This window comes from Polyodon spathula, chromosome 3 (genome assembly GCF_017654505.1).
Source record: "Polyodon spathula isolate WHYD16114869_AA chromosome 3, ASM1765450v1, whole genome shotgun sequence".
Lineage (NCBI taxonomy): Eukaryota > Metazoa > Chordata > Actinopteri > Acipenseriformes > Polyodontidae > Polyodon > Polyodon spathula.
This window is the reverse complement of record NC_054536.1, coordinates 93540798-93666358: the sequence shown is the minus strand read 5'-3', so window position 1 is coordinate 93666358 and position 125561 is coordinate 93540798. Positions and strand designations below refer to the sequence as shown.

Here is a 125561-nt window from a genome sequence, read left to right as displayed (position 1 = left end):
GACACTACATATAGTAACTCTGCACAGAGCACCCCTGCGTGCACAGGTATGAGAGACACTGCACACTACACACAGTAACTGCACAGAGCACCCCTGCGTGCGCAGGTACGAGAGACACTGACACTACATACAGTAACTCTGCATGGAGCACCCCTGCGTGCGCAGGTACGAGAGACACTGCACACTACATACAGTAACTCTGCACAGAGCACCCCTGCGTGCACAAGTCCGAGAGACACTACACACAGTAACTCTGCATAGAGCACCCCTGCGTGCACAAGTACGAGAGACACTGCACAGTACACACAGTAACTCTGCACAGAGCACCCCTGCAAGGGCAGGTACGAGAGACACTGACACTACATACAGTAACTCTGCATGGAGCATCCCTGCGTGCGCAGGTACGAGAGACACTGCACACTACATACAGTAACTGCACAGAGCACCCCTGCATGCACAGGTATGAGAGACACTGACACTACACACAGTAACTCTGCATGGAGCACCCCTGCGTGCACAGGTACGAGAGACACTGCACACACACACAGTAACTCTGCATGGAGCACCCCTACACAAGTACGAGAGACACTGCACACTACACACAGTAACTCTGCATGGAGCACCCCTACTTGCGCAGATATGAGAGACACTGACACTACACACAGTAACTCTGCATGGAGCACCCCTACGTGCGCAGGTACAAGAGATACTGACACTACATACTGTAACTCTGCACAGAGCACCCCTGCGTGCACAGGTACGAGAGACACTGACACTACATACTGTAACTCTGCACAGAGCACCCCTGCGTGCACAGATATGAGAGACACTGCACACTATACACAGTAACTCTGCATGGAGCACCCCTATGTGCGCAGGTACAAGAGACACTGACACTACATACAGTAACTCTGCACAGAGCACCCCTGCGTGCACAAGTACGAGAGACACTGTACACTTCACACAGTAACTCTGCATGGAGCACCCCTGCATGCATAGGTACAAGAAACACTGACACTACATATAGTAACTCTGCACAGAGCACCCCTGCGTGCACAGGTACGAGAGACACTGCACACTACACACAGTAACTGCACAGAGCACCCCTGCGTGCGCAGGTACGAGAGACACTGACACTACATACAGTAACTCTGCATGGAGCACCCCTGCGTGCGCAGGTACGAGAGACACTGCACACTACATACAGTAACTCTGCACAGAGCACCCCTGCGTGCACAAGTCCGAGAGACACTACACACAGTAACTCTGCATAGAGCACCCCTGCGTGCACAAGTACGAGAGACACTGCACAGTACACACAGTAACTCTGCACAGAGCACCCCTGCAAGGGCAGGTACGAGAGACACTGACACTACATACAGTAACTCTGCATGGAGCATCCCTGCGTGCGCAGGTACGAGAGACACTGCACACTACACACAGTAACTCTGCACAGAGCACCCCTGCGTGCACAGGTACAAGAGACACTGACACTACATACAGTAACTGCACAGAGCACCCCTGCATGCGCAGGTACGAGAGACACTGCACACTACACACAGTAACTCTGCACAGAGCACCCCTACGTGCGCAGGTGCGAGAGACACTGACACTACATACAGTAACTCTGCATGGAGCACCCCTGCGTGCACAGGTACGAGATACTGCACACAAACCTAGCAGGGAAACTAACACCAGCTAGAGGCTGCATGTCTTACAATGTACTGTGTATATACAGTAACTCTGCATGACAGCAGTACATTTGTAAAACACAGATGTAGCAAAACCTCACCAACAAAACTTTGTCTCCCATCAACTACATTCATTCAAGTTGCAAGGTTGCTGCGTTAACTCTCTCCCTCCAATCTTACCTCATGAATTAAGCAAAGACGAGCTGTCCAATGTTCCTTCTGAATGTCTTGATTATTTTAAAATATTTTCTCCCAAGGAACATGTTCTATTGTAAAATAGGCTCTTGTTTCTAGAATGAGACCACTCTCAAACAGTATGTATAGAGTTTTTAAATCCTCAGTGTGCCATGGTTTCTCAATGCAGGTTTCACAACCCTGTGAATGAGCCCAGCCTGGACTATGATGTGATTCTCCCCGTGGACGACGACACCCAGCTGTCTGTGGCAGAGTATCGCAACAAGTTGTATGAGGTGAGCACAATCCTGTTCTTCATAAAGAAACAGTAATGTATTGCCACAATAAACCACATACATACATGGACGTACTATTTGGTATCCAGAAAGTTTAAGATCTGTGTTCAAGAGCAGGTAAAATTGAATTTGTACTGATGTATGACAATACATCTACATTCTGTGGTTCATACAGAGACAAGGGTCATTCATTTTGTCCAGAGGTAAATATGCCCTAACCCCATAAATGTCTGTTTTCCCAGATGATCTTGGACAGGAAGTCAAGCCTGCGGCTCCAGCTCAAAGCTCAGCTGAAGGCAGCTGCAGAGGGCAAACGCGAGGAAGTACCCCAAGGGAACAATGCCTCCCAGCCTCCCACTCCTAAACCGGCCCCAGCACCAGCAGCTACATTGCCCCCTCCTGGGGCTCAGCCACAGAGGGAGAAACCTGGGACCAGCCCTGCCAACAGTCCCAAAGAAAACAAGGCTGCATACAACCCTATCACACACAGCCCCACCTCCTACCCTGTCACACACAGCCCCACCTCCTGCGGTGCCTTACACAGTGAGTCTTATTAAAATAGCACTTGAATTAAATGCACTGCTGCAGTATGGCTCATTTCAGATGTCTCATTCCAGAGTAGGGCCAATTTGAATGATTTACATTTCACTAGCTGTCAGATCTATAAACTAGGGTCTGACATGTATCAGTGAGATTATTATATAAAGAAATGAAAGCTGGGCACTAGGGAATCGAGTGGTCAAACTGGCTAGTAATAAAATAGTAGACTGCAATATAAAGAAAACTAATAAAGTGAAAATGTTTTATAATCCAGTTTCATGCTTTTTAAAAAAAGAAACCCTGTTTGTTTGTATCCCTTTGTTTAGATGGTACCAAACCTACCCAGAATCCCCCAGGGCCCCCTCACCAGCGCAGTGCATCAGTGAGCAGGAAGCCTGTCCGTCAAGCGAGCCATGAGAACATGGGTGTACAACTGCCAGCAGCAGAGAGCTCGAAGGGGGCCTTTGTGAGTACAGGGAGCTTCTAGCACAACTAATATAAGGGTCATAGGCAGTGTTCAGATTCATAGTGAGACTGTCAACGGTGGATTATGAAAGGTTAAGGACTTGTAAGGAAACTCATTTGATTTGATGTCTTCAGATGAGTGCACACAATACCAAATGCAATGTTAGTAAGTTTCTATTTATTGATTCCAGTATTCAAAAGTTACACATTGGCAGCTTAAACATTGATCATTAGACACAAGTGTGGCACCTAGTTTTAAACAGAAATCAGATAATGATCGGTTGCCTAATTCTCTGGGAGATAGCTCAGGTACGGAGATGGTCTGTCATCAGGAGAGGATTCAGGTAGCTTGTGTCACTCGCTCTAATGACTGCCTGTCTTCTATCCTACCAAACTGCATGTGTGTGAAGCTTTGTGTGGATTGCCTCATCCTGTGTGATGCACCTGCCTGCATTAACCTATTTTGCTGCAGTATTAATAGTAGGCACCAATTGGATTTTTGGATTAATGTTATCAAGTACAAAACAAAAGTTATTATGAAAACGTTTCTATAAAAACAAAACACATGTCTGCATCTCATCTCATCACAGTACAAATGCTTTCGTTACAACTCATAAGTGAAATCATCATTCTACGAACACACTTAACAAATGATTATTCCAAAAGCATGTTATTTATTTTTTTTTTTTTAAATACTGCATTTTTAGAATCCATTAGTTAAGACTCGGACACGTTCAGCTTGTTCGATGAGGAAATTGAACATGTTTTAGCCTTTTCGCGAAGCCATTTACCGGTAGTTCCATTTCTGTTCTGGCATCATGGCTGACAGTGAGTTTGTGCACTGTGGTGATTTTTTTTTTTTTTGCAGACATAAAGTTCCAAGCAGTAATATCAGTGCTCGAAGCAGCGACCACTTTTTTTCTTTTGGCGATTGTAAATATTATTTTAGCCGACTACAGGCAACCACTTTGTGCTGTATTTTTGAAAATTATTATTATATGCACTTTTCTCAATATTTATAACAGTTTGTATTTTTTTTATTATTATTGTTAAAATACCTTTGGACCCATGTTAAACGTAATATGGCTTTTTAGTGCCTGTGTCACAGATTGTTGTGTTACTGTATGCGGAATCTCTAGACAAATAAAAACAAACAGGAAAATGCATCTAAATATTTTTATTACGATTTTCGCTACATCAGTGTAAATGAAAGTGGAAAACTGATCACTTAAAGTGCAAGTACACCCACCCCTCGTTGTATCGCCCCTCGCTATTCTGCGAATTCAGATATATCGCAGTCCTGCAGTTGGCTCCCAATTTTTACTGTCTAACTGTGTATGCCTTAGCTGCAATATATAGAGGCACTTAGAATTACTGCTCATACTGCACATCAGTATACAAACAACAGTATACAAAACAATTAAAAACAAAGCACCAATCCTGTTATCATATACACACGTATTGCACAATAACACAAAGCAAATTAAATATCTATTTGATGAAGCGGTTTTTATTTTAGCCAACGAGGTGTTCACGTGTGGCAGCAATGCACTAGCAAAAGCCACAAGGCAGTGACATCAGCTTCCTAGCAACAAGCCTCCTATGTTGTTGTTGGAAATGGCTTATGTCAATGGAGCGGGTTTGTGAATTTCAGAAATGAGAGGAAAACTCATGAAATTAATTGGAGACTGAAGTTGATGAGAAGCAATTACCCTCTGCTATATGAATTAAAGCGGCGTGCTGCTTTTTATACGAATAATGAGAAAACAGGTTGCGTAGAGGATTTATACTGGACCCTGGGTTGCGTAGAGGATTTATACTGGACCCTGGGTTGCGTAGAGGATTTATACTGGACCCTGGGTTGCGTAGAGGATTTATACTGGACCCTGACGCCCCTGATATATCAAGTGGGGGATGTAGTTAATTATGTAAATAGTTGAGCTTCACAGCCTACATTACTGTACAATCAGAATTTCGTTTTACTTTCGGCATGTTTTTGTCCCAGATTTTTGAAGATACAGATTTTTGCATACTGTATCGTTGTGCACAGGCAGGGAAGAAGGGAGACAACATCAGTTCCAAATCTTTTTTTTTTGGGACGCTAATCTCTAGCACCCACTCAGAGACCACTGCTCTGACTGCTTCACTGCTTTCTGGAACATAAGAACATAAGAAAGTTTACAAACGAGAGGAGGCCATTCGGCCCATCTTGCTCGTTTGGTTGTTAGTAGCTTATTGATCCCAAAATCTCATCAAGCAGCTTCTTGAAGGATCCCAGGGTGTCAGCTTCAACAACATTACTGGGGAGTTGATTCCAGACCCTCACAATTCTCTGTGTAAAAAAGTGCCTCCTATTTTCTGTTCTGAATGCCCCTTTGTCTAATCTCCATTTGTGACCCCTGGTCCTTGTTTCTTTTTTCAGGCTGAAAAAGTCCCTTGGGTCGACACTGTCAATACCTTTTAGAATTTTGAATGCTTGAATTAGGTCGCCACGTAGTCTTCTTTGTTCAAGACTGAACAGATTCAATTCTTTTAGCCTGTCTGCATATGACATGCATTTTAAGCCCGGAATAATTCTGGTCGCTCTTCTTTGCACTCTTTCTAGAGCAGCAATATCTTTTTTATAGCGAGGTGACCAGAACTGCACACAATATTCAAGATGAGGTCTTACTAGTGCATTGTACAGTTTTAACATTACTTCCCTTGATTTAAATTCAACACTTTTCACAATGTATCCAAGCATCTTGTTAGCCTTTTTTATAGCTTCCCCACATTGTCTAGATGAAGACATTTCTGAGTCAACAAAAACTCCTAGGTCTTTTTCATAGATTCCTTCTCCAATTTCAGTATCTCCTATATGATATTTATAATGTACATTTTTATTTCCTGCGTGCAGTACCTTACACTTTTCTCTATTAAATGTCATTTGCCATGTGTCTGCCCAGTTTTGAATCTTGTCTAGATCATTTTGAATGACCTTTGCTGCTGCAACAGTGTTTGCCACTCCTCCTACTTTTGTGTCGTCTGCAAATTTAACAAGTTTGCTTACTATACCAGAATCTAAATCATTAATGTAGATTAGAAATAGCAGAGGACCTAATACTGATCCCTGTGGTACACCACTGGTTACCACACTCCATTCTGAGGTTTTTCCTCTAATCAGTACTTTCTGTTTTCTACATGTTAACCACTCCCTAATCCATGTACATGTGTTTCCTTGAATCCCAACTGCGTTCAGTTTGAGAATTAATCTTTTGTGCGGGACTTTGTCAAAAGCTTTCTGGAAATCTAAATAAACCATGTCATATGCTTTGCAATTATCCATTATCGATGTTGCATCCTCAAAAAAATCAAGCAAGTTAGTTAGACACGATCTCCCTTTCCTAAAACCATGTTGACTGTCTCCCAGGACCCTGTTACCATATAGGTAATTTTCCATTTGGATCTTATTATAGTTTCCATAAGTTTGCATATAATAGAAGTCAGGCTTACTGGTCTGTAGTTACCTGGTTCAGTTTTGTTTCCCTTTTTGTGGATCGGTATTACGTTTGCAATTTTCCAGTCTGTCGGTACCACCCCTGTGTCAAGAGACTGCTGCATGATCTTGGTTAGCGGTTTGTAAATTACTTCTTTCATTTCTTTGAGTACTACTGGGAGGATCTCATCCGGCCCAGGGGATTTGTTTATTTTAAGAGCTCCTAGTCCCTTTAACACTTCTGCCTCAGTTATACTAAAGTTATTTAAAACTGGATAGGAACTGGATGACATGTGGGGCATGTTGTCAGTATCTTCCTTTGTAAAAACTTGTGACAAGTAATCATTTAATATAGTTGCTATTTTTTTTTCTTCATCTATGATTTTGCCATTTGTATCTCTTAAACATTTAATCTCCTCTTTGAATGTTCGCTTGCTGTTGTAATATTGGAAAAACATTTTGAAATTGGTTTTAGCTCCCTTAGCAATGCTCATTTCTATTTCTCTCTTGGCCTTTCTAACTTACTTTTTGACTTGCGTTTGCAGTTCTGTGTATTCTTTCTGCGTACTTTCTTTTTGGTCCTTTTTTAATGCTCTATAAAGTGCCTTTTTTCGCTGAATATTTTTTTTAAATTGATCTATTAAACCATTTTGGCAATTTAGTTTTACATTTAGATTTGTCTACTTTAGGGATGTAATTGTTTTGCGCCTCTAGTACTACATTTTTGAAGAACAACCATCCTTCTTCTGTGGGTGTTTTCTCTATTTTACTCCAATCTACTTCTGTTAGTCTCTGTTTCATACCTTCATAGTTTGCTTTTCTAAAATTGTAAACCTTAGCTTAAGTCATTACTTTTGGAGTTTTAAAAAACACTTCAAATGAGACCATGTTGTGGTCTGAGTTTGGCAGTGGTTCTCTGTCCTCTGTTTTAGTTATTCTATCTTCATTATTTGAAAAGTCTAAATCAAGGCATGCCTCCCCTCTAGTCGGTGCCTTGACAAATTGTGTTAGGAAGCAGTCATTTGTCATTTCCACCATTTCTATTTCGTCCTTCGTGCTACCCACCGGGTTTTCCCATTTTATTTGGGGGAAGTTGAAATCCCCCATTAGTATGGCTTCAAACACAACCAAATCAGGATAGCAACAAAACACATAATTGCCAGAGTAGCACCATTTTATAACATAGCTCTGCCCTTTAATAACATAGCTCCGCCCCTTTATGTTAATTAGGTGCCAGAGCTTTAAACACATCCCATTGGTCCTCAGCCGCACACCAGGACCAATGGGCACAGACAAACAACAGCCAATTACAGGGGAGACACAGACAGCACCATACGCACAGGTTACATTTACACATAGACACAGAAGCTGTGTTGCATTCCTATGCCCTACACGTCAACAGAAATCACATATATTGCAAGTCACAGGCATTAAAAACAAAACAAACAAAAAAAAACAGTATCCATGACAAAATCCCAGCCATAATAATAGTAATAATAATAATAATAATAGAGTAAATTCATGTATCTGCTTATTGATAAAACCCGCGTCTGCACTTCTAAACTATTACAGTATTGTGGTTATTATATTTTATATTTGTCTCTCTATAAATTATAATTGTAATTCTAATTGGGTATTACTGTAACTTATACTGTAAGTGCAACTATGTTTACCATGAACACGTTCACTGCAGATGTTTCTTGAGATCCATCTTGACAGCTGCCAAATTACATTCTCGTCTATCTAGGGTTAAAATTTAAACGCCGCTTTGGCAATTCAAAAAATGACAGCTGCTTGTCTTTCATGCAGTCGTGGTAGTGGCATCCCACAATCACACAACTCCATGTCATTTTGGGAAAATGACTGATATACTGTACGGTAGTTACAATTAAAATCATGTCAATTACAAATGGAAACACTGTCTGACAGCTGTTTGTTTTCAGCGGCTCCAAGGCTATGTGTGTGCACACCAACTTACCCGGATGTCCATACAAACCTATAGAAGATTAATAAAATGTCATCAAACAGACAGCAAAAAATACTGTCTTTTATTTCAAAGACAAAGAAAATTACACCAATATCTCTAAGAAGCAGCAATACAAACGAAGTGAACGAGTCAGAAATTACAGAAGAACACAGTTCAAATTTTAACCCCACGACTTTGAAGTTTTCATGTTCTGAATGTGTTCAATGAAAAGTTCACATGAGATTTCAGCCATCGTGGTTCCAACAGTTCAGCTCATTGGTTAACGAATCTGGGGCAGTGTACTGCAGTTATTGTAAGTAAGCATGGTAATGAAATTACTGATCACTGTTACCTGCTCTAAAGTGTGTTCTGGACTGCCTTTTTTAAAAAGAAGTTGTTTTTTTTTCTGTGCAGAAAAACAAATCTGCAAACGTATTGCATATATATGGAAATGAAACATACTTAGAGATACACATTATTGTTTAAGTTAAAAATGTATACATTCATATTATGTTATTTTGAACAATAGTTTTTTTTATTTATTTAATACATTTCAATGCAGTTATGGGCAACCATTTTCTTTTTCTGATGAACATAAAGAAATAAATAGCCTGTTGGCGCCTAAAATAAAAAGCTTACTACGACCTCTGAATATGTAATAAATTATAACATTAATATTATTGGCCAAATATATACAACATCTAGCTATACAGACCATCGTACCATCGTAAATCGAGGCTGTGTTTATTGCATTTTCCCAGTATTGCATGTACAGTTGTAATTTACCTATAGCGCACAGTGAATTAGCAGTACAGCTGGTATGGCCAAAAGTTTTACATTTCCCTATATAAATTAAGTGTTTTTGCTTCATAGTCAAATAAAGCCTGCTGAACAATGTTATATTAACATAATGAAATACATACTGCTTTGTAGTTTTCCATATACTTGATGAAAAATTGAGAAGAATTAAAAAATGTGGCATTTCGATTTCCAATATGAAATACTGAACTACTATTATGCTGGCTTCCAGTAGACTCTTGCGATATCATTCTGTAGTTTCTTTGATTGCATGATGTTAAGTATTTATTTATTATTATTTTTTTAATTGTCTCAATCCCCAAAACACTGTTCCACTTGGGGCCATGTCTGTACCTGCGGGGCTCCTCCATGTTTGACTGTGTGGGACTGCTCCTCGAGCAGACCGTGAAGTTGGAGCAGTTTTGCCAAATCAGGTTGTCCTGTTCTGTTCGGTCTCCTTTAGTATCATGATCTCTCCAAGCAGAGCAATGACATGACCTATTGCCAGAGCTCTCGCTCTGGGTCCCGCCTCCAGATAGACAATCTGTCAGCTGTGATTTGCAAATGTGAGCTTTGATTGACAGTCCACCAGTACTACTTTGCTGCGTTCTCTTTTTGTAATCGCAGTAGATTAGACAGAACCTCTGTTGACGGTTTCTTCCCTCTGTTCCCCAGAGTCATCCAGCGGGGAGAGGGGCAGAGCAGCAGCGAGGCCGCAGTGCGCCTATTGCTCGAGCGCGCTCTTTTAACACCCCCCAGAATCGCTTGAACAATCCCGTCATCAGGAAGGACGAGCTGGACATCACTGCAGGGATCACTGTGGCCACGGCACGCCTGGTCAGTGAAAACACAATTTGTTGTTTTGCATCTCTATAATAATAGCAGCTCATTCACTTATAATATAATGTATAGTCTGAATTTGTGTACTATATTTTTAGGGCAAACATTCCAAGGCAGTGAATATTGTAGCAAACCTGGCGTGAAGACCATGTTATATACAGTCAGCCAGTACTTGTATAATATATACAGTTTCTGTTATACATACTGGCTCCCTATGCAGTTTAGAATTGATTTTAAGATTTTGCTTTTAATTTGGCCCTGAACGGATTAGCACCAAGTTACTTACAGGAATAATTGATCCTGTATACTGCTAACCAAACTCTGAGAACACAGGATGTGGGGCTGCTGGTTATTCCTTGGGTGAATCCAAATTATATTGGAAGAAGGGCCTTTTCTTGTAGGAATGCTGTGTGTTCTTCTGTCAGGGAAGCTGAGACTCTTACTGGTTTTAAGGCAAGATTGAAAACATTTTATAAAATAGCTTTCCTGTCTTATTTTTTCTATTTTACAATCAAAGCTGCATTTTCTTTTAAAAATTATTATTTAATGCAATTTTTGTTTTGGACTTTAATTGTTCTATTTCTACAAACAAACTTTATTTTTACAATGAAACTCACTTTTTATATCTTTTTTTTATTTCTGATTTATCAAATTCAGTATTAGACTGTTTTTAATGTAATGGTTTAATTGTTGATTTTGCGTGTGTGTGTGTGTGTGTGTGTGTGTGTGTGTGTGTGTGTGTGTGTGTGTGTGTGTGTGTGTGTGTGTGTGTGTGTGTGTGTGTGTGTGTGTGTGAAATGCTTTGGGATCCTTATAATGAAAAGCGCTATAGAAAAGTGAATTGTTATTGTTATATATTTGTTTTTCAATAAGGTCAATAAAGATACACAATTTGAAAAAAGGGAAGTTTAAAAACAGAAACTATACCATTTGCTTATTGTCATCTATTTTAACTGTTCTGCTTCATCTTTTGTTGAAGAACCAGAGGTCCCATTCACAAATGAGAGAGGCCCGCCCTGCCTGTAAGTTCAGTAAGAAGATGTTTCAGACCACTTCAAACGTAGGGGCCGCCGGAGATCCCAGAGCCAAGCTGGGCAGCTACTCACAGGCCTACGGGACCATTAGCAAAACTGGACTGCAAAACCTGCTCCGTACCCCAAGCAACCAGTAGTGTCTGTAAAGGGACTGAGATGAGAAATAACAGCTAGGGGAATGACGACCAGTGGAATCCTAGATCATCCTAGATCAACAATACATTTACCAGTAATAAAAGTAATTTTACCCTGTAAAGAGCAAGAACACTATTGTCTTTAACAGGGGTTGGAAGTGGGGAGTAAATCTAGTTTTACTGCAGGCATTGCTGAAGAAACTCATGGGGTTTACAGAGCACATTGCTGAAACGCTTGGCACTGGAGTGAGCACAAAGGTGCAACACCAACTGTGGCAGTGGGCTTCTTAATTATTTATTTTGGGTAAAAAAAGGCCCTGAATATTCCTGTGTTTAATTCAGTTATAATTTGATACAGACAGGAGCAGGGGTTACCACAAAATTAATAAACTGGGGAGCAAAATATACATTTATGCAATAAATAGTCGAACAGTATGCATTTGGATTAATTGAGTATCTAATGGTCATCAAATCAAAATAAGTATTTTGTCCGCCCCCCCCTCTCTTTTTGTAACTTTGTATGTACATTAACGGATTTTCCATGTCACCAAAATTACAAGCTAAAGTATAATGTGCCTTTTTTTATATCTTATGGAATGCGAGTTCATATATTAATTCTGTTGTTTATATATGGCCTATATCTGCTCTTTTGTTTGTATTGATACGATCAAGGTACTTAAATGACAGGGCTTTCCCATTGTCTTTTGAATCTGTGAATAGTTTTATCGGAATCATTTTAACAAGGAATTTTTTGATATTGTTAAAAGTTCCAAAATATTTAAATTTGACCTGCACTTTTGTGGAACAGTGGTGCTATCTGCAGACAGGGGTGCATATAATGGTATTTGAAAATGTGGATCTGTATGTCCTGAAAGTGTTTATTCCAAGAAATATTTCAGTGTCTCTTACCTGTAGCCTGATCAATCGAGTAAGAAAGCTTTCGGAGACCAGATTTGTTTCTTCTTCATAGGTAGTCTTAACAACATTACCTAAATTGCATATAACCTTTGCTTTTCGTTCTCGTGTCACTGCAAATCACTAGCTGTCTGGGCAGGGGAACCTCCATGCTTTAACAAACATTCTGTAACAGACTGAGTAAATATAAAATTGGTTGCAACCTATTTGTGTTTGCAACTAAGGTTTTACCCACCTTAATCTTATAAACCTGTTTTTGTTCAGTGATTGGACTACTGTATTTAGATACAAACTAACAAACATTTTATAAATGAATGGCTCTTCAGGAACTAGGCTATTTCGTCCTAAAATATCATATCTGTAAATAAAATAATTTTATAATCCCAGCATGCCAATTGTTAATTAAATTAACACCTTAATGACATGCCCTACTTAGTGCTCCTTGAGAAATAAAATTAACGCACCTAAGTTTTTTTCCTAAGGGAAAATGTACTTTAAGTGTTAGACTGAAATGTAATACTTGAGATGTTGTGTATGCAATCCTGACTCAAACAACAACATTGTCCTAGGACATGCATTATGTTTTCCAGTCCAGATTTTTAATTTTGTGTTTGGTACAGGGAACCGGACCCACTCAATATATATATAGCTTTTCTCCATACTAATTGCTGTGTTGATTTCCTTTTGTACCATTGTAATTCTTGTAATTGTATTCTTATGATTTTTCTTTTACAACATGCAAATTCAAAAAAATATTTTTGTAAATATGTACTGTATGTTAATTATTGCTCTCACAATAAATGTCTTCTCGTTGGGTTTTAATTCATTATAATTTGGAACCAAGTCTTGAAAAATCCTTTAACACACCTTTTAGATTTAACTTGTATTTTCAGCCTTTTCCTTTTGTTCTTTGCTGTTCTTTCATACATCAACAGTTAATGTAACGCTTTCTACAATCAACATTATTATATCATTTCTTCATACCAAATTAACTTTTCTTAAAAATAAAACAACACAAGCTGTATTTATGTAATTTGCTACATTCTAAATCAACATTTTCTTCAGATAAAAATTGAAATCCTTTGCTTTGGCTACAAGCTGCTGCGTTCTTTTTGAGGGCAGTCATGTTAGACGTGCCTGTAATCAGAGCAGTGAAATCTCACGCCGGCTAGCTGAAGCTCAGCACAGAGGAAAAGGTGCTTTATCATCACGGTGGGGAGGAAAACACCAAAACATTTATTTTAGGCTTCAGTTTCTTACTTTATATCCAAGCGTCATAAAAGCACCTGAAGGGCTGTATTTGCAGAATTAAGTTACAGTAAGACATTTGCAGTTAACAAAATGAGAGTATAACAATATAATTAGAGACAATTTAAATAACAGGTAGATGAGGTGAATGGCACTTATTGAATTGTGTTTGGTCTCTGTCATTATCTGTTCTTATTCTTAGATCATTATTCATCATTTACTGAATGTTTCAGAAAACAAAAATGTGTGCATTTTGATGTAGATTTGTAGAAAAACTTATCCAGTGGTGATGGAATGCTAAGATTTGTACAAATTACTGGGCAGGCTGCTAATAATCTGGTCATATGGGGGAGATGTGCTAATAATCTGGTTTATGGGGGAGGGGTGCTAATAATCTGGGTGTATGGGTGAGGGGTGTTAATAATCTGGGTGTATGGGTGAGGGGGTGTTAAGAATCTGGGTGTATGGGGGGTGCTAATAATCTGGGTGTATGTGAGGAATATGTGCTAATAATATGGGTGTATGGGAGTGTATGTCCATATTTAGCATATTTATAACTTTGTGTCAAATCAGATACTGTAGTGTAATTTTCAAGTAACCAAGAATGAACATACTTTGCAGAAGGGTCCCATTTCCCACTATAAAATAATCTCTTAAATCCAATTTCCTACTGAATAAATGGAAATGTGTGCTCTGCGTAGGTGTTTGTACTACAGTCTATACATATATGTGGTGGAGTTTAAATTTGACAGGACTGTACTGTGTTACTGCAGCATCTGTACAATTATATTAGCCAATCAAAGCGATCATTTTGTTACACGTTTAATAATAAAAATAATAGTAATAATAATGCTATACGTTCATCGTATTGTTCATGCTTTGAATTAAACCCATGGCGTCAGTTTACGTGGTTACCAGTTTATAATAAGTTAATTTTTAAAAGATGACGCCACATCATCAGTGCTACGTGTTTTGTTTTGTTTTTTTTTGCATTTTTTTGTTTGTTTTGTTTTGGTATTTGCATCTCAATAGACATTGGATTTGTTTAATATTACGATTAGTTGCATATAACTTAATAACACGGGCTAAAACTGAAAAACAATTATGAAAAGGCATCAACGCCAGAGCCTGCAGACAGCCTGGGAGTATCACGTGATCTCGGCGACAGACTAGATGTTTCTGTGTGTGAGCTGGAGAAGGGAAGACTGCGCAGAACCGCAAGAGTTAGCGAGGGAGTACGACTCGTCTTCCAAAACAAAGAGACGCTTCACACAGGGATAGAGCAACGACAACAGCAAGGTAAGGCATTTTAGCAGCATTATTGGGTTATTTTTGTAACGTACAGCGCTGAATAGTCTGGCCGTACTTTGCAACAACATCATAGCGACGATGTACAGTAAATTGCCTTTATAAATAAATAATATAATTTGTGGCCGCAGGGGAATTTATATACAAGTCGTTACGATTACGATATATACGGTCACACTTCAAGTTAAGAAACCGTTTTGAGAACAGTATCATTTAATACAAAATACGTTTTAAACATATTATTTTGAAAGACATTATAAATATATAGTTGTTGGTTGGAAAACAAAGATGGCAGATAAATAGACACCGTGTTAAAACACGAAGGGTTGGAATTAAATTCATTTTGATAATGTGAATGAAAATATTGAATAATACAAATAATGTCAGTGGTACTTCGAAATGTACAACAATACGACAGTATAAATACGTGCTATTAAAAGACTCGGCTAGTCTTCAGTCTTCAAAAAAATAGTACGTTCATTCTGACTGGTTCATTATTATGTTTGTTTTTAAACAGTGTGAAATTGAGTTTAAAAAAAAAAAAAAAAAAACTAATCAGAGACTAGAGCAGCCATTTGAGTTTTTTTTTTTTTTTTTTTTAATTTTTTATGTACAGCCTCTACTGCCAAGACCGGGTGCTTAAGTATGCGTTGCATAATAATGTAATGATGATGTTACGAAAGCGCACCAGCAGGCCAGTGTGTAATCGTAAGTCTCAATACTACTAAACCAGAGAGATCAGTATGCAAAACACTAATAATACTGGTGTGTATTTATCTATAGATGCAGTAAGGTGGTACTCCGTGGAAACTTTATACTGTATGTATTAACATTTCAAACTTTAACAACCCTAGAGAATATATCCATCAGTTAAATAAAAAAAAATTGCAATTAAAGAGAGAAAATGAAAGTTAACCTTACGTTATGAGTCACTGTGTAATGAATTGGTTTTTAAACACTGCAGCGGCATGTACTGTAAAGAGTAAAAATGCACCTCCGTTGTTTTCACTATGACTTGGCAAAAAGTGAAGCGTTGGAGCTGTGTTGTGGTGTTATTTTTTTCTAAACATCTTCACAAGTCTGCACTATTACTCCAAACTCCTGCGTTAGTATATTTCTTGTAACTGGGATGTGATTACTCAAGTTTCTCCTTTTGCTTTTGGTTTGAGTTGGTAACTGCTTGCAGTAGATTTTCCAGGTCGCCACATTCAATGCTAAAAAGCAATAACAGGACCCTAACTTCTGCTCAATTGGGGATAAAAAAAGACAGGGTTTGTCGGATAGAAGGAGAATAACTGTAAATCCAGCTATGGTATGCAGGTGCATAAGATCTTGCTTTACTTTCTGTTGTCACTTCGAGCTAATCCCCATTTAACTGATTTAGTGAGTGCAGAAATAGCAACAGACAGTTTTCATCTGTGCTCAGTGACACTGGAACAATTTTTACAGTGAGGGTGCTGAAAGCCATTCAACAAAACTGTAACCCCTGTGTATGATGGAACCCATGCAAAGCCAGGGGTTGCTGCCCCACCCCCAGCACCCCTACTTCCAGCGTCCATGTCTGTACTGACAAGAAATAACCAATTTACTTTTACAGGATATACTGTATGGCAATACTAAAAAGAAACTGATGCAATTGCTTATTGTTTAACATACCTTATCGATGTATCCTGATAAAATGTGCATTGTGAGGGTTTTTGTTCAGAGCTTGATATTGGCTCCTCCCCAGGCAATTGCAGTAGGTGTTAGTCAATCTGCCCTATTGCAGAGAAGTGAAGCACTTTGTAACTTTCTTACAGTACTGCATGACTGAGATGCACATTCTTTCTTCTGTCAAACAAATTAATTGTGCATCATTGAATTGACAAAATAGCCTTTCACAAGAATAATGGCTGATTTTTAAAATGTTGTTGTTTTTCTTTTTATGTGATATTTTATTAGCTGCTTAGATTTTTTGTTGGATTCTATGGTAAAAGGTTGATCCTGTAAGATTCATACAGTAAGATTCATGGACAAAACTAAACTAAAGGGAAAAAGAGTTGTCAGACCTGGGTTTTGTTCAACAATACCACCAGGATTTTCATTCATCATAATTCTATAAAGCTAGACAAAATAACATTCATCCACAGAGCACAGCTATATACCATATCATTTAACCTTTATTTTCACAGTCTATTCACAAAACTTATCCAGGTTTGTCCCTCTCTGAATATTGCGATTTGTTTAGATTACAATATTGTTGAAATGTTTTTATTCCATTCTCCACTGTCACAGAATTAAAGAATGGCATTATAAATATTGCAACAACAAAATAAACCAATAAAGTGGAAACATCATCTTTTTACATACCTATCAGATGATTGTAATCAATGACCTTCCCTTGCAATACCAGAAGCCTAAAAAAAGGGAATGAATGTAAGCAGGACCCCAAGTGTCAGGAATCTAAAGATTATCTCTCAACTTTCTATGTTGATAAATCACATACTTTTTGATTAAATGTGCTTAGGAATGATGCATACTGGCCCAGTTGTTGTGTAGAGAACCAGCTGCTAAACCATGGTAGCTAGCTTGTTGCAGTAGTGGGAGACTGGTACTGTATGTAGGGACGACTGTACGTGTTTTCTTTTAATTATTAGAAAAGTCTGAAACAGTCCTGACAGTGAAGGGGTTACACACTAAAGTACAGCTTGTTTTGATGTTCTTAACAATAATCTTGTTTTGTTGTGACCAATGTTTATCTTTAAACTTTGTAACCCACTTTTAGATATTTAGGGCAGAAGGGTTAGTAAGATAATTGTAATCTGCAGCTGTGACGTATGAATTTGCTTCCCCAAGTCTGGTCTACAGTACGGTTGCTTTAATGAATGTCATAATAGTTGCAAGGTAAGGAGGTAGATTTACTGGAAACCATGTGACGTTCACAGCAGCACTCCTACTGTAGCAGCTCTGCTCCATCTGTCATTGTGATCAGACAGAGCGCACAGCAGATACAGTCCTGATTTAAGGGTTATTAAAGAGTGTGGGATGAGTCTCAGCGACTAAAGATGTTTTTTCTTAGACAGATAAGCTTGCTGTTTGTAGCTGTAGCAAGGAAATGGTCTAATTTATTTCACTTAACTTTTTTGCAGTTTTGCTTTTACGTCTGTTATCAGATGTCTGTCAGGGTAGAGTCTCAGGCAATAATATATTCCAGCCTTGTAATACTCCACTTTTGCACTTTTAATAAAACATAGCCATACAAGTGTATATAATTGAACTGAGACATACAAGTGTATTCAAGCTACGGATTATGTTTTGTTTTAAGTGTCGTCTACAATATGTTATTATTATTTAGCTTTTTTTTAAATGGCTTATTGTTTTAATGTTATGTATGTATAATTATAATGTTAGATTACGAGTCATAAAAGGTCTATATAAATTAAAAGTTTTTTTTTTTTCTTTGTGACTGCTGTTGAAGATTTGGGTTTTTTCCAAACAGGATTATACTACATGCTGTCCACTGGGGGGCTGATGTAATACTTTGAATAGCCAGCATATTTCATTTCTTTGCATCACCACAATCTTTGCAGCCTAGAGAACCCTTTCTAACAATCAGCCATTCATGTTTTCTCTTTGTATTCCAGATATTGTTGCTTACTCCAACAATCGGGGTAATCAACAAAAATAATACTTGCTGTGGAGTTTTTATGCTCTTGTCCAGAAATTGAAGATCCTGACTGTTGATAAGTTTGTTGATTTGGTCCAGGCTTGGTGCTGACTTATTTTTGTAGGGCTTATGCAGGGATGGAAATAAGACTCCCATTGCATAGCAGTTTGATCCATTCCTGGTTTTACTATGAGTTTAATAAGACACACCTGAGCTTGTTACCTATTCACTGAGCAGAGGTTGCATAAAAGCAAAATTTTGTCCTGGATGCAAAATAGATTAATTGGACAGAAAAATATTTTAATCTTGCGTTCACAGAATGCACAGAATGAAAAGGAACGCGGACATGCACATTCGTGGTAATCTATTACACTGCAGCAATGATTGTAAAATACTTGCTTGTTTAAAAAAAAAAAAAAAAAAAAAAAAAAAAAAACTGTTCTGCAATATTACAGCATTGATTAAGGTACACTCCAGTCCTGTAAGTGGCAGCAATAAGCCTCATATTTGGCTTTGCCAGCGATATTAAGGATATTTGTCCACACTACATAAGTGATCTTGAGAACCATACGCAAAAATGTTTTAATTAATCTAGCTCAAACTTTAGCGTCCACCCTGAAGTACCGTTGCAAGTTTAGTCATGCGTAATGCGTACACACACTGATGCTATGCTATTAAAATAGTTTGGTTACTGTTCCTAGCAGCGCAGTGAACAGTGGAAATGAATACGATACCCACCATGCACTGTATTTTATTTTAAAATAATGTGTTATGCCCCATATTAACAGAGGGTTTTTTAATCAGGTGACAAATTTAGCGGATTCTGTTTCTTAAATAAACTCAGAAAAAGCTGTTAATTGCAAAACAATATTTGCTTTTACCGTCATGTCTTGCCTGAGCCTAATTCTGGTCCCTTTAATTTTATTTCAGACAGAGCTGACAAATTCTGTGAACTGTTCATCCCCGATCCTACTTTTAACTTGCATTTTATTTTTGCAGTCGCCTAATTTAACGTTGTGCTTTTGTTCTTTTCTGCACTAGTTTAACAGGGATGCCCTTACAGATTTTTTTAAGCATAAAAATGAATACCTAGTGCAAAGTGTACACTGACAGCGTCAGTTGTCAATCTGAAGTTTTTTTTGCCAAGCAGTCAGCATCTTCAGGGAATTCTCATGAAGAAGATTGCTCATCTGCATCTCAGCCATCTGTTTCTGAATATGAGTACTACAGTGACCAAAGCAGTTACAAGCAGTTGCACAAAAATGCAAACGAAAAATACATTCTTATAATTTTGAAAGGGAGATGAAGTACGTCCCTGGAGTTTCTAGCCTTTGTATTAAAATGTATATTTGATGGATGGGACGCAAAATTTTGGGCATGTGCGTCTCAGGATTCTATGAACAGAAATGCTAGCGCGACCTGTGACTGAGGCTATTCAAGCTTGTAGTAAAACGTGGATTGAGTGAAACTGCTAAGCAATAGGAGTCTTATTGACATCCCTGATCTTATGTTTTTGTGTTGTTCAAACTGTAGGATTCGTATGTAGGTGATTCCTTTTGCTGTCTTAGATTGCTCTGGCGAATGAAAAATGTAGTTTGTGATGCACTTTTCATTTTGATGACATAAAACCAGTACACAAAAACAAAACAGATGAAATTCAGCACTAAACTTAATAGTAGGATTTTACTGATATGATTTCCAAAAAATGGAAATCATATCGGTAAACTCACACTGCTGTACGTCGCCTACAGGGGAAGTGCTGCCGGAGAATAAGGCCAGTGAACTGAGCGGGAACATACTCATGCTGTATAATTGTATTTCCTTATCTGTGCGAAGCTAGAGAGGTGCGGGTAGCGTCAGTTTTTCTCTAACTGGTATGCATACCGCCCATGTTAACCATTGCCTTCAAAGTACAGTACCTACTAGTAACAGGTGTTCTTTCTTCATCTTAGCCTCTTATCTCAGAAGTCATTTGAGGATTGAGGTACAGACTTAATATTTCCAGGGTTATAAAAACCCTGCTTACTTAATATGTTGGTGACCATTATATTGATCTCTGACCTTCTGGCGGCCACATTAAAGTCATGTGATTTTTTTTTTTTGATTTTTTTTTAAGTTTTATAGTTGCGTAGAGACAGTGCACATAATCAAAGAGTAGTCCATTCAAAATTAAGTGAACCCTTTCACTTTAACCTCTGGCCTTATCAATCAGTACGTTTACATGCAGGCTAGTATTCCATTATTATTAACTACTAGTATGCAGTCATGTAAACGGCATATTCAGAATAAGACATGTGGAATATGAATCTATCTTGTGGAAAATTAGTTCAAGTAAAACCTGTAATCCAAATACTTGGCTTTCTCTGCCCTTGCGAATGTGCAAGCCGATCATCTCTGTAGTCGGTATTTAGCATTGGCATTTGTTAACCTGGCTCTGTGCTAATATGGTCCATCTGGTCCATTTGCGTGTCAGCAATCAACACTGGCAGGAAGAATGTATTATAAGTAGTGCAGGGACAGAAATCTTAATATTCAAACAAATATTTTTGGACATGTATTGAGATACAAAAATCAGATGTTCATATTCACTAGAAATGACAAAAATACCTTGCTCTTATTTACCGCCTCACCAGAAGCTGCACAACAGTTTCCAAAATGGCAAATGAAAAAGATCTCTGTGTTATTTAATTTATAAAATATATTTTTTAAAAAAGAAAGAAAACAACACAGCAGCTCAAGCCTCTATTTAAAAGTTTTAGACAGCAAAAATAAACAAACCAGATTAGTGTAGTGATCTCTGTGGAAAGCCGTCTGGGTCAAAAAAGCGAGTCAGAATCTCAAGGGATAGAAAAAAGGCAAGCACCTCATTCTGAAATGCCTCGCTTAAACAGTGCCTAACTTGTTTTGTAGTTAATCCAGTGGGGTGAAGTAAGCCCTACCAACCTATTCTTTACTCCTGGGATATTTTTCTATTTTAACGTGTTACATATTGTAAGGTCTTGCTGTAAAATAAAGGGACATACACAGGGGCCACGCCCACGCCCCCTGCCTTCTGCTGCTGACCTGCGTTCAGAGCAATGTAGTGGCTTTTATTACTTTTTGAAAATGAACGAATATCCAAACATTTAAATTGAGCGAATAGCCAAACATGAAAATCCTTTGTTCGTCCCAGCACTAATTACAAGTACATAAATACAAATCCAGACGTGAAGTTTAAAACTTTATAATAGAGATTGTAATTGAAGCTTGTTTATATCAGATATTGGGTATGTGTGTGTGTGTTTGTTAATATACATGATTAGTATGATGTGCGCCACAAATATTCTTATGCCTCGTGTTCTTCCTAACAAGGAACCCTGAAGGTTTGCGACATCTAGAAGAATGTCATCTCAAGAAAAAGGCTACAATATTCCAGGCGAGAACAACCCCCTCCAGAACTCAGTTTTTGGCTTCCAGCAACCAGGTGGTTTTGGGGCACCCCCACCCGGCTATGGTCCGCCCCCACCCTCTTACGGGGGGCCAACACCCACATATGGGGGCCCTGGCTTTACCCCCGAAGCCTTTGGCCAGCCAGCTTTCCCGCAGGGGGCACCAGGCTTCGGACAGCCCCCCTACCCTGGCCAGCAGCCGCCATTTCCACAGATGCCCTTTCCACAGATGCCCTTTCCCCAAGGACCCTCTCCCTACCAACAAGGACCACAGCCGGGATTCCCACCCAAGGGGCCTTGCCATACTGATGATCCATCTGGTGAGTGGCAGGACATATTTTATTGGATTCTTTCTTTACTCTGTTGTAACTTATTGTAATCAGAATAATTTGGGTGTTGAAAAGTGGGCTAACATGGTACTTGGTAATACCATGCCATAAGAAAGCACCAGTTATGATTATCCCAAACCAAAACCGAACTGAAACTACATTTGCATTAAATTATAAACTGAATGATACTGACAAGCTGACCAAACCGAAACAGAATTTTTTTATACAATGAAAAAGCGTCTGCATTCTCCTCACTGTCCTGGCATTATCGGGAGCTCATCGCAGACTTTAATCCTTGATATTGATTTATATTGACATATCTAGATCATTTTAGTATGGTAACAAAAATCAAAAGTTAGGACAAGACATACGTGATTGCCCTCGCTCAGTAGGGGTAACTGCGGCTTCCTACTTAGTATGGGTGTTCAGATGTCTAGGGCTGTTCTCTTTTTATGTTTGTTGATGAAAAGTGCTGGTTCTAGTATTAACAGGCATGTGCAAAGACTCAGCCTGTACATCCTAAATAAAACCTTTTGTTAAAAAAATGCATCCTAAGTGAAAAGTTGACGCTTGAAGTTTTTGCCTTTTGTAGTTTAAGTGTCATACAACTTAATTTTTAAAATGCAGTACGTTTTTTAATACAGAACGTGCATGATACACCTTCAGCAAGAGAGTATAGTAGAAATCATCTTGTTAATGAACAACGGTACATCCCATTAAATTCCTGAAAGCTCTATGGTGAACTCTGCTGGAAAATGAAAGTATTGGTTTTACATTTCAAGCTGCATGGCAGGATAACACCTGATTTAAAAAAAAAAAAAGAAACAGCGATCACAACTATGGGTCTACCTAATTCGCGATTTTCATGAAAATAGGGAAATTGAGGGGTCGCCGCAAAATTCACTCTTTTAGTGACCAATGCATACCGGACTAGTACGGAAACCTAATTTAAATGAACCACTGCACACCGCAAGTGACACAAACTATGTATCTTAATTCTGGAGATAGACTTTTTTTTTTTATTATTCCTTCGCCATCCTGTGTGCATTGCACTTAGACAAAAAAAAAAAAATTACATTTAAAAAAAAAAATACTCCAAAGAGGTTAACTTTCTTGTTTACTGTTCACATGACAATGTTTTAATCAGCCTATCAGTGCGTCTGTACTGGCTTTTCTGTGATCAGTACTGTACAGCAGGAGGTGGGACAAAGTCAGTGTTGCATTATTTTGATTTAAGTTGCTAAAATCTAGTTTTCAGTAATGGAGGTAAAATACCAAAAATGGACGACAAAGCCAAAACAGCCAAGTATATTTCAGCTGAGGATCGTATCAAGAAATTTCCTAAAAAAAACTTTACTTGCAGATGGAGGTAAATTGTTATGCACATCTTGTAATGTGACTTTGGAGAAAATACAATTGATCGCTATGTAGCTTCACAGTCACACATTAAACAGAAGATTACAAGAGGCAGCTAAACAGAATGTAAAATAAATAACAGCTTTTAGAAAACAAACAAGTCAGCACAGACAAAGTATTCCTGTTGGTTGTAGCCAAGTTAAATCAGCACTACAGGTACAATCTAGTTAAATCAGTACTACAGGTAGGATCTAGTTAAATCAGTACTACAGGTAGGATCTAGTTAAATCAGTACTACAGGTAGGATCTAGTTAAATCAGTACTACAGGTACGATCTAGTTAAATCAGTACTACAGGTAGAATCTAGTTAAATCAGTACTACAGGTAGGATCTAGTTAAATCAGTACTACAGGTACGATCTAGCACATCCTCCTCACTTTAAACAACCTACTGCATACTTTTTAAACGCAGTTGGAATTGTAGACCTGAATATGTATGTTTTCTTTCTTTTGACTAGATACTAATAAAATGAATACCTGAATGAGACAAACAACATGACCACGAATGTGCTACATATATGGCGTTTATTAAGCAATGCTAGATGCCATTCAGTAACCCAGTTTTGGGACTGTTGCTAATCGACTTCCACATCTGTATAACTTGGCAAAGCATTGCCTTACACTTCCAGCATATTCAGTGGATGCAGAACGTGCAGTCTCAATATATGGGCAAGTCCACTATAGACAGAGAATGTCGGCAGCAACTACAGGGGGATGCTGCATGGTTGCCTTTAACAAATGATAGCACTCTGTTTTAGTAAGGAAGCAAGTACCGCTATTTTTAGGCTTTTATAGTGCTCTGAAATATTATCTAGTTAGGTTTATTTAATGTTGAAACAGGTCAGCGAAATCCAAGTTTTCTTCCATAACATGCCCGGGTAAAATATGTAAATTCTCCTTGATTTAAGTAGACCCCTACCGTGCCATTGACATTAACCCTTTCGCTGCTAGGACTTTTGGAACCCTCGGTGCTAGAGGTTTTTCCTGTTTGGGACTTAATCATTTCAGAGTCAAAGTTCTATCGCTAATCTCCTAAAGGAAACATAGCATAACTGTATATTTGTTTTTTCCCGCACAATCTGAACTTTTCAGTAATGTTACGTTATAGCTGGATGTTATTCAAACCGCTTATGGTATAAGTGATGGGGAGATTAACTGGGGGACAGGCCAGATAGATATGATGTGGTGTCTCGTTATCCTGGAACACTGCAAAGAATGATATCCAGGAATGGCATAACCTGGTATTTTGTGGATGCCGGCACACCACATAGCATTATATAATGCCATCTGAACCACGTGCAGCCCTAGTTTCTTGAACCAAGACATGTTTTTTCGGGTAGCATTGTAAGGCTAACATCTGGTCGCCCTTGTCAGCGCCTCCCTTATAGCGAATGTAATCAATCACACACTGAGGCTTCCTGATTGATCGGTCCTGCCCCCACACACACACTGCTGCTGTAGACTCATCATAGGAGTGGTGAGGAGGTACACCTCTCTCTTGTCTGTGTATTTTACAGCCAGCAGTTCCTCACACTTCCGTCCTGTTGTCTCCTGACAGGTCTGTTTTGTGGCCACCAGTTGTTTGAGGAACCCCTTCCGGTTAGACCTTATAGTCCCGCAAGTTGGAGTGTCCAAAGCAAAGAGGGTTTTCAGAAGGGGGATTCCTGTATAGTAATTGTCACCCATATTAAAGAAGAGGTCCCATACAATCTGTTCACTGATACTCAAGCTGGAGATGTCAGTCCCGGAGTACACTCTGAATCTAAGTGTGTACCCTGTGGTGGCCTGTCACAAAGACGGCCAAGTGGGCGGCGTCAGAACCAGGAAGGAATGAAATATACAAAGACGATGATGTGAAATGAAATGATGAAGACGCCTGTTGGCGCTGGTTTATTACAAAATAAAAGGTTTAAACAAACACGAAAACACAGGACACGGCACTCTACGCCAAAATAAATAGACAAACAAAAACAGACTAAACTTAACAAAACGATGCACGGACAGACACACTGACAAACACGGCGAGTTTTAAATAAACAAGTATCGTGCTGGTCCCACCAGCACGCAATAGCAATTGATATATTAAGTTACTCCTTCTCTCGCTCCCGTTCTCCACTCCCGAACACCCAACCACCAGTATGTGACAACGTGCATCTATATATACTATTGTGCTGGGATTCAATTACCAATTAATTATTCACTTGAATCCCAGCACATGAATTAATAAAGTGCAATTCCCCGTGCTCACATATTACTACATTTTACTTGCACGTGAAGTGCTGTGCAATCCTCGTGCATAAATACACATATACATTTTTAAACACTCGTGTTACACAGACCCGTTTATATTCCGTGTACCAATGTCTATACACCAACATTTAAACACACCACACGCAACACATAACAGATAATATACACAGGGGTGGGCACTTTGTTACATGGCCTCACAGCACTTGTACACTTATATTCCATACCGTGCCCGCTTTGATGGAATGTACTGCTTAAAGATTAAGCAGCCATTGTAAAGCACAAGAGACTCATTCACCAGGGGTTGCTGAATAGGGGAGTAGCCTTCGGCAAATTGAGGGACCTATAAAGCATGCTATGTCCGGTTGTAAATTATTGGGGGGTCCAATTTTACAGTGGCACAACTCCCTTGGCTCCTGGGGCGTGCAGGCTGTTCCTCAGACTCACTTTCTGGATCTCTAACAGGCTCTTCCGTCATGAAATCACTGGGGGTGTCGTGGGGTAAAAGTCACTGTCAGTCAAATGGAATCAGACCAGGGTCTGACTCAGAGTCACTGTCAGTTTCCATCATCATCCATGCCACCTCCTCTGTGCGGTACCTTTTGCCTGCCATTTTGCTGAAATTTAATTTACAGTAGTTACAATCAATGAAATAAACTTAACACAATAGCAAATAAAACTATACTAATAAAAAATGAGGTCAGTTTGTTAGAATTAAATGTAGTTATAAATGTATCTACCAGCTACAAAAATTCTGAAATGAACTGTGAAGTAACTTACAAAACAAATGATGGTGATTAAGTAGATTCAAGAAAATGCACAGAGTCCTTTTCTTCAATCAGTTGCCAGGTTTATTGAAATATGCAGGGAGTCTGGTCCGAGGTACAGGACAAACAGAATACTCTTCATTACAATGTTTGCATGACATTAAATACCCTTCTGTATAGATGGTCCACCTCCCCTTTCTCTGACACTTAACCAATGGTCAAGGTACAACACATTATTCTGTTAATTTAGTGTGTGTGTAGTCTAGCGTGACAACCTCTGAACTCGGTGCATTCTTCACACTCCTGGAGAAAAAAGGTCCATAAATCTGCCCCTTTGATCCTAGTGGCATTATCTCTTTCTATCTCTGGGTCCAATGCCAGTCCCTGGGAGCCTTTTAGCCCCTTTATGCTTTGCATTCCAAAGTCTTACAGCCTGGCCCCTTCTGGTCCACAGCATTGTTATCTTTTTAGCTTGCAGTCAATGCTGGGCAAGAAGCTTGTAGACGCAACATCTCTATCAATTGTAAGCAGTACATGCAATTTGAACCAAACAGTCTGCTATCTGCAATATTAGTCTCTTTTCAGAAAAAAACACCAGTATACCTCTGCCAGTCCACATGCGTAGCAAACTGCTAATCAATTCTCAATCCATGTTTTCCAACAAACTGTGACAATGTTGGCAAATTATATAAGAAATAATATTATGGCACAAGTATTTCACACCAAAAAAAAAAAAGATAATGTATTCGAATTCTGAAAAGAACTCTGACCTCTGAACACTCAAAGAGCTGTAAAAATACGAAATGTATTAAGATTTATTTGTTGAATAATCAATTCATTTTTCAAAAGTAATTTGTTTCCTTCAGTGTTATAGCAATGTCAATCCGCGCAACTCACACCACAACACAGAAAGTGATGAAAAATTAGCTAGTAATTGAATTCCAGACAAAACAAAAAGGACACATCTTATAGGCCAGTTTTTATTGATGGAATGTTTGGTACACCATTCACATATTTCGGAAAGACACTAAACCCTCCAACACATGTCCAAAAATGTAAGCGATTGGTCACTCACAGCCTGCAGGGCGATGCCATTGATATAGGTTGTGTTCGGTACAATATAGGGCACCCTGCAGCAAGTTCTGAAATTAACTGTTGAAAATAAGATAAAGTGCTAAAAATAGCTCTTCGGGTCTATTAAATGATGTAGTCATCAGGATTTGCTCAGGCCAAAGCACGATCCTATGTAAATACAGACTTTAGTTGCTGACTTGACTTCCTGGATTTCAGACTGAACAACACTAAGAAATCCTGTAGGCCAGTTTAGGCATCAATCATGATTTAATAGATGTGACTGGTGCACCATTCACACATTTTGAGAGACTAAACCCACCCACACATCCTAGTGATTGGTCACTTACAGCTTTCAGTGCACTTCCATGTACTAGATTATGAACAGTACAATATAGGGCAGCTTGCAGCAATCAATAGCGACCGATTTAGTTCTGAAAATAACTGTTGAAAATAACATTTTCTTTCCAAAATAGCTCCATGGATCCCCTAAATGTGGTAGCCATTACGATCTGATCAGATCAAAGCACGATCCTAAATATAATACAGATTTTAGTTTACTGACTGGACATCCTGGATTTCAGACTGAAAAACACAGAGAAATTCTATAGGCTATTCATGCACTGTTTAAATGAAGTGACCGATACACCATTCACATATTTCGAGACATTAAACCCTCCCATACACTCAGTAATGTATTTTGAAGAGATCTGCGGGACAGAGTGATATATGGGAGGACGTACACTGTATGTCCCCTAGCACTTTAGGAGCATAAAGGATGTATGCCATACATCCTCTAGCATTGAAGGGGTGAAGTATCATATAATTATGCAAATACAATGATGAAACTTTGTAAGGAGTCTAGTATGTTGTGTCATACATACAGAAGAAGAAAAAAAAAATAAGCATTAAGAAAAATTGGACATTTGTTTAGCTTTTAGTAATTAGAAATTAGGCTTAAGATTTGTAAACTAAACAGTTGATGTGGCTAGGTAATTAATGGGTGAAGAAGTTTGTAATTTTTTAATACTTTCTGATATTCTTTGGTTGCAGGGCTTAGGTGTATCGATGTATTTATTTTATTTCAAATAACCTCAAACAGACAAAAACTGGTATAATAACAAAAGTGAACCTGCTCTGATTTTGTACTGCTTTGTGTTTCATTTAGTTCCTCTAAACAGTCCTGGATACCACCATGGAGACATTCCCCCCTCTTACTACGACAATGAAGACTTCACCCCCTCAAACTGGGAAGACAAGATCATTCGCCAGGCCTTTATCCGCAAGGTGAGCAAGCATTTGAACTGATCAGTGATTCTGGTTATCTTGTGTTTATCAGTATTCAGTAATTTAAAAGTTGTAATTAAATGATCTGGCCATATTTAGTACTACTACTACTACTTATTATTATTATTATATTATTATTATTATTATTATTATTATTATATAAAGATGACTCTGGACAGATTGTAGCAGTAACCAAGAGTCCTGTGTTTTTTAAAGCTGTTTTTTATATTTAATTTTTTTTTCCAATGGGTGGGACTGAAGTAAAATTAATTTATAATTTTTTTTTTTTTCTTGTTCCAGGTGTTCATGGTGTTGACTTTGCAGCTGATGGTAACCTTTTCATTTGTGGCCGTGTTCACGTTTGTGGATGAAGCAAAGGTGTTTGTGCGCCGTCATCCCTGGACCTACTATGTGTCCTACGCTGTCTTCTTTGTATCTCTCATCGCGCTGAGCTGCTGCGGGGAATTTAGGCGCAAGCACCCATGGAACCTTATTGCCCTGGTATGCTTTTACTTCATTTTTTTGTATTTATTCCTGTTAGGTAAAGGTGGTTCCTGGTAATCTGGTAAAGCGATTTGAAGCTAGGTAAATAAAGCAGTAAAACAACCCCTTTTATATGGTATCGTGTCAAATTCAAGTTAAAAAGAAGGAGGAAATAATATGACAATCCTGTAAGGTTTGATTCCTTCTTGGATAATATAAGTTAGTCTTCAGGTAATTTCATTACAGAGTTTTATTCAAGCAAATCGAACCTTACAATCCTATTTCAATTTTAACTTCAAACATGCATTTTGCACTGTGTTAATCTGGAATAAAAAAAAAAAAAAAAAAAAAAGCTTGCTAGAAAACTTTTAAATTTTCACTTACATTTTCATATATACCGTACCAAAACAGCCAAGGTTATATATGAAAAGGTCAGCCGTATAAAGATTTAATATACAAGTGGCTAAGTTTATCAAGTCAATCGGTACGAACTTGTACTGCAGTATGAACTAGTAGCAATAAGAATAAAAAAAAGTGGGGTTCAAGTTTGCTGTAAAGAAGAACAATTTTAATGGCACTGAAACAAGTGTGATACAGTAGCTGTGGCAGTTTCCCAATAAGTTTGGTACCACATAGGTATTCACTGTGCTTTTGCTCTATAGGTACTGTAGTTTTCCTCCATCCTTTATTCTGACTTGGCTGGAGTAACTACAGCAACTCCCAAGCAGGGGAAAAAAAGCAAGGGCTGTGGCAAGTTGTTCTTACCAGCAGAACACAGCTAGCACAGCTTGCTCCCTGATACTGCAAAATGTTTTTTTAATCACACACGCACATGCGCACACACACACACACACACACACACGTATTAGTGCCTTGAAAAAGTATTTGCCCCCTGCCTGATTTTCTGCATTTTTGCACATTTTTCACATTGGATTTGGTTAGATCTTTTTGTGGGATATAGTAGTATATAGATGGAGTCTGAGAGAAAAAATGACACCAAAGTTTGGTGCTTCTTTCATTTGTTTGGTGTGCAAGATAATCAAACATCAGGTGTGAAAAAGTTATTGCCCCCCCTCCTAGTTAACTCAACCCAGTTAAAGGTATAATTAGGGTCAGCTGTTTGAATACTTTGGTTAACAGTCAGAACTGATTTGGGCCAGCCCTGCCCAATATAAATCTGACTAACTGTGGCCCTTACAATCAGAGTGAAGTTATCAGCACACAAGTTCTAGAAGCACATCATGCCACGATTAAAATGAATTCCTAAAGACCTCTGGAAAAAAAGTTGTTGATTCCTATCAGTCTAGAAAGGGTTACAAAGCCGTTTCTAAGGCTCTGGGGCTCCACCAAACCACAGTCAGAGCCATATTGTCCAAATGGAGAAAGTTTGGGACAGTAGTGAATCTTCCCAGGAGTGGCCGTCCTGCCACAATCTCTCCACGAGCAAGGCGTAAAATCGTCCAGGAAGTCATAAAGAACCCTAGAACAACATCCAGGGATCTGCAGGCCTCTCTCGCCATGGCTAAGGTCAGTGTTCATGACTCCACCATCAGAAAGATACTGGGCAAAAATGGGATTCATGCAGAGTAGCAAAGCGGAAACCAGTGCTCACTAAGAAGAACATGAATGCTTGTCTCAAGTTTGCCAAAAAGCACCTGGATGGTCCTCAAGAGTTCTGGAACAATGTTCTATGGACAGATGAGTCAAAAGTGGAACTTTTTGGCCAACATGGGCCCCGTTATGTCTGGCGAAACCCAAACACTGCATTCCACAGTACGAACCTCTTACCAACGGTCAAGCATGGTGGTGGTACTGTCATGATTTGGGGATGCTTTGCTGCATCAGGTCCTGGACGACTTGCCATCACTGAAGGAACCGTGAATTCTGCTCTGTATCAGAGAATTCTACAGGAGAATGTTGGGCCATCTGTCCGTGAGCTGAAGCTGAACCGCAGCTGGGTCATGCAGCAAGACAATGATCCGAAACACACAAGCAAGTCTACATCAGAATGGTTGAAGAACAAGAAATGTAAAGTTTTCGAATGGCCTAGTCAATGTCCAGACCTAAACCCCATTGAGATGTTGTGGCAGGACCTGAAACAAGCAGTTTGTGCTCGAAAATGTCACGGAGTTGAAACAGTTTTGCATGAAGGAGTGGGCCAAAATTCTTCCACGGCTCTGTGAGAGACTGATCAATAACTACAGGAAGCGTCTGGTTGCAGTTATTGCTGCTAAAGTTGGCGTAACCAGTTAAGGAGTCTAATGTGGTGATTAATTTCACACAGGGGCATTGGGTGTCGTATAACTTTCTTTAATAAATAAATGAAATAAGTATCAAAATTTGTGTTATTTGTTCACTCAGGGTCCCTTTTATCTAATACTAGATTTTGGTTGAAGATCTGATAACATTCAGTGTCAGAAAAAAATGCAGAAAGTTAGACGGGGCAGATACTTTTTCATGGCACTGAAAAATTCTGGGAAGCTGATAGATGAGAGAGAGAGAGAGAGAGAGAGAGAGAGAGAGAGAGAGAGAGAGACTAGCTGTGGCTTAGTATAGGTTGATCAAATTAGCTCTTAAGTAACTTCTCAGAAAAACTACCCAAGAAAAAAAATTGTAGTGTGGATAACTGTTTTGGAACAAATAATAAACCAGCAATACAATTGAGATGTTAAAGGTAGCCAACACACAAGAAGACATCTGTTGTGTTTATGTTGTTTCTAAAATAAAAACAGAGAACATGGTTATTGAGATTTTGTAGAAGTTTTAGATTTCAAGATAGATTCCAGGGGAAGTTGCTTTGCTTAAGTTTAGGCTTGTTTTACATCCTTACTAATCGTTCTTGTTTTGTGCCATGCATGGTGGGCAGATGTCTTGTGTTCATTCAATATTTCAAAGCCTTGTTCTTCCTGCATAACCCTTTTTTGTTTCTCTTCCAGTCTATTCTGACCCTAAGCATGTCCTACATGGTGGGGATGATTGCAAGCTTCTACGACACAGACTCTGTGATAATGGCAGTGGGGATCACTGCAGTGGTCTGCTTTACTGTGGTCCTGTTCTCTCTGCAGGTGTGCATTTTGTTGAATTTGTCTCAAATAGACACCATTAAGATTAAGACACACTCTTGTAGCCATCTGCATGCTTATAGCTAATTGTCTATTTTTCCTTTTAACGTGAACATTTATTTTTTTCTGCTGTTATCAAAAAGGCATTCTGGATTTTTTACAAGCCTAGAATCTATACTTTCCAATGCATCCAATTGCAGCAGGAGTTAGTGTCATCATTCAAGAACCCTTTACCAAAAGAAGACTTGACAACTAGTTTGTTTTGATGCACTACAAAGTTTTTAATTGTACTCTAAAATAAGCTGTAAAATGTGTCATGCATACGACTTTAGCAATGTAAAATGTTCTCAGGGTTTCTCTTTTGAGTTTTTTTTTATTGCATCACTGAAAGTCATCTATAGTTTTGTTGTTTTTCTTGCAGTCAAAATACGACTTCACCTCCTGTCGAGGTGTGCTGTTCGTGTGCCTCATTGTGCTGATCCTCTTCTCCATTCTATGCATCTTCATCCGGAACCGTATCCTGCACATTGTCTATGCCTCTATCGGAGCCCTTCTCTTTACTTGTGTAAGTGAATGATGGGAAATGTAGTTCTGAGAGGTCCATGCAGGTACATGGGAAGCAATCTTGAGGCAGGGAATGCAATTTAAAAGGTCAAAATGTGAAAAAAAAAAAAAAAAAAAAAAAATAGAGTTGGAGGCAGTTTTTTCTCTGTTGTGGGGCAAGGGTAGATCTGCAGTGCGAAAAAAGACAGCTTGGCGGGACATGTTTCGGAGGACGCGTGTGTCTGCCGCCGTTTCCGAGTTTGGCACGGGAGTTGCAGCGGTGAGCCAGGATAAAAATAATAATTTGGCATTCCAAACTGGGGACAAAACTGTGCTAAAAATCTTTGGTGTTTGACTAGATTTATTAAACAAAACAAAAAAAACAAAAAAAAAATTAATATCCAGTGCTTGTAATCCGTGTAAAAACCTCACTTGTTCTTCTTTCAGTTCCTGGCCGTGGACACCCAGATGCTCCTTGGAAACAAGCAGCTAGCTTTGAGCCCTGAGGAATACATCTTTGCTGCCCTCAATCTCTACACAGATATCATCAACATTTTCCTTTACATTCTGGCCATCATTGGCAGGGCCCGGGAGTGAGATGGAGCAAAGATTGGATGCTTTGTCAGAAGTAACAGAAGCAGCTGCAATACCCTACCTACTTTTCTCTGAACACTCAATATGTTTATTCTGTATGCACAGAGCGATCCTGTTTTTTCACATTGGTTATTTATTTTACAGCAGTTTACTTCTTAGTGCTGTCTATTAAATATATAATGATACCTGATAGAAACCATGTGTGAAATAATTTAAAAAAAAACTAACAAAAGTAATGTTTTTTACAAAACGCCTGTTTCCTTTCCACCAGTTGCAATCTTCTGGTGACTTTTTTCATTAGTGAAAAGGTATATGAGCAGCTTTGTCCTGTCACCTGACTTGCAAAACTCCATGTACCATACTAACATTGCTTTTAGTTCATTAAGCTGTGTTCAAATGTCAACTACGATCCATGTGATGGCTAGTGTCTGACACATTATTTAGGTGACTATTCTAATCGAAGTCAAGTTGCAGAAAAAAAAGATTGTCACAGGTTGAAACTATGTAAAATGTTAGTAACCAATGCTGAAATGTTGTTTTTTTGCACAAATGACTGGAAGATATCCTTTGGCTAGCTGAAACCTCCCTGTTAACTTATTTTTGTGATGTTAAAAATGCATGACAAAATAAGAGAAGTTTTTTATTGTTTGAAAAAAGAAAACTAAAAGCAGTAAGAAAGTCCTGTTGTAAATATACTAAATGCATTGCTATATGTTCATTAATATATCGATATACTGGAAAAGAATTAATGTGCTACCAATAATAAAAATAGCATTTTATCCCCTGCTGATGCTAGATGTTGTAGAGAGGATTTTCCCTTTGGCTGACTGCCCTATATGCTGTTCTTGCTTTTCTACTATGAAGATATTCATTTTCAAGTGCATTCCATGCACAAGCTCACCTGTGGAAGACTGCAACAGGAAGCGTATGTTGTGCTTTACAGAACATAAGATTAACCTACTAACATAAGAGCCATTTAATTCCTAGGATTATGTGACCTTGCAGTCTATGACTGAAACCCAGCAGTTTAAATTGATAAAGTTGTGCTGAAATTATCACTCTTTATTCAGAAGGACGCAGTTAATAATTGGTGTTAATACCAAACTGTCCATGAAATAAAAATAAATAAGGTTAACTACAAAATTAGAATATATTATTTTCTGTTGTATTCTTTTTCACTTGTTTTGTTTGTGTGTGTGTGTGGTTTGTTTTTTAAAATAGTGTAACCATAATGTGAATTCAGTTTCTCTAGAAGTTATAGTGGATGTAAGTTGTTCTCATCTGAATTCAAAGGGCAGGTTCTTAAGACAAATATTATATTTAAAGAAATGTGCTTTACCTAACTGGTTTTCATATATGCATTTTGTTGAAGGCTGTATGTGATGTTCCCCTAACCTTTGGTGGCAGACTGCAAAACCATAGTGATGTGTGTAGTCTAAAATACCCCAATCAGCACTAATCTCAGACAACATTTACGTAGGCAGTCCAATATTAGTGTATTTATTTTGGCCTTGAATGTTTGCGGGGTGTCCATCTGACACTGCTAGGTAACTGAACTTTGTATTGAACCAAAAGCCTCAAAGTAAACAAACTAGCAGTGCCCAATGCAAAATGGAAGGGTCTTCACAATTTCAATTTAAAAACATTTTTTGTTCTTTTGAGTTTGTAATTTTGTTTTAATTGCATGTACTTTTGCATGTGTGCATTCTGCATTTTTGCAGCTGATTCACACCGATTTGGTTTAAATTGAAATTATTTTATTGTACAGTAGATGCACACTGTAACAGTATACCTTTCAGTTAATGTTCTGTTTGTATATATAGTTAATCCAGGGTTGCCTCTAAAACAGTAGACTCTGATAATGGATGAAGACTTGTATAGTTCCTGCCTTTTGTAGTTCTGTTTGCACTGTAAAACTTAAATAATATAATTTTGACATGAGATGTTCCACTGCAATGCTGTTTGCTGTTCATTAAACAAACAATTAAACTGAGACCGGCATGATGTTGGATTATTTCTTTATTTTGGGTGTCACTGCTCATTCATCTCTTGGCAAAATCTCTGAAAAAGACCAACATGGTTATTTGAGGTATTACTAGTACTGTAAAGGCAACTAAGAAATGTTTACAAGGTTAATGCATCCATCCAATATATTTATGTTTTGATTGTCATTTTGCAGAAATCCTAGCAATAGTGGGACCCTATCTAAGTGCTGGAATACAATGCTGGCAAGCACTCATGTATAACTCAAATCAATTTCAACAGTGCCAGAAAACAAAGAAAATTAATTACAACTCCTATTTTTATGCAAAGTAAATAGACCAAAAGTACCACAATAATGCATTCAATGAAGTAAAGTAAAATACAAGTTTGGTGTAGATTGGTGTTTAGTCAATACATTTATCGTGTTCATAATGTGGATTGTGACAGACAGACAGACATGTGGGTCAGTGAACTAGTTAAATTTATACTGTACTTTACAGAACACACATTCTATCTGTGTTACAGTTTAAATGCAGATACATTATATTGATAGGAGTGGACTACATAGGTATTTTAATATAAATGAAGTGCAGAAGAATCTATTCAGCTAAAAACTTTGGCTAATAGTGAAAATAAATGTGTTTAAATATGTATGCACACTAACAGTATGCAGAATAAATAAGTAACCTACATTATCACTGGGCAGTGTTGCATACTCTTATGAGCGTCTTTACTAACTATGTGACAAACATTGTACAAAAATGTAATTCAATATAAACACAATATTATACACATTTGCTTTTATTTTCATACAAATTTACTTAAAGACACTGAAGTTTGTATACCATGGTAAATGCATAACAAAACATTGAAAAATAATGGTAACACAGACAAGCAAGGTAAATCACACTGAAACATGGCAAAGCACAGTGAAATTCAAAGCATGCAGAAAGCACAATAAACTGCAGAATTGCGGTGCAAAGTTATGGCAAACTATTTGGTAAAGTATTTTTCACAGAGGTACTGCTATTCTTACTTTCTTTCCAGTGAAAGCAGTTTTTGTACAACAGACCTGCAGTGATAATGTACATGTACAGAAGGAAATACACTTACTCATTATCTCATGTTGTTTAACTGAAGTAGAGATCATGTGAAAGAAATCTACAGGTGTCAGTATACATTAGGGCTATATAGAAGGCTTACATTCTGTTTTTACCAAAATTCTATTTCTGGCACAAAATTGACATATTTCTGAAGTATAAAATCCACAAAAATGTAATGTTCTAATATATATAGAGATTTGTTTTGGTCAGGAAAATCAACTACGAATGCAATTTCCTCTGTGCCTTTGGCTATGATTACGGCTATGGCTGTAGCAAGTTTGCTCCTGAAGCCTGATTATGTCTTCATTTCTTCTATCTCTGCAGCACACATGCTGATGGGCTTTGGGCTTCTCCTTATACCTTTGTTGCTCCTCTCTAACCCTGTGCTGGGTCAGATTGCATGTATGATGCTCGCCCCGTCTATCCTTTTGGCTCTTATTCAGTTCTAACACCTTGAAGAGCTCAGTTAGGCGCTCTCTTTCTAACAGCTCTGCATCCTTCCGCGCCCTCCTCTCAAACACACCTGTGATCGACTTCACCTGGTCCGTTTCTCTCATCTTCTGGGTGAGCCACTGCAGGGAGGTCACAGGCTCCGGGACGCCCAGCTGGCCCCGGGGTCGCCCCCGGCTCATTGGAGTAGTGGTGTTCGGGTGGTATTGGTAATGGTTGGGCCTGGGCTTGGGCTGGGGCTTAGGCTTGTTTTGGACATGGGTTGCCTGCTGGCCTTTTTTGCAATTGCTGCAAAAGTAAACACCTTCTGAAATATCCAGTAGATCACAATCACTGCTGCTTGAAACCTTTGGCATGTTCTGCGTTCCCCAACAATAAAAAAAGACAGAATAAAAGAAGGTAAGGTCTATGTATGACTACAGTTTCTCTACAAGTATTCAGCCACCCTTGCTAAATTGGTGGTGCTTGTCGGTAGGACTGTTGGCAATGCTACCAGTAAAAGGGGATTATGAAGAATCTGAGAATCTGCACAGCCCCACTGTGTATTATTTAAAAAATACTGATATTAGCAAGTTTCAAGATTTAAGGAAACTGAACTACATTTTGACTGAGATAAGATGTCTTGTGAATTGCAACATGAAAAGAACCTTTAACACCCAGGCAAAGCCATTGAATTACAACATGATAAGAACCGTTAACTACGAGACAAAGCCTTCGAATTATAACATGATAAGAACCTTTAAAACCCAGGCAAAGCCTTTCGAATTACAGCATGATAAGAACCTTTAACAGCCAGACAAAGCCTTGCAAATTACAGCATGATAAGAACCTTTAACAGCCAGACAAAGCCTTGCGAATTACAGCATGATAAGAACCTTTAACACCCAGGCAAAGCCTTTGAATTACAACACGATTAGAACCTTTAACACCCAGACAAAGCCTTTGAATTACAGCATGATCAGAACCGTTAACATCCAGGCAAAGCCTTTGAATTACAACATGATCAGAATTTTTAACACCCAGGCAAAGCCTTTGAATTACAGCATGATCAGAACTGTTAACATCCAGGCAAAGCCTTTGAATTACAACACGATTAGAACCTTTAACACCCAGACAAAGCCTTTGAATTACAACATGATCAGAACTTTTAACACCCAGGCAAAGCCTTCGAATTACAACACGATTAGAACCTTTAACACCCAGACAAAGCCTTTGAATTACAACATGATCAGAACTTTTAACACCCAGGCAAAGCCTTCGAATTACAACACGATTAGAACCTTTAACACCCAGACAAAGCCTCTGAATTACAACATGATAAGAACTTTTAACACCCAGGCAAAGCCTTCGAATTACAACATGAAGAACCTTTAACACCCAGGCAAAGCCTTTGAATTACAGCATGATAAGAACCTTTAACACCCAGACAAAGCCTTTGAATTACAACACGATTAGAACCTTTAACACCCAGACAAAGCCTTTGAATTACAGCATGATCAGAACCTTTAACACCCAGGCAAAGCCTTTGAATTACAACACGATTAGAACCTTTAACACCCAGACAAAGCCTTTGAATTACAACATGATCAGAACTTTTAACACCCAGGCAAAGCCTTTGAATTACAGCATGATCAGAACTGTTAACATCCAGGCAAAGCCTTTGAATTACAACACGATTAGAACCTTTAACACCCAGACAAAGCCTTTGAATTACAACATGATCAGAACTTTTAACACCCAGGCAAAGCCTTCGAATTACAACACGATTAGAACCTTTAACACCCAGACAAAGCCTTTGAATTACAACATGATCAGAACTTTTAACACCCAGGCAAAGCCTTCGAATTACAACACGATTAGAACCTTTAACACCCAGACAAAGCCTTTGAATTACAACATGATAAGAACTTTTAACACCCAGGCAAAGCCTTCGAATTACAACATGATTTAACAGAACCTTTAACACCCAGGCAAAGCCTTTGAATTACAACATGATAAGAACCTTTAACACCCAGACAAAGCCTTTGAATTACAACACGATTACAACACGAACCTTTAACACCCAGACAAAGCCTTTGAATTACAGCATGATCAGAACCTTTAACACCCAGGCAAAGCCTTTGAATTACAACACGATTAGAACCTTTAACACCCAGACAAAGCCTTTGAATTACAACATGATAAGAACCTTTAACACCCAGGCAAAGCCTTCGAATTACAACACGATTAGAACCTTTAACACCCAGACAAAGCCTTTGAATTACAGCATGATCAGAACCGTTAACATCCAGGCAAAGCCTTTGAATTACAACACGATTAGAACCTTTAACACCCAGACAAAGCCTTTGAATTACAGCATGATCAGAACCGTTAACATCCAGGCAAAGCCTTTGAATTACAACACGATTAGAACCTTTAACACCCAGACAAAGCCTTTGAATTACAACATGATAAGAACCTTTAACACCCAGGCAAAGCCTTCGAATTACAACATGATCAGAACCTTTAACACCCAGACAAAGCATTTGAATTACAACACGATTAGAACCTTTAACACCCAGGCAAAGCCTTCGAATTACAACATGATCAGAACCTTTAACACCCAGGCAAAGCCTTTGAATTACAACATGATAAGAACCTTTAACACCCAGGCAAAGCCTTCGAATTACAACACGATTAGAACCTTTAACACCCAGGCAAAGCCTTTGAATTACAACATGATAAGAACCTTTAACACCCAGGCAAAGCCTTTGAATTACAACACGATTAGAACCTTTAACACCCAGACAAAGCCTTTGAATTACAGCATGATCAGAACCGTTAACATCCAGGCAAAGCCTTTGAATTACAACACGATTAGAACCTTTAACACCCAGACAAAGCCTTTGAATTACAACATGATCAGAACCTTTAACACCCAGGCAAAGCCTTTGAATTACAACACGATTAGAACCTTTAACACCCAGACAAAGCCTTTGAATTACAACATGATCAGAACCTTTAACACCCAGGCAAAGCCTTTGAATTACAACACGATTAGAACCTTTAACACCCAGACAAAGCCTTTGAATTACAGCATGATCAGAACCGTTAACATCCAGGCAAAGCCTTTGAATTACAACACGATTAGAACCTTTAACACCCAGACAAAGCCTTTGAATTACAACATGATAAGAACCTTTAACACCCAGGCAAAGCCTTCGAATTACAACATGATCAGAACCTTTAACACCCAGACAAAGCATTTGAATTACAACACGATTAGAACCTTTAACACCCAGACAAAGCCTTTGAATTACAGCATGATCAGAACCGTTAACATCCAGGCAAAGCCTTTGAATTACAACACGATTAGAACCTTTAACACCCAGGCAAAGCCTTTGAATTACAACACGATTAGAACCTTTAACACCCAGGCAAAGCATTTGAATTACAGCATGATCAGAACCTTTAACACCCAGACAAAGCCTTTGAATTACAACATGATAAGAACCTTTAACACCCAGACAAAGCCTTCAATTACAGCATGAAGAGAAGTATCACGGAGCTAAAGAACTGGATATACTCGGGTGTGTGATTTACAGATACTGATTTAAATATATGTTGAAATGTCATCTATAAAGAGAAGCATCTGCTGTAGATGAAGATGCCTGGTATAGTACAGTATATGTTTATTAATATTTGCGAAGGGCGGTTGTGGTAAATGTTTGTAACAATGATGATTCTTGTTTATATGAATATGAAATATTTTCTGTACAAAGTTTTTAGAGCATGGAAGACTATAAAAATATGGTAGGTATTTGAACGGTGTGAGGGAAGCCTGTACTCTCCCTGCTCTCAATTACATTGTGCAGGTATCCTTTGTTAGGTAGCAATCAGCAAAGACTTAGCAAAGCACTGGGACATGTTTATTTATATCTATCAATACAGAAAATGTGATTAGTAAATACTTTCTCTGTGTTTGTAATTATTTGATAAAAATGCTTTTCCGGTTAAAATATTTCTCTAGAATGGATTAGCAGCAAAATACAAAATCTGAGGTCACGGCTATACATCAAAAATATCATAGACAACGCATGGTTAAGGATACATGAGACATCTCAAATACAGCTGTTTGCTCTTGTCTGAATTTAGCACTGAAGTAAAGCCTTACCTCTCTATATTGGGAGTCTCTCTCGGCCTGAGGAATCACATTGATCCAACTCCTGCTTGCCTTTGGGCGTTCGTAGTGTTGGTGTTCATACTCCTGGCTTTCCCTTAAGTTCTGATAACTCTTCCTCGGTGCCTCTCGTGATCGCCCCCTCTTCTTGTCTAGCATGTGGCAGTTGTCACATGCACATGCCTGCTTCAAGCCCTTGTGGCAATCTGGGTACTTGTTAGAGGACCTGCTCCTTCTTGAATCCTCGCTGGCACATTTCTCGATCCACCTCTGCACCTCCAGGTCCTTCTCCTTAGACCTCTTCTTCATGATCCTCATGCCTTTCTCTGCCCTTTGCTGGGGTCGATCACTGATACACCACTTGCTAGAATAGCTGTCTAAATGCTCTGCCAAGTTACAGGCCTGGCAGAGCTCCATGTGCTTCTGCATCAACCCTGACATCTCCAATCCAGGGGACCTCATTCCTTGGCTATGCAGCAGGGCTGTCTTTTGCGAGGTTTGGGGTCCAGTCCTGGCGTTCCTCCTTTCAGGCTGGTCATCGACAGGTAACTCCAGCCGTTCACTCTTTCGGACCTTCCTCCTTCCTTGAACCTCTGTTGTCCATGCCGTTGGGATGACCTGCTCTTGACAAGATATCCTCTCATCAGACCGCTTACCCTTTCCCTTTGCCTTCCTCTTGTCCTTTACTCTAGTCCCCTTCGGTATAGAACTGAGGGTCATCTGCTTCACTTTCTCCCTGGACCAAATCTGCTTCTCCCTTTCCTGCTGCCGTTTGCTGGTCTGTATCTGCTTCTCGAACTGCGCCTGCAGATGCTGCACATGGTGGGTTTTGTCCATCATCATCCGGATTCTTTCAAGAGAAGGGGAGTGAGCCAGGTTGTTAGCGGATACCGAAAAGCAACAACTGGTTTTCTGTTCATCAGAACGAGAGGAATGACCAGCAGGAGGAAAAGTTGCAGACTCATTTTCAAACACCTGGTCCACATTCTCATACAGACCTGTCTCATTATCGCAACTGTTGGCTGGGTCTGGAGAGTGGCTTGCTGCCTTGAGTTTTCCGTTGAAAAACTTTTCCAGCTTCACTGTTGCGTTAGAATTGAAGTTGGACGAGCGATCGAGGCCAGTGATATTATGATCGCTCTCTTTGTGCTCTGTCCTGTAGCGCTCCAGAATGTGCTGGACTTCAGGGTGAGTAGTATTCTCAGTGGTCTGCGATGCTGTATCGTTATAGTCTGTTCCAAAAGCCAGGGGAGGGGCCTGCAGCATAGCCTTCAGGTCTTCCACAGACTGGTAACAGCTGGACGTGGGGGCTCTTGACCTGCAAGTGTGGATGCTACAGCTGTCTGAGGAGTGTGACTGGAAAGCGACTGATTGAGCTGCTGGGCCAGGTGCCTGTTGCATCTCATTATAGTGTATGTAGCAGACAACCTCCCCCTCCCCCTCCTCATCCTCCTCCCCTTCTGCATCATTCTCTTCATGCATTTCCTCGTATGCTGTTCGTCGATGGGATGTGGCTGACAACCTCTGTACACTCCCATCCCTTCCTGTGCCTCCATTACATACAATGACTGGGACAGGCAGAGGCTCACGGCTGTATACGTCAAAGCTCTGAATGGACATATCTGGAAAACACAACAAATCTACCAGTGATGTCAATACGCAATAAATACAATGAGAGAGAAAACACTGATATTTCATACAGTAGTCTGTTTCTAATCCAAACCAGTGTGAAAAAGATCTGTTCAGATTTGTGATTTTTTTTTTTCTGAAATTCTCACCATTTAAATACTATTAAAAAAAAAAACACCTGGGGGAAAATACAAAGACAGCTGTAAAAGATAAACTCTTCACAATTTCATTTTCAAAGTTACTTTCAAAGAATGACCTGAACTGTATGATGGAATGTTTCAGCTGATCATGTGCTGGGCATCCCAAAGCCTGTGACCTCTTTACAGTGGCTCACCCAGAGCCTGTGACCTCTTTACAGTGGCTCACCCAGAGTCTGTGACCTCTTTCCAGTGGCTCACCCAGAGCCTGTGACCTCTTTGCAGTGGCTCACCCAGAGCCTGTGACCTCTTTGCAGTGGCTCACTCAGATCATGTGACCTCTTTGCAGTGGCTCACTCAGATCATGTGACCTCTTTGCAGCGGCTCACCCAGCTCATGTGACCTCTTTGCAGCGGCTCACCCAGATCATGTGACCTCTTTGCAGCGGCTCACCCAGATCATGTGACCTCTTTGCAGCGGCTCACCCAGATCAGATAGCATGGTTGAAATTCCTCAGTAGACAGATGTTGTTTTAAGTTTGAAAGTTACTTTGTGACTTAAACTGTATATAAAACACACACATATATTTACAAAAACACTTTCCCTTGACAAAGGTATGTTAAACATATCGAAACATTGGAAGGAAAAAATCACATAAGAACTATAACTTTAATATATATATATATATATATATATATATATATATATATGATATATATATATACATGTACATATACCATGTGTTCACCAAACGTTTTCATCCTTCGTCTGGGACTGGTTAAGAGAGTATAATGACTTAATATTTACGAATAACTTAAAGCAAGACAGTTTAAGTTATCAAAATTAATTTTGTGAATTTGAGTTTTTAGTTTAATACATACACCATAACTAAACAAAAATCAACCCTTTAATAAGAAAAATAAAAAAAAAAACTGAAATATCTTGCTTGCATAAGTATTCAACCCCCACACATTAATATTTGGTAGAGCCACCTTTCGCTGCAATAACAGCTTTAAGTCTTTTGCGGTAAGTATGTACCAGCTTTGCATACAGTGTCGGAGTGATTTTGGCCCATTCTTCTTGGCAGATTTGCTCCAGGTTGTTCAGGTTGGTTGGACGACGCTTGTGGACCGCAATTTTCAAATAGTGCCACAGATTCTCAATGGGATTGAGATCAGGACTTTGACTGGGCCACTGCAGGACAGTCACCTTTTTGTTCTTGAGCCACTCCAACGTTGCTTTGGCCTTGTGCTTGGGATCATTGTCCTGCTGAAAGGTGAATTTCCTCCCGAGCTTCAGTTTTTTAGCATCTGAAGCAGATTCTCTTGCAGTATTTTCCTGTATTTTGCTCCATCCATTCTTCCTTCAATTGTAACAAGATGCCCAGTCCCTGCTGATGAGAAGCATCCCCACAACATGATGCTGCCCCCACCATACTTCACTGTAGGGATGGTGTGTCTTGAGGCATGGGCAGTGTTAGGTTTGCGCCACACATAGCGCTTTGAGTTTTGGCCAAAAAGCTCTATCTTGGTCTCAACTGACCACAAAACCTTTTCCCACATCACAGCTGGGTCACTCTCATGCTTTCTGGCAAACTCCAGACGTGCTTTCAGATGGTACTTTTTGAGTAACGGCTTGTTTCTTGCCACCCTCCCATACAGGCCAGTGTTATGCAGAGCTCTTGATATGGTTGACTGGTGCACCATTACTCCACTCCCAGCCACTGAACTTTGTAGCTTCTTCAAAGTGATTGTTGGCCTCTCTGTGGCTTCTCTCACAAGTCTCCTTCTTGGTTGAGCACTGAGTTTTGAGGGACAGACTTTTCTTGGCAGTGACTGATTACTGATCCAACTGTGCTCACTGGGCTATCCAAACACTCGGATATTAATGTGTACCCTTTCCCTTATCTATGCATTTGTATTACTTTATCTCTAACGTCTGTAGAATGCTCTTTGGTCTTCATTTTCCTTCACATTCACAGCCTTACCAATGATCCTTCAACAGTGGGGTTTTTATCCACAAAATGTGACAGCAGCTTTAATGGTTCACAGGTGGAGGCCAATGGTAAGGTAACTGTGTCGTCGTTAGGGCAATTTCTTTCATCGGTGCAAACTGGGAGCTTCCATAGCACAGGGGTTGAATACTTATGCAAGCAAGATATTTCAGTTTTTTATTTTTATTAAAAATATTTCCCAACATAAAACCAATGTCACCTTACAATAACTGATTCTGAGTTTCAGTATTTAAAAATAAAATATCAAACAGAACGAAATTTCAATATACCATTTGTAATTCAGTAATATGAGAGAATTGGTCAGGGGTCTGAATACTTTTGCAAGCCACTGTATATATATACATATATATTTTATATATATATATAGTGAAATTCTGCCGGTACTCACCCTGTACCGGGACTTATTTTGATGCGGGTACTGGGTCCAGGGACTTATTTAATCTGCTTTTCTTTGTGCAATGCCCCTTTTCTAAAACATTTTGAAGAGTTTACTTAAGTTAAACATGAGTTTTCACTTGCGTGCACATCTAATAAAAAGCAGAAGCAAACCACTGTAATGACATTACTTTATGAAAACGGGTCTTTTGCCACTTTGTTTATTGTGCAGAAACCACAATACCATGGATACATTTTTTATTAATTATTAATAACTATGCAGAAACTCAACAGAGAAACACACAAAATACATTAGTGTAGGATAAGTGTGGCAGAGCAAAGCTCTGCCCTTTAAATTGGGATGGGGTTAATTTCCCCTACCTGCCTGGGTTTATTATGTTCAGGTGGCTGGGGTTGATTAGTTGATTAGGTTGATTAACGATCAATCAGTGCCCAGCCACCTGACATAAAAGGAGGCCTCTGCTTCTCATTTGGAAAGGGGGAGCTGAGGAAGCAGGTTGGTGTTTGTGGGTTTTTGTATTTGTGAATCCAGTGAAGGCATTGCCCGACCTGGAAACCTTAATTTTGCAAGTTGTTTTTGTATTGCTTTATTTGTGTTTAAATCCCTTTATTTTGCCCTTGTGCACGTTTATTTTTTGTTTATTTATAATAAAAGTATATTTGTTTGAACTGCAGTCTGTCTCTGGGCCTCTATCCACGCACCAGCCTGGCACAATAAGAAATAAGTACAAAAAAATACATAAAAGAAACAGGGATATATGTTGTAATCCAAGGCTGTTATTGCAGCATGGCCAGGTCCTGGTGTAGGTGAGTACCCAGGGTCTGGAACACAGGGATGATTGCTGAGAATACTACGGGGATTAAAATGGCCAAGTCAAGTGCATCATTAGTTGTAGTAGTGCCTGTTACATAAAACATTTGAGGGGTATTTTTTCCCCTACTGTGCATTGTTTGACTGAGACCTTTTTGTATCACCATTTTCATAGCAGTTGTTTTGTTCTGTGAGATCCTCCTTTTTTTAGGATATTATGAAACTAAACTCCTTCTCTACTGCAGTTACTACATAGAGTAATACTTCTTAATATCTATTTAAAATTTAACTTGTGTTACATTACCGTACATGACTGAGTGATACATGCAGAGGATAGGACGCCTTCAGTATTTTCACCTTTTACCTACACTTCACCCTTATTTATATATAGATAAGTAGATAGATAGACACACACACACACACACGTGGTGGACGTTGGTAAGGCAGCGAACAATCCATGGGTAATATAGTGCAGTAAACGATGCTCCACTGTATAGGTCGCTGATGAAGTAATAATATTAAAAGGTAACTAAGATTATATGTTGGAGTAGGTACAAATATCGGTAGTTAAATCGCTTTTTTTATCTTTGTGTTATAAAAGGATTCTACATTCACACTTGCCTGAGGATGCAATTGACTGATCGCAAAATGCATTTCTGTCAGCCCACCGTCTAAGGTCCAGTTCGGTCCCACGAGTCATAAAATCAGGGTCCGTATCCGACTCGTCCTGCTCTTCCGCGACAAGCTTGCGTGTTTTCGTCTTGTATGTGCTGGAGGGCCATCTGTCGCAGCCATGAGACATTGCCGTTTATATGATCCCCACCCACCTAGAAAAACACTGATTTGGCAAACAGTTAGGGTGAAACTGGTAGCAGGAGTTCCCATGACTACCCCGTCAATCGAGCGCCATCGTTGTTGTCAAGGGAGGTAGAAATAAATATATCAACCGATGACGATATAGAAGAGTGCGGAGCGGCAGCGTGCTTAACGTTCTGCAATTTCATGCAAATCTCCAATTAATTATAACTGAAAACAGAACCTGGGACTCCTTTTGGATGCAGCGGTATTCACTGATATCAGATATGCGAAACTGAAATTTTGAAACTTTTTTTTTTGTAAATGAAACAAGATAAAAAAAAATTTTTTTGTGCAAATTCGTTTAAGCTAGATATAATATATATTATATTATTATATATATATATATATATATATATATATATATATATATATATATATATATATATAAAGAAAAAAAACAAAAAAACTACAGGTTAACAGTATAACAAAAACTGCATGACAAGCAAATGCATGTAGTAAAGAAGAGAAAAACCGGACTTTTCAGCTTTAATAATACTTCTGTTTTAACTGGTGTCTGTTTAGAGCCACACTTGCAATGTTAAACATGTTCTTTTCGTTTATTTATTTTTTAATAAAAAATAGTTTCATTGTTGGGACGTTATCATTGTGTATGCCTATTAACCGACAGATAGTATAGTATTATTGTGGCATGTATTAATATATCGGAGATTACAATTTCGATTCAATTACTTTGTTACTATCGTTAAACGGCAACTGAAAATACATTTTATTGCATACCAATGTATTAAATAATTTCTTAATATTACAATGTTAAACTAAATCTAATATTCATAGTGCACATATGTAAATGCGTTGAAATACATATCCATAACAAACCTTACCTCTAATAATAAACCCGCGTTGGATGAAAATTTATTGCAACTTTTTTTGGTGGTGACATGACGTCATAATGGTGGTTTAATCTGTATTTGGCCCTGTCGTCGGTGATTTGAGTAGCGACACCTACCGCCAAAAGATAATAGCGAGCTGTTTTTCACTGCGGTCATTCTGCAAGCGGTGAAGCTGCGTAACGAGGCTCTGCTCGCTTAGGTGTTTCAAGTCAGTTCTAGTGAACAAGTGCAGCGCTTTATGGCCTGTCTATGGACGTCTTGGGGAGCTATGGAGTGCTGAAAAGAGAGAGTGAGAGGCTGCACGGTGAGAACGAAGACCTGAAAGTCATGGTGGCCTTGATGAAGGAGAACATGGATCTGCGTTCCAGAAGCAGTGCACTGGAGGAGAGCACACCCAGGGGCTCTATCACTGGAAGCAGCTCACTGAGAACAAGTGAAGGAGGATCAGGTAGTTATACCTGCGAGTCAGTGTTCAGAGTTAACAGCAATGGGAAAACAAGAAGTTCATTTGCTTGTCAGTGGGTTAAATATCTCTCTCTCTCTCTCTCTCTCTCTCTCTCTCTCTCTCTCTCTCTCTCTCTCTCTCTCTCTATATATATATATATATATATATATATATATTTGCATATATATATAAGGCGGGCCGTTTGTGTCCGCCCTGATATTCGCTCAAAAGTATTCCGGAAGGTTTATCATTATATGATCGTGTGATAATATGGTATTATAACCTGGAATGCATTGCAGTATACACCCATACTGTACAGTCAGCATGTTCACAGGGAATATCAGTGTAGTGTCTCTGATTACCCATGTCTAAAATACTACAGCACCAAATTGCAGGACACATAATATATTAACGTATTATATTGTATGGTTATTGTAGAACCATACAATATGATATATTATGTGGTTTTATTACAAATGTTATGGGAAGTTGTAAAACGGAAGTTTTAACGGTGAGGTTGCACACACAGAAAGAGCCCAGTTAAACAAACAAAATTCAGTAGCAAAACATTAAATACAAATGTAGTGCTTGGCCCTGAATGACAAAGCTTTTCTGACCGTCGAGGAGGGCTTTTGTGGTGCTGGGCCCTATTCGTCAAAGTGTCCATTCCAAAACGTGTTGTCATGAATGGATTTAGGCTGATTTAAGAACTGGTTCTGATTCGTCAAAGCCGTGTTTCATTTTTCAGACATCTGTGTGATGTCATTTCATACCAAAAAGCGACTGTTTTCCACAATCTGAAAGTTTGGTAAAGCCACTTGTTTTTCTTGGTTGCATATCATTGACTATAAAAGTGGGAAAATGGAAGTGATTCATGAAATGTTTTGGAGTGAAGAAGGACACTGCTTCGCATCTCTTCTAACAACAATCAGGCTCAACAAAGACTAGCGAGATGGAGGCAACCCCACCCAAAGATTGTTAAGCAAAGATTTTCTTAACTAAACAAGCCCGATGACAAGGGAAAAAGAAGATTCAGACTTAATACAGCCGCAGTGTTTAACCTGTGCGAGGAATTAACGGGGGGGTTGGAAAGCCAGGCTGCTAGAAGCCATGCTGTACCAATACACATTACAATCCAAAGCCCCGTGGTTAACCAAGCGACAGGATCTTTGTTGAGAAGGGCAGTCAACTACATCTCCTTAATTTCGTTGTCTCCTCAAAAATCAACATCCAGCTCCTTGTCACCTGAAATAATAAGTACAAGTATAGTTTTAAATGATTTCTTATATTTTTTCTCATTTGTCCTTTACATGGAGACACTTTGTTTTTACCTTGATGTAGTTACCTTTTTTTTTTTTTTTTAGGTAAGGTAATTCTGTTAATATGTTTCCATCAAATAAACATAATAATTGGTCAAGTGGTTTCTTTTGTTTTATCACTTGTTTTACAGATCAGTCTTGGCTTTACATTTCTAACTCCTTTACTGGAGTTGCACATTAAAAACAAAACCAGTCACTGCCTAATTGTCGTTTGTAAGGAGATATTAATGACACCTATCATTTCCACGTTTCCATTTTAGTTTGACTTAAAATGATATAACATTCCCCTTAAATTGTGCAACTGGACCTCCTGGGTTTTTGTTCCTTTCATTTAAATTTCTATTTTTACCATGAACACGTCCCATTAATGCAGTGGATAATAAGGAGTAGGGTTCAGGGATTGTGGCTGTAAATATAGCAGAGTCATTGGCCACCAAGTTTCTTCAGGATCTGTTTGCTGCAGTCAGTGTTGGTTCTGTATGTGAAGAAAAAAAATTATATTTTGTCAGTTCATTAAGCACTGAAATATGTCCCAGTTCTTTATTATCAGCCAGACCCCTTTTCAAAGAAAACCAATACACCTTTATATGAAGGGTCACAACTCACTACAGTGTTGTCATTTCTTTATTGTATTTTTTATTCTGACTCCCACCTACCCTCCACTCCAATGTCTATCCCAAGGAGAGCGTGCACATTCCAGGTGGACAGGATCCATTCTGCAGTGGTGGTCACTAGAGAGCAGGACTGGGTTCCACCCCCTGTAGCCTGGTACCCTTGCCTCAGTTTTTAATATTTTCTTTGTACCCTCTCTCGTAGGTCAGGTACAGCTGTGATGGGCTAGGCTCTCTCTCTCTCTCTCTCTCTCTCTCTCTCTCTCTCTCTCTCTCTCTCTCTCTCTCTCTCTCTCTCTCTCTCTCTCTCTCTCTCTCTCTCTCTCTCTATATATATATATATATATATATATATATATATATATATATATATATATATATATATGCATTCGCTTATTGCTTTATTGAGCTATTCACATATAAAACAAAAACAAAGACATTTGCTGTGGCTGGATACAAAATACTAATAATAATACAAATCTTAACATAAAACTTGGGACACATGCACACTTAAAAGAAATAAAAGCAGTGAAACGACAGTGAATCCTTAATATTTAAAATGGTATGGTGATCATCAGCATTATAATAAACTGAATCTTGTTTACAGCAACAAACTTGACCTGTCTTTTATGATATTTGTTGTTATTGATTCATTGCTTGTTTAACTTGTATCAATGACAGTAAGTGATCCACATGCCTTTTTTTTTTTGTTATATTATTTTGTGTTGGGGCTCTACTGTAAATACGGCTGTCCCGAGAGTATACAGTAATGATAATAAGGGATTTGACCCTTCTGAAAGAAATAATAAAAAACATACAGGATGATATCTAAGCAGGTAAACTTGCTAATGCTGATAAAATGCAGGTAAAAATTAACTTTGCCTAAAGCCATTGGAAATAGCCAGAGTTAGACTGCTTACGTTATATAAATAATAATAATAATAATAATAATAATAATAATAATAATAATAATAATAATAATAATAATAATAATATTTTTGTTTTAGGAAAACAATCCATTCTGTGGGATGATACTTTGGAGGAAGGTCAGTTGTCCAGAGAGCTTCTGTCAAAGTCACACAGAACATCTTCTCCCTTGGTTCTCAGTGCCCTGTCTAAAGATACATATTCATATTACAGTCCTGACAAAAGCAGCTTTCAACCTTTACGGGTAACAGAAGAAAGGACCCGCTATGCAAGGCATGGAACTACAGGTAAAAAGTAAACACAGGTTCCTTTATGTGTGATGAAATAACTGCTTGTTTCAGACTCAGGGATTTAGGGATTCTGGGTTCAGGGATTCGCTTGGAATGCTATTGAGAGAGAGACGGAGATCGGGCGGTAGCCCAGATTTATTTACAATATTTACAGATTTCAGCACAGCCGTTGCTGGGGTGGCAACAATGTTATCTTCTACTATAGGAGTCCTGCCGCAGAAATACTAAGCTAGCTCACAAAGCTGTATTGTCGGGTTTAGAGGTGGCTGGTGAGCATAAAAAAATGGGGAGGGGGGAAAAAGGCGGGGTCTGCAGCAGTAGAATCTTCTTGTTGTATTGTGACTAACAACACTTTCAATAGCTTAACATTTACCCAACAACTTGGCTCCTAAACACATAGCCCATCATAGCTTATTCTAATAACTGTTACACACTGCCAGCGTATGTTTTAAAATGCACCGTATACAACATTAATATAGCATTTAGACTTCACGACCACGTCACAGGGTGCGATTTGTCAAATTTCCACAAACATATTAATATAGCATGAAAAGAAGTGCTGCCACGTCCACAGGGTGCGATTTGTCAATTTCCCCCGGGGCCCTTTGTCATTCACCTTGGGGGGGGAATTCACACTACAAAACAGTAGGAGAGCCTCAAGCAAAGATGCATCACACTGATACACCACTAATGTGCTAGCATTTCCACTGTCGTTTAACACCTTATTATTATTATTATTATATTATTATTATTATTATTATTATTATTATTATTATTATTATCGATAACTTAAAGGCAATAACAACATATTATTATATGCCACAAACCACATTTGCCAAACAAAGTGACGGTGTACTGTACATACGTACACAGAATTGCCATACTATATGCACAATGTCTGAATATCATTGGTAGAAATGACATTTTCCAACAGGAGGGCAAAACCTATTTTCCCTGCTGGAGATAAACATCAAAAAGCAGAGCTAACCTTGCTAACATACTTTGAAAGAAATATTTTCTAGGCAAGAGAAAGGCAGACCAAAATCAAGGACATCCTATCGACTTAATTTATTAAACGCAAATGACCAACAAAATAATGATATACCGTTCTGTTCTGGTGACTTCTAAATCACAAGAGGCACCTTTACAAACCCGCTGTTTCATCAGAAAAATGTGCCATGCAACAAAAGAAGCTTCATTCATTTATTAATTGATTTATTCTAGCACAGTAAAGGGAATAGATGAAATCTGGTCATTCTGTCTGGTTTTTGACATCCTAGTAAATACAGTTCCTTATTTCCATGTGAGCAGCAAGCAACTCCTTTCTGTAAGTTGCCGGTGTCCTGCCGAATTTTGCATTCCTGAGATATGCGCACGCGTCAGTGTTTCATACTAATATATTCATCAACGGGGGAATCAGCACGTTGCACTTTTTAGACATCAAAACACCATCAAAACACCAAAACACAAAACGGATCAAGTGAAAATTAAATTAACTTTTCGTTGATAGATTTGCTTTGAAATGTGAGTAATATGTAGCCTCATAATCAAAACGTGGAAATCCTTTGCCGTTTTCACAACATGTATGCGTAATACAAGCACAGTATTAGTAATAATACTAGCGCAGATTCGTAGGGTATTATTTCAATGTAATCATTTTCAATTATGCACTGTATAGCTAAACCTCAACTGCATACACAGTTGCTCAAGTAGGGTCCCCAAGTGGCTCACTCAGTTAAAGCGCGGTCGCTGGGAGCCCAGGTTGAGTCACACAGCTTGGACGGCGCCAGTTCTTATCTGGGCTGGGCAAAGAGGCCGAACTTTGCTGGGAAGTGGGGATTTTGCTGGGCGTCACATCCGCAGTGATTGTTGCTAGGTGCTTCCAAATAGGCGAGTCTACAATAACAGTAAAGATTAAGTTTTAAACATCTGTAAAATGTTATAGCAAGAGGTCGTTTTTTAATCTCAAAGTATAGCTGGTAGACGGAACGGTGCAGTGTTTTGTGGCAGACTGCAACACCATTCAAAAAGAAAAAACTGAAAAATGTAGTCTGAACACCCTTATCATCTGTAAGCCATATCTGTGAAACCTTTAACAATTCAAGGACTGAAATGAGACGACCATTTCATAGCAATGTCAGCCATTCCAGATTGTATGGTGACCTTAATCATTTAAACACAGTTAGGCTTGTTACTAATGCATACATCTATTATTCAGACCTCTTCTTCGCAATAGACTCACTATTGTAAATCTGCTTCGTGTTAACAAGAATATCAATTTAAAAAAGGCTTTCCACAAAACACGTTAATATCACTTTCACTCGGGAAACTAAAATACCTGCCCTAGCCCAGTTTCCCAGGACTATTTTCAATATGAGCTTAAACAGTAACCACTTTATGGGGCACTACACCTTTAAAATAAACACATTTCAACTTTTGCATAAAAAAGGCGTTTGCTTTTTATTTAAACAAAGTACAGAACATGTATTTACAATATTCTGAGGCAATGTGTCCGTACGGAGAACAACGAAGTGAAACTATATAGCAGAATAACACATCGGTGTCAGCTATTGCACTTCGTCATCATTAGTCTACTACTATTCTTCTTCTTCTTTAGGAATAGGTTTTTAAATCATTTTGTATCAAACGATAAAGTCTGAGAGGCCATTTTTGTGGGAAACTTACCTCAACATCGGAAGTTTTCGTTTTTCCTATAGGAATGTTGAATCAAGGTTTTGAACTGCTGTTCATATAGGAATGTTGAATCTAGGGTTTACGTTAAAATGTCATTTTTTCTGGCATTGTAGACAATATTTGTGTTTTTATTTTATTGAACATTTTATATATAAAATTGTATTTTATTTTTTTACTTTGAAATTTTGAAGAGGCACTGCCTCCCGTGCCTCCTCCTCTAAGGAGACTCCACTGGTTGGATGGTCTTACAACCCCTAGTACTATTTAAGCAGTGCGACTGTAACTGTAAGTTCAGAAGAATTGCTGACCTGAATTAGCTGTGCTCTGGTTATGATCAGTGCTGACACACTGTCCTACAATGAGTACAAGTCTTTAATCTTGTTTCCCATAGATGTCTCGCACCAGGAAATGGAGCGCGCTGTTGGGGAGATTGCCTTCCAGTTAGACCGCAGGATCCTGTCCTATGTGTTTTTAGGGCGGGCCAGGCTCTATGGATTCACTGTGTCCAACATTCCTGATAAGATCGCCCAGGTCAGTGTCTGCAAACAAAGTGCATGTGTGAAAGGGAGGGAGCACTTTGTTAAACTGCAGCTTTTCCCTCCCTGTCTGTTGATACCTGGGTTTCCTGTCCTGGTTTGTCTGCAGGTTTCCACCAACAAGCTGAGTGGGAAGGTGGACGAAGCCCTCCGGTCCCACATGACGCGGCGCTACGCTGAGCTGATGGAGAAGCTCAAGGGACTCGGCTATAACCCACACCTGCACCCCCGATTCAGCGAGCACATTGTCAACACCTACGGCATCCTGAAGCAGCGGCCCGAGGCCTGCACCGCGCAGCTCAAAGGTTACAACGACCCTGACAGCCTGAGGAAGATGGTGATCGAGGTGGTCCCAGTTGCAATGCTCAAGGACACCCTGCTCCTCCTCAGCTGTCTGTGCTACTTGGCAAGGCAGGATGAGAAGGCTCTGTTTATCTGGTAGTGCAGCTGCTTCACAACAGATAATAAAGCTAAGTTACAGTAGACAAACTGTGAGCTGTTAGTGGCCTCTTGAACAAAATAGAGGGCTTTTATCTTGCATCTAGACTTAACCAATAGAATAACCTAGAGGTACTCCCAAGTATCAAGCCACACCCAAGCATAATGTTGTGGGGCTGTAGTGCTGTGAGAGAAGCCATGGTTACGATGAAACTTCCTTCTTTGAGGTCAAAAGTATATGCAGTCATATCCTAAACAAACCTTTTATTTATGTATTTATTTATTTATTTATTTATCACATTATTCTTTTATTTTTAATCACAAGGAAATTGCATACAAACAGGTTTCCATGGTAATAAATATTGAGAACAAACTCCAACGTTGTACTGACCTGCCGTTAGTTTAAAATTTCTTGAATCCCAAATGCTTTTTAAAGGGGTGTGGTGGTGTACACTACAGGCAGAAGCACTCCTATAGTAACCAGGCACCATGGAGTTATACTGTAGTGTAAAGCTTAGTCTGATTGATGGACACTTAGCTCTGAACCGCAGCGCAGTGCTATGTTATTTTTCATTTTCATATTTCTGTCTCATAATTTTAATTATTATTACCAAAACAGCTTTAAAAGGACCTGTACAGTAGTCTGTACAGTATTTAATGAAAATCTGTACAATGGGGAGTAACATATGTTCCTTTTTTTATAAATATTTTAATTTCCTTTTTAAATAACATACATGCAATCTTATAATGCAAACATCTTCTCAAATATAACTTTAACATTCATGAATGTACAAATCTAAACCCCTGACCCATACCCATGCCGTCAGTGATAAGCAGCAGTAGTGTCAATATGCTCATTTTGCTGCTGATTAAAGCCTCCTTGCTGGTGTGAGCGACAGACGAGACAAAGACAGGACAGAAAAGGACTGACTCTTTTTGGAGCTCTTTGGGATCTTTTAGTGCCTGAGCAGTATCTTTCACTTTTTGAATGTTATGTAATTGTTATGTAATGAATGTAATTGATCTCTTTCAACGCCTCAGGGAAGGGAGAGAAGTAGATTATGCTCATCTCGAGTTCTTATTCCCGTGTTGAAGTCTCATGCTGCTAGCAACACCACTGCACAATCTAGTGGGTTTAAAACAGCTCTTTTAAATACTCGTCCCCTAAATAACAATGCTGTCTTTCTCAACCAATATATCTTGGATAATGGGTTTGACTGTTGCTTTCACTGAAACTTGGCACTGTCCTGGAGATCTGTCTTCCTTGCATCCGGCTACATCGCCTAACTTTATCGTTTCTTGACAAAATGGAAATAACTGAACTGACCACTGTGTCCTTAGTACTTTCACACAAGGACTTGTGATAACCCCCTGCAGTCTTTGTTCAATAAATTGTTAACACACACACACACACACACACCTGTAATGGAAAGTAAACTAATCTGAAGAGTTGACAAGGTGTGCTGCTCAGGGGGACTATATTGTAGACCCAGGTTAAAATAATCACACAGAAAGTTGATTTTATATATAAAATAGCATCTCTTTTAATACACATATAAACTTGTATCGTAATGTATTGTAGTAAGGATTCTGTGAACTTTGGTTCGTCTGATTTTTTAGAGAAAGGAGGGGTTGAAAATGAGAGCCATGAGATCATGTTACAATATTATGGAAAGGAGTTATATCCAGTTAATTTTGAATTTTTTTTTTTTTAATGAACTCCAATTAGCTTTTAAAAAAGAGTTGACTTATAATGTATCACTAACTCAAAGATAAGAACTGTCAAGGCAGATTGATGATCAGATTTAATTGAGACTCCTGATGTATTCAATGGAGGGAAAATCCTTTTTAAGCCCAAAGCAAGACCCCATTCAATACCATTGAACTTGATCTTGCAAGCTAACGTGGTCCACGTTCTGAGGGTCTCTGAAAAACTGATTACTGTTTGGTCGAAGTCAAGTCTCTGCCTTTTGAAGACAGTTCTTATTTTTCAATATGTCCTACACTACACTTCCATATACTGGAAGGTAAGCATATGAATTTATAACTTGTTTGAATTTATATCTTGTTTATATTGGATGCATTGCTATAAGGTATAGGATTTATATTTTAGCTATGGAGAGTGATATATTGTATGTTGTAGGGCATATCTGTATTACTATATTGAAGTACTAATGCTGTTAAACCTGTAAAGTCACTGTATTGCCCAGACTGCTTTTTACTTGGGATTTACGGTGGTCTGCGCAACCAAACAATCCACTTTTTAAAGTATTTAATAAACTGAAAGAGTACTAACACTGCTCTGATTCCTAAAACTTCAAATTAAATGAGTCTGTGTGATTTTCTTGATTATTAAAAAAAAAAGTTGTCTGGACATATAGCCCGCCCAGTGCATGAACAAAACCACTACAGGGGTTTAAAACATCTCCTTGAACATCTCCCCTGAGTTTAAGAGTTTGCTCAAAGCATGAATATAAATAAAAAGAGTACATGTGATTCTGACAGGGTGGTGGATCTGCTGTCATTTTTAAATCCTCCTACACTGCTACTTTCACAAGTATTCTTCTTTTCGATAAGTTGCAGTGCACTTTGGATTTCCATGATGTTTTATTCTTGTGGTACTTTACCGTCCACCTAAAGCTAATTCTGCTTTTTATCATGAATTCTGAAGGTGAGAGTACAGAAGTGCGCTTGGATAGCTAGTGCCCCGCCCCCACAGATAGAAAGAAACAAGAGGGCGGACACGGGCTCGAGAGTGCAGCAACTCACTCAGAGACAGGCTAATCAGAAGTGATGTGCGAGCAGTGCCGGCGTCGTAACCAATAGTGCCTCCCCGTGTGATGGTGTCTGTTTGCTAACTGTGCATGCGCAGAACTTTGAAGACATGCCCAGAGCGGAAAATCAAGGGAGACAGTGTTGTACAGGGTTTCTCGAGAAAAATTAATAGACTGATCTTCAGAGCTGTGATGCTTTTGCATTTTTTTTAAATGTACATTCAGTTGGAAAGGTATTTTTTCTTTAAGAAATAAATAAAAACAGACTACCTCTAATTTTGTCCCAGAGATCTTTTCCTGTCCTCCGTGTCGAGTTACACACACCTTACATTAGGGCTTTTGGTTCTCTTTCAATTCGAAGACAACCACCAATGACATTACATATGGGATATGCCTGCCTATTGGGTAGGTATCGCTGAGCGCTCTATACCAGAGCTGCTGACAGGCCCCTTCCTGGGATAATGCACTCGGTCCCACCCCCGAGGGAATAAAATCATACAGACAGACTGGCAGGGATGGGGTTAATTTCCCCTACCTGCCTGAGTTTATTATGTTCAGGTGGCTGGGGTTGATTAGTTGATTAGGTTAATTAACGATCAATCAGCGACCAGCCACCTGACATAAAAGGAGGCCTCTGCTTCTCATTTGGGAGGAGGGAGCTGAGGAAGCAGGTTGGTGTTTTGTTGGCTGTGATTTTTCAATTTTCTAAATCCAGTGAAGGCATTGCCCAGCCTGGAAACCTTTATTTTGTACATTTTGGTTTTTTTGTCTTTCTTTTTGTGTTTCAATCCCTTTGTTTTGGCCCTTGTGCCTTTTTATTTTTGTATCTATTTATAATAAAAGTATATTTTTTTGAACTGCAGTCTGTCTCTGGGCCTCTATCCACTCGCTAGTCTGACACACAGACATTTGTCTTTTTCCTTCTGAAGACAGTACAGTAAGACCTCTGTGTTGAGCTGAGCATGTTGATAGAAAAGAGCTTCTTGAGTTGAATTATCAATTTTATTACCTTTGCATTCATGCTGAAAGCTGGCTCGTCGCTTTCCAGGAATCAAATACTTTCTGTCTTTCAGCTGCTTCCTCACTTGTAAGCTCCTGCATATTTATTTGGGAGTATGGCAGCAGGGTGTCTCTGCGCACCAACCTTGCTTTCCTCCTCAAGGTGATCACAGCCTTCCACATTAATGAATCTGTGGAACTGGAGTCCTTCCATCCACCTCCATTTGCTTCAATGGAAGATCAGAGATTGAATTTCCTCTTCCCAGTGTGGGCATTGAGATGCTACGTGTATAGGACAAGAGCTCTGTGCCAATCTGACAAGCTCTTCATCTGTCACAGGACACGGACCCTAGGACAGCCTCTAAGCAGTGTCTGTCACATTGGATTGTGGACACAGTCTAGACTGCGTATAATGGTGCTGGCTTGCCCCCACCTGGTATGGTATCCGCACATTCCACTAGAGGGTTGGCTACATCTTGGGCCCATCTCGAGAGTGCAGCAACTCACTCAGAGACAGGCTAATCAGAAGTGATGTGCGATATCGATGTCTGATATTTGTACTGTGGCTAGTTGGGCTACGCTACATACATTCTCCTGGTTCTATCGGCTTAATATGGTAGACCCTGCCCTGCCTTCATTATGCACAAGGGTCTTGAGGGTATAAGCTCACACCGCTAACCCCTGGATTAGACATTGCTAGTGCGTCCCTCATATGCTGCAATTCCTTCTGTCTCTCAATGGCTCTGGTATACATTATCCCATATGTAATGTCATTGGTGGTCATCTTCGAATTGAAAGGGAACGTTAGGCTACTTATTGTAACCCTGGTTCCCTGAAAGAGAAGACGACCACCACCCGAGAGGTCGCATCAGTAGCCCTCATGGGTTTCATGGAAAAAGAGAAATGGCTTCCTCGAGATGACAGTTTTATTCCCTCGGTGGGCGGGACCAAGTGCTTCATCGCAGGGGGGGCAGCTCTTGTATAGAGAGCTCAGCCATACCTACTCAATGGGCAGGCATATCCCATACATAATGTCATTGGTGGTCGTCTTCTCCTCCAGGGAACCAGGGTTACAGTAAGTAGCCTAATGTTTTCTGTGTTTTCATCCAAATCTCTTTTATGAATTAATTTCACAAGTAACACATTTCTGAGTTTTAATTCAGAAACAAAACACATTACACAGTGCTCAGAGTCATTTTAAAAGGGAAGTAGTTAAACATGACGAAAACACAGAAAACCAGATGCCCTCAATAGATATTATTCAGTGCTAACTAGCAGTTTGAAGCCTATTCACATTACAACAGATTTTAAAGCGTTTTGATAGTTAAGACTAAATCAAAGCAGCTATTTTACAGCCACTATCGTACGAGGAGGCAGTATCGGATGGGTTTATTCTATCAGATTTTGCCTCCAGGAGGCACTATCGTACGAGGAGGCAGTATCGGATGGGTTTATTCTATCAGGGGAGGCACTATCGTATATCTGGGTTTATTCTATCAGATTTTGCCTCCAGGAGGCACTATCGTACGAGGAGGCAGTATCGGATGGGTTTATTCTATCAGATTTTGCCTCCAGGAGGCACTATCGTACGAGGAGGCAGTATCGGATGGGTTTATTCTATCAGATTTTGCCTCCAGGAGGCACTATCGTACGAGGAGGCAGTATCGGAGGCAGTATCGGATGGGTTTATTCTATCAGATTTTGCCTCCAGGAGGCACTATCGTACGAGGAGGCAGTATCGGATGGGTTTATTCTATCAGATTTTGCCTCCAGGAGGCACTATCGTACGAGGAGGCAGTATCGGATGGGTTTATTCTATCAGATTTTGCCTCCAGGAGGCACTATCGTACGAGGAGGCAGTATCGGATGGGTTTATTCTATCAGATTTTGCCTCCAGGAGGCACTATCGTAATGGGAGGCAGTATCGGATGGGTTTATTCTATCAGATTTTGCCTCCAGGAGGCACTATCGTACGAGGAGGCAGTATCAGATGGGTTTATTCTATCAGATTTTGCCTCCAGGAGGCACTATCGTACGAGGAGGCAGTATTGGATGGGTTTATTCTATCAGATTTTGCCTCCAGGAGGCACTATCGTAATGGGAGGCAGTATCAGTTACAACACCTGTCCTAGGATTTACTGGGACCTTGTGCCAGCCTGTGAAATGGGGCATGGCCACTGGACTGAGTGTTCTGGTTTGTGTGTGTGTGTGTGTGTGTGTGTGTGTGTGTGTGTGTTCTGTGATTGGTTGTTTATGTTCTGCTGTTAGGCACAATGGGCCTGCAAGACTGTGCTAGTAGCCTTCGCCCGCAAAAGGATGCTCACAGAACTGTTCATGTGAAGCACACCGCCAGGTCTGTGACTGTTCATGTGAATAGCACATGAGAGGGAAAATAACTGTATGGGGGGCTTTGGTTGGCTGAGGGCCTGTAACAATGTATCTGTTCATGTTTATCTGTTCAATATATCTGTTCAACTCCACCAAACAGGGGCGTTTCCTGCTTTTTTATTTACCACAGCACTGAGTGTAACTGTTTTTTTTTTCAGACAGTTACAAGCAGTAGCTATATCATATGTAATAAACTATAACATGACTATTATGGTTAAATATATAACAAAATTTCGCCATGCAGACAGTACAGACCATCGTAAATCGAGGCTATGTTTATGGTATTTTTCCAGTACTGCATGTATAGTTGTAATTTACCTATAGGATAGGATAGGATAGGATATCCTAGGATAGGATATATATATATATATATATATATATATATATATATATATATATATATATATATATATATATATATATATATATATATATATATATATATATATAGATAGATAGATAGATAGATAGATAGATAGATAGATAGATAGATTAACATCATTTAGATGTTTTATTTAACATGTAATCAAAGAAAATTATGATTATGTTTTTTAATTGTCTCAATCCAACAAAAAGAAAATGTAGGTGGTGCAAAACTTTTGTCCATAGCTGTACCTGCGGGGCTCCATCATGATTCAGCGTGTGCAGCCCGGACTGTTGGACTGCACAACGTTCCATGGCAGGAAGGTGGAACAGTTTCGCCAAGTTGCACGAAATTAAGCCAAGGATCACATCTCCCAGCAAAGCAATCACTAACCTATAGCTAGCCGGAGCGCTTGCTGCGTCCCGCCTCCACATAAATAATCTGTCAGATGTGATTGACAGTCCACGAATACTACATTGCTTCGTTTTCTTTTTCTGATCGTGGAGATGGCACCTCTATATATGTTTTACGTCAAGTCATTAAAATAGGCTCAGAAAAATAAATAAATAAATAAATAACTCGGTGTTGTCCCCCCCCCCCCCCCGTCCCCATCACCCTCCCCTAAAGGCTGAACTTTGACCTACTTTTTTTCTGTTTCCCAGGTAAGAAGAATCGGCTGTCTGTCTCAGGTGAGCGAAAGATTGATTCTGTTCGTTTTACTGTAGCGCTGGCTGCCGGTACGTTACAATATTTTTAAAATGTGTTTTAGTCATATTACGTACATAACTCCTGACAAAAGAAACGCAATTTATAAGGAAGTCTAATTCCCGATATCGAGGGCTACATTCAAAGTTATTTCAATGCTTGGACTTTGTTTTGTAACGACGCAACCTTAATTTGATACGTTAAAACGAGAAATACAGCCTTCTGGTTATATAATTCAATACATATATTAACGACAGGTATTGTTTTCGGACACCAAAGGATAGCACAGAGACGTGATACATATAATTGACCTACTTCGAATGATCACCATACCACGTTAGCCTGCTGTGTACATGTATGTATTTATTTTTTTAACTAGCTTGTCGAACACAGCGTGGTCTGTACTCTCGTTGCTGCGCCGCTATCATAACTGCAGTTATAATTATTATTATTATTATTATTATTATTATTATTATTATTATTATTATTATTATTGATATTTGTTATGTTTAGGAGCGCTTTCCATCTACACATTTAGATGATTAGCGCCCTCTGTCTGTAGTCATTAGTCGCATTTTCCTTGTTGTCTTAACTCGTCTATAAATTCCTGCTTTTCTTGTTTCCCTAGTTAGTATGTTCAGTTATTATTTTTTTCTCGCCTTCCTTCCTCTTTCCCTTTTCCCAACAAGCTGCCAACATCCTCTTCAAGCTCTTTCTTTGTTCTTCAAATTTCTCACACTTTATCACGTAATGCTCCACTTGTGGAATTGTACACTTCTGACATAAACCATTGATATATTTATCTTGTCTAAATAAATGACTATAAAGAGTAGTATGTCCAATCCTTAGCCTATCCAGAGGTCTTTCCTGCCCAATTCCTTATTTATCCTGCTATTATTAACCTTGTTCTGAATATTATAATGAAACCTTCCTTGTACACATCTCTCCTGCAATTCTTTTATTAGCTTGTTTTACAAAGACTCCCATGTCCTGAGATCCCATAGGAATCACCACATCAATCTCCTCCCTTTTTAACCAATGTTTTGCTGCTAGATGTACCATTGCATTGCCCAGTATACCAGCATGCCTAGGAATCCATGTTAACTTAACTTTATTGTACAACCGTTGTGCTCTGAATTATCTAAAAAGGGATCTCCTTCCTATTACCACAAGCTCCTTTTAAAGCATTAAGCACACTTAATGTGTCTGTAAATGTGACTGCTTTCTTAGGATTTAATTTCGCTATTTTAATTATCGCAAATAAAATAGCTACTGTTTCTGCTGCATATACTGATAAATGGTCAGACAGCCTAGCTATTTTACAAACTGCACTTTATTGTATTACTGTATCAGTATGCAGCTAACTCCCAGCCTCTTCAGCCTGTTGCAGACCCTAGTAGATAACTATAGCAGTAGCAGCTAACTCCCAGCCTCTTCAGCCTGTTGCAGACCCTAGTAGATAACTATAGCAGTAGCAGCTAACTCCCAGCCTCTTCAGCCTGTTGCAGACCCTAGTAGATAACTATAGCAGTATGCAGCTAACTCCCAGCCTCTTCAGTCTGTTGCAGACCCTAGTAGATAACTATAGCAGTATGCAGCTAACTCTGCTCCCAGCCTCTTCAGTCTGTTGCAGACCCTAGTAGATAACTATAGCAGTATGCAGCTAACTCTGCTCCCAGCCTCTTCAGTCTGTTGCAGACCCTAGTAGATAACTATAGCAGTATGCAGCTAACTCTGCTCCCAGCCTCTTCAGTCTGTTGCAGACCCTAGTAGATAACTATAGCAGTATGCAGCTAACTCTGCTCCCAGCCTCTTCAGTCTGTTGCAGACCCTAGTAGATAACTATAGCAGTATGCAGCTAACTCTGCTCCCAGCCTCTTCAGTCTGTTGCAGACCCTAGTAGATAACTATAGCAGTATGCAGCTAACTCTGCTCCCAGCCTCTTCAGCCTGTTGCAGACCCTAGTAGATAAGAGCGCTGGTGCACGGTACTTGGGCCAGCCTATCAGCTGACCTGCTGGGACTGGAGCCTTCTTTGTCAGCCTTGGAAAGTCTTGCAGATGGCAGACCAGGGATTCGTGGTCATTTCTTTCTGTGGCAGCCTCATTGCCCTTTGCTGCTCAGACCACCCATTCACGTATGGGTGGCCTTGCATTCTGTAGGCAATGGGAATCTAGCTGAGAACCCCCCTCCCCTTATTCATGATGATTACTGATCAACTACACACCAGATGGTGGAGCCTACATAGCCGTTTAATACACACACACAATTGAATTGTGTGAAGGTACACGATCCAGATCACTTTAAACAGATTCATATTTTTAAACATGGTGTTCAGAAGCCTTTCACTAAATCCATTAAAAACGCATCACCGACAAGTGTTTCTAATCTTCAATGTGGCTGTTTTAATACCCTTTATATATATATATATATATATATATATAAAAACAAGGTTTTTCTTAAAATGAATCACACATTCTCTGGTATAATTGGTTGCTTCTGGAGTGTATTGTACGTATGAGCTCTCTTGTTTTTAACTTTGTACATTGCTCTGGGATGCCATGGTGTGAAGGGCGCTATATACAAATTAATTTGTATTATATAAACATAGTACAATTTTTATTTTAGAACTTGGTTACAGGACTTTTATAAGTTTCTCTTACACTTTTGTTTTTTCAGATATGAGAAACCAGTAGAACACTATGTAACAACTGTAAGCCAACCTTGAAACAAGAAGCCCGACAACTCAATAAAAACACAAGCCCTTTTTCTGCTACTCTCCTTTGCTTCCTCAGAAGTGCTCATGGCTCTGCGTGAATCTCCCTTTGCCAACGGGTTCATCGCTGGCCTGCACAGCCTCTCCTGGTGGCTCATTTTCCCCTGCTTCTGGTTTATGGACCGGATGATCGCAGTCTGCCTCCCCACCACTCTGGAGAAGAAGCAGCAACATGAGGAGGCGTGCTATCTCGGTCCACTCCGAGTGTTCTTTGGTTTCCTCGTCTTCCTGGCTCTCTTCGTGCTCACGGCTCCTGTAGCCCTGATTGGCTTCCTCATGTGGGTGCCCCTGCAGTTGGCACGCAGGCCCTTCATCTACTTCCAGCGGACAACTACAAATCCGGAGGAGGGGGCTGTAAAGAATCTGGCAGAGGCGAAGGAAAGCTTCAGCTTTGTGACAGCCAACCTCTGCCTTCTTCCTGATAGCTTAGCCCGGTTTAATAACCTGGGCCACAGCCAGGCGAGGTCCAAACAGATTGGTCAGACTATCATTCAGAGTGTCAACAGGCCCCGGATTAAGAGTTGCGTGGTCTCGCCCAGCAGCGACACAATGAGCCATTGCAGCCGGGACAACCTCCTCCCACCCTCTCCTTATTATGGGTCCATAGACTCCCAGCTCCCCAGCAGGCCTTGCTTGGAATTTGATTCCAGCCTGCCCTTGGAGGAGGTCGTCTGCGAAAGTGGGGGAGGGGAGGGGGGTTCTAGCACCAACGTTGCCGACATCATTGGTGGAACAAAGCAGAATGCTGGCAAGCCGGACGTTTCTCCTGACGCAGCAGAAGTGATGAACGGCACCAATTTCAACCAGAATTCCAACAGGTGCAAGGATGGTTGGAAATCTCATAAAGATATCCCCTGGGAGATCTCTCCATTGTTCCCTGCCAACACAGACTTTGTCTGTCTCCAGGAGGTTTTCGACAAGAGAGCAGCCCAGAAGTTGAAAGACATCCTGAGCCCCATCTTCAGCCACATGCTCTATGACGTGGGTATCTATGCCTTCCACGGCTGCTGCTCCAGCTTTAAGTTCTTCAACAGCGGCCTCTTCTTTGCCAGCCGCTACCCTGTCCTGGACGCCTCCTTCCACTGCTACCCCAATGGGAGGGGGGAGGATGCTTTGGCTGCTAAAGGATTGCTTTGTGTCAAGGTAAGGACTCCTAATGTCCTCCTCTTCATTGTGGCAAATGAGCCTTCTTTCTCAAAGGCCCAGCACACTTGGGTGGTTTCCAGATTACACTATAGTAATAATAGTAATAATGATAATCTATTTTATAAAGCGCCTAAATGCACGCATCTCTAAGCGTTGTAGAACCACAAAAAACACAGAGAACCATATATACATACAGCATATTAAGAGTATACATAATATAAAAAGAAATTACACAAATCAAAAACTGAGTCATGATAAAATTGCCTGAACGTAAAAGTGTGTCTTTAAAAACTGTTTTTTAAAAGCGTGAACGGGCTTGGCGCCCGAGGATGAAGAAGATAGTTACGAACGGGTGTGTAACATGTAAGCAATCGAGCAATGTAACATGGAGCTGTCAGTCTGCTAGTGCTACCTTTGGATAGGTTATCGGAAATGTGGGAAAATGTCCCGGCTGTAGGCTTTAACTATATATCGGAAGAGTGTGATTAAGAGCAGGTAACAAGTGTAGAGTGTTTTTCTGTGTCAGGCCTGCGAGTGAAGAGAGCAAGAGAAAGTACACTCTCAACTTGATTAGAGGCAGCCCCCAACACTTACAAAAATATTGGAAGTCATTCAGTCTACATACAAAACAGATGGAATGCTGATTCTTAATGGTATATGGTATGCTTATTTAGATTCTGTTGAAATGTTTAGAATGCTTTCGGCAAAATTGTAAGTGTCTTTCCAGTGGGGATGTGACTTATCATTTTATCTCAAATTAGGCCTGTAAGTGACTGCTTTTGTATGTGTTTCAGGTCCAAGTTGGTAGAAATCCCCAGAAGAATATTGTGGGATATTTTAACTGCACGCATCTTCATGCTCCTGAAGGTAAATGCTGTCCTTGATCTCCACCACCACCTCTTCGTTATATTCTTGAGCTAAGTGTTGTGCTTTCTCTCCTAGCTGATGCAGAAATCCGCTGTGCACAGCTGACTCTGGTGAGCCAGTGGATCAGTGATTTCCAGGCACTCACAAAGAAAGATGATGAGATTGTAGTGTTTGATACACTCTGTGGGGACTTCAATTTCGACAACTGCTCCCCTGGTGAGTTCATTGTAGGTTGCAAATACTGTATGCAGGGGTGTAGTGCTGCCGTTGGACAGGGAGAGCCCCGCTAACGTACTGTATCAGCGCTGTGCTGAGGTGTCAGCGTTTTACAATTAGATGTAATAATTGGACCAGGTCTTATTTTTAGACCCATATATCACAAATCAATAGATAAAATAAGCTAAACATTTATCTAAAAGACAAAACTCAATCGCAACAAACAGATAAAAGGTACCTGGGGCCTCACACAACTGTGTATTTAAAAAATAAAATGGATTCACTTCTGTTTCAGGACCTCCTCGGTCTCGTTCGCGTTCAAGCGGCTGCAATAGAACAGGACACGAGCTGATCCTGGACCAAACCATTCAATATACCAGAGGGGGGAGTGTTACGCATAGGATTGATAATAATAATGACAGTGTTTTAATCATGTGTGTATCAGTGTGTGAAACTAACTAACTGTAAGTCTAGTGCCTTGCACTATTGCTTTACTGTAATACCTTACCTGATTGTCTGAATTTGTAATGAATTGGTACGCTTGTTAACCCTTTCAATTACGGTAACTACGGTAGAGTGATACGCTGCGGTTGTGTAGAGCGATACGCTGCGGTTGTGTAGAGCGATACGCTGCGGTTGTGTAGAGCGTTACGTGCGGTTGTGTAGAGCGTTACGCTGCGGTTGTGTAGAGCGTTACGCTGCGGTTGTGTAGAGCGTTACGCTGCGGTTGTGTAGAGCGTTACGCTGCGGTTCTGTAGCGTTAGGCTGCGGTTGTGTAGAGCGTTACGCTGCGGTTGTGTAGAGCGATACGCTGCGGTTGTGTAGAGCGTTACGCTGCGGTTGTGTAGAGCGTTACGCTGCGGTTCTGTAGAGCGATACGCTGCGGTTCTGTAGAGCGATACGCTGCGGTTCTGTAGAGCGCTACGCTGCGGTTGTGTAGAGCGTTACGCTGCGGTTGTGTAGAGCGTTACGCTGCGGTTCTGTAGAGCGTTACGCTGCGGTTGTGTAGAGCGTTACGCTGCGGTTGTGTAGAGCGTTACGCTGCGGTTGTGTAGAGCGTTACGCTGCGGTTGTGTAGAGCGATACGCTGCGGTTCTGTAGAGCGTTACGCTGCGGTTGTGTAGAGCGTTACGCTGCGGTTGTGTAGAGCGTTACGCTGCGGTTGTGTAGAGCGTTACGCTGCGGTTCTGTAGAGCGTTACGCTGCGGTTCTGTAGTTACGCTGCGGTTGTGTAGAGCGTTACGCTGCGGTTGTGTAGAGCGTTACGCTGCGGTTGTGTAGAGCGTTACGCTGCGGTTGTGTAGAGAGTTACGCTGCGGTTCTGTAGAGCGTTACGCTGCGGTTCTGTAGAGCGTTACGCTGCGGTTGTGTAGAGCGTTACGCTGCGGTTCTGTAGAGCGTTACGCTGCGGTTGTGTAGAGCGTTACGCTGCGGTTGTGTAGAGCGTTACGCTGCGGTTCTGTAGAGCGATACGCTGCGGTTCTGTAGAGCGTTACGCTGCGGTTGTGTAGAGCGTTACGCTGCGGTTCTGTAGAGCGTTACGCTGCGGTTCTGTAGAGCGTTACGCTGCGGTTGTGTAGAGCGTTACGCTACGCGCTGCGGTTCTGTAGAGCGATACGCTGCGGTTCTGTAGAGCGTTACGCTGCGGTTGTGTAGAGCGTTACGCTGCGGTTCTGTAGAGCGTTACGCTGCGGTTCTGTAGAGCGCGCTGCGGTTCTGTAGAGCGTTACGCTGCGGTTCTGTAGAGCGATACGCTGCGGTTCTGTAGAGCATACGCTGCGGTTGTGTAGAGAGTTACGCTGCGGTTCTGTAGAGCGCTGCGGTTCTGTAGAGCGTTACGCTGCGGTTCTGTAGAGCGTTACGCTGCGGTTGTGTAGAGCGTTACGCTGCGGTTCTGTAGAGCGATACGCTGCGGTTCTGTAGAGCGTTACGCTGCGGTTCTGTAGAGCGTTACGCTGCGGTTCTGTAGAGCGTTACGCTGCGGTTGTGTAGAGCGTTACGCTGCGGTTCTGTAGAGCGTTAGGCTGCGGTTGTGTAGAGCGTTACGCTGCGGTTCTGTAGAGCGTTACGCTGCGGTTCTGTAGAGCGATACGCTGCGGTTCTGTAGAGCGTTACGCTGCGGTTGTGTAGAGCGTTACGCTGCGGTTCTGTAGAGCGTTACGCTGCGGTTCTGTAGAGCGTTACGCTGCGGTTCTGTAGAGCGTTACGCTGCGGTTGTGTAGAGCGTTACGCTGCGGTTCTGTGTAGAGCGTTACGCTGCGGTTCTGTAGAGCGTTACGCTGCGGTTCTGTAGAGCGTTACGCTGCGGTTGTGTAGAGCGTTACGCTGCGGTTGTGTAGAGCGTTACGCTGCGGTTCTGTAGAGCGTTACGCTGCGGTTGTGTAGAGCGTTACGCTGCGGTTGTGTAGAGCGTTACGCTGCGGTTCTGTAGAGCGTTACGCTGCGGTTGTGTAGAGCGTTACGCTGCGGTTGTGTAGAGCGTTACGCTGCGGTTCTGTAGAGCGTTACGCTGCGGTTGTGTAGAGCGTTACGCTGCGGTTCTGTAGAGCGTTACGCTGCGGTTGTGTAGAGCGTTACGCTGCGGTTCTGTAGAGCGTTACGCTGCGGTTCTGTAGAGCGTTACGCTGCGGTTGTGTAGAGCGTTACGCTGCGGTTCTGTAGAGCATTACGCTGCGGTTGTGTAGAGCGTTACGCTGCGGTTCTGTAGAGCGATACGCTGCGGTTGTGTAGAGCGTTACGCTGCGGTTGTGTAGAGCGTTACGCTGCGGTTCTGTAGAGCGTTACGCTGCGGTTCTGTAGAGCGTTACGCTGCGGTTCTGTAGAGCGATACGCTGCGGTTCTGTAGAGCGCTGCGGTTGTGTAGAGCGTTACGCTGCGGTTCTGTAGAGCGTTACGCTGCGGTTCTGTAGAGCGTTACGCTGCGGTTGTGTAGAGCGTTACGCTGCGGTTCTGTAGAGCGTTACGCTGCGGTTGTGTAGAGCGTTACGCTGCGGTTCTGTAGAGCGTTACGCTGCGGTTCTGTAGAGCGTTACGCTGCGGTTCTGTAGAGCGTTACGCTGCGGTTCTGTAGAGCGATACGCTGCGGTTCTGTAGAGCATTACGCTGCGGTTGTGTAGAGAGTTACGCTGCGGTTGTGTAGAGCGTTACGCTGCGGTTCTGTAGAGCGTTACGCTGCGGTTGTGTAGAGCGTTACGCTGCGGTTCTGTAGAGCGTTACGCTGCGGTTCTGTAGAGCGTTACGCTGCGGTTCTGTAGAGCGATACGCTGCGGTTCTGTAGAGCGTTACGCTGCGGTTCTGTAGCGTTACGCTGCGGTTGTGTAGAGCGTTACGCTGCGGTTGTGTAGAGCGTTACGCTGCGGTTCTGTAGAGCGTTACGCTGCGGTTCTGTAGAGCGATACGCTGCGGTTCTGTAGAGCGATACGCTGCGGTTCTGTAGCGTTAGGCTGCGGTTGTGTAGAGCGTTACGCTGCGGTTCTGTAGAGCGTTACGCTGCGGTTGTGTAGAGCGTTACGCTGCGGTTCTGTAGAGCGATACGCTGCGGTTCTGTAGAGCGATACGCTGCGGTTGTGTAGAGAGTTACGCTGCGGTTCTGTAGCGTTACGCTGCGGTTGTGTAGAGCGTTACGCTGCGGTTGTGTAGAGCGATACGCTGCGGTTCTGTAGAGCGTTACGCTGCGGTTGTGTAGAGCGTTACGCTGCGGTTCTGTAGCGTTAGGCTGCGGTTGTGTAGAGCGTTACGCTGCGTTCTGTAGCGTTAGGCTGCGGTTGTGTAGAGCGTTACACTGCGGTTCTGTAGAGCGTTACGCTGCGGTTGTGTAGAGCGTTACGCTGCGGTTCTGTAGCGTTACGCTGCGGTTGTGTAGAGCGTTACGCTGCGGTTCTGTAGCGTTACACTGCGGTTGTGTAGAGCGTTACGCTGCGGTTCTGTAGCGTTACACAGCGGTTGTGTAGAGCGTTACGCTGTGGTTGTGTAGAGCGTTACGCTGCGGTTCTGTAGCGTTAGGCTGCGGTTGTGTAGAGCGTTACGCTGCGGTTGTGTAGAGTGTATAGGGAAACGGGGACAGCCAGTGGCATAGCAGGGTTTGGTTGTGGGTGGTAGATAATAGTGACCCCTCACTTCTAAGTATAGCACTACACCACTGACTATGTAGGTACAGTACAGTACAATGCAATACAAACCCCCTTTCTATAGTGCCTTAATCACAAGAATCCCAAAGCACTTTAATGTTTCATTATTTTTTTCTTCTCAGGATATCTTGTGACCACCTGTACCTGGCAGTTTACCTTATGCAAGCATATTCTGTTTTTGCTCTTAATATAATTTGAACCCTTTAGCAGCACCTCAATTACATTAAAAAATGTAATAAAAAATGTAATAACAGAAATTGTATAAAAAGAAAATGCTTTTTGTGTAAACTAGGTAAAGTAAGATTAAAAATGCTATGTTGTAAAAACATGTTATCAGTCTGCAATATTGTAGCAAGATAGTCTGACAGTGTAGCTGTCTGTGCAGCAACAGCTTTGGTAGGATAATTCTATTAACTGAAAGGCTGGGCCGTTGCAGTGTCTGTCTCGTCTTTATTGACAGTGCCAAGCTGTTTTATTACAAAGGGCACAAGAGAATGTAGGGAACAACAGATGAGCGATGCCTGTCTTTTGCTTGGAAGAATGTCAGAGTTTTTTGGAGGACAGTCTGTAATGGTTTCAACAGGCATATTTATGAGGGTTACACAAACTGATTGCTCTATGATCTTCATCACCTTGAGACGTTTTGTTGGTTAGTCTGATTTTACTCTTGTGTATAATAATGTTTATTCTCAGGTAGTCAGTCTGTTTGAAGGCTGTTAGATGCATCCTGTTTGTTTAAAAGCATAATCTGCAGTTTGTGTTCTGAGTAAGTCAGATTCTGTTATAATTCAATGAGGAGTAGTCTGTGTTCCCAGTTTTGAGGTGAGTGCTTGTGTAATAATGTACAGGAAAAGTGCGACCCACCTATCATGTATCCAACAAACATGCAAAGTAAATTTGAGCCCCGCTTGATGAAGAGGATATGTGAACCCTGTCGGTAACATGATCGGTTCTGTTTGTTTCCTCTTAACAGATGACTCCCAAGAGCAGAAGCACAAGATCTTTGATGACTATCGAGATCCGTGTCGAGTTGGGCCAGGCCAGGACAAGCCCTGGGTCACAGGTTAGCTGCTGGTCTGCCTATCACCGCTGATCTCAAAGGCATTCTGGGTATTGGATGACAAGGGTGCAAGTCAATCACTAACTTCCCCCTCCTCGCTTCCCTCAAACTTCACATTGCTAACTTCCCTTAAGGGTAGTGGGGGAAGGGAAGGAAAGTGCACTTCCTTGCAGAGAAGCAATTGATCAGTTTGCCCCCTATGTAACCTCTGCAATTTCAGTATTCCTATGTAAATACAAGGTAAATACTGTACAATGTGTATTACATGAAGCAACAGTGACATCCAGTGGCCAGGTGTAAGTACTGTAAGGATTCTTTTAATAAGAAATATCCCAATCCCACTATACAGCAATGGTTCTCAACCCTGGTCCTGGGGACCCACTGTTTCTGCTGGTTTTCATTCTAACTGAGCTCTCAATCACTTAACTAGGCAATTTAACTGATTAGTTCAATTAGACCTTTTTAAAACATTTAAACAGTTGCATAACTTGAACTCTGCAACCGTTTATGAACAGAAAACAATTAAAAAGGTCTAATTAAGCAAATTATCAGTTCAGTTAAGGGTCTATTTTTTATTAATTTTTTTAACTCAAGTTTTTTCCCCCAATTTGGAATGCCTAATTGTTATTTGTCCCGGTTCACCTCTGCAGCCTGGCGACTCGGGAAACTGAGGCTGGAACACGCGTTCTCCGAAACGTGCTCCTGCCAATTTTTTGCACTGCAGATCCACAGCGAGGCCACCAGAGCTATAGTGCCGGAGAACAACACAGATCTGATGGCTCCACTGCAGAACCGCAGGCGCCCGACCTAAACCCTCCCTAGCCAGGCAGCGCTCGGTCAATTATGCACCCCCTGGCAACCCCCGGTCACTGTTGGCAATGACCTGGATTCGATCATGATCTCCAGACTATAGGGCGCATCCTGCACTTCATGCGGAGCGCCTTTACTGGATGCGCTACTCGGGAGGCCCAGATAAAGGTCTAGTTAGGTAACTGAGAAGTGGGTTGGAATGAAGACCAGCAGCTCAACCCTCAGGACCAGGGTTGAGCAACACTGCTCTACAGTATGGCATTTAGATGCTGCTGTTAGACAGAGCCTTGTTTATTAGAAAGCTGATGAAATAACAGGCGAAACGGGTTTTAGTTTTAAATCGACCACCGAGCAACTCTGAATCTCTGCAAGGCTGTCCAGAAATCATTCTTTTTAGTCACCCATTTACTGATATTGTAAGTAAACTTCCCTGTAGCTGAAACATTTAAGTATTACAGATACCACCATTGAATGCTTTGTAGTTCTGGATATACACAAAGAATAATATGAACAAACACATTCTGTAAAACAGCTGTGAAACAACACAGGCTTCAGCCTTTTCACAACTAGTTTAAAAAACAAAATACCCTATGTTCTCTATAAACCATGTTCACCCTAACAGATTAATTAGAGTGATGCTGTGTATCATGCTTACCAGTTCAGAGATCTTCTGGTCTGGTTAGAGTGAGGCTCTCACTGTGTATCATGCTTACCAGTTCAGAGATCTGGTCTGGTTAGAGTGAGGCTGTCACTGTGAATCATGCTTACCAGTTCAGAGATCTTACCTGTTCAGAGATCTGCTTACCAGTTCAGAGAGCTGGTCTGGTTAGAGTGAGGCTGTCACTGTGAATCATGCTTACCAGTTCAGAGACCTCCTGGTCTGGTTAGAGGCAGGCATTAGGATTCTAAACAGTTAGTTTCTGAACAGGAAAGCACAAGCCAACAAACAGACTATACTTCAGTGTATTTATGTTTTGTTTCTTTACTTAGCTAGTAGGACATTGACAAGCTGTGGAATTCCTGTTATATTAATTACATTCAAATAATAGAAGAAAAAAAGCAGAGGTTTTCAGACCGCTGTTACGAAATGCAATAAAATTGCAAAATAAGTCTATTGATTTCATGGGGAGTGAGTTAAAAAATGATTGTCTAATAATTGGAATATGAGCAAGAGAGGCACCTCAGTCTGGTATTTTCACTTCAGAGTGATTCCTTTTGCTGCAGGAATAATATTATTAACCTTGTTTTGACAGGAACTCTATTGGAGCAGCCTACAATGTATGATGAAGAAGTTTTGACCTCGGAAAGCCTGCAGAGGTAAAGAATGAAATGCAGTCTGTATCGCACACCTTTGTGGAAATGCATCATGGGGCTGATGACTGAAGCATCATTATAGGGGAAGGGTTGTGCTATTGTAAACATTGCTGCACTTCTAAAGCTTAACATATTTCATGAACTGGTTTGAGATGCTGGCTTCATATTTTCAGTGTGTTCCGCAAACTCACTGGGTCTCATTCTGCATGATCTGCTCATACAGTAGATCAGTGTGTGCAATGCATTTGTATTGTGGTAGACCACTAGACTGTCCTTTAACATCTGCTCATACAGTAGAAGAAAATACAAAGTAGAATCGGAGCATTGTTTTCGTGCACCAGGTTTACAATGCACCAATCTATTATTACACACTGGAATTGAGTGCTGTAGCTGTGCAAATAAATTGGGAGTTTTATATCACATTTATTTTTTATTTGGATTCTAATGATATTGTGTTTCACAAAAAACTTAACTGTTGAAGGATCATTTCAAGATCAGTTTCATTTTTTTTGACATGTTATGATATTAAACAAAGCAGACAGTTGTGAAGTGTGGTTTCGTTCCCTGGTTGCCATTTATTCTGAGGGACAGACACCCCACACCCCTGTTGCTGTAACTATGATCTATATGCACTGTAAAGCACTGCTATACTGTGCTTAGGGAAGAGCATTTGAATGGCTACTTAGAGATTGCCCTTCTGTTAATTGTTCACATACTGTATCCCTGCAGTAAACATCCTGAATTTCAGGAAGTGTCATTGTATCAGCTTGAAACTTCATGAAAAATGAAACCAGTGCCTGTAGTGTTCCATCTCCTTGTTACTACAGGCTGAGAGAGGATTACAGTGTTAGAACTCTGCTTACATCCAAGGGTGGGTCAATTCCTTTTTTTTCAGCTCCATTTCCAGTTCATTTTTAAATTCCAATTCCCATTCCAAGACCTTCAAGGGGATTCCTTTGAATAAATTGGAATGGGAATTTGAATTGACTTTGAAAAGGAATTGGAGTTGACCCAACTCTGCTTACAACATGTTCATGAGCGAATGTTCATTGTTTATTGCAGGATTCCCTTGACTCTTGGTTCTTCATCATGGAACTCCCAGCACTCTCTGTGTGTGCTCCTGCTCCTTTGCCATGTTCCTGAGCTGTTGATTCTGTTTTTTCTTTGTTGCAATAATTAGGAGTTTGTCAAATGAAGCTGTGCGGAGGAGGTTCATCGCTCCTCCCGTTGGCTTAGACAACTGTTCCTGTGACTACCAAGAGCCTGGAGCCCCCTGGGCGGGGAGACGCATCGACTACATGCTGTACAGAGAGTCAACCCTCTCCCAGAACTGCAAAACCGTGAGTCACCTTCCCTACATGCTGTACAGAGAGTCAACCCTCTCCCAGAACTGCAAAACCGTGAGTCACCTTCCCTACGTGCTGTACAGAGAGTCAACCCTCTCCCAGAACTGTAAAACCGTGAGTCACCTTCCCTACATGCTGTACAGAGAGTCAACCCTCTCCCAGAACTGCAAAACCATGAGTCACCTTCCCTACGTGCTGTACAGAGAGTCAATTCTCTCCCAGAATTGCAAAACCGTGAGTCACCTTCCCTGCATGCACTGTATACATGAAAATGTACAATTTGTGTCAGCTGCACACAATTCACAGCGTGACTCCTGCATCTTCCAATGTTATAGGTGGGCCAGGTGAAGTATCTTGTCACTAAGTGGTGACATCCATAGTCTGTTAGTCCTGTGTTCAAACCATGACACACTGCACCACTGTACTTTAACTGGACTTTCAAAACAGCAGATCTAGAAAAGATAACCCCAATAAACCAGACATAGGTATGCCTATAAACAATGTTATTACTTTTATGTTGTAAGGGTTAAACACTATGCTTACTAATTTAAAGAATTTATGTATTTATTTGACAGGAAATTGAGGAATTCACTTTTATCACTCAGCTTGCTGGACTGACAGATCATATACCTGTGGGCATGAGACTCTGTGTGTCTGTGAATACAGAGGATCTGTGAGGACGACAGGAAAACTGAGCACATTCGTTATTGCAGAATTCGTTTTCAACATGATACAGAAAGAACAATTGTCAACAGAGATGGCCAGCTGTATTAATAACACACAAACCCCTAAATCATTAGGGTGCATTGCAGGGTCATTTAAAAGGAGCAGTGTGGATAGAGTTGGTGGGTAATGCATTCGACACATGTTCTGCCACAGATATTTCCATAGATTTTTGTGAAGTTGGGATTTCTTGCAGACTTTTGGGCGATGAAGGTGAAAAATGAACTGAGACAAAGTTTGTTCCTAAACCTACTTGCAGATTTTAATTGCACTGGATTGTGAGTTTATGATTTTTTATTTTTTGTTTTTAAGAATTTGTTTTTAAATATTCTACCTGGTTGATTGTGTTTTGAAATACAAGACTAAACTATGTCTAAAATCTGTAGGATATAATTTTTGACTGTGTCCCATCACCTCCTTTTAAGGGGCTTTGAAAGGGTTACTTGTGTTGGTATTTTTTTGATTTGTTATGTTTTTGTGTTTTTTTTTTTTTTTTAATCGTTGAAACACACAATCTCTTACAGCCTTTTATGGTGGGCTGAATTCAGTTATATTTTGTTTAGAAGGGGTACACAGCAATTTCATACAGTGTTAAGAATATAAAGGTAACCTGTTTTGTTGTTTGTGTGCTGCGGTCAGTTTTCATTTCATACAGTCAAAGTGCAGTATCTGCTAGAAGGACTGATCTGTGGCTTGTTTGGTGTTTAGCACCAAGCAAAGCTTTGAATCCTGAAACATTTGAAAAAGATGCTGCTGTTCATTCTAGGAAATAGGGAACATGTGTCTGAAAGATACAGCTGTGGTTCTCATGCCATACTGAGCTATGTATTTCATAATCCAAATTACGATAGTCTGATTTAAAAAAAAAAAAAAATGTATCCTTATAATAGGCAGCTGTATAAAGAGGATCTTTCACACAAAGCTTTACTTTTGAAAAGCCGCCTGTTCACAAAAAGATGTGCAAAGTCAATAACCAAAAACACTTGTTTTTCTCTTGCTAATTATTATTGCAAAACAAAACCAGTTACCTGTGTCAGACTGTTTGTTTAATGGGTTGTGCAGTATTGTTCAATGAATGTGTTTTTTTAATATGAAGAAGTAATTCAATGGCACAAGTCTTTCATCGATCTTGCGTCATACCTGTGAAAGGCCCACACTGAGCTTGTGTCTCTTCTCCAACTAGATGCACGTCATGTGTGAAATAAAAACATGTTGGTTTGCACTGCTACACAATTACTAGATTGATTTTTTTTGTGCCAAACATACAGTACTAATGAACACCCCTGGAGTATTGTAGATACAATATACAGCCGAGTTTGCACTGGGGAAGAAGAGCTGATCTATATTTGTGAAATGTGTTCAGATCTTCTACAACTTAATCTGTGTAACAAGGCAGAGACAATATCGGAGCTTTTCCTGTGCTAGAATTCCAAGACATGGAGTCAAACTAAACAGGCTGTCCAGTAAGAACATTCTGTAGCCACTATGCGGAACACAGCACAGTATTTCTAGAGTGTGCATGCTAGGTGATAATATAATAATGCAAACCCCAGTAAATGTAAAAGTAGCACTGGCCTACTGACTTACACAGTTATAATGGTATTAAAATCCCTCGTTTTAGGACTGCCTTACGCAGCAAGTTCGAAATGTCCCCCAAAATATCTTTCATTTGAATACATATAGAGTAGTGTAAAACTTTAGTAGAACAAAGCACCTCTTACCCACACATCTGCAGTATGCTGACAGGCTTTAAGCCTTATCTCTGAACTTCACAAATTCCTGTTGTGTTATATTATTCCTACTGGCATTATTATCTAATTGCATTCTAATTATAATTAACTGTCAATTTTACACTTAACCCACTTTGTTTGGCTGCCAGAGCTGGAATACTCTGTCTGTCCAATTACAGAACTCCAACCCTAACCGATTCTGGCTTTGTTTTGGGTGTATAAAAGCAGAGAACAGCAGGTAACTAATAGATTATTGTTGTTCTGGTTTAGATAATGATGTAGGTGAAATTTGAATGTAAAGGGTGGCATTTCTATAGAACTGAGCACTGCGCAAAATTATCAGATTTATTGAATAAGAATGTTTTAATGAAAAGGTCACAGAAAAAAAACAAAAAAACAACTAAATTATTTTCTCAATATGAAGGTAGTTTGAAGTGACAGCAAGTTCAAATTCGAGGATCCAGTGAAAGTAGTTTACTTGGTTGTAATGTGGTTTGCACATGAGAAATCTAGACTGAAAGTGAATTATTTCTGGCTGGGTTCACAGTGCCAGATTAGCACTGATGAGGAATTGGAGTGCTTTTCCAACAGATAAGGTAGTTCAAGGTTATGTATTTTATGTTGCTGTTTTATTGCAGTGCTTGTGATGACCTGTGGAAGGGCCTATTACTGCTGCTTGCCTTCGTCATTGGCAGTGGAGTTTACCGAAGTGGAGACTCATATGGCCTATGGATGTTTACCGATAGGGACATTGAAGGTATTCCTCAATATGTAGCATATTTTTTTCTTACAACAAAATATTTACATGTGTACACAAGTTCAAGTCATTTAAATAATGATTTCTAAATAGTCAAAGTTAAAATGCGTCAGTGACCAATTTCACAATATATATATATATATATATATATATATATATATATATATATATATATATATATTTATATTATATTTAAATTTTTTTTTTAAATTAACTTTTTTTAATATTACAGTTACTCCTCACACTTTTATAGTGCTGAGGATCTATCAGGAAATAGTAGCATCTTCACATCTATGGACTTGTCTTTTGAAAAAATATACATATTTCAAAAATAGAATGCAAGCAAAGAACAAAATTATATTTAAGAGGAGACGAAGGGACCAATAAGACAGCCGTGGTTAATACTTAAGTTTTTTTTAACAGTTCTTGTTTTATTACTTACTGGTTTCTAAGGCTAAAATATATGTGGTTTGGAAGCAGATATATTTTACAATTACAGTTGCATGTTATTAATGACATCACTGCTGCACGGCACCACCTATGCATGACCTGGGACTGCAGTTGATTAGTTTATTTCCATGCCAAGCTGGGTGGTTAAATCTTCAGTTTTGTGTTTCAGGATTACCACAAGTTTGCAGCTGTCTTTGTTTTAGGCTTGTGTCAGGGCATCTGGGTCATAGCCTCAGCCTCCTCGAAACTGAAACTGGTAATCAACCACAATGCTGGAGTCTACCGCTTCTACACTCACTAACAACTAGGCCAGCAGGGGGCGCTGAACCAGATCGGCATCCTCATGAAGGGCTACTCCTTATTCCATCCAGATTCAACAGCTTCATAGAGCAGCCTGGGAAACTCGCTGGATTCAGGTCCACGTTGTCAAGGAATCGGTCAATCAATCTTTATTTTATATAGAGCCTTTCATAGTGGACCACCATCACAAAGCGCTTTATAAAGTAGTGAGGAATAACTATTTCTCTAGCAGTTTTACAAATAAAGGGACATTTGTGTTTGAATGTTGGCCATTTAAAAGGTTCATTTTATGAATTATAGTCTGTGTTATTTTATACTGTCAGCAAAAAAATAAAAAATTACATTTATTTCTTATAGTCAACCTTTAGGAATTTTCAAGTGGCACAGGTGCGCCTAAATGAAAATGTATGTTTACACAAGCATTTAGTTGCATATGCGACAATTTTTTTTTTGTCACAATCTAAACTTTTAATTGCTGACACGTTGTGGATTTTGGGTCATGTGACCAAAAAAACACACCTATGTATGCTAAAAGTAACTTTTTCATAAACTGTATTATGCCTACATCAGTCTCAGTCCCTAAAATCCTTGTTTGATGTAAGATTTTAGAGACTTTGAAGCTGCTCGATTTGCTTATACTTTTGTGTACATTTTTGTATTTGTTTTTGTGGTAATTATGTGCTCTAGGCTGACACCAGACCACTGTCTTTTCCACTTTAAATTGTGCAGCCCATGGTGTATATTACCCACCCCAATTTTATGTGCCAAGTACTTCATCACAGCATGAGACACCCTAAAGTATATATTTTCTGAATCTTCACAAAATAAGGATTTTAGAAATAGGTAACATAACCTCTCCAGTCAATTGTTTGAGACCCATAATCCTGGAGCCTGAGGTAAGGTTGCCGTATGAAATAAAAACAAGTGTTTTTTGTTAAGTTAGTTGGTTTGTTTTGAATGTTTAGTTAGTCCTTCCACTACTTATGGACTGTGTGGCAATTTTCAAAACACTCCTCCAACAGAGGCCTGGCTGAGATGGACAGCGTGCGCAGTAGTACTGTGCATCCCTCCACATGCCCTTGCGGGAACACACACCGCACCTTTTTTGAGAGTAGGCTTTTCTCCCGGACTGTGGCAGCATTCTAGTAAAACGCTGTTCAATAAGCCTTGCCACCTTTTCTACTCTTTCAGTCTCTGGTACTCCTTGTGTATCGACCAAAAGGCTGGAGATCACAGAGGTCTGAAATTCAAGAAATGTGAGCTGAAGCTCTGGTGCTGTACTCGGATACACTGCGTAGGTATTGCACAGTGAGATCTGGTGCTGTATTTGGGTACACTGCATAGATACTGTACAGTGAGATCTGGTGCTGTACTCGGAAACACTGTGTAGGTATTGCACAGTGAGATCTGGTGCTGTACTCGGATACACTGTGTAGGTATTGCACAGTGAGATCTGGTGCTGTACTCGGGTACACTGCGTAGGTATTGCACAGTGAGATCTGGTGCTGTACTCGGAAACACTGTGTAGGTATTGCACAGTGAGATCTGGTGCTGTACTCGGATACACTGTGTAGGTATTGCACAGTGAGATCTGGTGCTGTACTCGGGTACACTGCGTAGGTATTGCACAGTGAGATCTGGTGCTGTACTCGGATACACTGCGTAGGTATTGCACAGTGAGATCTGGTGATGTACTCGGAAACACTGTGTAGGTATTGCACAGTGAGATCTGGTGCTGTACTTGGGTACACTGCGTAGGTATTGCAGTGAGATCTGGTGCTGTATTTGGGTACACTGCATAGATACTGTACAGTGAGATCTGGTGCTGTACTCTGGTACACTGCGTAGGTATTGCACAGTGAGATCTGGTGCTGTACTCTGGTACACTGCGTAGGTATTGCACAGTGAGATCTGGTGCTGTACTCGGGTACACTGCATAGGTATTGCACAGTGAGATCTGGTGCTGTACTCGGGTACACTGCGTAGGTATTGCACAGTGAGATCTGGTGCTGTACTCGGATACACTGTGTAGGTATTGCACAGTGAGATCTGGTGCTGTACTCGGATACACTGCGTAGGTATTGCACAGTGAGATCTGGTGCTGTACTCGGGTACACTGCGTAGGTATTGCACAGTGAGATCTGGTGATGTACTCGGAAACACTGTGTAGGTATTGCACAGTGAGATCTGGTGCTGTACTCGGATACACTGCGTAGGTATTGCACAGTGAGATCTGGTGCTGTACTCGGGTACACTGCGTAGGTATTGCACAGTGAGATCTGGTGCTGTACTCGGGTACACTGCGTAGGTATTGCACAGTGAGATCTGGTGCTGTACTCGGGTACACTGCGTAGGTATTGCACAGTGAGATCTGGTGCTGTACTCGGGTACACTGTGTAGGTATTGCACAGTGAGATCTGGTGCTGTACTTGGGTACACTGCGTAGGTATTGCACAGTGAGATCTGGTGCTGTACTCTGGTACACTGCATAGATACTGTACAGTGAGATCCGGTGCTGTACTCTGGTACACTGCGTAGGTATTGCACAGTGAGATCTGGTGCTGTACTCGGATACACTGTGTAGGTATTGCACAGTGAGATCTGGTGCTGTACTCGGGTACACTGCGTAGGTATTGCACAGTGAGATCTGGTGCTGTACTCGGGTACACTGCGTAGGTATTGCACAGTGAGATCTGGTGATGTACTCGGAAACACTGTGTAGGTATTGCACAGTGAGATCTGGTGCTGTACTCGGGTACACTGCGTAGGTATTGCACAGTGAGATCTGGTGCTGTACTCTGGTACACTGCATAGATATTGCACAGTGAGATCTGGTGCTGTACTCGGATACACTGTGTAGGTATTGCACAGTGAGATCTGGTGCTGTACTCGGATACACTGCGTAGGTATTGCACAGTGAGATCTGGTGCTGTACTCGGATACACTGTGTAGGTATTGCACAGTGAGATCTGGTGCTATACTCGGATACACTGCGTAGGTATTGCACAGTGAGATCTGGTGCTGTACTCGGATACACTGTGTAGGTATTGCACAGTGAGATCTGGTGCTGTACTCGGATACACTGTGTAGGTATTGCACAGTGAGATCTGGTGCTGTACTCGGGTACACTGCGTAGGTATTGCACAGTGAGATCTGGTGCTGTACTCGGGTACACTGCGTAGGTATTGCACAGTGAGATCTGGTGCTGTACTTGGGTACACTGCGTAGGTACTGTACAGTGAGATCTAGTGCTGTACTCTGGTGCACTACATAGGCGTACAGTGAGATCTGAATGAAACACAAGCTCGTATCACAGCTACTTATCAAAGGAGAACTTTTTATTATTGCTCATTGCAGACCACAACTGTAAAAGCTTTTCAAATCAAAACTGACTGAAAAAACTGCAAGCCAGTGTTTTTTTTTTTGTTAAAACATGTTTTTAATTAGGTTGCAACTCTTCCATTTGGCAGAAAGAAGTGGTTAAATTAGCCAAACTCTTTTGCAGTGGCCTGGTTCACAATAAAATGAACGTAATAAAAGAAAAAGAACAGCTGAATTACGTAAATAATAACAAGTACTTCCCTCAAAGAGATTAAAAGGATTACACACAAACATGTTTCAGTCTGGACTATCATCAGTGTGGCACATTTAGACAAACATGTTTGCATGTAAATCACTCCTTTTCTGCCTTACAAATCTAATGTTACAGATAACTGAATATTCAACTGATTGTAGAGTTTTTTTGTTTCTCCATATATATATATATATATATATATATATATATATATATATATATATATATATATATATATATATATATAGATACACATACACACAGTGGCTTGCAAAAGTATTCAGACCCCTGACCAATTCTCTCATATTACCGAATTACAGATGGTACATTGAAATTTTGTTCTATTTGATATTTTATTTTTAAACACAAACTCAGAATCAATTATTGTAAGGTGACATTGGTTTTATGTTGGGAAATATTTTTAAGAAAAATAAAAAAACTGAAATATCTTGTTTGCATAAGTATTCAACCCCTGTGCTGTGGAAGCTCCCAGTTTGCACCAATGAAAGAAATTGCCCTAACGAGGACACAATTACCTTACCATTGGCCTCCACCTGTGAACCATTAAAGTTGCTGTCACATTTTCTGGATAAAAACCCCATTGTTGAAGGATCATTGGTAAGGCTATGAATCTAAAGGAAAATGAAGACCAAAGAGCATTCTACAGACGTTGGAGATAAAGTAATACAAATACATAGATAAGAGAAAGGGTACACAATAATATCCAAGTGTTTGGATATCCCAGTGAGCACAGTTGGATCAATAATCAGGAAGTGGAAGCTGCATCACACCACCCAGGCACTGCCAAGAAAAGGTTGTCCCTCAAAACTCAGCGCTCAAACAAGGAGACTTGTGAGAGAAGCCACAGAAAGGCCAACAATCACTCTGAAGGAGCTAGAGTTCAGTGGCTGGGAGTGGAGTAATGGTGCACTAGTCAACCATATCAAGAGCTCTGCATAACACTGGCCTGTATGGCAAGAAAGAAGCTGTTACTAAAAAAGTACCATCTGAAAGCACGTCTGGAGTTTGCCAGAAAGCATGAGAGTGACCCGGCTGCGATGTGGGAAAAGGTTTTGTGGTCAGATGAGACCAAGATAGAGCTTTTTGGCCAAAACCCAAAGCGCTATGTGTGGCGTAAACCTAACACTGCCCATGCCTCATGACACACCATCCCTACAGTGAAGTATGGTGGTGGCACAATTGAAGGAAGACTGGATGGTGCAAAATACAGGAAAATACTGCAAGAGAATCTGCTTCAGTCTGCTAGAAAACTGAAGCTTGGGAGGAAATTCACCTTTCAGCAGGACAATGATCCCAAGCACAAGGCCAAAGCAACATTGGAGTGGCTCAAGAACAAAAAGGCGAATGTCCTACAGTGGCCCAGTCAAAGTCCTGATCTCAATCCCATTGAGAATCTGTGGCATTATTTGAAAATTGTGGTCCACAAGCGTCGTCCAACCAACCTGAACAACCTGGAGCAAATCTGCCAAGAAGAATGGGCCAAAATCACTCTGACATGTGTGCAAAGCTGGTGCATACTTACTCCAAAAGACTTAAAGCTGTTATTGCAGCGAAAGGTGGCTCTACCAAATATTAACGTGTGGGGGTTGAATACTTATGCAAGCAAGATATATCAGTTTTTTATTTTTCTTAAAACTATTTCCCAACATAAAACCAATGTCACCTTACAATAATTGATTTTGAGTTTAAGTGGTTTAAAATAAAATATCGAACAGAACGAAATTTCAGTGTACCATTAGTAATTCAGTAATATGAGAGAATTGGTCAGGGGTCTGAATACTTTTGCAAGGCACTGTACACACACACACACACACACACACACACACACACACACACACACACACACACACACACACACACACACACACAAATGGAAACCTTCTTTGAAACAAAATTCCCCCACACACTGCCTTAAGTTGGAGCAAGAACACCTACATATATTTTGCTTCACAAATGAATTGTTTTTTCATAAAAGACAGGACAAGCAGCATGAAGGTTTACTAAATTATTTAAAGACTTTAAATAAAACTTCAATACAGGCTGTATTTCACCACAGTGTAGTAAATCCGCAACAATAAAAACAACAATCAGTGACAACACTAAAGTAAAACACACACACAATAAACCATAAACTATCTTCAGTACAGGTTTCACATAAACAACTGCTTACTAAACTATGGACAATGTTTACTATTATCTAATGTATACCTTAAATCAACATTACGCCTCTACAAAAGGCTTTAAAATTGAATTCAGTTGTTTTTTTTTTTGTTTTTTTTTAAAGATTAAAAATAAAATAGTACATTGCAGAAAATCAGTTTCATTAAAAAAAATGAAAGTGAAAAATCATATTACTTGAAATATTAGATGCAATTTTCATTTTTATTTAAATCCACGTGAAAAGACCTGCAGGAGAGTGGCTGTGAGTTTATCTGAAGAGGTGGGGGCTCCTCGATCTGCTGGCCCTCCCCTGTTGAAGGAGTGCAGAGGGGCTTCACTCAATCTTTCCCTCTCTGTTGCATATCCCGCTTTATCACCAGATGACTGGTATGTGGAGGATGCTCCAGGAAAGGGGAAAGCCCCTAGAGAGGAAGGGGGATGGTAAACAGGCCCATCAGAGAATCTTCCTGCATTCGGAGGGTCTCGCCCTTGGGAAGAGAGTGGATATTGGGGTCGGTCAGAAGGCCACCTTTCTGCAGGAAGGGGATACAACGACCTATCTGAGGACCGCCTTCCAGCAGGCTTCGGGTCACTCCCAAAATCACCTCCACCAGCTGCAAGAAATAATTAATAACATTTCAATCAAAATTTAAAAAGCACTGGATTGTGCAGAACAATATGGCAACTTTACAAGTCAAATGAAAACAGTTTTTTTTTTTTGTTAAGGAACCGGCGCTAAGTGTTAATGAGAATCTGGCTTGTTCAACAAAAAACAAAGAAAAAAAAGCTTTTCTATTCAATGAAATGTAATCCAGTTAAAAAAAAAAAAATTGGCTTCAGTCACATGTTGTGGTATTCTCACTAGTAAGACAACCAAAATTAAATGTAAGTGAACATTTTCACAAATCTTCAGAATAAAAATAAATAAATAAAGGTCAAGGTTTCCCCAACCCAACGCCACAACAAATGATGAGAAAATGTGGAGATCACATAATGCAATGCCATATAAAAAAGGGAACCCCCAAAACCCTGCCTAATTGTATATACAAGTCATGTAGCTTTACATTACCTTGATAACCATCTCTACCAGGCATACCAGTATCCATTTTCATGTGGTTATAATCTTTAAAAATTGTTGGCTGTGGAACAACTGGATTAAGAGTCTGGAAAAAAAATCAAATCAAATCAGTATAACCCAAATACAAGCTGAGAATTGTAACATGAAGTTGTCATTGGCTTCATTTTCATACATGATGTTCAAATTCTCCAGAAAAATACAACGTGTGTGTTTGTTATATATGGAATAATGAAGTAGTGGTGCCTGGGTGCAGACGGAGAAGCCAAACAGCCAGCATAAACACGAACCAAAGGCAGGTGTTTGATGGCCAAGTGCAATTATTCCTGAGAAATTTATGAACCATGGCACATAAAGTGCATCTAGTTCAATTGTGATGCAAGTTTTTGTCTGGGGCTGTAGTATATTATTAAATTCTTAGCAGACACCCTTATGCAGGACGGCTTACTTTGTATTGTGATACCCCACCCACTCGATGGGTCCAATATGAATCTGCTATACATCGAGGACTGCAATATAGCAAGACCCATAGAAAAGCAAAATAGGCAAACACCGTACAACCACTCCCTCGTTTTATCCTGGGCGTCAGGGTCCAGTATAAATCCTCTACACAACCTGCTTTTTCTCATTATTTGTATAAAAAGCAGCACAACGTTTTAATTTGTACAGCAGAGGGTAATTGCTTCTCATCAATTTCAGTCCCAAATTAATTTCATGAGTCTTCCTCACCTTTCTCAAATGCACAAACAGCTGCATTGAAAGAATTTATTCCCAACATAGGAGGCTTGTTGCTAGGGAGCTGACTTCACTGCCTTGTGGCTTTTGCTAGTGCGTTGCTGCCACACGTGAGCACCTCTTGGCTAAAATAAAAACTGCTTCAGCAAGTAGATATTTAATTTGCCTTGTGTTATTGTGCAATACGTGTGTATATGACAAAAGGACGATATTAATGCTTTGTTTTTAATAGTTTTGTATATTGTTGTTTGTGATTTGCAGTACAAATTAAAACAAAAACAGTAATTCTAAGTGCCTATGTATATTGCAGCCAAGGCATATGCAGTTAGACAGTAAAAATGGGGAGCCAACTCCAGGACCACGATATACCCGAATCCGCATTATAGCGAGGGGCGATATAACCAGGAGTGCATGTACTTTATAACAACTGTTTAACACTGCAAAATATCACCTTACAGATAAGAGCAGTTAGAAAGTACAGTAAAATTCAAGAGCAAAATAAACAATACAGTAAATAATTACATTAAAAAGAGCGAATTCGACTAAGAGCAGTTACTTATAGCAGATATTTGCTTGTAAGAATAAATTCCATTAAAAGCACCTAGTAAGTCCAATTCAAGTAACAGCAATTACAAAAAAAGTATGGATACGGACACCTTTAATAGTAAAATCAAGTACAAGATACAGAAAATAGTTATAATTAAGAGCAGTAATAGAATACATTAAAACATGGGGCAGTTCAGTGCAAGTGAAGTACTGGTACAATTGCATGCCATCTAGTCCACTATAGCCGGGAGTTGTGAGGTTTACAGATGCTGTCTGAACAGATGTGTCTTGACAAATTAATATTTGTGCTTTTATTGGCTGAACCAACTCTGAGCATTTTATTAAAGGGGTGTGTCAATCTGAAAGTACTTTCTTTGAATTTCTTTTATGTTTTATTATTTGTCAAAAATCTATTATTAAATAAACACCACTCAAAACGCATCAATCTTCAGTTTCTGTAATAAACTGCATGTACATTTCACTAACACACACACAGAGGTAACTTGCTGTGTTAAGATTCCGGCAATTTGGAACTCTGGATGTATTTTGAATCACAGAAATGTGAGAAGTAACAGATTTCACTGAAAGCCCATTACCGCCCGCATATCAATCACACTACAGACTAGTTCATGATGGCTTTCTTTAACCTAGAGTATGACGAGGGTACAGTAGTAATTAATCTCAGCCAACACACACGTTTTTACATGGCTTCCTTCGATTAAACATTCACCATGGTTCTCGGATTAAGGTTTGATATTGATGTAGCTATAATAATAATAATAATAATAATAATAGCAGTCGTACCCAAAAAACAAATATGCATCATTAGAAGCATAACTGTACACCAATTTTATATTTACAATAACTCTTCGGTTCCTCGGTTAACGTGACACCATCTTGCTGGTTTGTTTAAAACCAGGTTCGTGGTCGTTAAGCTTGTTGCCAAGCAAACGATGCACTGACTTTCCTAGGGTATTACACAGGTCCACAACATTGCTGATTGGTCAGTAGCATGTTTTCACACACTGCCCACCTTCTGAATGACGTTTTCTTTATGTAGTGAATGACTGACAGTATTTTAAACATACTGCCAAGTTTAAAAAAAAAAAAACACTTTTTCTAAATATGTTTTTTCGATTATCAATTAAAACCGAAAACATCAAGCCCTAATTATATCCTAATAGAAGTGTGTACTCTGGGACTTGACCAAAGGAACTTCATAGATTTACTCAACCTCATGGTTATTGATTGATCAGGTAGTATTTATAGCTGGTATGAATATATGCGTCACCTTTTCTAAATTTTTGCCTTTGAATTAATGACAGCAACAGCAAGCGTGTCTGCAGAATGGAATTATATATCTAATTTGTTTTGGTGACATATCTATCCTTATCGTTTGTCTGTTACTACACGACTATAGTACACAGAGCAGGAATCGTATTTACCACATTTCTTTGATTACATAAAGACATTAATATAATATAATGAGATCATTAATTGTAAAATGCTGGTTAGCACTACTTTATAAAATCGATGTTTAAAAAAAAATAAAATAATGCTCTGTTCACCTCTCCTTGCGCTTTTTTCGCTTGAAATTCCTTCAAAATATCACAAAGCTTCTCTCTTAGAAATGTGGCTTCTTCTGGACTTTGCATTTCAATGCTTCCCTGAAAAACCACGAGATTTACATTACAGGTTAGAAATGTGGTAGTTATGAAAATGTCAAGTTAGAAACGTGGTCCTAAATTTGATTACTAAGCTGACATGCAAAACTCAGAACATACAGAAATATTGGTTTAATATAGTGGTTTATACTAAAGCATGTGCTTTGTACTTGGATTTCCTTTACTGTAACAATTGGAGGTTTTAAATGATCAGTTTCTTTTAAACCAAAGCAGGCAGATTCTTTTCTTTCAGATAGAGGTTTTGCGTGCATGAGAGAGAGAGAGAGAGAGAGAGACTTGTATGTGTTCGACTATTAAAGGTATGTAAAGGACTTTGAAGTACAGTAATGGTAAATGATAAATGTGAATTCAGGAATGTTCTACCCAAAACATGATAAACACATACCATTGAGTTCAAAAAGTCACCTGGATTTACAACCGTTTGTGCTCTACTGTAGCCATCTTGTAGATAATCATCCTGAAAAAAACCCACAAGGGAGATAATACATGACATTACAAGAGTCTGTCATGAAGAAACAGGTCACTGTGACTTCCATCCACAGCATGAACCCAAAGTTGAATCAAATTCTGGCAAGCTGCCCCCAAATAGTCTCAACGTCAGTATATAAATTGTTGCACAAATGGCTACGTTTTAATCAGGCAAGCAGTTCAGAGCTCTAAGCCAGCTTGGTTTTACAGGTGTGCCTAATGTTGCAACAAAGTAACCATTAAGATTAAATGCTGCTGTTAGCATGAAGATTAGAAGAAATCTAACAAACGAGAGGAGGCCATTCGGCCCATCTTGCTCGTTTGGTTGTTAGTAGCTTATTGATCCCAGAATCTCATCAAGCAGCTTCTTGAAGGATCCCCGGGTGTCAGCTTCAACAACGTTACTTAACAAGTTTGTATAAGTTATACCAGAACCCAAGCCATTAATGTAGACTAGGAAGAGCAGAGGACCCAACACTGATCCCCGTGGTACTCCACTGGTTACCCTGCTCCATTTGGTTTCTCCTCTAAACATTGTATTAGTCCGATAGATATTTATTAATATTACATCTGTTCTATTTTATATGTTTGTATTACATCTCACATTATGCATTTATTTATTTAGAATGCAGTTACTTGGAGACATGTCCCAGGAATCCATTATCTTCCAATACTCTACATAAAATAAAACGCTTGTCAATCCGGACTGAATATGGGATATAGAAACTAAATAGAAATCGCTACTGCATTTTGACGTTACTTTGCTCATCTCTGGTGTGTTTATTTAAATACTAAACTTTGATATTTGTTTTCAGTTTTGGTTCCCAATGCCCTTATAACTGTACTGCAAACCAGTACTGTACACTGATCAAAATGCACAGCACTGCATGCATGTACCGATAATAGCAGTGATGATGGTATATGAAGCTCTTCAAGCCTTGTTATCAAAGGAAATACTAACACTAACTTTACATCTTAAATAAATAAAATTAAGAATTTTTTTTTTTTTTTTTTTAATAAAAAACAAAAAAAACCAACCAAAAAAAAAAAAACCCCCGAAGACATGGAGGCACAGTGGTGGCTAGATGCCATCCTCATGGAATATTTCTCTTTGACCAAAGCATATGAAGGGAATGTGAGAAGCTGTTGAGTTGAGCAAGCCCTTAAATAAAGGAAATATTAAAACAATGGACTACAATCATAGGGACACAAGATAATAAAGCACACTTGTGTTAATCCATCTTGCCCAGAAACCCACTGATTTTTCAGATCAGCTTATATCTACAGTTGACAATTTTAATTTATGATCTATGTTTGAGGTCATGGAAGCATTAGGTTGCACACATACTTCTGAAATAAAACTGATAACCACCAAACCACTTGTTTTTGTCTCATGAGCACACTGGCCACACTTTCAGTCCCTGCATTTTAAAGATATAGCTGTCATCAGCCCAGCTAATAAGGGCTGAACTTATGATTGCCTATAAAATCTACACCATGCAAAAAGTGCTATTAAATACTATATACATTTACACTTCCACTTAGTTTTGATTGTGACAGAAATATTCTCTGTGTCAATGGGTTTAGATTTTGTTAAAGCATTATGGGGTACATCACAAAGTGGTTGACCTACCACTAAACCATACTTGTACTAAGCAAATAATGCGTAGTACACACACACACTATGCACATAACATTTGCTCCATGCAACTATATTGTATAGATAGCAGTTTAATCATTTTACCTGCTTTGGAACCATGGGATCCATTCTTAATCTCTTGTTGGAGAATGTCTCAAAGTCTGTTCTGAAAATTAAAAATAAAAAAGGAACAGTGTCAAAACTCAGAAAGAAAACACCATAACATCCTGTTGGTTTGTATCAGTGATAACTCTGTGATCCATTAATACTAACCATGTGGTTTCCAATATGCAATGCTTTATCTAAAGTTACTGCACAGATATAGTTTACAAAAAAGATAAAGTAGCCTTTACTTAAAAATAAATAGAATAAAAATAAAATAATGTGGAGTACATTAAGTGTGCTTCCTCCTTTGAAGGAAATATTTCCTTGGCAGAGAGTACCCAATGCTTTGCTTGGATGCTATTGTTAGACAGAATTTAATGATGTTCAGGAGCAGCTCTTCATTGTAAACCAGCCAGACGCACGTCTCTCTTGAGACTGCCGTCAAAACCCAGCTGGCTCAATTTACAGTAGCAATTGCGACAGTCCATAATGTAATAGCAGTGCTGTACTACTGCATTAGTGTTAAAACTGAACATAACAGCCATGTTAACAACAGCAGAAGTGGCCAATATATGTCACAAAGAATCCATAGCATGATACTGTGACGATTAGCAATTCTGCCCTGTATGTCTGTCCTTTTAAATTTTAATATCAGTTAGCCTTTAAAGGCAAGCAGGAGGTGGCGATCAAGAGCGATAGTAGTCACAGACCTAGACACATGAGGAGAGAGACAAAACTGTTTGATGGCGGTGTGCACAGAGACAAGCCAGCTTAGTTTTTTATATTTTTGATTAGTACAGCAGTCCATATTAGTACATGTGAAAATCACCAGTGTTTTTGGAATAATCGATTAGCGTGCCGATTTTGCTGTGGACGAGTTATGAGCAGTAGACTATAGAAAACTCCAGATGGGTTTCAAAAGAATGCAGTTCTATTTAATTTATACATTTATTGGACTTAACGGGTTGTGTTGTGCTGAACTTTTTAATCGTACTGGGAATTATAATATTTTGACTTTGAAGAGGTTGAATTTTTAAATGAAAATGTAAATCTTGTCAATTTCAATGAAATGGTCACCCAAAGCAAGGGGATTTCAGTCTGAAGCCCAAGTCAGTTAAAAGTCTAAAATGTGTATAACACAGTGTTAGAACACTGGCCTAAGTATAAAAGTACCTGTTAGATGTTCTCTGAGTTAACTAGCATGTTACCTAATTAACCTTTTGTCACCAATTATTGTTAACAGGTGAGGGTATATCCATGATTACTGTAAATATAGGTAACATAGGCACAAGTTTGTCATTCTGGAATGTAAGGGAGCAGAAAATGGCAAAATACGCTCAGTTAAGCAAAGAAAAAAGAAATTAAGGTCAATCTTTAATACAAATCGCAAGAACTTTGCAAGTGTCTGTAACTGCTGTGGCCAAGACCATCAAACTATCTGAAGAAACTGGCACTCATGAGGAAAAGATTTAGAAGAGAGTAGTTTTTCGAGATTTATGATTATACTGTAAATACAGTATAATCGTAAATCTCGAAAAACTACTCACTTCTAAATCTTTTGTAGTCATTTTTGTATTACTTTAGTATAAATACTTGTTAATTTGGATTCATATGTTGTTTTTTTCTGACTTTATGTGAACGAAAAGACACACATTTGCCCGTTTTCCCATTGGAAATAGTGATATTTCAAAATATCACTGTCCTGGTCACAAAAGCAAAGTTTGTGGGGAATAATAGCCATTTTCTATACTTTTGAGGCATAAGCAATTTGGAAATAACACTTACTACCCAGGAACAAAAATTGTGTTACATAGTGTTATCGCTGGGCAGAGGAAGATATAGATATAGATATATATATATATATATATATATATATATATATATATATATATATATATATATATATATATATATTATTACTTAGCGAATACGGGCAGGGCACAAAGGAATGTGCCGTTTGGTTATCAGTGTTCTACAAAACTTCAATATTGCTGAAAATGTTCTGCTGTAGACTATGAAAATGTATACTTACTTGTGAAGGTTCATTGGTATATTGCTGTTAAGTGGGTGGTGGCCAATTAGGCTCAATAAATGTTCAAGTGCAATATTAAGCTTTCTTTTTTTTTTTTCTTTTGGGGGGCTCAATTTGTTCCAAATCATTTTGTAGTGCGATTGTTCCTGGCTTATGATAGGGTGTAGTAGGAGTTTCTTGATTAATGAGGGGTTACTACTATGTCCTAGTGATGGCTTTGGTGAAAATTAATATAAATATTGGTAACTTAAATATTTACCTAGCACCTCAGATAGCCAACCGTTACAATGCGTATTTAACATTAATAACTATTTAAATAGACGTTTTTTTAAATTATTATTATTTCAATGTTTCCAGTACAGAAAAAGGTTACAAAAGTCTACACATCTGAAGAGACTACATGTATGTGTACTATATTAGTATTTAAATATGTATCGTGCACTTAAATCATGAATACAAGTTATTTACTTTTTAAATCGTTACCCGAAAAAGATCTGGGTACTTCTCACGGCAGGTACCCGGTTCCAGATTTTCTACCTGTGCCAACCTCTCTACATCTATCTATATATATATATCTATTTTTTTTCACTACATCCCTTTAATTTCAAATTGTGGGATGACACATTTTATCCAGGACACCGTTCTTACTTACAAATATCTACAGCACTTTTAGTTTATCTTGCCTGTTTATAACATAAAAGCAAAACACAAATAACGTGGGCACCTTTCAGTTCGACCATCAGCAGGAAATGCTCCAGTTGAAGGATCTTCAGGATAGCTTCTAACCAGACTGTCTGCGTTGGACCCTCGGCTCAGACCTCCATCAGGAAATCTTCCCCTAGCACGCTCCTCAGAGAATCCTGCACTAGGACGGTTTTCAGGATAGCCTCCATGAGGTCTGTCCCCATGAAGTCTTGAAGCCGTTTTATCTGCATGATAAACAGCGGGCAGCTTCCTGCCTCCTACACCTCCTTCAAAATGTCTCTCTCCTGCACCAGACTGAGTCAAGGGTCTGCCCCAACCACCGGCAGAGTCTCTCCTTTCACGATCGCCTTCAACCAGCTGTCTCTCTGGTACATCATGAGGAATCCTTCCTTGACCATCATCATCATCATACAGTTTCCTGCCTGAATCATAGTCACGGATTTTTACTTCCGGGAGATTTTCAAACATTTTATTTCTTCCTAGTCCACCTTCAGGAATTCTTCTCCTATCCGGGTCATCTTCCAGCTGCCTTTTTCCAGTGCTGTCTCCACTGAAGCCGTCTTTGAGAAATCTTCTACCTAGGCCATCTCCAGAAGAAAAACTTCCATGCAAATCCTCTTTCACGTAACTTCCACGCAAGTCATCTTTCGGGTACCTTCCACGCAAGTCATCTTCCGGGTACCTCCCACGCAAGTTATCACCCGGGTACCTTCCACTGAAGTCATCTTTCGGGTGTCTTCCACGCGAGTCATCTTCTGGATACCTTCCACGCAAGTCATCTTCCGGGTACCTCCCACGCAAGTTATCACCCGGGTACCTTCCACGCGAGTCATCTTCCGGGTACCTTCCACGCGAGTCATCTTCCGGGTACCTTCCACGCGAGTCATCTTCCGGGTACCTTCCACGCGAGTCATCTTCCGGGTACCTTCCACGCGAGTCATCTTCCGGGTACCTTCCACGCGAGTCATCTTCCGGGTACCTTCCACGCGAGTCATCTTCCGGGTACCTTCCACGCGAGTCATCTTCCGGGTACCTTCCACGCGAGTCATCTTCCGGGTACCTTCCACGCGAGTCATCTTCCGGGTACCTTCCACGCGAGTCATCTTCCGGGTACCTTCCACGCGAGTCATCTTCCGGGTACCTTCCACGCGAGTTATCACCCGGGTACCTTCCACGCGAGTCATCTTCCGGGTACCTTCCACGCGAGTCATCTTCCGGGTACCTTCCACGCGAGTCATCTTCCGGGTACCTTCCACCTTAAAAGGATGTACAAAAAGAAAACACATTTAAAAACAAAAACACACATTAAAAAAAAGGTTAATTCCATGCAAAAACAAATCATGCCAACCAACCACTCAGATCTTCATTAAACTAGGATTAATTACATTAATTGGTACAACGTGTATAAAGATATAAAGTGTGTTCAGAACATTGATTATATCTAAAATACAACAAAGCACCTGAACTAATAAACCAATCAGTTACTGAGAAATTATAAAACTACACCTGAACCAAATAAAAACAACAAAACAGGACATAACAAAGGGAATGGCATCTCTAATCAATTAGTTTAAAAAAAAAAAGTTTTATAGAATAATACATCTCCAATGTTTTAATTCAAACACATGCTCCCTTGAGAAAGATATGCACAACATATCATCATGTTGGGCAGCTGGCTCTTTGAGCTTTAAAAAAAAAAAAAATAAATAAATAAATAAATAAATAAATAAATATATATATATATATATATATATATATATATATATATATATATATATATATATATATATATATATATATATATATATATATATATATATATAATATACACACACACAAAACAAAAGAAAACTGAGGTCTAATAGATTTAATCAAGTATTTAAAAAATAGATATCAAACAAACACAGAAAATAAAACAAAAATACAGATCAAAGAATCATGCTAAGTTTTCAGTATGAAATGTGACACACTGTCAAAATGAAAACATTACAAAGTTAGTATCAGGTATGAGCTCCCTGAGCATTAACACAATCCTGGCAGCGCTGATGCATAGACCTGATCAGCCTCTGGATAGACTGCTGTGGGATATTCCTGTGCAGCTGCAGCCAACTGGTCACAGTTGTCTCCTTTCGATGGCACTGGCGATTTGGTCCCACAGATGTCCTATTGCTGTGTTTCCCAACCTTGCTCCTGGCGGCACACCATGATTGCTGGTTTTCATTCCAACACAGCGCTCAATTGCTTAATCGAACCCTTCATTGAACTAATAAAAGTAATTAAGTGGACATTTTCCCGTTATTTTCAAGCTCTTCATCACAGTGTGCCATCAGAACAAGGTTGGGGAAACACTGTTCTATTGGACTCGGGTCAGGAGAAAAAGCTGGCCATGGCAAAGCCTCGACATTGTTTTATTGAAGTCCTGTAACTGTAATTATAGAACTGTGTGGTCTTGGATTGTTCTGCTGGAAAATCGCCACTTCCAGATTGGCTTGCAGGAATGGAAAAGCTGTTGCCTCAAGGACTACGTCAATGTATCACTAAGCAGTAAGGTTGCCCTCAATCTACATCAAAGGCATTCTTGTGTTAAAGGAGTTTCCTCCACACATCACATTGTATTGCCGCTGACCAAGGCAGCGGCCGGTTTGGCAAGAAGGCAGAGAGTGCTAAGAATCACTGGCTTATGATTTTAGGTTGCCACAGAACAGTGACTCTGGCCACATACAACTGCAGATCTTTCAGGTGAAGCAAGACTTCAATAGATGGAAGAAGAACTTGAAAGAATCACATGAGACATCGTAGGACTAAGCGAAGTACAACGAAAAGACGAAGGACTACTAGAACTCAAGAGTGGACATCTTCTCTTCAACCGAGGCACTACAGATGGACGAACATGAGGCGTTGGATTCATTGTCCACAAGAGAATCAAGAATAACGTAGTACAGATTGACAGCATGTCAGAGAGGTCTACAAGACTGATAGTGAAAGTTTCAAGGAAGCATGAGCTTCAGGTCAACCAAGTATATGCACCAACAAGGTATTTGGATGAAGAAGTCAAAGATTTTTATGAAGTACAAGAACTACATGAAAATGTGAAGAGCCATCAAGTTCATCAACAGTGACTTCAATGTCAAAATAGGAACCCAGAAACAAAACGAGAGTTCAAGTCGGCAAATTTGGACATGGCGACAGAAACGAGAGGGGCGACAGACTAGTCAAATTTGCAGAGAACAAGAACTTATTCACCATGAAAATGATATGGAGAGGACCCAACAGAGTGAAGAATGAAATTGACTACACACTAACCAACAAGAAGCACACCGTACAAGATGTCTCAAAACTAAACAATTTTAACATAGGAAATGACCACAGACTCTTAAGATGCAAAATACATCTAAACACAGCACTGGAGAGAGCAAAACTTGTGACGACGAAATCCAACACAAATAACGTAGAAATGCTCCAGAAGCAAAGCCTGGTGTTTCAACTGAAGATCACGTAAGACCTGAAAATCACACAAGAGACAAAAGACCTCAAGAAGAAAAGAAGGGAAATGAAACAAACCGCAGCTCTGAAGTCAAAGATTGAATACACTGAGCTCTGCAAGAAGTAAGAAAAGCGCATTATTGATGATATATGGTCATTCAGGGCTCGAAGTTGGTCATAATCCTTATGGACATCTGGCTCCTAGCTTAAAATTTGGTCGCCTTAAAAAATAAATAAAAAAACCCAACAACAACAACATGGACCAGGTAAAATACTATATAGTGACGTCACTGTTTGACAACCCCTTGGTCAATACGTGTGCCTTAATCCACTGTAAAGCCAGCCCGAATATATTCTTGTTTAATCACCGTTTCAAATCAATCTGCCTGAAAAAACACATATGAATTTGCTCCTGTAATTTACCTTTTTCTGCTATGTGAAAGTAAATCTCCATTTTTGTACACATCCTATGAACACTGTCAATGTGCTACATGAAACAATCAGTGGCAATAGCAGCTCTTCTACGGTTTTAATGACATGTAAAAATAAAACAAATGGATGCTGACACTGAGCAACTTGATTTCAATAGTTCATAATACAACAGCAGACTCTGAATAAATTTTATGAACACAATGAAAACTGAACAAACAGCACGATTAGCAACAACACATTGGCTACCAGATGTTAAACGATATTACTTTCGCTAATACATCAAGACATAGTACTAAATACATTAAGTTAGGGTCTACTGAAATCTACACAACGAACATGCACTGAAATATGTATTTAAAAAAATAAAATAGTTTGATTGTTTAACAAGTAGGCTAGTTAAAAATAACAGTTGACAAACCAGGACCATTTTAAAAAGGTACATACACTACGTGTAAATTATTAAGAATTTTCTCTTGCGTGCGGTTTACTGCACCGCTGGAATACTGAACCGAAGCCTGAACAGGGTCTAACCCATTTTGTATCTGACCTGTCCACTCCCACAGTCCACAATGGCGAATGCAAATTAATATTTGATTGCTGAGACCAGTTTTGGTCGCTACTGGCGACCCACAGCTCGCAAATTTGAGCCCTGTTGTTCAACTGGAGGTTGGTAGAGAAAACTATTGAAAATAACCAAAGCATGAAGAAGCCAAAACAAAGATTAATCGTCGGGGGGGAAAAAACAGATTTTAGAAATCAAACAAGAGTGCGGGACCGTCATCAAATACCGCAAATTTATTGTGAAGAGAGTTGAAGACTTTTACAGAAAATTATATCAAGGTGAAAAGATCAATGTAGCAGATGACGAAGACGAGGCAGAAAAAACGACAAAAAGGCGAACCCGAGGAAGAAGTGAAACATGTTGTCAAACATATGAAGACAGGAAAGGCACCCGGAGAAGACGGCATAACGACTGACATAGTGAAAGACGGAGGTGAAGAACTGACAAAAATAATGTCATGTATTTTTACAGACTGTATTAAGCAAAAGAAAGTGCCAAACAACTGGAGCATCGCATCAGTGATACTTTTACATAAGAAATGAGATAAAGACGACCTCAGGAACTACAGATCTCAACATTTTTAGCAATATACTTACCAACAGACTTCAAGATAAATTTGACTCAGCACAATCAAATGAGCAAGCAGGATTCACGAGTGGCTTTAGCATAATGGATCATCAAGTTGTACAGCAAGTGATTCAAATCAGCAACAAGTACGATACCACTTTGCTTGGGATTCATGGACTACGAAAAAGCTTTTGACTGTTTACACAAGAGCTGTATTAAGTTTTCTGAAAAAAACAAGGAATCGAGAAAACGTACAGAGCCTTGATCCATATACAAGAATGCAGCATCCACAGCAAGACTCCATAAAAACAGCAATAAAATCAAGATTTAAAAAAAAAAAAAAGAGTTCGTCAAGGAGATACAATTTCTCCAAAGCTCTTCATGGCCATCCTAGAAGACATTTTCAAAACACTGGATTGGAAAATATGGGACTGAAGCTCAATGGAGCTTACTTGAAATCACCTATGACTTGCAACCAAATCCTCATATTTACAACGCGCCCAGAAGAATCACAGATAAGAATACAAGAATTAAACAAGGCTAGCATCAAAGCGCGTTTGAAAATGAACCTGAAGAAAAGGTTGGAGTGCCTTTGGAAGATTAAGCATGGTTCTGAAAAGGAACCTACCCTTATGCTCAAGAGAAAAGCCTTCGACCAATGTGTGCTGTCAGTGCTAACTTACGGATGCAAGCCCTGGAGCCTCAATGCAAAATTGACTCAAAAATTACAAATGACACAGAGTATGGAAAGAGGCATGCTGGGAATAACATGAACAGGAAAAGGAAGGAAGGAATGGATAAGAGCGCAAAAAAAAGTATGCGATGTTATTATAGTGAAAAAACTGAAAATGACAGTGGAACAGACATGTAGCAAGAAGAAAAGACCATCGCTGGGCAAAGATGCTAGACTGGATCCCAAGAAACAAAGCGACCAAGAAGAAAACCTCCAGGAAGATGGCAAGATGAAATTAGGAAACATGCGGAAGCAACGTGGATGAGAGACGCAGCAGACAGGCCTTTGAATAAGATGCTTGGAGAGCCCTTCATCTAGCACTGAACTGAAAAAGGATGAAGGTGATTTTATTTTTTATATATATAAAAAATAAATATATTACACAGACACACACAATACATAAAAGTAAACAAATTTCATGCACACCCGATATGGTATTTCTTGAAATCCATTTTACAATATACCCTTACCTCTTGAAAATTCAGTTCTGGAAGCTGGATTAGAACTCAATACATTTCCTGTAAGGGCTTTCAGCTGATCAAGAAAATTCCCAACTGGTTCAGACGAGTCTCCTGGTGTATCCCATCGCGATTTTCTTATTTTCCCCTGCCACGCTACAAAAGGACCCAGAGAACTTCAGTTAATTTTGTTTCACATTAGCCTAAAAATCAAACATTTTTTAGATAAAAACAATGCTGTGGTGTGCCACTCCACCATGTGGTAGAGTAAGGAACTACAGTCAAACTGGCTTGATAGCACAACAAAAGGAACTGAGCATAAATTGTGACAGAAAGTGGAGTGACATTACCAGGAGTTCATCGATACACAAACCACCCCGTATGCATTTAAAGCAATGCTAGTTCTCTTCGGAGTCCTCTTACTTTCCTGTACGCCTTCTTTCAGCAGTAGAAGCCACTTCAGAGTGTGATAGGCTCTCAAAGTTGTACTCCTGTTTTTAAGAATCTTTGAATTTGATGACAGGTGTGAAGAAAATGTGTAAGCGAGAGTTGTGTCTCTCCCCCCCCCCCCTTTCTCAGATTATTTCTGCTTTCATGGCTACTTTAAAGCTGTAATTTTCCTGAGACTTATTTTAATATGCAATGGTCAAAAAAACATGAGTCCAGCTGGGCAATCATGTGACCACAAGGCTGTCAAGCACAGTGTATGCAGAATGTGTCAGTACAGGCATTCTGACATGATATTAAGTGAGGTGGAATCAATTGTACAACTGTTATATTGCCTTGTTATTAAGCAGAGTGTGATATTAACCACAATGATATCAGGAGCTTGTTTACATTGACACCTATTATACTGTAGTCGGGACAATTCAAACTGATGATAATAGCAGAGTGTGACATTAACCAAGGTGGTGTCATGCAGGTTTGACTATTTGAAGGGCACAACAGACAGACAATGGAAAGTAGCAGTCAGCCCCATATACACCTTAATTCTGACACATACAGGCCTCACCACAGTTACTCAATTGATTCTATACAGCAATGACAGACAGGATCCCAGATTCTGCAAGTTCTGGGTTTCATCTTAATCAGGCAAGTTGTTCTTAGATATGAAAAACTTCAAAAAAGTGTGACACCAATAATAAAAAGCCAATGCTAAAAATAATAATAATAATAATAATAATAATAATAATAATAATAATAATAATAATAATAATAATAATAATAACAATTATATCTGCAGTAGGTAAAGCAGGCATCTGAAACTGGGCATGTTACTCAATTTAATAAACATCTGGGAATGTTAGCCCTATTTAAACAGTGTGTAGTCCTGTATTTTTTATAAACCCAGGTTTAAAAAGCCTATGCAGGATTAATTTATTAATTCACAGTATTAAATAGGGCAGAAACAAACGTGTACTGGCTCCACAGCTGCCTAACAATATTAATCTAGGTTTAAAACAGACTTGCAAATTAAATGAGCAAAATCAAATGTTAAGTACAAAATTAACTTCAATTAACAAATGTTTTCCAAGCATCAAGATACAAAACAAAATACAAGAGTGTTGATATTAGGTGAAAAGCATCCTGGGTGTTTTTTTTGGGGGGGGCGGGGGGGGGTAGGGGTACCTTTAAGGAAGCCTTTTCCTTTCTGGTCCACTGGAGCAATATTCTTCTTCTTCGTTAGCTACAAACAGAAGTAATGGTTAAGGCTGGCAAAAAATAAGCATGTTCAATAAGCAAGGAACTACAGGAGTCTTTTTGATTCCTGCTTCTAAAAATTGGCGATTGATGCAATCCAGGGGATTCACCAGTGCTGTAAAAGGCTCCAGCATAATGCAGGATGCTTATCCAGGTAAGAAATGATGAAATTTATACAACACACATTTCTATAACGACTTTCATCACAAGCATTCCAAAGCGCTTCACACAAAAAACCAATGAAAACACTGAATTAAAAACAAATCTAATTAGTGTTCCTTGGTATATCGATACCTACGGTATATCACGATACCAAAATCCTATACCTATAAATCAGAGCACAATATAAATATCGAAGTATAGTGAATGATACAGTGGCTTTTTTTTTTTTTTTTTTGAACTTTTAAAACAAAAAACCTCTGTAATCCTGTGCTGTAAAAACAATTTGAATTCAGCTTACCTCATTTCCGCTTAGCGGAAGTGACCAACTACCTTGCGCGTTCTGGGAAAATTTTAATGACTGCAGCCGTAATGGCGAATGCTGAAGAAATAAGCTTGGTGTGGAGCTATTTTGGATTTCAGATGACAACGGCGATCTGGTTGAAGCCGGACAGTCAGAATATTGACTGTGTTATAAAGCAGTGAACAACAAGGGAGAAAACACCACCAATGTATTGAAACATCTTTCAGATCGCCACCCTGATCTTTGCCAAAGTTGACTTTTTTCTTTGACTGTAGTTTCTTCAGTCTTAAGTTTAAGTGAATCCCCTGTGCGCATCACTTCACACTAGCACCGACATAGCCGCTTTTTGAACGACTTTTGCAATTCAAATTTAAATATCTCTGTCTCTGCGAATGGCTCATGCAAGTCTGTTCTTAAGTGTTACTAAATATTTGAATTAAATACCCATATGGTGCTTCAGCTGCAGAATCATAAAAAATGATAAGTTATAAGCACTTGCTTCTTCAACCACCAGACCCGCAGTTTATGCGGTTCACTGAAATCAATACAATAGAGCCGAAATTTAGTCTGGGCTTTGTAATAAAATCAAAGTTATTGTGAAAGAACGTATTACTACTATACACTCCTGTCGAGTGCTGAAACACTAATGAAAGTCATTCTACACATCATATATTACCAAGTTATAGAATTTATTAAGTTTGATTTTCAATGTAAATACTGAGTTTCTGTAAATAAATTTTAAGTTGCATCCGACTGTTTGTTTTTCATTTTCGTATCCAAGCCATTTTAAAATGGAGCCGCACACTTTGCGGGTGCGGCAGTTGTATGTAGTCTGAAATCTTGGCGGTTCCAGTGTTATAAATAAATAAATAAATAAATAAATACATTAAAAATGAATAAGCACAGCAAGGACAACATAAAACAGGAATGCGCTAGGTGCTGATCAAAAGGGAGTTAACTGATACTTGTTTATTTCATCATTAGTGTATTTGCTAGAAGCTGCAAAAATATACTTTGCAGAAATTCATTAAAACTACTGCATGTCAAATGTTAGTGATGTTTTTATATTCCTTGGATTTTGTGGTAATCTGTATTTTGTGTGTACGATATGTGGTAGCTGTGAAACTCCAGTGTTTTGAATCGTATGAAAAGACCAGGATGAATACAGGCTCAATTGCTAGCATATCGGTTTCTCTCCAGATAACAAGATCAATCTGACATTTCACCTGAGAGGAAACAAGACCTAGAAGCTTCCTAGTCACACTGCAAAAGGCTGCCAGTTCAGCATTAAAGCATTAAAAAAGAATTTAGTTTACTACAGTAGCCAGAGGGGTTGTCTTTTGTCTAACTTACTTTCTTTGCAAGATTAACGTCTGAAACAAACACGATGGGCCGAATGGTAAAATGTTTTATGTTCTTATTTAAGGTGAACTGTGGCATTGTTTGGACAGAGACATTTGGCTTGAATACGCTTAAACAGAATTCTGTTCTAACAGGATGTAAAAGGAAGGCATCTACATTAGTAGCCCGTTTGTTTTAGAAATGTAGCATTAAATATAATGGTTAACTCAGAATTATTTACTACTGAACTGCGTACGCTAGCAGTGTTTTTAGTACTATCTGAACCTGTTCTTTGCCAGAAATACGTTTTTTTTTCCTGCTTAACTAATTTTATTAAATTAGGAATTGGTGATTTTCAAAATGTCTAACACTAGAAATTGTAGAATGAACACAAGTGTTTAAAATTAGGGAATTCAGCGTTTGTGTGTATCAGACGAGAATATTTATATCTTTGTTGATTTTACAGGGGATTGTAAGGAAATCTAGTCAGGATTGGTACTGGTCAAAATAACCTACACTTCACAGATAATAATGCATATTTTTTAAACTCTGGTCTGCAGTTCAATGTAAAACATTTACTGTTGACTTTCTGTGAATGGATGGAGTAACGGCAACATTTGCACTGACCATTAAAAGCACAGCCAGGGATCCTTGTTTTGAATTATTTACAGTAAGTAGCTTGACTTCGATTCATCTGATGTCAGCACTTGATGGGTAGTTATCAGTAATGTTAAACTATTGTAATGTATTTTCTATTTTGGCCAGGTTACAATATTTACACTAAAATTGTTATAAATATTATTTGTTAGAATTAAACAGAGGTAGAATATTTAGGTTGCTATATGATAGGTTTTATTTTATTCTGAATACACTACAGCAAAAATTATTACTTGGTGGTTTGCGCAATATTATGCTACTGTTGCTTTAATAAGAGATACGCGCTGTGTCGTTGTTGCTCATTGAGGTCTGCGTATTTTTATTCAGTAAACAAAAGAAAACTTGTGCCTAAGGAAACTGGGTATAGAAATCTCGTCTTGGACATTGTTTGAACACTGTGAACCCAACTAAACTTTACCAACTTACATTGTTATGCTGTCTGCTTGTGCACACGCATTTGCCTTTTATTCTTGATAGCGTAAGGGACCAGAGTTCGGGTAATCGAATACACAAAAAGGTTGCACCCTGTGTATTCAAATAGGAAACTATTCGAAATTCCTACCCCTAATCCTAATTATAAACACTATTAAAACAATATTCATAACACAAAATAATAACAATTATATATAGGAGCGTTGTCGCTTGTGTACCTACTCCCAAGTCAGCTCCAATCTTGCTGAGTGATACCAGCAAGTCCTGGAAAGACTGTGAATGGCATGTTTGACCTGAACACACCAGATCCCAAATAAAAGTTCTACAATTCGATTGCCTATTTGGGTATCCATCGGGACATCGTACTGCGAGACTGGATATGATGTAAATGAAATGTTGAATTAACAGCAAATAAAGCTGCTGTTTTATCTGCAAGTCTGAAAAACTGACACCAAACAAGGCAGAACGTTACTTTTTCTTCTCCGTCACTCTAAATGTTCGTCTTCATTATTTTTAATAATTACTTTTATGATTTATTGATTTCAGCGCTTTCCTTTTGGCTTACTGGTTGCTTAGTTGTAGAAACCTGGATTTGTAAAAGATCTGCTGCGGGCACGAGTACCACCAACACAGCACTTCGGTACGCAGTCTCAGATTTTGAATGCAGAACAAATATGACGTGCGGCGGGAAAATTAGGATTAATTAGTTATGTTTTTAAAAAATGGTTTGTAAATTAATTTTCGGCTTTTTGACACACTGGCCCATTTTCCTGGATTCATAAAACAGAAGCTGTTGGAAAACATGGATCGAGAACTGATTAGCAGTTTGTTACACATGTGGAATGGCAGAGCTATACTGGTGTTCTTTTCTGAAAAGAGACTAATATTGCAGATAGCAGACTGTTTGGTTCAAATTGCATGTACTGCTAACCATTGATAGAGACGTTGCGTCTACAAGCTTGGCTCTCAAGACTTCAGAGAGATCGAAAGAGATAATGCCACTGGGATCAAAGGGGCAGATTTATGGACCTTTTTTCTCCAGGATGTGTGAAGAATGCACCGAGTTCAGAGGTTGTCACACTAGACTACACACACAAACACACACAATAAATTAACAGAATAATGTGTTGTACCTTGGCCATTGGTTAAGTGTCAGAGAAAGGGGAGGTGGACCATCTATACAGAAGGGTATTTAATGTCATGCAAACATTGTAATGATAAGTATTCTGTTTGTCCTGTACCTGGGACCAGACCGCATATTTCAATAAACCTAACAACTGATTGAAGAAAAGGACTCTGTGCATTTTCTTGAATCTACTTAATCACCATCATTTTTTTAAGTTACTTCAGAAGCCATATGCACTAATATATATATACTAGTTAAATGTAACCGGCCCAGTCGGGCCTGTGGCGCTTCACAACTACCGGCCAAACTGCGCTCTCTACCGGCCCCGGGCCAATGGGCCATGGTTAATATCGAACCCTGTTATTCATCCCAGAATCTCATGAAGCATCTTCTTGAAGGATCCCAGGGGGTCAGCTTCAACATTACAGGGGAGTTGGTTCCAGACCCTCACAATTTTCTGTGTAAAAAGTGCCTCTTATTTCTGTTCTGAAAGCCCCTTAATCTAATGTTCATTTGTGACCCCTGGTCCTTGTTTCTGTTTTCAGGTCGAAAAAAGTCTTTTGGGTCAACACTGTCAATACCTTAAAGAATTTTAAATGCTTGAATCAGATCGCCAAGTAGTCTTTGTTCAAGACTGAATAGATTCAATTCTTTACGCCTGTCTGCATATGACATGCAATTTCCTTTTTCTAGTGAGGAAACCAGAACTGAACACAATATTCTAGATGGTCTTACTAATGCATTGTAAAGTTTTAACATTACTTCCCTTGATTTAAATTCAACACTTTTCACTATATATCCAAGCATCTTGTTGGCCATTTTTATAGCTTCCCCACTTTTTTTGCAAGTATGGATGGCAAAAGGGTTTTTTAAAAAAATCCCAATATTCGGATGCTGCTCCATAGTACGCCGCAGTGTTAAAAGCGCAGCACGCACATACATAGCCATTCATAAAAATATTCCCCATTCATCCAGGTGGTTCTGTTTGCACAGTAAACAACAGGCAGGTGGTGAACTCCTCTAAAACAACGTGGTTTTCCATTTACCAATCACTAGCGAGACACATTTTTCACTGCAATCCATATTACAGCAAAGCAGGACTGAAATTCTTTCCTTTTCTCTTTCCAGCCATGCTTGCTTGCTGTGGCAGTCAGTGCTGTTTCTTCAAACTGTAACCCTGACACTGCATACAGGAATTAAATAGCCAAGGTACAGTAGAGGGGTGATCGCTCAGTAACGAGGTGCAAACAACTTACTGATCGATCTGTCAAGCTTTTACTACAGAAAAGTGCTGCCTTTTTTGTATTGAAATCTATGTGAATGGCGAGGTAACAAGGTGAAAGCAGCCGATTGGTGGATTAGTAAGAGCAATCACTACAGTATAAGCAGTGTTTGTTATTTAATTTAGGCAATTCCTCCTATTTCCAACAAGCATGAAGACACCCAACTGCGGGATGCCAGCGTGAACACTGCTCGAACGACACAAACCTTGACTATCGATAATAATACATACAAAATCAGTCTTCAACTAAAAGTTAAAAGTTCTATAACTGCTCGCGTAACCTCGCACCGTTGCAAAAGTCTCATTTGGAACTGTTTATCAAAAAATGTAATGCTGTAGTGTGTAGTTGTTAGTAATAACACTATCTGAATTTGCCCAATATTACATTTCTTATTTTTTTATATTACACCACAACGCGTGATTTTATTCATAACTTATTTCCTTTCATGCACTATTGCATACGTGGCACGTCTCTGGGGCAGTCTGAGAGTGCCCAAGCTATATGCAATGAGGAGTAGAGTATAAACAGAACCTCTGGGGTGGAAACCTGTTATGGCTTCCCTCTCAAACAGCAAGTCTTATAAAGATACTCAGTGTTACAGGGGGAAGTAACAATACAAAATGGGTCCTTTTTATACATGCCTCTTCAATATGGGACCGAAATAGTAAATGATGATTACGAACACATTTAACAAATGGGTAAAAAAAACTAATTCAGAGAGTATTACAAAACTTTCAACTATCATGAAAGTAACAAAGTCCAAGATTAGAGTTAATAGGGGCCTGTAAAACCAGCCGATAAACTTCATACTTACCACAATATAGCCTTAAATAATGGATTGGCCATAGTGTCAGAACCTATGAAAAAGCTATGATCGTGACCTATACTCGCCCTGTGTGGCGAGTTTAAACTGCGGAAGAATGATTAAAAACATACCTCAATAATCCCCCTTCCTTCCTGACGTTCAACAATTTCTGCTTGTGCTTTGATGGTTTTCCCAAGTTGTGAAGGAGTGTTTACATCCCAGACTACCAAATCAGGGCGACTGGTTTCCTGAAAACAACAATAGTACACAGAATTCTATATTTTTTTGTAGATACACTGCTGTGCAAAAGTCAGACATGTTGCATTTTTCTACTGTGATGCATTATAAGTAGGGCTGAGATTTAACTAACTTTGTACTTTGATATCCTGTTTTTTTTTTTTTTTTTGGGGGGGGGGGGGGGGGGGGGATTCTGAGTCAAACTAAGCTCTTTGATTAAATACTTCTTGAAAGTTATGTTAACAGTTCATAAATTCAGTGTGTGCCTGTGTGTGTGCATGCTATATTAACTGCAAGCATTCGCTGCGGGACATACATTGAAGAGTTTTCTCTTTTTAATTGCAATCATTCTTCCACTTGTTTAATTGTTGTACGCTTGCATTTATTTAATGTACATGTCTCTTGTCTGCCCCACACCCTCTGCTATCCTTGTGTGAATTTCTCGCCCCCAAAGTGCAATGCTTCTCGTCTGCTTACCCTTTCCCGTTTGCGTCTATTCTGCTTAGTTCAGTGCTTGTAAATGCAACTGTTAGATAGAGCAGAGCAAATTAAAAAAGCAACACATTGAAATTCCATTTGCTTGTCTCTTCCTCCTTTGCTGAACCTGTGCGCACCAGGCACCACAATATGCTTTTATTAAAGACAAGTTATTTAATTTTTTTTATCCCCGTGACTTTACTCTCCCTGTCATTTTCTCTGTGATTTTGAACGCACTGACCATGACTGCTCTGTAATTTATGTCCAAATTTTCTGTGACAAACTCCTAGCCCTAATTATGAGCACCAACAATTTACTCAAAGCCTCCACTAGTGTTTTCTACTATTATAACAACCTTGACTTGCATAAAGAAGGAAAACCACTGAGTGAAATAGCTCGCATCACTTGATTTTCAAGGTGTGGTATCTGAAGCATAATCAACAAGTACAGAGAAACATCAGCTGTAATTAACAAAAACAGGACTGGAAGACCCAAAAACCTGTCTAACAAGGATGAGCAATACTTGCTCCACTGGTGAGTATGCATTTTTCAAACAAGTCCTTTGTATTTCTTTTTTTAATAATCTGAAGTTTTCTAATTTGAAGTTGTGCCTTTTTGTTTAACTATTAAGCACAACAGTGTTTTTAGTTATTTCATCTTCTCTTAAAAAAACAAATGTTTGTTCTTTATTTTGAAAAATAAAACATCAATGCATGGATTATGCGTATACAGTAATCGAAATAAGAAATTAGGTTGCTGATTGCATCACTATTACACACACTTAAACTATTACCCTGATTTACTGGACTATTAACTTGCAGCATCTCACAAAAGCAGTTCATTCCAGTAAGAACGACCATCTGAAATACTGAATGCTTCAAAATAACAGTATTTTTGTAATGCAGACCAAATATCTTAACTTATAGCAAATATATCACCTAGCTTTAACTGATCAAACACATGAAGAAAAGTGCATTCAGTGCCAAATCAACAAATCTCTTAATTCAACCAAAATCACTGTAGCAAAAGTGGTGTGCATATTTGGCAAATTTCTTCACTTCATATCTTAACTTTCTTATAGCCATATAAAGGTGTTTACTCAGAAGCCCTTCCAGCAACCAAGTTAGAAAGATGTACCACCCTTGAAGCCAATTGGTACAATTTAGAAAAACAGTTTCACTTTTAATGCCTGCTCCCATGGAAAAGGACACCACCCAATTCATACTTAAATCAAACAGCAAGATGTCTTAAACCAGCACCACATCCAAGTTGCACGTAATTATTCATTTTCCGGTTTCTCTTGTTTTTTCTTACCAAGTATTTTTGTCTGTGTTTTCGCCCAACAAGGTGCAACACAATGCTGGGCATATCTGCCTCATAGAAACACAGTCTGCACAGATACTTCAGAGGGTCAACCTCAATGACATGCTGCAAACCTAGAACATAAAAAACACAAAACATACTCAGCAAGGTGCTGCAATACAAAATCCAGAACAAAAACAAACACAAAAAAACACACAATTCAGTTACATTACACACACATATATATATATATATATATATATAGATATACATGTACTATATATATATAATCTACACACAAAGACAAAGGAATATGACGGTTATAGTAGTATATATTTGATGACGACCTTGTTTGTGTACAAAAAGTACAAGCCTGTAAGTAAACAAAAAAGTTTTTGAATATTTTCGGTGATATAAATGTAAAAACACTTTAATTTTTGAGACCGTCTCAGGGAGTCGTCAACCGCCCCCGCACCTGGTGACCCCTGTGTGTGTGCCTTTATTTTACAGCAAGACGTTACAATATGTAACACGTTAAAATAGAAAAATATCCCAGGAGTAAAGAATAGGTTGTGTAGGCCTTACTTTACCCCACTGGATTAACTACAAAACAAAGGATGCCAAATAGCAGTTCAAGTTAAACATTGTTTTGTTTATTACCAAAATAAAAATAGTACATGCAGTTGACAATGCTTTGCTTTTTTGTCCCAGAAGGCTCCCCATAGAGATCACTAAGGGTATGCGTGCATAATCTGGTTTGTTTACTTTTTGCTGTCTACACATTTTAAATAAAGGCTCAGGAGCTGCGGTGTTGATCCTGTAAATCGCATCACACGGTGCTCTTCTTCATTTGCCATTTTTTAAAAACTGGTCGCACAAATTCTGGTGAGACAGTAAATAAGAGCAAGGTATTTCTCATTTGTAGTGAATAAAAACATCTCATTTTTGTAACCGAATACATGTCAAAAAAATATTCATTCAAATATTCGGATATTTGTCCCAGCACTACCTAAAACACACACTTATGTACATAACCTTTGTGAAAAATGACTTACCAATGAAAGGCTCATCAAGTCGGAGATAATCAAGGTACTCATTCAGGTTCTCCCACTGTGTCACTCTGGGTAGCTTTGGGATCTTACCTGTTAATTATAAATATGTAACTCAACTGACAAAAATAATGTGCTTAAATAAAATGAACTGTGCTACAGTAAAAGTGTGATGTGGACTCTACTCATTGTGATGGAGTTGTTCTCCTGTATCTAATAGGGCAGGTGTTTTCAACCGGGGACATGCGTACCCCTGGGGTACAAGGGACAACTAATGCAAAAATAAGTGAAAGTAAAAGAAAATGATCTTGAGTTTAATAGCATTATATATTATTGCTTAACCTCTGTTCATAAATATTAGATTTTTATTTAGCAGCTCAAGGGTAACAGTGACTATAGTTTCAAAATGATCATCCACCTGCACGCATGCGTGATTTCGACTGAGCAAAACTGATAACTTTGCAGTTATCAACCTGTACAATTGAATAAAAAAAAAAAATTAAAATGCAGAAAAGTTGTGCTTCACTTTTTTTTTTTTTTTTTTTTTTTTTTTTTTAAGTAGAAATGGCAATCATTTTACAGTTTGTTTTACTTGGTACGTCTGCATTTCAGTAACAGCAATAGCAGCTGGCTGAGTTTGTTTTCAGTGTTTGATGGAATACTGTACATCTAGATTATCCCACCTATAGTCAGTCAAAATGGATACATTTCTTACTTGCAAAAGAAACTAAACAAGAAAACATGCATGTACAGAAAGTTATACAGAGTCCCTTTGGACAACTTTACGTTGGCTTTAATAAAGAATTTAGTTATTAGGTTAATGTTGTAAACATTTTAAATGGAACACAATTATGCCAATATGGGAAGTAAATGTTAACATGATAAACAATTACAGTGCAGACTATTTTGGATTATTTATAATAACTTTGCGGAATATAAATCAAATATGTGCGTTTCTGAAGAGATTCCCAAATACTATGTTTTGATTCTGTGCATCTAAAGTTGTAAAAATTACTGCAAGGTATTTTGTCCTAAACCACCAGTTTGTCAGTCCCAAACTGTTGACAAATTATATATGAAACAAAACAGGGGGGAAATAAATTAGTTAAATCAGATTCTGCCTTTTATGAGATACAGGCAGTGAAACTAATGTCAAAAGCATCGCCATACAGGCAACAGAACATTACAAAGAATTCATTCACAGCCACAATTTCATAAATGACAGATGTCGAAAAATCAAGACGGGACTTTGCAGAGAATACAGTTCAATAAACATTCAAGTACATCAAATATTCTAATATACCTATTCATGTATAATGTAGTTTTCTTTGATTTCCTTTATTTTTAAATACAAGGGCAGAAGCATTAGCATTCTGGCTAAATCAGAGTGTGACATTTAGTTGTATGCAATTATTAATTTTAAATAGTATGCTTGCTTTTAACTTAACTTTAGCTTTTTACAGCATGATTTCATTTTGATCCTAAATTTTGCGATGGCAAAGCAGGACTGGTTTTCTAACACCACAATTATTGGTACTTGTAAAATAAAAATATGTAGCTCACTGTAAATAAGTGGGCCTTTTGCCTATTTATCACTGACAGTTTAATGTAGATTAAATGCAATTGCTATTCTCAATGCAAAAAACTTTAATTAGCCTAAAGTTCCTTTTTTCTGTTTATTTTAAACTACAGACACACGTACAACAATTACCATAGCATTTCATAGTAGCATTGCAACTCAGTCTAAACTTGTTTATATCTTCTAGTCATTTCTCAATTAGATAATTATCATAAATAGAAACATTTAGCTTCCAAGTATTGTCCCGAGTCAAATGTAAGGCTGTTCAGTGGATGTGGATTGGTACTGCCCCCACAACGTAAAATCAACTGCTCAAAGTGTTCACAATTTAGAAATTGAATAAACTAGAAAGCATTTTTTTTTTTAAACACTTTTGAGTAGCGTATATTTTTAAATTTGAAAAGCTACCAAAAAAATGTGATTGTATTATTTTTGCTTTCTTGTAACGAACTTCATAACATTGAAAGTGCTTGAAAACTGTCCAGTTGTATTTCTTCTAAACTCAGTGGAATGTAGAAGCAGTTTTCATGTTGCTCAAGTATATATAGTTTTACATGTGATCAATTCTATGACATGACATATTTGAGTTATTTCGGCCGCTAGATTCTTTGGGAGCTGATAGGCACACTGATGCCAGCATCAACTGCTGCCGGAAACTCCCTTCTTAGATATTGTTCACAGCTAACCAAATCTCTTACAGTAGTTTGGGACATTCTGCTACCCTGGTAAGGGTCTACAGTTATTTCTATTAAATGAACGCATACCTGCTTCCTAAAACAAAAATAAAATTTCCCAAATAAATATAATAAAATCAGTAATTGTAAGTTGTTGTTCTTCTAATTCAACACCGGTCCTGTTTTTTTTTTTTTTAATTTATTGAAAACCCATGCCAGAGTCATTTTCCTTGTTTTTATCAATATATTACACTGCTTGAACCAATAAGAAATGTGATGCTATGCCTGTGGAGAGAGTCATTGTCCTTTTCTGTACAATAGCTGGCAATGGCAACACAGCACAACTGCAGGGCCAATGTCATACCTAAAAACTCTGTATAAAAGGAGGAACACGGCAGAACCAGCTTTAACAAAGATCTGCTCAAAGTCGTGAAGAACTTAGTCGCCAGCGAAGAAAATTGTATACTTACAGCAACCAAGCCACGGTTGGCGAGATATCAAGAAGTGGGGAGCCTATGTAAATTCCTCTGAAATTCCACCTGTTAGAATACCACAAGGAGGACTCCTCCTATGTGGAGGTTAGGCAAGCCGTGAAGAAATCAAGGGCTTCGCCATCTCCTGTACCAAACCGAGTTTACAAGAGTGCGCCTGGGGTTGCAAGACTCTTGTGGATGTTGATGAAGGTAACGTGAGTAAAACAGGTAGTCCCAAGGGCACGGCGCAGAGCAGGAGGGACCTTTATCACCAAAGAAAAATAATCTACCAGCAACGGACAATTCCGTCCAATTACCCTGTTAAATGAGGAGACTATTCTTCAGCATTGTGGCACAAAAGGTTGTCAAGTTGTTTTCTGAAGAATCGCATTACAGACATCTCCATACAGAAAGCTGGTATCCCAGCATGCTTGGAGCATGTCACTGGAAGCCTTGATTAGGTCATATTTTCGTAAATGGGTGGGAGTTCCACAATGCCTTAGCGGGGTAGCACACTACAGTATAGGGAAACTACAGCTGCCAATTTCAACTCTCACTGAGGAATGCAAGTGCACTGAGGTTCAGCTGAAAATGAAGTAAGCCGACCAGCTTCCCAATCAAAAACCTGAGCGTATGGATAGGAGAGAACCCTACATATCCTTTGTGTTTATCACTGGCTATCCTGAAACACATTCTTACAGGATGTAAGGTGGCTCCAAGTCAGGGACGCTTCACTTGGCATCATGACCAGGTGCTGCGATACTTGTCATTAGCACTAGAAGAACTGCGTAATAAGATCAACAGCTCACCGCCAATACCAGCAATAGCTGGCTTCTAGAGATTAGGGAATGCAGGCAGATGTCGGCAAGCGCCTTATATCCCAACCAAGATTTTCACAACTACCCTCAGACATGACATGACATGACATGACATTGTCCTGTGGGCAGTCTCAGCACATCTCCTGGTGGAGCTAACAGTGCCATTGTAGGATTCCCTGGATGAGGCAAACGAGAGGATAAAAACTGGTATGCTGAGTTAGACACCAAGGTGGAACAGCAGGGTTAGAGGGTCCAGGTTTAATCAGTAGAGGTGGATCAGCAGGGGTGGAGAGTCTGGGTTTATCCAGTAGAGGTGGATCAACAGGGGTGGAGAGTCTGGGTTTATCCAGTAGAAGTGGATCAGCAGGGTTAGAGTCTGGGTTTATCCAGTAGAGGTGGATCAGAAGGGGTGGAGAGTCTGGGTTTATCCAGTAGAGGTGGATCAACAGGGGTGGAGAGTCTGGGTTTATCCAGTAGAAGTGGATCAGCAGGGTTAGAGTCTGGGTTTATCCAGTAGAGGTGGATCAGCAGGGGTGGAGAGTCTGGGTTTATCCAGTAGAGGTGGATCAGCAGGGGTGGAGAGTCTGGGTTTATCCAGTAGAGGTGGATCAGCAGGGTTAGAGTCTGGGTTTATCCAGTAGAGGTGGATCAGCAGGGGTAGAGAGGCTGGGTTTATCCAGTACAGGTGGATCAGCAAGGGTGGAGAGTCTGGGTTTATCCAGTAGAGGTGGATCAGTGGGGGTAGAGTCTAGGTTTATCCAGTAGAGGTGGATCAGCAGGGGTGGAGAGTCTGGGTTTATCCAGTACAGGTGGATCAGTGGGGGTGAAGAGTCTGGGTTTATCCAGTAGAGGTGGATCAGTAGGGATGGAGTCTAGGTTTATCCAGTAGAGGTGGAACAGCAGGGGTAGAGCGTCTGGGTTTATCCAGTAGAGGTGGAACAGCAGGGGTGGAGAGTCTGGGTTTATTCAGTAGAGGTGAATCAGCAGGGGTGGAGAGTCTGGTTTTAATCAGTATAGATGGGTTTTCTGGGATTCGTTGCGCACTCCATGACCCGGCTTCTCGGAGATACTGGTTTCAGTGAAAATGAGTTGCAGCGTATAGTGAACGCTCTATCCAAGCAGGCAGAGAGACATAGCAACTGGCTATGCTTGAGCAGGAAAGAGGCAGATTGGGACCTCAAAACAGAGGTGATGCATGGTCAAAATACATGAAAAGAACTGATGGATTTAGTAAGTAAACTGGGCTAGAGAAGAGTGGTGCTGGATCACTGTCGAGCCTTCCCGAGGTGTCATGGGCTAGTCGACAAAACACCGGAAGGGAGGTGCCCACCTGATGACCCCTACAAAGTGCCCCGCCCAGCCCATTCTAGATGGTTGCCATGCTGAGGTGCTAGGGAGGCCACCCTTTGGTTGATCCCTGCAGCCATCATCGGGGCCTTTGTGTGTGCCGATGCGCCAGGGAGGCTGCAAAAAGGCTGATTCCTGGAGCCAACATTACACTTCAGCCACCAACGGGAAATCCATGTTAGCTGGCAGTGGAAGAGTACTGAAGGCTCATATATTACAGTGAAGCTACATCATGGTTGGTCTCCACAACTACTATCAAAATGTTACCTTGGCAAAAGCCAAGCATTAAGATGAAGTAGGTAACAGCTCTTCTCATGTAATGAAATCCATTTGCGGTAAACAAACAAATTTCAAAAGCCACCAGGATTTCTTCCATTCACTCACGTGATTGGCAGTCACAAGGACCATTGGTGAAAACAGAATTGTCCTGCTTCATGTTGTTTGTGGTCACAGGTAGATCCAGTCGTGTTTATCATCTTAAGTGTGTGGTGTCAAGAGCAATGCCAGCATTTCCCCAAGTCTGGGAATTCTGCATGATGTTCCCTCTGTACACCAAGTGTACAGGCCTAGAATCCACAAATCATAAAATAAAATGTGTTTTTGCTAGCCTGTCAATAAAACCCATATTTACTCTGGGACGCAGAGTTTCTACTGTTTGCTAGATACTGTTTACATATTTTAGTTTCAGGGTTTTGTATTTATTTTCTGTAAACAGTATTGTGCAAACAGTTTTAGAGAGCCAGACGCTTCACTTGAAGATGTGCTGTCAGCCCAGATTGTTTACAGGGAATTGCTGCCGGTGCCTGGACCGCTGTGCTTCCCTGACCGGCTGGTGGGCATATTCTGGTGGAGCTCCTCTCAATAAGTGAAATGTTTAAAAGCAAACTCCTTTGATCACCGTGTGTTTTTTAACTGTGACTGGAGCTCCAGAGTAAAGAAGCCAAAACTGCAGACGACTCTGCGTGTGTGTGTATGTGCGCGCGCACGCACGACCAGGGTTAGGGTTAATTTAATCTGTGGAGAGAAAGCCCAAAAATCACTGACAGTGTGTATAACAGACGTTTGGGTTAGTTTAATGTGTACAAACAGGGATTAGTTTTGGTATTTTGGATCCCGCAAGTAGAGCGAGGTGTGTAAACATAGCGCTGGCCGTCTTCATGGTAACTACTGTTTATAGCTTGTTTTTTTTAAGTACCTTTGTACACCGGAGCGGCATTGTCAAAAGCAACTGCCGTGTGCCTCCCTCCCTGTCAGCAGATTACCCACACCCCCCATCATGCTCCTTGTTACATATACTTAACCCTTTGCAGTCCATTTACTCAGCGTTTGTCAGGCGCATCAGGTCCAACTTATTTTCACATGTGCTGTTTAAAATATTTTTTTCAGAGTAAAATAGGTTTAAAATGTATTGAATTGCAAAAGGACACTCAGTACTGCATCTCCAGCCAAGCCACATCCCTTGTTCGCTGTATTTTTCATATACCTCTTTACTGACGTGCATACTGATAAATCCTCTCCTGATCACTCGTTTAATCACCAAACACCTCAATAATGCGATACAACTCATTTTATTACTGTAAGACCTCCAAAATGCTCTGCAGATGTCCATGATATTCTGTGAGCGCTTGAGGCAGAAGCAGCTACCTCCTTTGTTATGTCCGTGTTATCTCTGTAGTGCATGGGGCCTTTTTTTGTTTTTGTCTCACTCGGCCTTTGAAAGGTTTTCTTGACTTTTTCCGGAGAAAAAACGACTAGAGATCGGTGCTTTACATCTTTTTGATGATCTCGGACAGGGTCCGACATTGGACGGAAAAGGGAAAATTGTAATGTCAGACCTGGTCCGACATAGGACGGCAAAGAATTAAGGAATTTTTCCAAGGAATGGAAGACAATTAATATTACAGAAGACACTATCCTATACCAGTATAGCCGCCAGTCTTTTTTTGGATTAAAAACAAAACAAAACAAAAAAACTTACTTACCACATGCAACAAGAGAATCCTCTTTCTTTCATACGAAGTTGTTTGATTGATGCACCCGAGAAAGCAAGTAAAAAAACTGAATTAGTTGTGAAACAAAAATGATCTTTCCTCTTCCGTGCCAGAAGTGTAAAGCCTCACGTTCAGAGTTACTTCTGACTTGCAGCCACGGGAAACCTAGTGCATTTCACTGCAAACGGATTTAGTGACGTTTGCATTTAAATCACTTTCAAGTCCTGTACAAGGAATACAACCTAAAAGATTAAAAGTTAAAAACAAGGCACACAGACTTGGATGCCAAATAATTATAAAATAATAAAAATAAAAAAACACAAACAAAAACCTTGACTCACCGACATGGCTTGTTCCAAGGCAAAACAATAGTAGCATATTTCTGTCTCAGTGATGTGTCAGATCCCTTGTTTTTTGACATATCACTGTTGCATTAAAAGCACAAGCAACTGCAAGATCAAAGATGCCTTTGAGAATTTTAAGTCACTTTTGTCTTGGCCCTTTGCATACTTGGCTGGATTATGGACAAAGTGCTACCAGCACAGATGCAGAAGAAATGCACTCATCTGTGTCCTACTTAAGCTTGCCATCACGACAGGCTTTGGTCTAGCCCTCTCATTCTACCAGCACACAGCGACTATTAGGAAAGCTTAAAAACAATCCTGCCACAATGTTGCCAAGTGGCACAGAAAAGCCCTGTACTAGAATGGGGGGGGGGGGGGGGGGGGGGGGGGGGGGGTAACTGGCTGATGGGTAGGACCGACTACCTGATGGAGGGGAGACGTTAACAATTAAAGTCAGACCAAACAAGTCACCAAGGCAGAAAAAAATAGGCAAAAAGGCCTTCCAACTGTCTGCAGACTTCTCAATTTTAAAGTCAAAGTTGCAAGAGGTCAGATAAGAAAAGGTTTTGTTGTCTTATGCCTCTTCAACAGGTTTCCACTATGATTAGCAGACATGCAGCATAACTTATTTACACAGGCAAATTGTTTTCGTCAGAAAACAAAAACTTGTGTTTGTGCTAATTGTTCGGGACCCATTGTAAGATGCCAGACAGAAATGTCAAGGTGCCAGATTGCAAAGAGAACCAGCACCTCCACAACAGGGGATAATAATCAAACTGTTCCTTTATCTAAATATCAATAGCTATGGTTCCATCAAACTTAAGCATATGGAAAAAAAAAAAAGAGCATGACAATTGTGATGAAAAAAGGCGAAATTTAGTTAATTCATGCATGCAAACAAGAAAAAAAAATGCAACTAATAGGGGTGGATACAAATGTATCCTGTATGATAAATGCACAAATGCAATGGGAATACTTTACAAACTCATTTTACAGGCTAGTGTATACTTTTTTAGTCATACATTGTATATAATTGGTCAACGCAGCACATTTCTACCCCGACGAGGAACTTAAAACTTAATGACACATCGTATGTCAATCAAATACTCTACAGCTATGGCCAAAAGCTTTGTATCACCTATAATTTTAGGGCTGAGAAAGAATAAAAATAAAATATAAAACTACATGAACACAATTTAGATATTTTATGTATCATGTAATCAAAGAAACTGCAAAATGATATTGCAAAAGTCTACCAGAAGCCTTAGTAGTAGAGTATTTTATGTTAGATTCTGTTAAGTATATGGAAAACTAAAAAGTGGTATACAATTCAATATTTTAACATAACGTTATTCAGCAGGTTTCATTCAACTTAAGGAAGCAAAATTTGTTCATTCTAAAGGGTGATGCAAAACTTCTGGCCATAGCTGTAATTGTCCCCCATCGTTATCAAATAATTATTCTTGAATCAATGTCTCTTTGCAGTATCAAAAAAATCTTGCTGGAGAAGCACCAGACAGAGCAAATAATTCAATTTAAAACACCACATACGATATGCAAGGCTAGAAGTGAACTTTAAGGCAGTGGTGAAGATTTGCCAATGTGTGACACAATCGTTGAATCCTGCATTGATGACCTTACAAATTACAAGGTTACAAGCACAACGAGCCGTTTTGAAAATGAAAGCTAATTCCAGCACGGTATCGCTACATTTAAAAGATGCATGCAAATGTTATACTAACTGGTTTGTTCATAAATATGTATGCTCGCACCCTGCCTTTTCACTGCATTTTTAAATGCTGTACAGATGAACTAAGTAGTAATAACAGAATAAGGGATATCACCCAAGATTTAAAAATAAATAAATCAATCTCAGCAAGGTAGGCTATTCGCTAGAGTTTATAGGCTAGTCTAGCAAATGAATGGGGAGTGGGGGGGATGGATGGAAATGCAAACTATTTTTTGTTCAGATAAACAAAACATATATGATAACATTTTTTTTTTTAAGCTCGCGACATTACTACGTACAGCAGTTTGTTCACCAGAATCCAGTTTAACGGCAAACTGTTTTTGTACAAAAGAGTTGCATGTAGTTTTGTGCATAATTTAGCAAGTTAATAGAAATTTCTTGATGGAAACATAGCTAATGACTACCAATCAGGAAAGAATGATAATCATAGATATTTGACTAAAATAAATGGTTTTAGCAGCCCTGTGTTAATGAAAGGTTGACTAATCAGCTTCTGTCCCAGAAACTTAATTAGTAGTAATTTCTTTGTGTAACCATTCCCTCTTTTTCTAATCCTTCCTGTGTGTCCAATGCTCTACCTATGCTAAATGAATAATGTGCCCAGAAAGTGAGGGAGCTAAAATAAATAAATAAATAAATAATATTAATAATAATAAAAAGCTTAAGGGGAACAGAAAATGAATTCCTCCTCAGGCAAAGGAAAACCACTGTGAACCAATGACACAAAAGCACAGATGTCAAGTTCACAAAAGCAGACTGAAATTGGAAGACAGACTTGTCAGGCACTATCAATGAGTGATGAACTAGGCAGGTGAGGAGTATTCTGGATGATCTGAAACCCATCAGTGAAAACACCTCATAGATGTGCTTGGAGAAATACGGTGCATCAACAGGACTGGCCCCCATGAAAACATTCTTCCAGGCAGTCCAACCACTGATTCTATGAAGGGAACACACCTGCAAATAAAATCAGCTTTGGCAACTCCAACTCAAAACGCTCAAGGCTGATGTTAAGGGTATTAAGAATGCCAAAACTGATGTAAAGATTGAAGTCAAACTTGTGATACAGGGTTACTGATAACATGGGTATTGATGGGGCCTCAAGCTTTGTTACTCCTTCTCCTCTTCAATTATGCATTGTGGAAACATACGGAAGTTGGTAATACAATACCAAAAAGGCATTGTCCAAAAGAAAACAGTACACACAGACGACCCAAGTGTTGAAGGGACAAACAATAAATGAAGTGCCTGAGCTAGAACTGCACTGCATTTTGTTTGAAGTGCTCCTCCACGCGGCAGTGTAGCTCAGAATCATCCACAGAAGCAAGTGAAAGGCTGTGGAAAAAGCCTTAAACAACATGCAACATTCCATAATCCTGCTTAAAACATGATTCGTTGTGTGTGGGTGTTAGATATATATGCTTCTTTATTAGAAAGCATGCACTCTTTTGATAGTCACGTTTGTTTACACAATTTTCAATTTTGTGTTGCTTCAAGTGCTTTACCCCGGGAAGAAAAACAAACTAAAAACTTGGATTGCCTCACAAGCACAGCCCACTAGACAGTTAAATGCAATAGAAACAAATCTGTGAACAGCTAAAGTCTAATTTTAGAAATGAAACACTTGTTCATGATGAAATATTAATGATGCATTTACAGAATGTGACAATGGTACTGCTCAATGTCCTCAGTGACAGGAAAAAGCCATTCATTTAACATCAACTGGGTTGAATTTCATAGTAGGCGACAGGAGTTTTAACCTGTCCTTACCTTCAAGTGTTGAGGTGTTGTCAAGTGTATTTTGTAAGTCGTCTCATTCTGAATCTTTATATTACAAACCTGTAATAACAAAAAGACACCTATGTATTCCAAACTCTAAAAATATGTTCACAAAACTGTTGCATTCAAATCTATCTGATACAAACCAAATTTTGCCACCACTCACCTTGCAGTCAATAAGTTCATAAGTTCTGTCACTGGGTGCTTTTGGATTGCTCATTCTGAATCTGAAAAGAAATAATTATGACTAAACAAACTGAAGAATAATTTCTTAATTCAGTAAACAGTATAGTATGATGCGAGCTTACAAGTGCATCTTTTCCAACATGCACCACAGAATCTTGATTTATCAATTCATGTAGTTCCACTGCTATACACCAAGCATGCTGAAATGACCCCACTACATTGGAATAACCCTACCGATAACTCATCTGAGTCTGCTACTCATTGGAATTTTTTTTTTGTTGTTATCACTGCACATCAGCGAAAGCAGACAATGATGCCTACCAGTCTCTCATTGTATTCCCCAACAATTGCCTGCCTGAATTATCTAACAAAATTAAACTACAAAAACAATGGCATGGCAATCAAACATAGGCAAAGACGGTTTGACTAGTACCGTTTCATGTTTAATTGGGCTTAACACGTACAAACACTATTAAAATAGTCTGGTTCCAGTTCCTAGCAGCACAAGGGACTGTGTGACTTGATATGACAATATACCACCATGCGCCGGATTTTATGTTTACAGACCCGCAAATATGGAGCCTGTGCCCAGTGAGCTGTCCTTATAAAGGTGTGTGGATGTATTAAGCCCGACTAAACATGTAATGGTAATATAGTGTGGATATAGAATATAGAGCTGGATTAATGAAACCGTTTTTTGAGTAAGGTTCAGAGATGGGTTATGTAGTGTGGACAGGGCCTAATTTAGAACCAGACTCATGACTGCCCCCTGTGGTGGTCTCGAGTCTGCTATTAAACGCTGCGCAGTGCAGGCGCTCAGTGTCACACTTCTAAGCCTATTTAAAAGCACAGTGTGCACAGGGCCACGTAACAGCAAAAGCCCAGTATTAGGTACTCCTTGGTCCTTTTCCAATTTTCATAGAACGTAATTGATTTTGTACTGCTATCTAACCAACTAGCGTGCATTTTACTATGGCCACATTTTTATTTTACAAGGCGAGCCATTTTTGAAAGTGGAACAAAAACAAAACCATGTTGCCAAGACTCGCAACGAATAGAAAAACGACATACCCCAAAAAGAGGCAGTAACTTGCAATGTTTTTTTTTAAGTGAAAACTATGTTAATTTAGTTATTTTTCCCCCCATAAGCCAAATTATAGTGCCACAGTGCATTCTGGTCTAAATCTACAGTGATCTGTGTTACACCGAGGCCTTGTTTAGTTAAAATAAATACCTCCAGAACACAACATAACACCAAAGAGTTTCGTGTTTTTGTTTTGTTTTTTAATGTACAATTAAAGCATATACCGCAAATATCTGCACATACGGTTAAACAGCATATACAATCAAATAAAAACACATTAAGAACCACTACAACAAAGGCAAAAGACGAACCACATTTCAAAACAAACACTGCTTTTCAACACACTCTGAAGTGCTAATCTGGTTTGACCCATTTTCATTAAACAAAATGATAAGTGTAGCAATTAGCAAAATTACAGTTATTGTTACTTACCTTAGCAACGTGCGCGTATCCACAGCACAGTGAAATTACTCATTCAGCTCGAATGAAGACTTCCGGTCCGGGCAAGGCGGGGCAGTCTGGTCCGGTCCGGTCCGGTCCGATGTACTGCTGCTGTGCTGCTACTGAATGGTTCCGGCAGTTTAGATGGTGACTTTCTGATTTATGGCACGTAAAATGGTATAACATTTTTGGTGTGAGAGCGCAAATCTAGTTTTCCTAGAGCTGTTGTAGCCTCTCAATAAATAATGATTGTACTATGTTATGGTGACAGTAACAGACAGGAAACAGACTTTCACTGTTCAACTCCACCCGGTGGCCGTTTGTTAAACTGGGCTGTAGCCTTTTAACTCGAAGTACGTAAACAGAAAAAAGAGCACACTATTCGAAAACAAAGGTTCCCCGGAGCCTTAACTAAATTTATAGGGTTAGTTGGCCACGTCTACGGGTGGGATTCTAAACCTCATTCCTTTCTACTGAAAGCAGTCGGCCAAAGAGAAAACAACAGCGTTGAATTAATAATCTGTTTTAACGCGCTGTTACAGTAATGTACAAACGGAGTTTCCAGCAATCCCAGTTCAGCTGTTAAAACAAAATAAACAAGCAGCTCTCTCTGGGTCAATTGCAACGAATTAAAAGGAGCATACTAAATGGGATGAGCCCGTGATTAGTGTGGAGAACGGTACTAAACCAGTACGCAAGTTAATAACAATTGCAACAAAGTAAACAGCTCAAGATAGTCACCAGGTGCAAAAATTCTCAATTGCAACGAACCCAAAGTAACTGGTGTTCCCTAGGATGCTAACTACAATACTTACTTAGTCTAGCAATTTCTGTCGACTAAAGACTGGCACAAATTATATATACAGTACCAGTCAAAAGTTTGAGTACACAAAGTCATGTGAACTTGACCTTTGATGTGTTTTTTTTTTTTTTTTTTTTTTTTTTTTTTTCATAATTGACAATGTTTTACGTCGTATACGTTTC

General features: G+C 39.5%; 6 protein-coding genes across 14 annotated transcripts in view; 4 read left to right on the top strand and 2 right to left on the bottom strand.

Moving 5' to 3' along the window:
* Window positions 1–13133, top strand: part of LOC121313676 (mitogen-activated protein kinase 15-like) — a 21687-nt gene extending 8554 nt beyond the window's left edge. Inside the window, exons 8-12 of the mRNA XM_041246460.1 lie at window positions 2056–2161; window positions 2404–2704; window positions 3028–3167; window positions 10081–10242; window positions 11225–13133. Coding sequence (XP_041102394.1) covers window positions 2056–2161; window positions 2404–2704; window positions 3028–3167; window positions 10081–10242; window positions 11225–11416 — 901 coding nt within the window. The 3' untranslated portion in view covers window positions 11417–13133. The remainder of the gene's footprint in view (window positions 1–2055; window positions 2162–2403; window positions 2705–3027; window positions 3168–10080; window positions 10243–11224) is intronic.
* Window positions 13134–14748: 1615 nt separating this feature from the next.
* Window positions 14749–35749, top strand: grinaa (glutamate receptor, ionotropic, N-methyl D-aspartate-associated protein 1a (glutamate binding)). The gene is made up of 7 exons (XM_041246463.1): window positions 14749–14875; window positions 21882–22278; window positions 28956–29074; window positions 29375–29575; window positions 32494–32622; window positions 33041–33184; window positions 33610–35749. Exons 2-7 carry the CDS (start codon window positions 21912–21914, stop codon window positions 33757–33759), a joined length of 1110 nt encoding a protein of 369 aa, XP_041102397.1. The 5' UTR covers window positions 14749–14875; window positions 21882–21911; the 3' UTR covers window positions 33760–35749.
* Window positions 35750–36716: 967 nt separating this feature from the next.
* LOC121313675 lies at window positions 36717–43056 on the bottom strand. Its single transcript, XM_041246459.1, has 2 exons — window positions 41446–43056; window positions 36717–37651 (listed from the first exon to the last, which is right to left on the bottom strand). The coding sequence occupies exons 1-2, from the start codon at window positions 42931–42933 to the stop codon at window positions 37058–37060; spliced, it is 2082 nt and encodes a 693-aa protein (XP_041102393.1). The 5' UTR covers window positions 42934–43056; the 3' UTR covers window positions 36717–37057.
* A 4669-nt stretch (window positions 43057–47725) lies between these two features.
* On the top strand, window positions 47726–56962 carry LOC121313679 (speriolin-like protein). The gene is made up of 4 exons (XM_041246464.1): window positions 47726–48595; window positions 51530–51736; window positions 54825–54964; window positions 55079–56962. The coding sequence occupies exons 1-4, from the start codon at window positions 48397–48399 to the stop codon at window positions 55409–55411; spliced, it is 879 nt and encodes a 292-aa protein (XP_041102398.1). The 5' UTR covers window positions 47726–48396; the 3' UTR covers window positions 55412–56962.
* Window positions 56963–62420: 5458 nt separating this feature from the next.
* Window positions 62421–79461, top strand: smpd5 (sphingomyelin phosphodiesterase 5). 6 transcript variants are annotated; one of them, XM_041246458.1, is made up of 8 exons: window positions 62421–62621; window positions 65316–66555; window positions 67353–67425; window positions 67501–67641; window positions 72742–72831; window positions 74892–74955; window positions 76133–76292; window positions 76874–79461. In XM_041246458.1, exons 2-8 carry the CDS (start codon window positions 65440–65442, stop codon window positions 76973–76975), a joined length of 1746 nt encoding a protein of 581 aa, XP_041102392.1. In that variant the 5' UTR covers window positions 62421–62621; window positions 65316–65439; the 3' UTR covers window positions 76976–79461. The 6 variants fall into 6 exon arrangements, with proteins under 6 accessions (XP_041102392.1, XP_041102391.1, XP_041102390.1 ...); XM_041246457.1 differs by having other exon boundaries at window positions 76133–76472; XM_041246456.1 differs by lacking the exon at window positions 76874–79461 and having other exon boundaries at window positions 65432–66555; window positions 76133–76867.
* Window positions 79462–85845: 6384 nt separating this feature from the next.
* si:ch211-13c6.2 (uncharacterized protein LOC100000125 homolog) lies at window positions 85846–124827 on the bottom strand. Of its 4 annotated transcripts, XM_041246450.1 has the most exons (16): window positions 124569–124827; window positions 123033–123093; window positions 122858–122926; window positions 118985–119009; window positions 112118–112204; window positions 111075–111196; window positions 109178–109294; window positions 102868–102925; window positions 101251–101394; window positions 95813–96259; window positions 95023–95758; window positions 92267–92327; window positions 90440–90511; window positions 89938–90036; window positions 87083–87176; window positions 85846–86627 (listed from the first exon to the last, which is right to left on the bottom strand). In XM_041246450.1, exons 2-16 carry the CDS (start codon window positions 123084–123086, stop codon window positions 86236–86238), a joined length of 2577 nt encoding a protein of 858 aa, XP_041102384.1. In that variant the 5' UTR covers window positions 123087–123093; window positions 124569–124827; the 3' UTR covers window positions 85846–86235. The 4 variants fall into 4 exon arrangements, with proteins under 4 accessions (XP_041102384.1, XP_041102383.1, XP_041102385.1 ...); XM_041246449.1 differs by having other exon boundaries at window positions 95023–96259; XM_041246451.1 differs by lacking the exon at window positions 89938–90036 and having other exon boundaries at window positions 95023–96259.
* Window positions 124828–125561: the final 734 nt, after the last annotated feature.

Coding starts and splice junctions, on each gene's coding strand:
- grinaa (XM_041246463.1), top strand. CDS start 21,912: ATGTCATCTCAAGAAAAAGGCTACAATATTCCAGGCGAGAACAACCCC. Junction 29,576..32,493: donor CATGGAACCTTATTGCCCTG/GTATGCTTTTAC, acceptor TTTCTCTTCCAG/TCTATTCTGACCCTAAGCAT. Junction 32,623..33,040: donor TGGTCCTGTTCTCTCTGCAG/GTGTGCATTTTG, acceptor TTTTTCTTGCAG/TCAAAATACGACTTCACCTC.
- LOC121313675 (XM_041246459.1), bottom strand. CDS start 42,933: ATGCATGAAGAGAATGATGCAGAAGGGGAGGAGGATGAGGAGGGGGAG. Junction 37,652..41,445: donor GAGACTCCCAATATAGAGAG/GTAAGGCTTTAC, acceptor TGGGGAACGCAG/AACATGCCAAAGGTTTCAAG.
- LOC121313679 (XM_041246464.1), top strand. CDS start 48,397: ATGGACGTCTTGGGGAGCTATGGAGTGCTGAAAAGAGAGAGTGAGAGG. Junction 48,596..51,529: donor AACAAGTGAAGGAGGATCAG/GTAGTTATACCT, acceptor TTTTTGTTTTAG/GAAAACAATCCATTCTGTGG. Junction 54,965..55,078: donor TTCCTGATAAGATCGCCCAG/GTCAGTGTCTGC, acceptor GTTTGTCTGCAG/GTTTCCACCAACAAGCTGAG.
- smpd5 (XM_041246456.1), top strand. CDS start 65,440: ATGGCTCTGCGTGAATCTCCCTTTGCCAACGGGTTCATCGCTGGCCTG. Junction 67,426..67,500: donor GCATCTTCATGCTCCTGAAG/GTAAATGCTGTC, acceptor TTTCTCTCCTAG/CTGATGCAGAAATCCGCTGT. Junction 72,832..74,891: donor GGACAAGCCCTGGGTCACAG/GTTAGCTGCTGG, acceptor TTGTTTTGACAG/GAACTCTATTGGAGCAGCCT.
- si:ch211-13c6.2 (XM_041246449.1), bottom strand. CDS start 123,086: ATGAGCAATCCAAAAGCACCCAGTGACAGAACTTATGAACTTATTGAC. Junction 111,197..112,117: donor ACTTGATGAGCCTTTCATTG/GTAAGTCATTTT, acceptor TTTATGTTCTAG/GTTTGCAGCATGTCATTGAG. Junction 109,295..111,074: donor AACACAGACAAAAATACTTG/GTAAGAAAAAAC, acceptor TGTTGTTTTCAG/GAAACCAGTCGCCCTGATTT.